The 139,105-nt window shown below is 51.4% G+C and overlaps 6 protein-coding genes across 7 annotated transcripts; 5 read left to right on the top strand and 1 right to left on the bottom strand.

The window, feature by feature from the left end:
• The first annotated feature begins 6,096 nt into the window (after positions 1–6,096).
• On the top strand, positions 6,097–8,433 carry TIMM10 (translocase of inner mitochondrial membrane 10). 2 transcript variants are annotated; one of them, XM_060104843.1, is made up of 3 exons: positions 6,097–6,178; positions 6,665–6,780; positions 8,002–8,433. In XM_060104843.1, the coding sequence occupies exons 2-3, from the start codon at positions 6,710–6,712 to the stop codon at positions 8,201–8,203; spliced, it is 273 nt and encodes a 90-aa protein (XP_059960826.1). In that variant the 5' UTR covers positions 6,097–6,178; positions 6,665–6,709; the 3' UTR covers positions 8,204–8,433. The 2 variants fall into 2 exon arrangements, with proteins under 2 accessions (XP_059960826.1, XP_059960825.1); XM_060104842.1 differs by lacking the exon at positions 6,097–6,178 and adding an exon at positions 6,205–6,243.
• A 12,301-nt stretch (positions 8,434–20,734) lies between these two features.
• SLC43A1 (solute carrier family 43 member 1) lies at positions 20,735–44,976 on the top strand. Its single transcript, XM_060104186.1, has 14 exons — positions 20,735–20,906; positions 30,240–30,417; positions 30,542–30,597; positions 30,727–30,803; positions 32,775–32,867; positions 34,472–34,605; positions 35,751–35,929; positions 37,444–37,590; positions 37,685–37,720; positions 37,958–38,075; positions 40,564–40,705; positions 40,964–41,037; positions 43,070–43,193; positions 44,276–44,976. The coding sequence occupies exons 1-14, from the start codon at positions 20,753–20,755 to the stop codon at positions 44,420–44,422; spliced, it is 1,659 nt and encodes a 552-aa protein (XP_059960169.1). The 5' UTR covers positions 20,735–20,752; the 3' UTR covers positions 44,423–44,976.
• A 7,193-nt stretch (positions 44,977–52,169) lies between these two features.
• Positions 52,170–66,344, bottom strand: RTN4RL2 (reticulon 4 receptor like 2). Its single transcript, XM_060105188.1, has 3 exons — positions 66,314–66,344; positions 60,020–60,501; positions 52,170–52,919 (listed from the first exon to the last, which is right to left on the bottom strand). Exons 1-3 carry the CDS (start codon positions 66,342–66,344, stop codon positions 52,170–52,172), a joined length of 1,263 nt encoding a protein of 420 aa, XP_059961171.1.
• A 21,511-nt stretch (positions 66,345–87,855) lies between these two features.
• SLC43A3 (solute carrier family 43 member 3) lies at positions 87,856–106,372 on the top strand. The gene is made up of 13 exons (XM_060104812.1): positions 87,856–87,963; positions 88,611–88,977; positions 89,352–89,481; positions 92,286–92,332; positions 94,732–94,808; positions 95,034–95,126; positions 95,956–96,095; positions 97,215–97,309; positions 98,585–98,758; positions 98,984–99,103; positions 102,903–103,089; positions 103,729–103,852; positions 104,466–106,372. Exons 2-13 carry the CDS (start codon positions 88,794–88,796, stop codon positions 104,565–104,567), a joined length of 1,473 nt encoding a protein of 490 aa, XP_059960795.1. The 5' UTR covers positions 87,856–87,963; positions 88,611–88,793; the 3' UTR covers positions 104,568–106,372.
• An 18,690-nt stretch (positions 106,373–125,062) lies between these two features.
• LOC132494117 (bone marrow proteoglycan-like) lies at positions 125,063–127,409 on the top strand. Its single transcript, XM_060105153.1, has 6 exons — positions 125,063–125,124; positions 125,639–125,682; positions 125,743–126,026; positions 126,376–126,507; positions 127,035–127,146; positions 127,351–127,409. Exons 1-6 carry the CDS (start codon positions 125,063–125,065, stop codon positions 127,407–127,409), a joined length of 693 nt encoding a protein of 230 aa, XP_059961136.1.
• A 6,058-nt stretch (positions 127,410–133,467) lies between these two features.
• Positions 133,468–136,913, top strand: PRG3 (proteoglycan 3, pro eosinophil major basic protein 2). The gene is made up of 5 exons (XM_060104750.1): positions 133,468–133,528; positions 133,977–134,290; positions 134,979–135,110; positions 135,936–136,047; positions 136,855–136,913. The coding sequence occupies exons 1-5, from the start codon at positions 133,468–133,470 to the stop codon at positions 136,911–136,913; spliced, it is 678 nt and encodes a 225-aa protein (XP_059960733.1).
• Positions 136,914–139,105: the final 2,192 nt, after the last annotated feature.

Consider the following 139,105-nt stretch of genomic DNA (forward strand, 5'->3'; position numbering starts at 1 on the left):
ACCTTATTAAGGGCTGCGGTGGCGGGGGAGGTGTTCTTTGGCTAAGGTTGTTCCAGAAACAGCCTACCCTTGACCCTTTTAGAGTCTTACAACTTCATTAGCACTTAAATAGATTCCAGATACCCCATGGTAAAGGAACCTTAATTTTGCTTAGCTCTATTTAACTTGCTTTTCTCCAAACCTATGTGGCCATGGATTTTTTTTTTTCTTGCTTCGTTTTCTTTTTGCTTTATTTTCCCTGAGGTGCGTCTATTGCCCTCTTGAACGATGCCACCTTTAGCAGAAGAAACTATGTCAAGTGCCGGTCTAAATGATCCACACAACACATCCCTGCCTTGCACTCTTGTTCGGAAGGTGGTACGGAGGAGTGAAAATAATTGATTCTGGAGCTTTCTATGATGGGATCCCAGCTCCTACTGCTTCTCCCACTGTAACCTTGAGCAAGCTACTTACCCTCCCTGTATTTTGATTTCTGGAGATAAAAATAGGTCTCACCTCATAGGGACAGTGGAGGGTTAAGGAAGCCAATGCATAGAAAGTATTTTGGGGTGTGCCTGGCATGGAAGGAGCACTCAGTACACATCAGCTTATATGGTGTAGGCTGGCCTCTGCCCAGCCCTGTGCCAGATTAAGGTCCTGACTCAGCCATGAGGGCATTTAGTTGGTAAAAGACAAGGCAAAAAGAACTGAACACCAACGAGATGATAAGCCCTTTTTATTTATTTATTTAAAAAAAAATTTTGGCTGCACCGTGCAGCACATGGGATCTTAATTCCCCGACCTGGGATCGAACCCGTGCCCCCTGCATTGGGAGTGCAGAGTCTTAACCACTGGACCGCCAGGGAAGTTCCGATAAGCCGTTTTTGTACCTCAAATGTGGGAGTAATTGGCTAAGACATAGCTGAGTGCTGCAGCCATCTTACCCTTCATCTACATGCTACACACTTAGCATGGTGGAGGGGAAGGGCAGGTGTACACACACACACACACACACACACACACACACACCCCTCAGCCATCCTGTGCGCTCATCACCTCAGCTTTCCACCCTCCAGCCTTGTCATAAATAGCCAAGGAGTGAAGAAACTCAGAATACTGAGACACCCGGATAACACCACCCACCCCCAGCATTAATTCCATAGCAGTTTACAGCTTGCGCTGCGGTGTCCTGCTTTACCTCCCTACTTCCTGACTCTAACCCTTCTGAATAAGTGTTCCTGGCCCCATTTTACAGAGTAGGAATTTGAGGCTTGGGGAGTTGAAGTCCCTTGATAAAGTCATAGGACAGTTAAATGGCCCAACTGTACCTAGAACCCAGGTTTCCTGACAACCAGTCCAGAGCATGTGCCAGAGACACTGCCCCTGCCAGCTCCTCAGCCAGTGTCGCTTCAAAGGCTCCAGCCCAGGATGAGGGGCGCCCCACTGGTGGGGAGGGCAGTCCGATATGGCTGGAGAGGTCAGCTCTCTCTTCCAAGTGCACGGCAGACCTTCCTCTCCACTTTCCTCCCTCGTTCCTTCCCCAGGAAGGAGGAAGGAAAGATTCATTCCACCCCTGTTTTTTGTCCACTGCAGACAGCTCCCCTCTCTCTCTTCCTGTTTTTCTCAGCAGACTGGAAGGAAAAGTACCCAGGAGCCCGAGTTCCAAGCCCCACATGGTACAGACAACGTTTGATGGCTCAGCTAACACCTCCACGATCCACTGCCCCCCAGTCTGTCTTCCAGTGGCCCTAAAGCTTTCACCATCCCTCACCTCAGCAGGGACATCCCTTGGAGATGTCACTGTCAACTGCTTAGAGACTCTGCCTCCCACCCCAACTGAACTGGTAAGTCTCCCAAGGCCCTCTCTGCCCGTCAGGTCCACATGGATGGCCACCTGCAGGCTGCTCGGTGGGTGACCTCAAGTTGCCCAGCACCGCAGGGCTGAGTCCCCAAACTCTGGCATTGAAAAAGAGTGGACATAGTGATGGAGAGACTTAGGAAGGAGCCTGGATTTCTCCAACTGTGGGGCCCTGCTTGGAGGCTCCTCGGGCCCTTGGAAGATGGGAGAGGAGTTGGCAGATGGAGGGGGTGCCTAGAAAGGGGCCCAGGGCTTCTCCTACCTGTAGGGCCTCTCCCTGGGGGCTTGGAGCTGTCTCCTTCCTCCAGCTGAGCGGCTGCACTCCCGGGCTGTCTTTAAGCCCCTGCGGCTTCTAGCCCCCAGCTCTTCAGTCCCCGCTCCCCCCCCCCCGCCCCCGCAAGATCCTGGGGCTGCAGACGAGCATTGTTTACTGTCCTGTTGGTACAACACTCTCCCCTGGACTGGGAGGCTCGGATTTCCCATGGAGTTCTGACAGGTGGCACCTTTCAATCACAGCCAGTGCCTCCCGCCTGACACCGGGCAGCATCCGTCCTGCGATCATCTCCCTTCCCGATGTACTCGCCTGGCCCTGGCAACTCCCCAGACCATCTGCAGGCCCATTTGGAGCATGGTCACCAGCTGTCTGGCCTCCCCTGCCAATCCAGAGCGTAGGCTAGGCCTCCTCTGCACCCCCTCCCCCACCACGTTCCTTTAAATAGTCCCTTGTACCCTTCCTCAGACTAAAGCAGCTGCAGAAGGGTGGGCTAAGAAGGGGTGAAGGGGCCAGCTGCGGAGGGGGCGATGTCTCTCAGGGCTCCCACTGGGCGGGGAGCGGCTGGGGAGAGAGAGAAGAGTGATGGCCCAAGCTGATGGGCCGCTGCGCTGAGAGTCAAGTAAATACAAAGACGAGTTCTATTTGGAGCCGGGGTGACGGGTACACAGGAGGCTCTGAACAGATTTTTGTGCTGAATCGAGATTTTGCTCAGAAAGACAAAACACCTTTACCTCCTGTAGGTGTCCTGTGATCTAAGAAACATACTACTTTTGGAGAATGTGTTAAGGGCTTGTGACTCCCCTCCCCCTCCCCCTCCCCCTCCCCACTGCTTCAGCAACACTGGCCTCCTTCGTATCCCTCCGATGAGTCGATTCCTTTCCATACTCAGGACTGTAAACCGTTCTGCTTCTGCTCTTTGCAAGGCTGGTTCTTTCTCATTCTCCTTCTCTCAGCTCAAATTTCCTTTCCACAGAGAGGTCTCCCATGACCTTGAGATCCTCTCCATCGCTTCTGCATATTTTATTTTCTTATGGAATATGGATTGGAATCCAAAGTTATCTTATTCATTTCCTTGTTACCTGACTTTCTCTCTAGACTCTAAGCTCCATGAGGGCAGGGACTTTGTCATGTTCATGGCTGTATGCCCAGGGCCCAGCAAATTGCCTGGGTCATATGAAGTGCTCAATAAATGGATAGCGAATAAATACATAATTTAATTAGTTAGTAGAAATATGGAACCAGAATTTGGGAGCCTGTTCCTGGGATGATCTGAAAGCCAGGTTTGTGTACCAATGGTTGAACAGTGCAATATTGTTGATTGCCAGCTGCATTTAGTGATAAGATGTCTGTAATTTTAAGGGCATGAAAAGGGCATTGTGGGGGGCTTCCCTGGTGGCACAGTGGTTGAGAATCCGCCTGCCAATGCAGGGGACACAGGTTCTGGGAGGATCCCACATGCCGCGGAGCAACTAAGCCCGTGCACCACGACTACTGAGCCCGTGTGCTGCAGCTACTGAAGCCTGTGCTCCTAGAGCCCCTGCTCCACAACGAGAGAAGCCACCACAATGAGAAACCGGCGCACTGCAACGAAGAGTAGCCCCCACTCACCACAACTAGAGGAAGCCTGCGCGCAGCAAGGACCCAACGCAGCAAAAAAAAAAAAAAAAAAAAGAAAGAAAGAAAAACAAAGAAAAAAAATGTCATTGTGGAAAAAAGACTTCATCTGTTAGAGATACAGTTAGATGAAGAAAATACGGCTAAATGTTGACAACTGTCAAATCTTGGTGATGGGTCATTAATATGTGGAAGTTCAATATATTGTGCTCTCCACTTTTCTGTACTTTAAAAATTATCCCTAATAAATAAAAATCTAAAACAAAAAGATTCATTTTTATTGAGCATCTGTCATGGACTAGGTGCTTTAAATACATTATCCTTTTTTATCTTTTTGTTTGTTCGTTTGCTTTGTAATGATTTTTAAAACTTTATTTTGAAATAATTATAGGTTTATAGGAAGTTGCATAAATAGTACAGAGAGGGTACAGAAGGTTAAATTTTACTTATGATTTATCCACTGAAGCCTAAATCTTACATAACTATATGCAATATCAAAGCCAGGAAATTGGCATTGGTACAATGGCATGTATACTTCTATGACAGCTTAGATTTGAATAAACACTTTCTCCCACAATCAGGGCACAGAACCAATTTCATCAACACAAAGATCTCCCTTGTGCTATCCCCTTAGGCACACCTCCTTCCCTCCCCCCACCAACTCTAACCCTAGGCAACCATTAATCTCTTCTCCCATCTCTATAATATTGTCATGTTGAGAATGTGATTTAAATGGAATCATACAGTATGTAAACTTTCATAAAACCTAACAAAAACCACATCTAGTAAGCAGATTCCTCTCTTAAGAACCCATCTCCTTTTTCCATGCAATTTCTTAATACTCCATAATATGTTGACTATATTCTCAAAAGTAAACACCAGGATAACACATATACAATAATATACGTGGCAGCATTATCATAACAGCCCCAAACTGGAAACAACCCAAAAGTCCATCAGTAGGAGAATAGATAAATGAACTGTGGCTTATTTATACAATCAAACACTAGACAGCCATAAAAAAGAATGACTAAGAGATACACATGACAATATGGATGAAATCTTACGGTTGCTACATTGAGCTAAAGAAGTGAGGCACAAAACAGAAAATAATGTATAATTTCATTTACATGAAGTTCAAGAGTAGGCAGAACTAACTGATGGTGATAGAAGTCAGAATAGTGGTTCACTGCAGAAGGGGGAGTATTGACTGGGAAGGAACATGAGATAACTTTTTAAGGTGCTGGAAATATTTTGTATCTTGATCTGGGTGATAGTTATAAAAATGAATATATATTTAAAAATTAAGCTTGTGTATTTTACTACTTTACTATCTGAATGCTATACCTAAATTTTAAAGTATCAAGGCACAGGGTTTGACAAAGAAGTTTGAGTCCTTAGAGCAGTAATGAGGCCAATATTTAAAATTGGGACTTCCTTAGGGAAGCATATGGTGACCAGCCATATCAAGTGTCCAGCCCACCTTCTCCTATGGGCAGTGTACCACTGCATTATAAATTTGCACCTTCTAAATTTTGTTTACTGGGAAATTCCTTGAAAAATCCAGGGATTGAGGTGGGTTTTTCTTGGGGGGGGGGATTGAGCGAGGGGGGCGTGCAGACCAAGGAATACATTGTCTTGAAAGATGAAGAGTTCACAAGTACCCTCTGTCTTCCTCACCCAAACACACTAGGTCAGTTCTGGTGGCAGCCACAATGGTCCTATTCATCTCTTTAGGGCCCAGGGCGTCTAACAGAAGCTGACTAAAACATACTGTATACTTGACTCATCTTTCTGCAAGCAGGAACCGTGTCTCACTTGGCTCTGCAACCCCAGAGAAAGCTTACTGACCTACACACAGCTGTATTCACACAAAGGGCCTCTGAGCATTGGTCCTCAAACTTGGCTGCACATGGGAATCACCTGGGAAGTTTTAAAATGTACTGATGCCTGGGTCCTACTCCCAGGGATTCTGATTTAATTGGTACGAAGTGAGCTCTGGGCTTCGGGATTATTTTAAGCGTCCCAGGTGACCTTAAGTACATCACAAACTGAGAGCTCCTGTTTGGCTGCATTCTTCCAACTCGGCGCCTGATTTGCGCTCTGGCCTCAGCTCTCCGGAGGTGAGGGCGAAGTTCACTGAGTTCTGTGGTCCTGCCCCTCTTACAGAACCAATAAACTCAAATCTCTCCGTGACACCCCTAAAGACAAGAATTCTAACCAGTCTGTAGGCGCTCTGCGCCCCGCTCAAGCCTCTATGGTATTTTGGAGTCCTCTCTAGCATTTGGGAGACGCCTTAGTCAGGGCCAGCAGCTCCCTCTCTATGGTAGTGGATTTTCCAGCGCCGCCTCGTTGGTACTTCATTCCGGAAGCGCGTACGGCTCAGAGAAGAGGCGGGACTTCCCTCCCGGAAATGACGCAGGTGCTTCCGCCTTATCCTACCTGAGCGCCCGGTGAGTTTCTAGTATTTACCCGAAGTTGGGGACATAGGGGGCGTTGTGGCAGGCTCCAGGCCGTGGTGAGTGACGTCTGACCTCAAGGTGATCCTGATGATGGCGCCGCCATTTCAGAGGTGTAGACCCTGGGCTGGGGCCCGGGCGCCTTGGTCCCGCGTATGATCGAATTCTTAGGGCCCCGCAGGTTCATGCTCCATTCCGGTCTCCCCTTCTTCTCCTGGTTAGAGGTGACCTAGAGGGATTGGGAGTCAGGGCTCCGGGGCTCGATTTCCAGCCCCGCCATTGACATGTTCTGTGACCTTGGGCTAGGCAGTGTTCCCCTTCGGGGCCTCAGTTCCCACATCTGTGAAATGGGACGTTTGAATTCACTGAGGTCAGTGGCCCCTGCTGGTCTGATGCCCTCTGATTCCTCCACATCCTCCAGCCCCTGCGATGGGAAGGTGAATGGGAGGGGTGGGTGCTGACCATGATGTCTGCCCCCAGGATTAGGAGGCCAGAGGGAGATCTCTTCCACGGTGCAGGGCTGAAATGGACCCGCTTAGGGCCCAGCAGCTGGCGGCAGAGCTGGAGGTTGAGATGATGGCTGATATGTACAACAGGTAAGGGCTGATTCTAAGCTGCCTTGTCTTAGAGAATGATCCCAGGTCACTCTTGCCAAGGCAGAGGTGGATAACTTATGAAGATTATTTTCCTCATTTTGGGGAAACCTGAGGCCCGGGCTTACCCTCCCGGCGCCCCCAACTCCCGCCCCATGCTTAGGGCTAATGCAGACGCAGTGTGGGGTCACTAGAAGGAATTGGGCATTTAGGTTGGGATGGAATTGGCGATGTAGGAGCTGAGCAGGAAGAGAAGGTCCCGTCCAGGCTCTGGTTGTGTTCCAGGAAGAGTAGAGCATTTGCCTTTTGACAAATAGCACATAGCCCACTTAGTAGTCAACATTTCTTAAACTCTTAATCCATCTCAGACACATGCTGAGCATTTTATATGCATTATCTTTTTTTAAAGGTGAGAACATTGAGGTTTCTAGAGGTTAAATAACTCTCTCAGGGTCCACAGCTGGTCAGTAGCAAAGTCAGAACCAGTAACTCAGTCTGACTCCTAACTAGTGCCCATAACCATCTGGCAAATTTGGGAACAAATCGTAGCTGCACCAACCACCACTACTATGGCCTTGGGCAAGTTACGTGGACTGTTAGACCAGTGGTTTCCCCATCTGTAAAGTGGAGTTAATAGTAGTACCTTACTCACAGAGACATTATCAATATTAAATGTAAAAGTATATGACAAGCTCTTAGCATTAAGCCCAACACAAGTCAAGTAAGCAGTCAACAAATATTTGCTATTTTTATTGGCTTAAGCTCTCTGGTATCCTTCCTAGATTAGTTGTTTTATCTTGGAGGCTCTTTATCAGAATAATTTTTAAATGTAGGCTGCAAAGTCAGGCTACCAGGGATCATAGCCCAGCTTTATGTGATCCTGAGGCTCTCTGTGCCTTCATTTCCTTATCTGTAAAAAGGGGGATAATGATTGTGCCTACCTCTTAGGGTTATCATGAGAACTGCATGACAGAATCCATGTCAAGCACTTAGCATGATGTCTGGAACATAGCTGGTACTCAGCTAATGGTTCCTGTTTGATTAATCATAAACATGGCTAATGGTTCCTGCTCTCAAGGATCTTCCAAGATAGTTGAGCTTCAAACTGAGAATTTACACTGCCTTCTCGGGAGGTGAAATCAGTGTAGCAGGGCAGGAATGGCTGAGGGTTCCTGGTATGCCACAGGTTGCTGCTGGCTTGACCTTGCTCCTCCTTCTTTCTAGAATGACCAGTGCCTGCCACCGGAAGTGCGTGCCTCCCCACTACAAGGAAGCAGAACTGTCCAAGGGCGAGTCTGTGTGCCTGGACCGGTGTGTCTCCAAGTACCTGGACATCCATGAGCGGATGGGCAAAAAGTTGACAGAATTGTCTATGCAGGATGAAGAGCTGATGAAGAGGGTGCAGCAGAGTTCTGGGCCTGCATGAGGGCCCAGGCGGTACACCTTAAGGCGCACCGTGTCCTTTCCCACCTGTCTAATAAAAGTGCCCCCATTGGGTGTCATCTGTGAAGACTGCCAGGCCTAGGCTCTTTCTGGAAAGTCTCCAGGAGCCCAGGGTATGATGGAGCTCTTTCCCGGTCGGAGAAGGGGTATTTGTCACACTGGCATCTGACTGTGTGTTTATATATATTATATATTAAAACAAGTTTGTTGACACCTACAGTGTGCAAAGCGGTGTGCCTGGCACTTGGGAGTAAAGGCAGCAGACACAGCCTCTCCCAGCAGAGGGAGTCTAACGTAGTGTTTAAAAGCATAGACTGGTACCATGGCTTAAGTTTACATTCCACGTCAGCCACTTGCTGTGTGACCCTGAACGTGTCATTTCACTGTGCTTAGCTTCCTCATCTGTAAAGTGGGGAGAATCAGGGCTGTTGTGAAGATTGAATGAGTTAATATGAATAAACTATTTAGAATAATGACTGGGCCATAGAAAGTGCCCGGTATATATTATTTCTGTCTAACAACTTAAAATCAAGTGCAGGCAGGCATTTTCCTCAATGATATAAAGGAATGATTTACAGGAGAGAGTGGAAAGTAGGTGGAACCTAAGCCTGAAGTAGCCACAACCTCTTGGTTCTCAACAGCAATATCAAAACATGTGAAGGGACCCAGCTTCATGTGTGATGTGTGTGATCCAGGGAGGGACCAAGTGATAACCGCTGCCATTCAGAGTTCACCTGAACCTGAGTCAGGGACTGCGCTCCTGAGACTGGGTATCCAGTCTCATCCACTCAGCAGGCTAAAGGCCCTGTTAGGAAATGGGGGCTCAGAGAGGTGGTAGTTTGCTGGAGGTCACAGGAGAGGAGCAGTAACGGAGGTCAGGGTTGACCGCTCGTGGAGGAGAGGCCGCATCTACTTCCTGTCCTGAGGGTGCCCTTGGAGAACTGTGCAGTTCTCAAAATGTAGGGTTCCCTGCAGAAGGAATTTTGGTGGACACCAGTGCCACTGATAGCAGTGCCTTCACGGCGGAGGGAGGTATCTGGGATGTAACCTCACCAGGTCATTGGGCTCACAGGAAAGGAGACGGTAGAGGCAGTGAGTTTCAGGCTTAAAAGTACAGGTTCAGGGAATTCCCTGGCGGTCCAGTGGTTGGGACTTTGCGCTTTCACTGCCGAGGGCCTGGGTTCATTTCCTGGTCAGGAGCTAGGATCCTACAAGCTGCGCAGTGTGGCCAAAAAAAAAAAAAAAAAAAAAAATCCAGGTTCAAGTCAGACCACCTGGGATGAAATTTTCTGGCTGTGTGATCATGGGTGAGGCATTTAACTACTCTGTGCCTCAGTTACCCTATCTATAAAGCAATAAAAGTACCTACTTCATTGAGTGGTTGTGAAGATTAAAGGTGTTAATAATAACTAAAGCACTTAGGAAAGTGCCTAATTCTCCCACGTTAAAGACTCAATAATGTTAGCTCTTTTTTTTCTTTTTTTTTAAATTGCTAACTTTGATGTAAGGAGTCTCGGGATAGACCCCCTGAAAACTTCAAAACTATTGTCCATCTACCTTAAGGGTGGGCAGAGAGCTAAGGCTCCTTTCTAGGTACTGAAGTGCCAACTTGGGTCAACAGGTGGCGCTGTCTGCTCACGGGAATCAGCACTGCTGTGGCCAGTTCTACAAATGTGTATTATTCGTGTATTCCTTGCGGCCGTTATACTAGGAAGAGCAGAGTGGTGAGGAAAACAGATATTGTACCTGCCCTCAGGTTTAGCAAGGAACGTGAGAAATTTTCAGAGCACATAGCTGGAACATCTAGAACGGGTAGTAGAGAATGGAGAGAAGAGGTTCCAGCTGGACAGAGAGCACTTGCAAAAGCTATGAAGTGTGGCAGAAAGTGTGGAGCAGTCAAGAAACAAAGCTCTGGCCTGCCTGGAGTGCCAAGTGGGAAGGGAGGTAGTGGTGAGAGATGAGACCGGCCCGAGGGCTGGGCAGGCGCAGCTCCACAAAGAGCCTGATGAGCTGAGTTAAAAGAGTTTGGATTTCCTCCGAAGGGCATCGGCAAACTGTTGAAGGATGTAAACCCTGGCAGTGAAAATGACAGGTCTGCATTTTAAAGCTCCCTCTAGCTGTCAGCCAGGTGGGTAGGGGTAGATGATGGCTTAATGGATCCAGGGGAGACATGCCAGGGAGCTGGTGAGGAAACAGGGGGATGATGCCAGTAAGAATAGCTATCGAGTTGCTACAGTGTGCTAATAAGTATATTATTTCAGTTAAAACTCATAACAACTCTGAGGCAGGTACCATTATCCTTATAGGTGAAGAAGTTGAGGCTCTGAAAAGTTAGTAACTTGCTGAAGGTCATACACCAAGCAAGTGCTGGAGCCAGGATTCCAGCTAATTCAGACACGAGCGCCCACTTTTACCTGCCCCTCTAGGACTGGAGTGCGGGTGTGGGTGGGGCACGCTCCATGTCAGCCATGACATATTTTATTCAGCAGTAGTTACTGTTGGCTTGCTGCATGCAGAGAGCCTTAGAAAGTGTGCAAGTGAATGAACTAGGTCCCTGCCTTCAGTGAACAAGTGTGGCGTTTGGGAGGGTGGGCATAGGAGAGATGGAACAAACATATAAAGAGTAGTAGAATAGGTTAGGCCTTTTCTGCCATCGAGAAGAGTCAAAAACTGCTCGCATGTGTGTTTGCTAGATTATCAGTTTCATTTATTTATTTTCATAAATTTATGTATTTATTTTTGGCTGCGTTGGGTCTTTGTTGCTACACGCGGTCTTTCTCTAATTGCAGTGAGCGGGGGCTACTCTTCGTTGTGGTGCACGAGCTTCTCATTGCAGTGGCTTCTCTTGTTGCGGAGCACAGGCTCTAGAGCGCAGGCTCAGTAGTTGTGGCGCACAGGCTTAGTTGCTCCGCGGCGATTATCAGTTTTAAAAACCGGGAAGTGTCTCATAAAAATCAGGACTTTGGCTTCTTTTGAAAAGTTAGAAGATCTGACCAGTCAGCCTACATTCCTGCTTGGCAGTGGTCCGTTGCTGGAGGATGGCTGGAGGCTCAGCTGTCCGCCAAACCTCCCACCTCTCATTTCTTCCCTCGTCACCATCTGCTTGACCTGTAGGCATTTGGCCTGCACCTTCTGCTCTTTGGGTTTTCAGGTGAGCCAGACACTATATGAGAAAACATGTAATGGTCCTGCCGCTGCTGTTCATTCCTATTCATTCCTAGTATGATCTCCTTCCCTTGAACGTGCACTAGACCTAAATAGAGACTTGCTTCTAACAAACAGAACAGAGCAAAGGTGATGAAAGCTGCTTCCAAGGTTAAGACACAAAAGATTGTAACGGCCATCTTGTTATTGTCTCTCTCTCTCTCTTCCTCCCTTTCTCCTCCTCTCCTCTTCCTTGCAAGATCTGTTGAAGCAAGCTTCCATGTTATGAGCTGCCCTATGAAGAGGCTCATGTGGTGGGGAACTCAGGGCAGCCTCCAGCCCACAGCCAGTGAGGAACTGAATCCTGCTGGCAACCACATGAGTGAGCTCAGAAGCAGATCCTTCCCCAGTCAAACTTTCAGATGACTACAGCCCTGGCTGGCACTTTGCAGCCCTGTGAGAGACCCTGAAGCAGAGGACCCAACTAAGCTGCATGCTGACTCCCAGCCTAGAGAAACTGAGGTGATAAATGTTGTTTTAAGCCATTACATTTTGGGGTAATTTGTTATGCAGCAATAGTTAACCACTACACAGACAGTTCTCACAGCTGTTACAGTCGTCAAAGACTATGTTTGGTCATTCTACATCTGCACCTGGAAGGGACCAGGCACCGTTCCAGGCATTCGGGGCACACCAATGAACAAAATAAAGATTGTTGCCCACTTGGAACTTATATTCTAGGGCAATGGTTTTGCATAGAAGTCTGGGTTGGCAGGGCTGTTTTCAAGGAAAGACAGCCCCTTCAGCTCCTGGGAGAAGGTTCTTAACCTTTCACATCTTGGGCCCCTTTGAAACGCCAACAAAAGCCACAGACTGGTTCTTCAGAAAATTGTTCACGCACAGAATTTTGCATGCAATTTTAGGGATTTTCATAAGAATTCTTGTGGGCTGACCTGGGGGGAGTCTTGTGACAAGCATTTTTTTTAATGCTGGGGCAAAGAGAAACAAGACAGAAAATCAAAGGGGGGAGACATATTAAAATCAGTCACTTTTACAGCTGTGATAAGTGCTGTAAGAGATGCCCAGGGAAGTGTGGGGCTATGTAAAGGGATGACCCCCAAGTCTGGGTGCTCAGGGAAGGCTGTCCCCCTGAAAGTGATATAGGTGAGTGAGATTTGAAGGATGGGTAGGAATTTGCCAGGTTGGGGACAGTGGTGGGTGGTGGCTTCTTTGTTAAGTGGTGGGAGGATAGTGGTGGAGAAGGTGGGCTCAGGTCCCTATCCTCTGGCCCATACAGTCTATCAGAGGAAACAGACACGTTGTGATGAGTTTTATAAAAGGGTGACTCGAATGTTGTACGAGTCATATAGCAAAGGGATTTATTGCTGGAGTCAGGCAAGGAGCCTTCCTGTAGGAAGTGCCCGTTAAGTCAAAATCTGAAGGATTAGTTAGATAGGCCAGGGTGGGGGAATGTTCCAGGCCCAGGTGGGAGAACACGGGGTTTTAATGGATGAGAACAGGTCACAACAGTGAAAGCATAGAGAAGAGAGAGGCCAGAAGGGAGGTGGGGGCAGCAGGAGGGCCCGGATGGACGAGGGGGCATCGTTGGGAGTTTGTACCTTTACCCAACAGTCGTGGAAACTTCCAAGGGGAGAGGCCTGGTTGAAGCCAGGATCATTCTGACTGGAAGGTGGACTCACTGGCACGAGTGGAATCGGGAAGGCCAGGCTGAAAGGGTCGCAGGAGTCCAGGCGGGAGTTGATGAGACCTAGGCTTGGGGGCCAGCAGAAGATGGAGAGGAGAAGTCTTTAAAGGCAGGAGCCACAAGCTCGCTGGTAGGCTGGACGTGGAAAGTAAGGCTGGGAGCCAGAGTCTGGATAACTTCGCTTTGAGCTTAAGCAGCTGTGTGCAAGGTGGTGCTTTTACCGACACAGGCAGCAACGGAGGTAGGGCGAGTTAGGGAGGAAGGAGGAGGGTCATTTTCTGTCATCACTGAGCACTTCTTTTTTTTTTTTTAATTTTTAAATTAAAAAAAAAATTTTGGGCTGCGCTGCACGGCATGTGCAATCTTGGTTCCCCAACCAGGGATGGAACCCACACCCCCTGCATTGGAAGTGTGGCGTCTTAACCACTGGACCACCAGGGAAGTCCCACTGAGCACTTCTTTTTTTAAATTTATTTATTTTTAATTTTTTTGGCTGTGTTGGGTCTTCGTTTCTGTGCAAGGGCTTTCTCTAGTTGCGGCGAGCGGGGGCCACTCTTCATCGCCAGGCGCAGGCCTCTCACTGTCACGGCCTCTCTTGTTGCGGAGCACAGGCTCCAGACGTGCAGGCTCAGTAGTTGTGGCTCACGGGCCTAGTTGCTCCACGGCATGTGGGATCTTCCCAGACCAGGGCTCGAACCCGTGTCCCCTGCATTAGCAGGCAGATTCTCAACGATTGCACCACCAGGGAAGCCCTGAGCACTTCTTATTATCTTAGAAGGTCCGGTACAATTGGCCTGTATCTACTTTTCCAGCTGCAGCTTCATGCCACAGCCCGCCTCATTCTATGTGTTCTTCCATTCAGGCCCTCCTTCAGTTCCCTGCATGTCTCAGGCATCCTCCTGTTGTAGGGCCTCTGCGTGCTGTGTCCTCCTCTTGGGGGTTGATAAATTCTACTGATTTAGACACGGGAAGTCTTATATCTTCAGACTGTGGCACAAACAACACCTTTAAGGACTCCTCCCTGCCTTCCAGTCTAGATCAACGCCCCTCCCCAATGACATGTTACTTCTCTTCCATGGCGCTTCCTTTATTTTTAAAAATAAATTTATTTATTTATTTATTTTTGGCTGTGTTGGGTTTGTTGCTGTGCGCGGGCTTTCTCTAGTTGCGGCGAGCGGGGGCTACTCTTCGTCGTGGTGCGTAGGCTTCTCATTGAGGTGGCTTATCTTGTTGCGGAGCACAAGCTCTAGGCGCTTGGGCTTCAGTAGTTGTGGTGTGCAGGCTCTAGAGCACAGGCTCAGTAATTGTGGTGTGCAGGCTCTAGAGCACGGACTCAGTAGTCGTGGCGCACGGGCTTAGTTGCTCCGCGGCATGTGGGATCTTCCTGGATCAGGGCTCGAACCTGTAACCCCTGCATTGGCAGGCAGATTCTTAGCCACTGAATGGCGCTTCCTTTAGATGTAATTACACTTACTATGTGATAATTTGATTCATCGACTCCTCTCCCCCTCTGGACTTTATGTTCTCTGAGGATGGAGTCTGTGTCTTACTCATCCTTCAATCCCTAGTGCCTGATGCCTGTGAAAGCGTTTACAAATTTTTTTTAAACTGATATAATTCACATATCATAAAATTCACCCTTTTAAAGTGTACAATTAAATGGATTTTAGTGCATTCACAGGGTGGTACCGTCATCACCACTATCTACCTGTGCAACACTGTCACCCCCAAGAAGAAGAAACCCCATACTCATTAGCAGTCATTTCCCTTCTCTCCCTCCTCCAGTTTTTGGCAACGACTAATCTCCTGTCTCAGTGTATCTGCCTATTCTGGGCATTTCATATGAGTGCACCCCTACAATATGTGATCTTTTGCATCTGGCTTTCACTTAGCATACTGTTTTTAAGGTTCATCCATGTTGTAGCATGTACCAGTACCTCCTTCCTTTTTTTTTTTTTTCTTTTTTTTTCGGTACGCGGGCCTCTCACTGCCGTGGCCTCTCCTGCCGCGGAGCACAGGCTCCGGACGCTCAGGCTCAGCGGCCATGGCTCAGGGGCCCAGCCGCTCCGCGGCACGTGGGATCCTCCCAGACCGGGGCATGAACCCGTGTCCCATCGGCAGGCGGACTCTCAACCACTGCTCCACCAGGGAAGCCCCCCCTCCTTCCTTTTTATGACCAAATCATAATACATTCATTGTTACTATACACATTTTTTTTTTTTTTTGGTCACACCTGCTTGTGGGATCTTAGTTCCCCAACCAGGGATTGAACCCAGGCCTTCAGCAGGGAAAGCGCAGTGTCCTAACCACTGGACCACCAGGGAATTCCCACTATACACATTTTGTTTATCCATTTGTTAAGAAAATTGGGTTGTTTGCACTTTTTGGCTATTATGAATAACAATGCTATAAACATTTGTGTCCAAGTTTTTTTTTTTTTTTTTTTTTTTTTGCGGTACGCGGGCCTCTCACTGCTGTGGCCTCTCCCGTTGCGGAGCACAGGCTCCGGACGCGCAGGCTCAGCTGCTCCGCGGCATGTGGGATCTTCCCGGACCGGGGCACGAACCCACGTCCCCTGCATCGGCAGGCGGACTCTCAACCACTGTGCCACCAGGGAAGCCCTGTGTCCAAGTTTTCGTGTCCACATATGTTCTCAGTTCTCTTGGGTATATACCTAGGAGAGGAATTGCTGGGTCATAGTGGTCTATGTTTAACTATTTGAGGATCAGCCAAACCGTTTTTCCAAAGTGGCTGCACTATTTTATTTACATTCCTCACGCAAAGGTTTACCATGACTATTTGTTAGGCTGAATAAATAATTTCTTCATTGTGAACTGGATACTATTATTTCCAGCACATAATAGACTAGAAGAGTTAAGGCTCGGGAGTGTGAGTGCCTTGGGCAAAACTGCACAACTAATGAGCTGCAGAGCCAGGATTGGGACCCAGCCTGTGATTCGTGAGCCAGTACTCCTGTTCACTCAGCTGTGAGGCCGACTCTGGCCACCGGCCTGCAGGAGATTCAATGTGATAGCTCTATTCTACTCAAGCTGTGGGAGTGTCAAGGGAACAGAGTCTAGAAAGGGATTACTTTTGGGGACAGGAGGAGGGGTTGGTAAATCTTATTGATTCTGATATGGAAGTGTGTCTTAAGTCTCTTCTCTGGGACTTCCCTGGTGGTCCAGTGGTTAAGACTCTGCCCTTCCAATGCAGGGGGCGCAGGTTCAATCCCTGGTGGGGGAACTAAGATCCCACATGCTATGTGGTGTGGCCAAAAACGAAGTCTCTTCTTTCCTCTATTTTTTTTTGTTTTAATTATCTGAACTATTACAGTGGCCTCTTAACTGCTTTAAAGTCCTCTCCTTTCCACTCATTAAACACACAAACCTGACCATATCTATCTCCTCCCTTAAAAACAAAGTAAACCAAAATAAAACAAGAAAACAAAATCCAGGCGTTCCCATCACCTACCTCACAACATGGGAAATCCTTGGCCTGGCAGAGGTCATTCCAAACTGACCACAGCCTACCTTTCCAGCTCCCTTTCCCACTACCCTCTTCCACTTATTCCATAAATGTTTACCACAAGCTGTTACAGGCCAGGTCCTGGGATAGGCAGCAGGCATACAAATCACCTACAATGTGGTTCCCAAGGTGCCTGCCCTCCAGAGATTTATAGCTCATGGGGAGGGAGCAGGCAACTAAACTGATGATTCTAGATCAGTGTGAGGGCTTCATTTCAGGATAGAATAGCGTTTGGGGGGAGTACATGGGCAGGACCCCTAACTCAGCCTAAGAGATCAGAGCTTCCAGAAAAAGGTGAAATTGAGGTGAGTTGTGAAGGATGAGTGCATTAGAAATGAAGGAGGAGGGACTTCCCTGGTGGCCCAGTGGTTAAGAATCCGTCTGCCAATTCAGGGGACACGGGTTCGAGCCCTGGTCCGGGAAGATTCCCACGTGCTGTGGAGCTTAGAACTAAGCCCATGTGCCACAACTACTGAAGCCCACGTGCCTAGAGCCCATGCTCCGCAACAAGAGAAGCCACCACAATGAGAAACCCGCGCATCGCAATGAAGAGTAGCCCCCACTCACCACAACTAGAGAAAGCCCATGCGCAGCAACGAAGACCCAATGCAGCCATAAATAAATAAATAAATTTGTAGGAGAAAAAAAAAAGAAATGAAGAAGGAACAGCAGGTGAAAGGCCAGGAGGTGTGAAACCAGCTGGCTTCACACTTCATTCCACAGGTATTTACTGAGTTCGTCTTAGGTGTCAGGTGCTGTTTTTTTTTTTTTTTTTTTTTTTTTTTTTTTGCGGTACGCAGGCCTCTCACTGTTGTGGCCTCTCCCGTTGTGGAGCACAGGCTCCGGACGCGCAGGCTCAGCGGCCATGGCTCACGGGCCCAGGCACTCCCCGGCATGTGGGATTTTCCCGGACCGGGGCACGAACCCACGTCCCCTGCATCGGCAGGTGGACTCCCAACCACTGCGCCACCAGGGAAGCCCTCAGGTGCTGTTTTTGGTGCTGGAGATACAGCAGTGACCACAGCAGACCAGACCCTTGCCCCCATGGCGCTGACAGTTCACAAGGGGAAAATATCAACATGTGGGTTGGAGATAAGGAGCGGCAAGCATTACAGCCACGGGGGCCCGTGGACCCCTAGAGTCTGTGGAGGGTCCACAAAACCCTTGGAAATTGAATGTAAATATATGTGTGTGTTCATGTTCACACAGGCATTTTCATAGGGAATGGACTCATAAAATTTTATTGCATTCTCAAAGGGATCCATCCATGACCGCCTTGGGCATGGGGGTCCTTATTCTAGGGCCTCTTGTGCGAAACTAAGGAGTTTGACCTTGAGGTGGAAGTTCTGGGAGCCAGTCATTAATTTTGAGAAGTGAAAGCATCAGAGCCTGACACTGTGCTCCTGCCAGAGAGAACTCCTTGTGCCTTTTCTGCTGCTAAGCCCTTGCTCTTGCTGTCTCTTCCCAAGCTGGAGGAATGGAAAGGGCCACACTTTCAAAGCCAGACAGACCTGACTTTGCATCCTGCTTCTACCCACCATTTTCCAGCTGCCAGCCTCCAGTCTTCTCCCTCTGTGAAAAGCTCTGAGGTTTAGATGAGCCTGTAATGTTTGGAGGATTTAACGATAATTTTTGTTTGGAAAGTGCCCAGCATATAGTAGCCACTCGGCAAATGTAAGTTCCTCTCGTGGCTAGATGGCTCAGCCGTTCAGAGAGCCCCTCCTGTCTGGGGTCTGGAACTTCCTGGGCAGTTGCTCACATGCCCACAGAGCTTTGTGAGTATCATGAATATCACTCTCAACACACTAATAAACTCACATCTGTATTTATTTGCCCTTGACCTCATCCCATTAATCCACACCACAGTTCACCCTCTATTTTACAGATGAGGAAACTGAGGCTCTGGGAGGTTGAGAGATTTACCAGGAATCAGTAAGTGGCTGGAAGCATCCCATCACCATATCTTCTAAAATAATAATAATGACGGTAGTAACAACAGTGAACATTTATTATGCTTACTTTGTGCCCAGCGCTGTGCTGAGCACTTTACCTGCCTCATAACCCTCAATTCCAGACCCCACCTCTCGGCAGTACTATTGTAGGTACTGCTGTAAGGTAGGTACTATTGTTATGAGAACTTATAGGAGGAAACCGAGGCTCAGAGAGGTTAAGCAACTTGCTCAAGATAACCCAGGACAGTTTTCAAGTCCACTCTCAGACCTCGATCTAACTCCACAAAGAAACCCCTGTCATTCTGCCTCTCGGAAAACTCTACTCCCAAGTGCACAGTTCAAAACCCCACCCAAGGCTGCCCTGCATCGCGGTCAGTCCGCTCCAGCCGAGTTGTTCTTTGTTTTGACCAAGGATACAGAGGGCGCTGCCCCGATTCGTCTGGGGGGCCGAGGGGGAGGGCAGGGGGAGGGAGTAAGGGTGGACATTTTAGGTGCAGGGGCGTGTGCCGGGGAGAGTATCTGGGGACCAGAGGACGAGTCACGTGCCCGTGAAACTCGACCTAGGGGGAGGGTTAGGGAAGGGAGCCCCCGCCCCTACCTCGGGGTGCAGCCCCGGCCGGTTTTAAGTACAACTGTTCACTCCGTCGATCCACTTCGTCCTAGCCTCATTTCGCGGATTGGTGGCGCCCGCCGGGTTCCCGTTCCCCGACTTCTTCCGATGGGACCGAGGCGGTGAGGACACCAGGCTGTCCGGCAGAATCTCCGAGGCCGCCCAGACCCGGCGCGCAGAGAAGTCCCGAGCGCCGCTGCGGTTCCGAGCTGGGCCCGCCGGACACCGGACGCCGAAATTGTGCACGCGCCGCTCCGCGACTGGTCGGCGGCTACAGGAGGCGCGTTTGCCCCGGATCAGAGGTGAGCAGCGGGTGCGGCTGGGGTCCGGGTCCCGGGCTGCACGTTCTCTGAGAGTCACCTGGCTGGCTCCCACCGACACTTCCAGGCTCCCCAAGAAAGACCCGTTACCTGAGCCCGTAGGTCCCGCCTCTCCAAAGCGCGTCCCTCCTTCCCCTTTGGTCTGGCCCCTCGGCGCCCTCTCTTGCTGCACTGCGTCCGTTTAGAGAAACACTCTTGGAGTTCGAACGGACCTGAGGGAACTCCTAAATGCAAAGCCCCATTTCACAGATGAGAGTACTGAGGCCCTCCAGCGAAGGCATTCGTGCTTTGCTCCGCTCCCTCGCGCCCTTTCTCTCTTGCCCTTCCTGTCCCTCTCTCCTCTCTGCTTTTCTCGGTCTCACCGGCCGCTCTCCGCCCCCGCGCAGCCCGCGTCCCGTCTCCTCCCGCGGCGGCGGCCGTGGCCTAGGCGGAGGGGGTGGGGGTGGGTGCTCGGGCTCCTTCTCTCTCCGGTAAACCCACCCTCCCGCCAGCCCCTCCGCCGCCACTGCTCTTATAAAGTCAGCGGCCGCCGGACTTCCTGCGGGTGCCCGAGCCCCCTCCCCGGGCGAGAGAGGGCGGGCATGTTCCCCGGCGCGCAGCTGGGTGCCCGTGTGAGTGGGTGGCGCCGGGGGCGCTGGAGGGCCTGCCTGGGTCTCCTTCCACGTGGCAGCTGTCGGCTTGGACCGAGAGACTGTAGGGACTTGGGTCGCCTAGTGCGGAAAGGGGGAGGGCTTGCTGAAGCCCGGCCCCAGAGAAGAGGAGTGGTCTTATAGGGGCAACAGGAAGAGGGGAGGGTGTCCTTGAGCTAACATCAGACTTCCCCTTCCTCCCCCTGCTTGCTTCTGGGGGTCCTTCCTGGAGCGGGAGGCCGGATACTGGCCAGCGGTGGCTTCAGAGCGCGCCCTGCCCCTTGCTGACCTTTGGGGACTTGGGGAAGTGCGGGATTGGTCCCCGGGAGCCGGGCTCTGCGTGCCTTGGCCTGGGTGGAAGAGCCCGGCAGCGCGCCAAGAAGCTGTTGCGCACAGACAGGACCTTCCTTGTCTCTGATAGTGACACGGCGGGAGCCCAGCGCCTCGTGCGCCCCTGGCGCTGCCAGTGCGCCCAGAGCCAGCTCGGCAGCACCCACTGGGAAGCCCAGGGCTCTATGCGGCCTCCATGAAGGCCCCCTTGCGGGCTGGCTCGAGGGGTCTCGGGAGCCACCATGATACAGGATGCTTCTCTGGGTCCTCTGGGCCCTTCGCTCAGTGCTCTGCTCCTGGGCAGGCTCGCGACCAGTATGGCCCCCACGCTGGAGGAGGCGTACCGGAGGCGCTGGTGGATGGCGTGCACGGCCGTGCTGGAGAACCTCTTCTTTTCCGCGGTGCTCCTGGGCTGGAGCTCCCTGCTGATCATGCTCAAGAACGAGGGCTTCTATTCCAGCATGTGCTCAGGTATGCCCGAGAAGGGGCCAGTGGGGCTCGGGAGGGGCAGCAGAGGGGGACGGTGGACGCCGGCAAAGGACAGGTGGCCAAGGAGACAGAAAGCCGGGCTGCTCAAGACAGAGCACGCCGCAGGGGATTGGGCAGCCCCATTTCCTGACCTCTTCAAACTTCCTCTAGAGAATGACCCACTCTACCTCATTCATCGAATCCAGTTTTCACTGAACGCCAGGTGTCCTGCGGGCATCCAGATCCTGGGACTGATCCCTTTGCAGCCTCAGGTCTAGAGCAAGGTGGAGATTCCCAGACGTGCAGCAGCTACTAGCTGGGTGAGGGATTTCTTACTAGGGCTATTGTAAGGCTGAGTGAGGCAAAGGAGAGCCTGCAAGCTGGATTTGATTGTAAAGGGAGGGGGAGGCAGTGTGCTTCTCCTTTTCCAGGCCATTTGAGCCCCCAGGTCTTCAAGGAACCATTTGTACAAAGTTAATAGCCTCATTTCCTCTAGGCCCCAACTTGTGGATGGTCCCTGTTTTCCACTTTGGTCACCTTGGCTTTGAATCAGGGGCCCTGGATGCAGGAGTGAGAATTCTAACAATCCTTGGGAGCAGTAACCACATCCCTGCTGTCTTCAGGTGCCTGGAGGCAAGGAGTCGCCCTTCCTAGTGTCTGGGACTTGAGGCTCTCGTGATCTGATAGGTATCTTTCTTTTCTGGGAAGGAGAGAGCTGTGCGGACAAGCTCAGCCTAAGGAGCTCAAGGCATGTGGAGTTTGCCCCCACCCCCTGCCCCTTATCCTCTTCCTCCAACCTCCTTGCTGTGGAACAGGCTTTGGAAGAAGGCCAGCTTGGGTTAGAATCCCAGCTTCCACCACTTTTAGCAGCTGGGTGACATTGGCGAGTTCCCTAAAATATTGAGCTTCAGTCGCCCGGCCTGCAAAATGGGAAGAAGAGTAAGTATCTATGCTGAGGGTTAACAGCGCTTGATCAATGTTAGGGTCATTCCTGGCTTCTGCTGGCTTCTCCCAGCTTCTCCCCACTCCTCAACCACTCCCTGCAGGCGTCTGCCTTGGCTGTGGGAGAAAACCGTTGCCTTCGGGGGTGGAGCTGGGGTGCTCTTGATCTCTGGGCAGCACCCACTCTGCTCCAACCCTCCGCCAGCCTTATCTGTAAGGAAGCAGCAGGTGGCACCCAGGGTGCGAGGATGCACATGCATCTCCCGGCCCCAATTACAGGGTGCTGGGGGGCCTGAGGAGGTGGAGATTAGAGTTGGCAGCTGGCCAGGGGAGGCAGGTTGGGTCAGGAGGAGCTGGCTTGGGGTGAAATGCTGGGTGCTCCAGGGTGGCTGAGAGAACCAGACAGAGGGGTGCGGGATCCCTTTGCCAATAGAGGCCAGGAGTCCAGGTACCCTCTGAGTTGTTTACCCTGGAGGCTGGAGAGACCTGCCCTTTGCTGCCTACTGGCCTTGATGCCTGCCGCTGCCCATCCGGTGGCTTCTTCCTGCCTTCTCCACCTGTTTTTTTTGTTTTTTGTTTTTTTTGCGGTACACGGGCCTCTCACTGCTGTGGCCTCTCCCACCGCGAAGCACAGGCTCCAGACGCGCAGGCCCAGCGGCCATGGCTCACGGGCCCAGCCGCTCCGCGGCATGGGGGATCCTCCCGGACCTGGGCACAAACCCGTGTCCCCTGCATCGGCTGATGGACTCTCAACCGCTGCGCCACCAGGGAAGCCCCACCTGTTTTTTCAATCAACTTTATTGAAGGTTAATTTACATCACACATTTTGATGAAGTTTGACAAATTTACACACCTCAGGAACCGTCACCACAGTCAATATTTAGAATATTTCCATCATCCCCAAAGCTCCTTCCCTTTGGCTGCCCACCCTTCCACCTTTTTAAAAATATGGATAAGAGCTAGGTTAATATATAAGTCATATACGTTACAATTCACCCATTTAAAGTATACAAGTTAATGGTTCTTAGTTTATTCAGAGCTGTGCCACCATCCCCACAACCAATTTTAGGACATTTTCTCTACCCCAAAAAGTCATCCTGGACCCACTAGCAGTACCTCTTCCCCCACCTGTTCTTTTACCCTCAAGCACTAAGCAACCAATCATCTACTTTCTGTTACAGGTTTGCCTATGACAAAAATAGATTTGCCTATTCTGAACATTTCATATAAATGGCATCTTATAATAGGTGATCTTTTGTAACTGCTTTTTGTCACTTAGCATGATGTTTTCAAGGTTCTTTCATGTTGGCAAATGTATCAAGCCTTGGTTCCTTTCCAAGTCCTTTGCTACCACATTTTATTTATCCACTCAACAGTTGATAGACATGTGGGTTGTTTCCACTTTTTGGCTATTATGAGTAATGCTCGTATGAACACTCATGTTCAAGTTCTGTGTGGACATATGCTTTCCTTCCATATGGAATTGCTGGGCCATAGGGTAAGTCTATGTTTAACATTTTGAAGAACTGCTAGACTGTTTTCCAAAGTGGGTGGGCCATTTTACACTCCCACCAGCAGTGTAGGAGGGTTCCAGTTTCTCCACAGTCTAGACAACACTTGTTATTGTTTATCTTTTTTATTACGGCCCTTCTCGTGGACATAAAGTGTTATATTTTTGTGGCTTTGATTTGCATTTCCCTAGTGGCTAATGATGGTGAGCATCTTTTTCATGTATTTATTGGCCATTGGTATTTCTTCCTTGGAGAAATATCTATTCAGATCCTTTGCCCATTTTTTTTTTGTTTTTTTGTGGTACGCGGGCCTCTCACTGTTGTGGCCTCTCCCGTTGCGGAGCACAGGCTCCGGACGCACAGGCTCAGCGGCCATGGCTCATGGGCCCAGCTGCTCCGCGGCATGTGGGATCTTCCCGGACCGGGGCACGAACCCGTGTCCCCTGCATCGGCAGGGGGACTCTCAACCACTGCGCCACCAGGGAAGCCCCCTTTGCCCTTTTTTTTTTTTTTTTGTGGTACGCAGGCCTCTCACTGCTGTGGCCTCTCCCGTTGCGGAGCACAGGCTCTGGACGCGCAGGCTCAGTGGCCATGGCCCACGGGCCCAGCCGCTCCACGGCATGTGGGATCTTCCCAGACCGGGGCATGAACCTGTGTCCCCTGCATCGGCAGGCGGACTCTCAACCTCTGTGCCACCAGGGAAGCCCTGCCCATTTTTAAATTGGGTTATTTTTATTATTGAGTTGTAAGAGTTCTTTGTATTGTAGATACAAGTCCCTTGTCAGATATAGGATTTGCAAAATTTTTCTCCCACCATGGGTTGTCTTTTCATATTCTTCATGGTGTCCTTTGGAGCACAAAAGTTTCTTTTTTTGGATTATTTTTTAAAAATTGAAGTATAGTTGATTTACAATGTGTTAGTTTCTGGTGTGCAGCAAAGTGATTCATATATGTATATGTATATATATACGTACACACACATATATGTACATATTCTTTTTCATATTCTTTTCCATTATGGTTTATTGCAGGATATTGAATATAGTTCCCTTTGCTATACAGTAGGTCCTTGTTGTTTATCTGTTTTATCTATAGTAGTTTGTATCTGCTAATCTTAAATTCCTAATTTATCCTTCCCCTCCTTTACCCTTTGGTAACCGTAAGTTTGTTTTCTAGGTCTGGAGCATAAAAGTTTTTAATATTGATGAAGTGCAAGCTATCTTTTCTTTTGCCATTTGTGTTTTGGTGTCATGTTTAAGAAACCATTGCCTAATCTAAGGTCACAAAGATTTATGCCTGTGTTTTCTTCTAAGAGTTTTAAGGTTTAAGCTCTTATATTTAAACCTTTGATCCATTTGGAATTATTTTTGTATGACCAGGGATTGAACCTGTGCCCCCTACAATGGAAGCGTGGCATCTTAACCGCTGGACCACCAGGGAAGTCCCAAGTTCATTACTGAGGTGCTCATTAGTGTCGGCTTTGGGGTTCCCTGGCCACACCCTGTCTTCTCAGGTTTCTGCTCTCCCTCTTTTGAGGTACACCCTGGGGTAGATGGTTGACCCACCTGTTGGGGCATTACAGCTAAAGAGGACTCTTACTCAGAAGTAGGCAGGGGCAATTCAGCTTATCACACACAACTGCATATCCAGCATAAGTGCCAAAATAATGAAACAGTAGCTGAAGTTCATCAAGCATTGACTATTTGCTAGTTAGATCTTTAGTCCTCACAACAACTCTTTTTATAGAAAGGAAAGCTGAAGCTCAGAGACGCTAAGTAATTTCCCCAAGGTCACACAGCTAATAAATAAGGAGCAGAGTGAGTATAGTATTCAGCCCCAGAACCTTTCTCCGAGGCCTTAGGATTAAGAGTTCCCCTGGGGGAGCCCCGTCACAGAGAAGACAAGTAGCCAGAGCCCAGTTCTGCGGGTGTTTTGGTGAATGTGGCTGTGTCAGCTGCAGGAAAATGAATGATGGGGCAAGGGTGGGGGGTGGTGAGGAAGGGCTCAGAGACCTGGGATCATTTTGTGAGTACTGTGTGTGTGCAACAGTCCTTAGAGCCCACCTTTTACATGGCTGCAGTCACTATCCCCATTTCACAGATGGGATAGCAGAACCTCTGAGTTTCAGCAGCACGGCTAGTGGAGCCAGAATTTGGACACGAAGAATGCTTAACCATGATCCTCTCTCCCGTGTTTCCTAGGCCTAGTCATTTGCAGTTCACCTTCATGATTTTACCATTTCTGTGTGCCATAGGTACTATTATTTACTTAATACTTCCTTTTAAATCAATCCACTTTTTAAAAAATAAAAAGCCTCATTTTAAAGTGTAATATTCTTGGGACTTCCCTAGCGGCCCAGTGGTTAGGACTCTGTGCTTCCACTGCAGGGGATGAGGGTTCATTCCCTGGTCGGGGAACTAAGATCCTGAAAGCTGTGTGGTGTGGCCAAAAAATAATTAACTAATTAATTAAATTAAATAAAACTAAAGATCCTGTTTAAAAAAAAATGTATAATACTCTTGTAACCTTGAGTTTGATGTTACTCAGACACACATACACACATACATCATACATATATATTTCTAATACATACATATATGTATATGTGTGTTTGATACACATTCAAATAACTAATAACTATGAGACATCAAAAAACATTACCTGTACAGTTGACCCTTGAACACGGGTTTGAACTGCTTAGGATTTTTTCCAGCAGTAAATAGTACAGGATTACACGCTCCATGGCTGGTTGAATCTGCAGCTGCAGAAACGCAGATACGGAGGGACCCCACAAAAGGAGGGCTGACTAAATTACGGGCGGATTTTCCAAAGCACGGGGGAAGGGTTGAGGCCCCTAACCCCCTGAGGTTCAAGGGTCATCTGTACCTCTAAACCCATCTTGAGTGCGCACATGCTGTGCATACCACACTTTGAGAAACACTATTTTCTCTGGCTTCTAAGCCCACCTCTGTCACTAACTTACTGCATATGTTTTCCCTGTTGCACCCCATGCTTCACTTGTCTATAAAGTGGGAGAGGTTAGATGTCAAAGACCGCTCCCAGGGGCCTCCCTGGTGGCGCAGTGGTTGAGAGTCCGCCTGCCGATGCAGGGGATACGGGTTCGTGCCCCGGTCTGGGAGGATCCCATATGCCGCGGAGCGGCTGGGCCCGTGAGCCATGGCCGCTGGGCCTGCGCATCCGGAGCCTACGCATCCGGAGCCTGTGCTCCGCAACGGGAGAGGCCACAACAGTGAGAGGCCCGCATACCACAAAAAAAGAAAAAAAAAAAAAAAAAAAAAGACCGCTCCTGTTGTAATGGACATGGACAGAGGTCTTTGCTTGCTGGCTTGGCTTCCCTCTTGGTTCAGAAGTCTGGCTTAATCTGTAAAAAGGTACAAATGGGGCTTCCCTGGTGGCGCAGTGGTTGAGAGTCCGCCTGCCGATGCAGGGGACGCGGGTTCGTGCCCCAGTCCGGGAAGATCCCACATGCTGTGGAGCGGCTGGGCCCGTGAGCCATGGCCGTTGAGCCTGTGCGTCCGGAGCCTGTGCTCTGCAATGGGAGAGGCCACAGCAGTGAGAGGCCCACATACCGCAAAAAAAAAAAAAGGTACAAATGAACTTATTTACAAAACAGAAATAGAGTCATAGATGTAGAAAACAAACTTATGGTTACCAAGAGGGAAAGGGAGGGGGAGGGATAAATTGGGAAATTTGGATTGACATATACACACTACTATATATAAAATAGATAACGAATAAGGACTAATGTGACACTGTAAATCAACTATACTCCAATAAAAAAATTTTTTTAATGCAAAAAAAAACAAGTAGCAAGAGCTATTGATATTAACTGTTTCTTTCAATTTAGGGGGAGAAAAGGAAATAGACTCTAAAAAATAAACAAGGGAAGAAATATGAAAAAGTAAATAAAATAAAAGTAATTAAAAACAGTTGTAATAATTTTTCATAGCATTTAATCCAACATATCAAAACATTATTATTTCAACATAATATTTAAAACATGATTAATATTAAAAAATAAAATAGGTAACTAATAAGAACCTACTGTATAGCACAGGGAACTCTACTCAGTACTCTGTAATGACCTATGTGGGAAAAGAATCTAAAAAAGAGTGGGTATATGTATATGTATAACTGATTCACTTTGCTGTACAGCAGAAACTAACACAACATTGTAAATCAACTCTACTCCAATAAAAATAAATAAAAAATAAAAATAAAAAGTACATTGCAAAAAAAAAGAAGTCTGGCTTTATCCAACCACTCAGAGTCATCAGGCCTTAGGAACTAGCTCTTATTAGTCAAACTCACAAGAGGCTGATCAATTTAAACCAGAGAAGTGAATGCATTAATTGACCTTGAGTTATTCGCCATACACTAGGCTGGAGTTCTCCACCAACAGAAGAACACATTTCCTCGCCAGCACTAGCGCAGGCTTTGAAAACTTACTAAGCTGCCCTGTTCAGGATAGAGAGGCCCATTGGGGTAACGGGGAAGTGTTGGCTTTGGAAAGGGTCTTGAGTTTGAATCTAGGCCTGCCTATAAGAAGCTGTGTAACTGTGACTTACCTTGCTTCTCGGAGCTTCATCATCTATAAAATGGGGATCATTACACTCACTTCCTAGGGTTGTGAAGATTAAATGATATACGGAAAAGCGTGGCACAAAGTAGGTATTAATTAGTTGAGAGCTAGTGAGGGAAAGTGTCATTTGATTGTGAAAGACTTAGGAGCAAGGACCGTGTCTAATTCAGGGGCTGCAAACGCAGATGCCAACAGGGGCCAGGCAGTTAGTAACACTTGGGTGGTAATGTCAACATGAGGATACAGTCAGTAATAGTACATCTGGTGACAGATGGTAACTAGACTTACTGTCGTGATCATTTTGTAATGTATACAAACATCAAATTACTATGTTGTACACATGAAACTAATATATTGCATGTCAAATATACTTCAATAGAAAACCTAATAATAATTGGGCCAATCAGGGCAGATATAAGATGGCAAATGTCTGAGAGCTCATGAAGAGGTGAGGATGTGGGTGACTTAGAGAGGGCAAGCCCTGGTGAAAAGGAGTGGTCTCTTACTCAGCTACAGCAATGGCCAGGTCTTCTGAGTTACTAAAGAGAAGCCAGACTTCTGGATTTTTAGGTGATAACTCCTGATTTTAAACTGGCACCCAATTAAAATTTGCAAGCCAAGCAAAATATGGGTGGGGTTCATTGCTGGTCACCTGTTTGTAGCCTCTGGTCTAAATTAGCATTGCATTTCTTCCTGCTTTACCCACTGTCCCGACCCAGTGCCTGTCGTACAGTAGATGTCGCTTGAGTGTATGTAGATTGAATGAACAGGTGCAGACAAACCTGGTGGAGAAATGAACAGTGACGATGAAGATCACTAAATTGGGGGGGGGCTAGCCTGAACCCCAGAGGCTGTGTGCTTTAAACCCCTAACCCCTTCTTTCAGGCACCTGAGCACCCCATTGCCTAAGGGGCTTTCTCCTCTGGTTGGCCAGCACTCATGCTTTGAAAAGAATTCATTCTCCTCTTCCTTATGTCAGCCTTCTGCCGCCTGCATGCCCTTTGGATACCTGAAGTCAGGGGTCATTGCCACCACGGAGGGCAGATACTTCCCCTTCCCAGCATTCAGCACTATCACATCTTCCTGTTTTGTTCTCTTCATAGCACCTGTGACTCTTTATATCAGTGTCCATTTGTTTCCTTGTTTATTATCTAATACAAGCCCCATGAGAGCTGAGAGCTTCCTGTCTTACTCACCGTGAGATCCCTGGCACCTAGAGAAGAGGCGCACCACATCGTGGCTCTCCCAGGGGGCCATCGTCTCCCCTTCATCAGCTGTTTCAGGACACCCTCTCTGGGCCAGGACCCTTCTCCAACTGAATCTCCTAAGGAGCCTGGCTTAGGCATTCTCTGCTCCTTTTTACAGGCAAGGGGCCTGAGCCTCAAAGAGAGGAAGTTACTTGTCCAAGGTTGCACAGCTAGTAGGAATGGTGGTGGGAATTCAGACCCTGGTCTGTCCACCTTCCAGGTGCACCCTGACTTTGCCCTTGGCAGTGATGCTTAAGTAACAAGTAGGAGGCAGGGGAGCCGCCACCTCGTGACTCACTGAGCATTGGGTGAAGTGAAACCCGCCTCCTTCCCACGCCACCAGCCTTTTTCATTAACTTGACACAACTCCAAGTTGGCCTTTTACCTGGAGGACGCGTCTTCTCGGAGGTGGACTTGTAGAGGAGCACTGGAGGGCAGTGCCGTGGTCCTAATTCTGCGCCTCAGTTTCATTATCTGGAGAGTGGGGATACTTTATTAGCTGACTCCTGGGGCTGTCGTGAGTTCATACAGTGACCGCTGAGGACATGCCTAGAACACAGTTATATGCTCAACAAATATTAGCTATTATTTTATCAGAATGTCATTTATGGGGAAGCGTCCTCTAAGTTTTAAGGGAATTATTGTTACATCATTTGAGCATCACCCACTGATGTTGTCCCGGATTCGAGGGTGCTTCCTATTGGATCCTATTGGCTGGATCCTATTGGGGATCCTCAACCCCTTAAGCTTGGACACTGAGTGAATATTTCAATTTGGTAAATACTTTGATGTCCGTTATTCCATTTGAGCTAGTTGAGGCCTCAGGTTGGGTATATGACTCTCCCTGGGTCAGATACTGATTGCTGCCGTTTATGGAGCCCCTTCCCCACCAGAGCAGGCATAATTCCCAAGTCACCTGGTTAGCAGCCAAGCAGAGGCATGTGGCTTGAGTGCAGGACCCCTGATCCCAGGCCTCTCTCCTGTGCCCAGCTGCTCCTGCGCTCACGTGCTGCCTTTCCCTCCCCCTCCTCAGCTGTGAACACCACCAACACCAGCCAGGATGGGCAGCCCCAGTGGCTGAGCTGTAGCCAGCAGGAAGAGATGCTCAACCTGGGCTTCACCATCGGCTCCTTCGTGCTCAGCGCCACCACTCTGCCGCTGGGGATCCTCATGGACCGCTTCGGGCCCCGGCCCATGCGGCTGATTGGCAGGTGAGGCGGCTGGGCTGTGGGGAACTGGAAGGGGCTTTGGGGAGCTGCCGGGCAGGACTGGTGCGGCAGGGGGAGGGGAGGCGCAGGGTGTTCAGCCCCTCCCCCTTCCCCTGCATCTCCACAGCGCCTGCTTCGCTGCATCCTGCACCCTCATGGCCCTGGCCTCTTGGGACACCAAAGGTGAGATGTCTGGCCTCTCGTGTCCCCACAGGAAAAGCATGGGTGGGATGAAGGTGGGTGTTACCCCAGCTCCTGCCTTTAGCCGCCCGCAGCTCCCCAGTGCCTCATGCATCCCTCCCCGCTTCCCAGTTCTGTCTCCGTTGATATTCCTGGCGCTGTCCCTGAATGGTTTTGGTGGCATCTGCCTAACGTTCTCTTCACTCACGGTGAGTATGACAGGTTCCGACTCGGCAGTAGGGCACCCAGGAGTGCGGGAGGGTGAGGGTGGGAGAAGGGCCTGTGGACGCAGATCACATGCACGTGTGTGTGTGTGTGTGTGTGTGTCCCAAGCCCATACATCTGTTGAACTCTGTCCTGGGGCCACAGCACAGAAAGAACTGACAACTTCTTCACCTTTCTGGAACTTATATTCAGGAATTGGGGGAACAGACAACCCTCAAAACAAGTAAACTAATAAATGATATCCCTGGTCATAAGTGCTGGAAAGAATAAAGCTGGGTAATGCGAAAGTAAGGCCGGTGGGCAGCTTGAGACAGTGGGCGTGTGTTTGTTTGCCACGTTGTGTATATGTCGTGCTGTCCGTGGGTAGGTAGATGTATTTGTGAGTGTGTTAGATTGAACCATATAGTATTGCCGACACTTGACTGTGCTTGACCTACAGAAAGGGCTTTTTCACTCGGCTTGACCTCTTACATGTGTGTTTGGCGTGTGTTACTCTAAGTGTATATGCGAGTGAGCGTGCAGAAGGGTTAAAGGCTTCAGCGTTTGTGGTGGGAGGGGGGGTTCCTGGCCGGCCCGCCTCGGGCTGTTTATCTCAGAGGAGGGCCGCCTGACCGCCAAACTGGGTGTTTTTTGGCTGAATTTCACCTCGCCCAGCAACCGCCTTTAATTCCAGCCCAGGACATTTCACAACTTTCTAAGGAAGCGGATCCCTTCATCCTCACCTCCCTCCGCAGCCCCTTCTCCACGCTGCGCACCTTGGCTCAAGGCCCTAAAGCCTTTCTCTCCCCTGCCCTCCGGGGCCTAACCTTGCACCCTGCCCTGGGGCGTAGGGGGCTCTCCGCCCGCAGCCCGCCCCCTGCTCCGCCACCGTAATCTCCAACCAATGACAGGACCCGGCTCCGGTCCCGCCCCCCGGCTCCGGTGCCGCCCGCACCAAGGACCCCGCCGCTCCTCCGGCCCTAGCGCTTCTCGGTGGCGTCCTTGCAGCCTTCCTCGCACAGACAGGGTGCCAGGGGGTCAGGGCGGCCCCAGCTGTTTTTCATAGCCGCCTCGAGGTTGATGGGTCAGGTCTCTGTGTTTATTCGCCTTCCTCTCCAGAGCTATTTGAGATCCCCTTCTGGACCCCCGTTCTTCCCTCTGTGGAGAGGGTTTTAGCTTTGTATGGCATCTAAGACGCTTCCAGCTGTGGGATCTGTTGACTGGGGGGAGGAGGGAGAGGTGGGTGCACACGAAGGGCTGTGTGACTTTGCTTTCCCCTCCCCTGAGGGCCCGGCTCAGGCCAGTGAGTAGAACACACGGTCAGTTCTCTACTGGTAGGAATTCTGGGCCTGCCCTGCGGGTCAGAGCCTCCTCTTCTGGACACCTGGCCTGGCCCTGTTTCCCCCCTCCTCCCACCCTCACCTCCCTAGTCGTCCTGTTCCTTGTCCTGGCTCAGTGGAAACCATGGACTGGGGGCCTCTGGGGCCACCGAGAAGGTTACAGAGCCAGCCATGGTCACAGCCTTGGGTTCTGGGATAGAACTCGGATGGCCAGGACAGGGGAGAAAGTCAACGTGCTCTGTGAGCTTGAGTATGTTCGTTTCCCGCTCCAGGCCTCAGTGTTCTCATCTGTCAAAGGGGTTGCTGTAGGTTAGTGTTTCTTAAACACCTAACCCATGGGTTATTAAGAGGCGAGTCATGATTAAGGGGTTCCATAAATAAGTAACTTGGGAAACCATGGGGTTAAACAAAATTTCTCTTTGTGGGCACTTCTTCATGTGGGAGGGGAGTACAGCCTGGTTTCCGACCCTGATTTTGCCTTAGAACTTTTCTGTTGTGACTCTGGGGCTGGTGTTCCTGGAGGTCACGTCGAGGACTACTGGGCTAGAAGCTTCCAAGGTTGCTCGGGCGGAGAAAAGGGAGCCCTGGGCAGGTGTCAGGGCCTCCCTGCTCACTGGCACTTTTCTCCTCTCTCAGCTGCCCAACATGTTTGGGAACCTGCGTTCCACTTTCATGGCCCTCATGATCGGCTCCTATGCCTCTTCTGCCATCACGTACCCGGGAATCAAGGTACGGAGCTGCCTGGGGAGCGGGCAGCTGGTGGTCAGTGAGGTCGCTTGGCCTTCTTTCTGCCTTGACACAAGAACTGGGTGGGGCTGGGTGCATAGTATATCTGGTGACCTACTTCCTGCCAGGCGGAGGTCAAAGCACGGCAGGGCAAAGCACTTCAGCGTCATGGGAAGAGCCCAGGTGCTGCTGTGGACCAGTGGGTCTGACTTCTCTGCTGCTCTGCCCAGGCCTTCATCCTCGCTCCTGGGCCAGTGCTTTCTCAGCTGATCTCCCTGCCTCCGAGCTTTTCCCTCTAAGCTGTCATTCACATGACTTCCAGAATGACCTTAGATGGAGGACTAGCTCGTCCACCCACTCTGCTTCGCCTACAGAATCAGGTCCAACCCCTTCACATGCCTTCAAGGCCCTCGCCTCTTTGGCCTCACCCCACCTTTCAGGCCGCATCTCCTTCCCCAGCCCTGAAGAGGCTGGATGACTTGGGTCCAAGGTCACCAAGCTAGTCCAGGTCTGGCCAGCTCCTAGACAGCTCAGCCTGGTGGACCTAGAGCCGGAAGGCCTGAGTTCTAGCTCTGGGCAAGTTTGGGGCCTCTTTTCTCCCTCTGATATCAAAGTACCCTTCCAGCTGGGCTGCACCATGCCCCTCAGATTCTGCCTTGGGCAGTTAATTTATTGGTTTAGAAGGCACTTGCTCAGCATCCGTGGCCAGAGGAGGTGGAGAGCACACTGAGGGGGGTGACCAACAATTGTTCAGGTAGGAGCAGGCCTGGAGGCTGGGGGTCTCTCTTCCCTTGACTAAGGCAGTGGGATTTGAGGAACCAGATCTTTGCAGGTGTGGCCCTTTGAAGTTGTGTCCTGCTCCCAGGGAAGAAAGAGCCCCAAAGCCTGAGGCCCAGGAGGAGCAGTTTCCCCAGGCAGCACTGGAGCTTGGAGCCTGAGTGGAGGGCAGACAGCAGCCATCCCAGGCAGAGGGTGGCAGGCAGGACATTTCTGCATACCTGGCTTCCTCCCTAGAACAGTTGCTACGTTGGCACAGAATCCCAATCAATACAGAACCTGCTTGTCCTGGGGTTGGGAGGCTGTGGGCAGAGTGCTTGCACACGCCCCTCCCCTTTCAGTTGTCACACCTGTGCAAGGTGAGATAAGGCTTCTCAGACTGGGTTTGTCTTTGCCCCAGGGAGGGTGCCCAGAAGGGGCAGGATAAACACGGTTAGGCGCTTTCATCATCCTCTCTTGTACATAAAATGAAATGACTTTCATGTGAAAACAAACGTGTATGGAGTCAAAGGCAACACTGGTGTGTCTTTTTAAGATAATAATTGAGATTTCAAAGACATTTTGAGCTTGTGGCCAGCCCCTTTGGCACCGTGTGCGAACTATTTCACACCTCTTGAGGGAGGCTGGGGTGAGAAAGGAAGAGGATGGTGGGGCTTCTAGATCCAACTCTTAACTTCTGGTCTTGGTTTCTTCATCTGCAAATTGGGTACAAGGAATGGGGTAGAAAAGACCTTCTCTAAGGCCTCTGGGGCCTGGGTTCTACCTCCAGCTGGAGGACGCAGGCCTGGGGCTGGGCAGCCTCCTCCATGGCCCGCCCCCTCCCCCGACAGCTGATCTATGACGCCGGCGTGTCCTTCATGACCATCATGTACACCTGGTCGAGCCTGGCCTGCCTCATCTTTCTGAACTGTGCCTTCAACTGGCCGAGTGAAGCCTTTCCCTCGCCGGAGGAAGTCAACTACAAGTGAGTGACCGGGCGGTGTGGGGTGGGAGGGTGACTCCCCCGCCGCAGATCTGGAGGCCGGGGTGTGGTGGTGTGATGGACAGAAGCAGCTGTGGACTCAGAGGAGCCAAGATTTGCCGAGCATCTGAGCTTTCCAAGTTCCGCTTTCTCATCTGAACTGTGGGCCTGATCCCACCCACCTGCAGGTGTTCTGAGTAGATCAGGCATAAAGCAGGCAGCCAAAACGTGGGGACTGTCTTCTCCTGTCCAGGATGGGATCAGAGCAGGAGGGACCGTGGCAATAGTGCCATGTGCTACGGGGACCCAGAAAGGGGGGAAACAGAGGAATGAAATCCCACCCTTTGGGGGGCAACCTGAATGCCAACTTTACCTACCCCCCATCAGTTCCCCAGGGGACTGGAGTGATGCTCCACAACCAGGCACCTAGGGTGCCAGTCAAGTAGCTGATACTGATGGAGCATCTCCTGTGTGCCAGGCACTGTGCTCAGCCCTCATTCTCAATCAGCTCTGTGACGTGGGTTCTGTTATTAACTCCATTCATAACAAAGGCACAGGGAACAAAGTGGCTTTCCTAAGGTCATACCACTGAAGGGGGGCGGGGTGAATCTAAGGCTGGAATCAGAACTCCAGAGTTTGAGTTCTTTTTTTTTTTTTTTTAAATTTATTGAAGTATAGTTGATTTATAATGTTGTGTTAGTTTCAGGTGTACAGCAAAGTGATTCATATATATATATATATATATATATATATCTGTATATATATATATATATATATATATATATATATCTGTATATATTTTTCAGATTCTTTTCCCTTATAGGTTATTATAAATATTGAGTAGAGCTCCCCGTATTATACAGTAGGTCCTTGTTGGTTATCTATTTCATATATAGTAGTGTGTATATGTTAATCCCAACCTCCTAATTTATCCCTCCCTCCTTCCCCCCACCCCAGAGTTTGGGTTCCCTGGGCCGGGCTCTGAGACACACAGACACAAGCCCTGCCCTTGGGAGCTTGTCAGTGCGCACGTCAGTGCTGGTTAAAGGGGGGCTTGGCACCCCTGGGACAGCACCCCCTAGAGGCAGGCTGTTGAAGGGGGGCTCTGTGTGGCTGGTTCCCACGTGCTGTGGCCTGGCTACTGGCAGGGAGAAGATCAAGCTCAGAGGGCTGGCCCTGGATCACAAGGTGACAGGTGACCGCTTCTACACCTATGTGACCACCGTGGGCCAGCGGCTGAGCCAGAAGGCCCCCAGCCTGGAGGAGGGAGCAGACATCTTCATCTCGTCCCAGGACGTTCGTGACACCTCAGAAAAGTCTGCTGAGAGTGAGTGTCTGGTCAAGGTGCCAGCTTTGGGGGACGGAGAGGATGGGTCCTCGCGCGTAGTGAGCACGCATGCCCAAGTGCTCATTCTCCCCTCTTCAGTTCTCACAACACCCCCTCATAGAGGTGGGCCTGCTCCCGGTTTCTAGAATGCGGGCAAATCAAAGTCCCAGGGAACTCTGGGAAAGCTCAGATTCAGGGGTACTCTGCGGGATTTCCGGGATGAGGGAGGGGCAGCTTCCAGAATGGGGCAAGGTGTCCGGGCCTGTGGGAGGGCTGGTTTCCTCAGGGCTCCCTGCAACCTCCAAGCCTCTTGCGTCAGCTACTGCAGGTGAGCCAGCCTCCAGTCTGGGTCCTGACACCTGGTTGGTTGGCGCCTCCTGCTGGCTACAGGAGGAGCTGCACCTGCCTTCTGCCTGAGCCACTTTGCAAGGTGACAGCTCTGTGATTAGTGGAAGGACGATGGGCCTGGGCGTCAGGAGATGGGGGTTTGAGTCCTGCTTCCCAATTGCAGACTATGTGACTTGGGTAGATCACTTAACCCTGCTCTCACTTTCCCTGTCTCTCTCTTTTTTTTTTGCGGTACGCGGGCCTCTCACTGTTGTGGCCTCTCCCGTTGCGGGGCACAGGCTCCGGACACGCAGGCTCAGCAGCCATGGCTCATGGGCCCAGCTGCTCCGCGGCATGTGGGATCTTCCCGGACCGGGGCACGAACCCGCATCCCCTGCATCGGCAGGCGGACTCTTAACCACTGCGCCACCAGGGAAGCCCTTCCCTGTCTCTTAAACTAGCACTAAGAACACCCACCTCACAGGGAAGTTAGTTGTGAGGATTGAATGAAGACAGGGACGTGGAAGCTCTTTGCAAACTGAAAATGCTGTGAAGTTATGGGTCCGATCCCCACTGCTGATCCTCCCATGGCAGAGTTGTTACAGGCGTGAGCTGAGTCCATCCCGCCTGCATTGCACCATCCAGCCCCATGAGCTCGGGCAAGTAATTGAGCGTTCTGAGCTTCAGTCTCCCCATCTGTAGAATGTGCTGAAGATAGGGTTGTTGTACAACTTGATTACATGGGATAATACCTATTATAATAATCAAGTGTGCAGCACATAGCAAGTGCTTCATAAATAGTAGCTCGAGTTATTATTACCACGCCAAGCCTACGGTACACACCTGGAGGTCACCTGAAAATGTTCTAGTGAGGGGATTCCCTGGTGGTCCAGTGGTTAGGACTCCACACTTTCACTGTTGAGGGCCCGGATTCGATTCCTGGCTGGGGAACGAAGGTCCCACAAGCCATGCAGCGTGGCCAAAAAATAAAAGAAAATGCTCTAGTGAGATAGTTACAGAGCTGGGCAAGAACTGGGAGGCCAGTAAGGCTGGACCCTCGTTTCTGAAGAAACTGATGCCTCGCCGAAGTCACAGCGTCACAACCTCTGCTAGAACTGCATCAGCTGGGACACCCAGAGGCAAATGGAAGATCTGGGGCTCAGGGGCACCTCCTGCTGTCTCCCCAGAGTCTGTGCCCTTGCGCAAGAGCCTCTGCTCCCCCATTTTCCTGTGGAGCCTCCTCACCATGGGCATGACCCAGCTGCGGATCATCTTCTACATGGCCGCTATGAACAAGATGCTGGAGTACATCGTGACTGGGGGCCAGGAGCATGGTGAGGTGCAGCCGAGCCCCCTGGGGGCTGGAGGTGCAGGGGTCACCCTGGCTGAGCTCCTCTCACCCTGGCTTTCCTCCTCCGCCCCCAACAGAGACAGACGACCTGAAACAAAGGGTGACAGAGACAGGTAGGGGGACAAAAGCTCGGGTCCTTGCCCACACGCACCCCGCCACTGCCTGCTGTGGGGGAAGCCTGGACCCACCCTTGTCGCCCTGGGCGTTTTGGGGATCTAAGAATTTGGGGGTGAAAGGAAGGTGATTTAAACATTTTCTCTCCTCTGCTGGACATGGGTGACAGTGCCCACTAGGCTGCTGGCATCTGTCATGTCAGCTCCTGACCCCACTTCTCTTCCTGCCCTGCCCAGTTGAGTTCTACTCGTCCGTCTTTGGGGCCATGCAGCTGTTGTGCCTTCTCACCTGCCCTCTCATTGGCTACATCATGGACTGGCGGATCAAGGACTGCGTGGACACCCCCACTGCTAGGTGACCTGCCCAGGGGTGGTGACAGCTTTGTGCTTTCACAGCCAGCATCTTATTTCATTCTCCCAAGAGCCCTGGGAGAGAAGGGGTACATCCCCATTTTACAGATGAGGAAACTGACATTGAGAGGGGACTTGGCTGGCTTGATAATAAGTATGGCTGACCTCAAACGCTGACTGTGCACTAGGCACTTGCATTGTCCTGTTTAGTCCTGCACCAGCTCCCTGAGGTAGGTACCTACATTATTATCCTCGTTTCACAGATGAGGAGCTGAGATACAGAGAGGTTAACTAACTTACCCAAGATCACACAGTATTTAGTAGTAGGTTCCAGAACCTTTGTTGTAAAGAGTACACTCTAAAGCCTTCTTACGGTTAGAAAGAGATAGAGTTGGTGTATTAGACATCTATTGCTGTATAACAAATCACCCCCAAACTTGGCATCTTTAAACAACAAACATTTATTATCTCATAGTTTCTGAGAGTCAGGAATCTGGGAATGACTTAGCTGGGTGGTTTTGTCTCAGAGTCTGTCTGAGTCTGTTCAGACTGGTATAACAAAATACCATGGACAGGGTAGCTTATAATCAATGGAAATTTATTTCTCACAATTCTGGAGGCTGGAAGTCTGAGATCGGGGTGCCAGCATGGTCGGGAGAGGGTCCTCTTCTGGGTGGAAGACTTCTCGTTGTGTCTTCACATAGAAGGACCTAGGGAGCTCTGTGGGGCCTCTTTATAAGGGCACAAGTCAAATCCCGGAGCCCCTACCCCTACCTCTATTTTTTGTTGTTGTTGTTGTTTTCTTTTGGCCATGCCACGCAGCTTGTGGGATCTTAGTTCCCTGACCAGGGATCGAACCCGGGCCCCCTGCAGTGGAAGCTTGGAGTCTTTACCACTGGACCGCCAGGGAATTCCTGGCTCTACCTCTTAATACCATCACATGGGCATTAGGATTTCAACGTAAGAATTTGTGGAGGACACAAACCTTCAGACCATAGCAGGGTCTCTCATAAGGTTGTGGTCAAGCTGCTGGCCAGGGCCGCAGTCATCTGAAGTACTGACTGGGGTTGGACAGTCACTCCTAAGCTCACTCATGTGCCCATTGGAGGAGGTTCAGTTCCTCCCCACCTGGGCCTCTCTATAGTCTGCTCGTGACACAGAAGCTGGCTGGCCCCAGAGCAAGACAGCTAAGGGAGGGACACCAGGACAGAAGCTACAAGGTCTTTCATGACGTCATCTCAGAAGTGACATACACGAGTGAGGTTGTCTTCTATAGGCACACAGAGTAACTCTGGAACCTTGTAGAAGGGGACTGTACCAGGGTGTGAATGCAGGATGCGAGGATCATCGGGGCCGTCCTGTGGACTGGAGACCGCCAATGGGTCTTTTTCTCCCCACCACATTTAATTTATTTATTTATTTATGGCTGCCTCGGGTCTTCGTTGCTGCACGCGGGCTTTCTCTAGTTGCGGAGAGCGGGGGCTACTCTTGGTCATGGTGCGCGGGCTTCTCATTGCAGTGGCTTCTCTTGTTGCAGAGCACGGGCTCTAGGCGCGCGGGCTTCAGTAGTTGCAGCACGTGGGCTCAATAGTTGTGGCTCGTGGGCTCTAGAGCGCAGGCTCAGTAGTTGTGGCGCACGGGCTTAGTTGCTCCACAGAATGTGGGATCCTCCCGGACCAGGGCTCAAACCCATGTCCCCTGCATTGGCGGGCGGATTTTTAACCACTGCGCCACCAGGGAAGTCCCACACCACTGGGTCTTGCACGAAGGTCTTCTGACCGCTTGTGTTCTTTTTGTGTTGATCCAAACGGTCCTGTTTGTCCTGAGAGGATGGGAGAGGGGGACTAGGAGAGAAGTCATCTAAGGATGCGGCTTCCCTCCCTGGCCCTGGTACCCAGTCTTCCTCCTCTACGCTCTGTTCTGACGGCCATGGTCCATCAGCAGGGCCCTTCTCTCGGACCCGTGGGCGGCCTGTCTTCATCTGTCTCAGCCTGCTGACCTCTCCTTTGGGCCAGCCTCAGAGCCCTTGATTATGCTAGAGGGAGGGGCTTGCTGGGCAGTCAGGGGCCAAGCGGCTGTCCCTAGAGTGTCATCTAGTTTTGTCTAGGCTGGTGGTCAGGGACACTTTTGTGGGGGTTTCTGATGAGAGATGGTGTGAGAGCTCCCCATTCTCCACCTTCCTTCCCATCCTCGATTCTCAGACTTCAGTGTGCTCATGAAATAGGAGATAGTTTTCCAAATGCAGATTCCAGCGCCCACCCCCTGAGATTCTGATGTTTGGGGCAAGACCCTGGCATCTGCATTTTAAAGAAAAGCTCCAGATGATGCTGGGGGAGCCATGCTTTGAGAAACACAGGGCTGGAGGAATGACTTTCTCCCTTTTCTGCTACCCTGAAAGGGGAGGGACCAGGCTGAGAACCCAGGGGGTGGGGAGGGCCGCCAAGGAGGTCGGGGCAGCGGCCGGTGACGGCCTGGTGGCCTGTTCTCCTCAGGGACGGGGTGGCCACCAAGTCCGTCAGACCACGCTATCGCAAGATCCAGAAGCTCAGCAATGCCATCAACGCCTTCACCCTGACCAACCTTCTGCTCGTGGGTTTCGGCATCACCTGCCTCATCAACAACTTACACCTCCAGGTACCGACTTCCATCCTCCCCGCTGTCCCTGCCTTGCAGAGTGCCGCCCCAGGCATGGTTCACCGTGGCAGGTGCCTTCCAGGAAGCAGGGCTCCCGTCCTCTGGGTCTGTTTTCTGGGCTCTCCAGGAAGTGTTTGTAGGAGGTCGGGTTGGCGAGGGGGCAGGCGTGTGCAGGCTCCGCTCCCCTCCTCACCGTCACCGGCCTTCCTCCTGTGTCCGCACTGCTCTCAGCTCTCCCCGCTCTCTTTTTGGTTTCAGTTTTTGACCTTTGTCCTGCACACCATGGTCCGAGGCTTCTACCACTCGGCCTGTGGAGGCCTCTACGCAGCAGTGTGAGTCAGCTGGGCTCCTGGGCTCCCCTGAGCGCACCCTTCCGCAGCCTCCCTGGACTGCTGCTGTGTCAGGGCTGGTGAGGCTGCTCTGGAGGCTGTCTGGCTCGCTGCCCTCCCCCCAGCTCCCAAATGACAGGGAGCTCACTTCCTCAAAGGCAGCCCGCCCCACTGTCCGAAACGTCTTCCCTCAGGGGCAGCTGAGACCCTTGGGTGCATGACACTTGGGTCCTATGTCTGCTCTCGGGAACGGCCCCTGGAGGAGTGGCCTCTCTCCCCGCGCCAGCCCTGTCGAAACTTCCAGACAGCAGTCTCGTTTGCCTCCTGCCTTTCCTGCTTCATGTCGAACAACCCCCTAGCCTGCCCTACCCGCTTGGCCCTGGTCCCTGTTCCCTTTTCCCTTTTCCTTCTGGTTTCCACGGCTGAGGGTCTCTCCAGGGTGTGATGGAGTAAAAGAGCGGTGACAAAGTTGTAACTGTCCTGGCCCGCTTATTACTCCATCGTGGGCGTGGCGTGAGATGCTGACCCCACGCCCTCATTCAGACCTCAGAGGGCAGCCCCAGCCGGACCCTGGAGTCTCCTTGCTTCCACGCCCTCATTCCTCACAGCCCACATCCAGTCCACCAGCGAGCCTGCCCGCTCCGCATTCCACAGACTCCAAACCCAGCCCTTCCGAGCATCTCCAGCGGTGCCACCCCTGGCCTGGATGATTGCCGCCGCCTCCTGACCGTCCCTGCGTCCGCCCTTGCTTTCCCTCCTTATTTTTTTTTTTTTTTGCGGTACGCGGGCCTCTCACTGCTGTGGCCTCTCCCGTTGCAGAGCACAGGCTCCGGACACACAGGCTCCGCGGCCATGGCTCGCGGGCCCAGCCGCTCCGCGGCATGTGGGATCTTCCGGGACCGGGGCACGAACCCGTGTCCCCTGCATCGGCAGGCGGACTCCCAACCACTGCGCCACCAGGGAAGCCCTCCCTCCTTATTTTTAACACAGGAGCTGGAGACACCTGTTAGGACATGAGTCTCTTCACGTCACTCCACGACTGCCCGTCTTATCTCACGTAGAGAAGAAGCCAAAGGCTTCACTGTGGCTTAAAAGGCCCTACAGGGTCCGGCCCCCACCCCAGGGACCTCTTCCTTCGCCTCCCCACCTCGCTCACCCCCTTTTCCCACATGGCTGCCTCATGCCACAGAAGCCCTATGTGTGTTCCCTCCTCAGGGCCCTTGGACTTGCTGTCCCCTCTTCTGGCACGTGCTTCCTCCAGATATCCACAAGGCTCCCAGCCGTCTCACCTTCTCCAGGCCTTTCCCCAGCTGTCCTTGTCTCAGTGGCCTCTGCCAGCCATCCTGTCTACAGTCGCAACCCCCTAGATACCCTCACCCCCCTCTCTCTGCTGAACTTCTCTCCATAGCACTTAACCACTTGCTAACACACTGTGTGTTTTCGGTTTTGTTTTGTTTTGTTTGGCCATGCCCAGCATGCGGGATCTTAGTTCCCAGATCAGGGATCAAACCCGTGCCCCCTGCAGTTGAAGCACAGAGCCCTAACCACTGGACCGCCAGGGAAGTCCCAACGGTGCATTTCTCTTGCTTGTTGTGTGACGACCACCTGCACGCCGCCCCCCAACCCCCCACCCGTCGCCAGAATGCCACTTCCATATCTGTTTGGTTCATTGCTGTATCTCCATCCACCTAGAACAGTACCTGGCACGTCATAGGAGCTCAATAAATGTGTGTTAAAAGAATAAACAAACAGCCCAGCGAGGTTAGTGCTATCCCTGTTTTTCGGGAAGGAAGTGAGGCTCAGAGAGGTTGAGTAACTTGCTGTTATCACACAGACAGTAGGTGTCCGAACCCAGCTCAGTAGCCGTGAAGTCACAGCATACACCCTCGAGGCCAGGGCACTGTGCAGAGAGCCTGAACTCTTAAGCTCTGCCCTGCCTGGCTAACGAAGAGTGATATCTAGAGAGGGACGGGACAAAGGGTGGGGCTGGAGAGGACCACGCCCCTCACGACGCCCTCCCTCCTCTCATTGACAGGTACCCGTCCAACCACTTTGGGACACTGACGGGCCTGCAGTCCCTCATCAGTGCTGTGTTTGCCCTGCTCCAGCAGCCGCTTTTCATGGCCATGGTGGGACCCTTGAAAGGAGAGCCCTTCTGGGTGAGAAGTCGTGGGGGTGGGGTGGCATGGGGGCAACAGGATCCCCTTCTTGCTGCACCCAAGGAGTTGAGGATGGGGGCTCTTGTATGGGATGGGGTCCCTCGCTCTTATCTCAGCCAGGAGGCACCTTGGAGGTCTCTAATCAGGGGGTTCCCAAGCTGGCTGTCCATCAGACCCGCCCACAGATTCCCCAGCCTACTGAATCAGCATCTCTTGGCCTGGGCCCAGGAAGCTCCCAGGTGATTTGTACAGTAGCCCAGTCCTGATCCAGTCCAGTTCCACCCGATGCAGGGGTCTTCTCTCCAGAGCCCCTAGAAAGGGGCTCCTCCAGACCCTCTTAGTCAAACGCCCACAGCGATGGGGTGCCGGTCCTGTACAAGGAGGCAGCTGTTGGTCTTGTTGGAAAGGCTTTTCTTTACATCGAGCTCACCTCACCTCCCTAAAGCTGATATCTGCCTCGAGTGCCCACCCACTCCCCAAGACCATCCTGCCAGAATGATGACGAAACGACAGCTGCCATTTCCCAAGTGCTCACCAGGTGCCAAGCGCACCGTGTGTTTTGTACTGCACGTTGCCCCAATGGCCCAGAGAAGGAGGTGCATCGAATTAGGATGACTTGCCCAGAGCCACACCGTGAGTAACGCAGGGTGGGATGTGCGCTGGGTCTGAGCCCATGGGAGGTGGGCTCGGACCCAGGCCTTCTGTCCCAGGCTGCACCCCAGTGCTATTAACTGCCTGGGAGCACCACTCCCAATGGGATCCCATTGCCAATGCCCTCAAAGGTCGAGGTTCCCAGCCCAGGCTACCCAGACGGCACCAGATCATTTGGGCACCAGCATTAGCTGGGGTTCAAACCAGGCTCTGACACTTTATAAGGCTGCCGGACATTCAGTGAGATGCTGGTGGAGAGTGATTGCACACAGAAAGTACTAGCTCGATCTATCATTCTGGCCCAGGACCTGGACTAAAAATGGCTGCCTTCTCCTCCCTGTGGGAGGCTAAGGAGGATCCCTGAGGGTGATGAGGGTGAACAGGTACCCACCTGACTCTCTTTTCTCTCTCTCTCTCTCTTTGCCCTAAAGGTGAATCTGGGCCTCCTGCTGTTCTCACTGCTGGGATTCCTGCTACCTTGCTACCTCTTCTACTATCGCACCCGGCTCCAGAGGGAGTACATCACCCACTGGGAGGGCCCCCTGAAGGTGCTTGGCAGCCCTGAGGTGACTGCCTAGGCCTCTGAGGGGCCTGGGTGACAGGCAGTAAAGGCCTGAGCAGCCAAAGGGAATGCCTCGTGGCTTTTCTACCTGTAACCTCCGCACAGAGCCAGGCGCCGGGGATCTATAAATACCAAGAGAAGTTCTATTTTTGTAGGGACTTGTTAAAAAGGAAAAAAAAAAAAAAATCCCCAAAGCAGTGCTCCATTGACTGAAGATGTCCCCCGTGCTAGGATCGGACCTTCTTGCTCCTGGGATTGGGGGAGACCAGGGTGCAGCCCTGCCCTTTCTCTGGGCCTAGGGGTCTGCCTTCTGCTGCTTCCTGGGGGCTTGTGGGATCAGTGAACAGGCGACCCCTAAGATCTCAGCTGTGCAGTGTCCAGAGTGTGCAGGCATGTGTGTGTGCATGTGGGTATGAAACTCCCTGCCTCTCAGAGGAAAGGGGGCCTGAGGTGCTGGCTGTGTCCTGAATGCTGCCGCATGGGCGGTAAGCCCCTTCCCGAGGCTGGAGGGTGGGTTCCCTCCCTGATGCTGCTGCTGCTTGCAGATCTTAGAGGAAATAAAAAGGGAAGTGAGAGACTGGCTGGTGTGTACCTGCCTGTGTCTTGGGGGAGGGGGGTGTCTTCCCACACCCCATCCCTCGTCCTCAGCCAGGCTCAGCTGGGCATTAAGTAGGACACCTGAAGTGCCAGCCTGTCCACCTGTGGCTGTCTGGCTCACCTCCCTGTTCTCAACCATGCCCTGCCCTTAGTGTCTGGAGGGAGTCCAGATCCTGCCCTCTGCTCCTGCCCCCCACTTCTCAGGGTTTGGGGTACATCTGGGAGGTTGGCCTTTCTCCCTACAGGGGATAAGGGCAGGATGCTTTGGAGAGAATGCTAAGGAATGCCTCTCAAGCTTTCCTATCCAGGGATCCCTGGAGGGAGGTCTGTTGCAAGTAACATTCTTTATAGTGTTTTATCTTAAAACTTCATGCAAATTTTGAGCTTCATTTTATGCTATATTCATATTTACTTTTAGCAATAAAGTGAGGCTTTAAAATTACCTGCATCGAGGGAAGACACTGTCTTTGAGGACAAGGGACCTTCCAGGAAGCTATACCTTCTTTATCCCACTCCTACATCTCTTTCTGTCCTGGGACATAAACCTTAAAGTCACAGAATGGAGGGATGGGGCAGGGAGGGACCACTAATATTCGTTGAGGATCTGCCTGTCCTAGCTACACAGGTATCTCATTTCATCCTAACTGTAGAAGTCGGTGTCTTCGGGTTGTTTCGTAGATTGAGGAAAGCTCAGACAGATTAAGGCACAAGACCCAAGGGCACACAGCTGGTAGGTGGTGGAGCTGAGCTTGGAACCTGGGCATTCTAACTGCTGAGTCCTAACCACAGGTCTGCCAAGGCAGTCAGCGGCAGAAAGGAGGTCCCAAGATTCTGAGCTCAACTTTCTGCTGCCCTCTCAGGGCTGGGAGTAACCACAAAAGCCTTATCCTCCCCCACCCCCCCACACACACCAAAAAAACCCTTGGAGAATCCCCAGATTTTAGCCCTGGAAGACAGTATTACAGATAAGCCGTCCCTTTGTCTTAAACTGTCTTTAGGAATTGATAAAACAGACTGACCCGCCCATTTTATAGATGCCCAGAGGGGTCTGGAGACTTGACAAAGTCACACAGCAGAGACCAGGCTGCTCTGAGCCCAGACTCCTGGCTTGCAGCACTGTGCCCTTTTCGCAAACTACAAAACCAGAACTGGACAGCACCCACCAACGGGTTGGACGGGTTCCCAGAGGCCTTGCCCTGGTCTCACTACACTCTCCGTCCCGGACCTTGACTTTCCCTACAGTCTGGTGGAAGTTGATCACAAGCGATGAACAGCAGTGGGGCGGGCGGAGGAAGCAAGGCGTGTGCGCCGGGTGCTCGGTGTGCCCAGCAGGCGGCGCTGCGTGGCTGCGGCTGGGACGGGGTGGGAGGGAGGGAGCCGGCGGCGAGCCAGGAAGGGAACCCCGACACCCCTCCACACACACCCCTTACCCACTAGTCTGCCCTTTGCTGGGTCTCGACCTCCAGGCCCCTACCCTGGCTTGCTCTGCCCTCCTTCGCCGAACATCCTTTCAAGCGTTATCCTTGCCCCATTGACCCTCGAGACTGCAGGAGGGGGTCTCGACGCTGCCCCTGCCCAGCTGGGGCGTGGGACCGGGTGGGAGGTGCAGGCAGAGATCTCGGCCTCCTGGGGGAGGGGTGTGTCCTCCCTCCCCATTCCCGGGGTGGAGAGCTTGGGGAGGGGGCTGGGCAGGGGCGGAAGCGAGCTGCAGCCGTGTTTGCCGCGGCGCTGCCGAGTGGAACAGATGGCTGGGGAGGGGAGAGGGTACGTGGCGGGGAGGAGGAGGGGTGCGGGGGCCGCAGGATGAGGAACGAGGAATTTCGACGCCCCGAGTCTCCCAGGAGAAGCCCCCCTCCCCATCTCTTCCCAGAAAGAGGGGCGGGCAAGCGCCTGCCTTTTTCCCGGAGAGCCCCGGCCTCTGGCCTGCGGCCGACCCCGCCGTCCCCCCGGGCCGCGCCCCTCACCCCCTCGACTCCCGGCGCGGGCCAAGCCGGCGGGGTCCAGGCCGCAGGGAGCTGCGCGGGTCGCAAGGATTAATGCGGCCACACTCCGAGGGGCGAGGGGGCGGCGGGAAGCGGGCTCCCGAGCCGGGAGCGAGTTCAGGGATCGTAAATAGCTGAGGGAAAACGTGTTAATTGGAACTTTATGCAGATGAGCTGGGACGGGGGCTGGGGAGGGCCGGTGGAGGGAGAAGAAGGCCTGACGGACGCTGGATCCGAGAGGAAGGCAGGAGGGCTCCGGCCGGGGGAGTGATGGGTAGATGTGTATCCGTTTATCGCTGCGTGGGACCTCCGGGGAGGGCCGCTGGTCTCTGAAGATGAGGGCTCCTCCTTGACCCTACGCCCCAGAAACAGGGGACGCTTCCAGAGGCTCCACATCCCTGGACCAGAAATTCAGGGTCTCAGATCGCCACGAAGGTGGGGGCAACGTGCAAGTGACTGTTTCTGCTTGTGGCTGCTTACATTGGGTGTCACATTCACTGCATCCCCCCTCCCCCATCTGTCTCCATCCTTTTTCGCCATCCCTGGCGTCACCCTCTCCTTGCAAGAGTATTGTCTGTAACTTCCACCAAGTGAGTGGGAGAGGGGAGGGAATCTAACTTTTCTTCCTTTGCTTTCTCCCCTCTGCCCCCCCCAAGGACCACCCCACCTTTGAGGAGGTGTTTCTCAGCCTTTAGAGAGCTTCATAACCCACCCCTACATGTTAAAATGCAGATTCCAGGGCTCCCTTAGAGATCTGGTTCAGGGGCTCAGGGATCTGCATCTTAGCAGTTTCCCACCTAAATCAGATATAAAAGACCTTCATTTTCAGAAACATGGTGCAGGGAATTGGTGGGCTGGAGAGACTGGACAAGTCTTCATCAACAGCCCCCCACCCCTCCTCCATGCTCCTGACCTCACCTCTGCTCTGTATGGCCATCTCTGCTTCCGGTGTGAGAATACCAGGGGATGGAGAAGGTGCCAGAAAGGAGGGAAGGAAGGGAGGAAGGGGGGGGAGAAAGGAGAAAGAAAGAGAAAGAGTGAGTCTCACCTGGCTGTTCTCTCTCTGAGCAGGGTCTTACCCTTCCTCTCGCTGCTGCCTTCTTCCCTCCCGTCTGCCTCAGCTGCTCCGTCCATCTTCCTCTCTCACTTCCCTTCCCCCACCTCATCTGAAGTTTCTAAGAAGGCCAAAGAATCTTGGGGTAGGCGGTTTGGATCTTAGGGAGTAAGGGCAGAGCCAAAGTCCCCACCTCCAAAAGAAAGAGGCAAAGCACCTACCTCTGGGGTAGGAAGAAAACAGGAGGGAGGCAGGGCTTGAGGAAAGATAAGGGTGACAGCAAACATACAGGCCACCTTTCCACGGGCTATTGCACGTACTCCCCACAACAACTCAATTGAGGCAGGCGCTATTGCCCCCAGGTTATACACGCAAAACAAAACAAGGAATGTTCAGAGAGGTTAAGTGACTTGCTCAAGGTCACACAGTAAGTGGGAAAATAGCTATAGGTCCTTCACCCTTCTATTTCCCCCAGATCATTTCTCAAGAGGCTGCTGGGTAGCTGACCCAGGCCTCCCCTCCCTGCCCTACCCCCCGGGGCAGTGGAGGTGGGGAAGGGCATCCTGTACAGAGATGAAAGGAGATGCTCGGGTTTCGGAACATCTGACAAGTCTGGCTGGAAGCATTAAAAATTCATATAGAAACCTGACCCCAGCTGGACCTTGGGTCTGCCACCTGGACTGTCCCTGGCCTGGTGGCCTCTCTGATCCTGGTGGGCAAATTTCCCTTCAGCAGTGTCCTGGGAGCCCCCGAGTCCGTATTTCACAGGAGGGGGGTTCTCTCATGGATTAGGGAGCTAAAGTCAGGAGCCAGCAGCTGAGAAAGCAGAGCTGAGAACCCTCCCCCCACTCTGAGTATAAGAACCTTAGAGGTTTCAGGGCTTATAAACCTTGTCATCTGGCGTCCTATTCCTCTCCCCAGGCAGATACTCTCAGTTTAGGGTAACTCAGCCTGGCTGTGATACCCGAGGTGGCCAGTGGAGGGTAGCTATCTCCTATGAGGGAGCCCTAACCTGAGCCTCTACCGAAGCTTTGAAGGACAGGAAAAGAACCCCATGGATAAGGTCCCGGAGATGCAGTTTTGGCCTTGGGGAAGGGCTCTGGAGTCTGTCATCTGAGGACAGGGGGAGAAGGCTCCTAGTTTGGGGGAGATTGAGGAATTTGGGGGAGGGTTCAAAGTAGGTTTGTGGGTTTCAAGTACATGGTAACTGATGGCCAGCATGATACAATCTTTCTAGCTGGAGTGAAGGTTTGGGAGGAGGCCACGAGAGAGAAAGCTAGAAAGGCAGTTGGGACCAGACTCTAAAGGATCTTTGATGCTTTGCTAAGGTGTTTTATCTTTAACCTGTAGGCAATAGGGAGCCATTGTACGTTCCTGAGTAACAGAATGACATAATGCAAACTTTGGTCACATGAATCTGGCCAACAGGGGCCAGTTGAGTGGGAGGGAGAGAGAGAGTGAATGGAGGAAAACCAGAGAGGAGGTTATTGCTATTTTCTTCTATATTCTAGGCATGAGGTAATGAGATGAAGCAGGGAGGTAGCAGGAGGAATGGAAAGGAAGGGCTGGATGGGGGCTGCGAGGGGGACTGGGTGAGCGAGCAGAGACAGGACATCAAAGAAAGGGAGGAGTTAACTACCACTGGTGTTAGGCAGACAGAGAGAACTCAGCATGTGGGTATACACTCAGGATGCAGGAGGTGAATGAGTTTTGTTCCTTTCAGGGCTGGGAAGTCTTGGACACATCACTTCCCATCTCTGGGCCTCCGTTGCCCCCCTCGGAGCAGTGGTGGGGTTTGGACTGGATGGCCTTGAAAGTCCCTCCTATTTCAGGGTGTGTGGCTCAGGGTTATCAGTCTGGGTTGTTTGGAGAGGCTGGGGTCTGTGTGTGTGACATGTCATGGGCGGGGACCCATGTGAGCAGCTGCACATGCATGTCGGTATTTGGGGGTGCATCCCTCTGTGTGTGGGACCCGTGGGTGTTGGCATGCCTGCACGTGCTCTCTAGCTCCGCTCTGTGTTAGTGTGTGTGAGAGAGCGTGTGTGGGTGTGCACGTGATGGGCATCCGTGGGTCTGTCTGGGCGGGGGTGGGGGAAAGTGGCATTGCTGTAGGCTTCTTCCTGAGGCTCACACACTCCACTTGCTTTCGCTGCTCTGAAATAGCATCTGGACCAAAGGCCCATGAATATTTCACAACGAAAATTCTGTGACCTGGACTGCCTGCTTCTGAGTTCCCAGCATCTTCCCTCCTCCCCCTGCCCAGGCCCCAGCAATCCCTCCTTCAGAGCTCTTGCCTGGCTGGCCCCCTAGCCCCCCTCATTAGTCTCCTCAAAGCCAGCCTGACACAGGCCCCCATGAGACCCCAGACTTGGGGGGCACTATCCCCCGACCCCAACCCCACATCTTGATCCAAAGTCCACCGGCTTCAGGCCTTAGATGTTCACTCTGTCCCGTTTCTGCCTCCTCTCCCCACTATCCTTCTGACTTGTCTGGCCAGGGCCACAGAATCTCAGCATCCTTGAGCCCTGGCACCCAGGTACCCTCTCTTTCCATCCCCCAGATCCCAAGTTAGATTTTTTTAACCCTAAATTTAAACCATCAAATGTCTCCCCAGTTGCTTCTGTTGGATGAGACTCAACCAAGTCCTTCTTAGCCAGGGCTCTTCCCTTTCCCCAGCCTGTCCTCCACACACTGGAAAGATGAAGCTTCTGATCACACCTCAAGCCAGCAAGACACCCCAGCTTGTGATTCTTGTCCCTCTGATCACCCTAGCCCCTTGATTTCTCCTCTAACCTGCTTGGAGAACTGCTTCTCTGACCTGATTCCTCCCTGATGACGTCTACCTCACAGGAGCCAAGGGAAAGAGACCATTTGTCTACAAGGTTGCTGTGTACAGCTGTGCAGGCTGTACACTGCACAAGGGCAATCAGCTGAGGGGGCAAGTGTGAGCTGAAATCCAGCCTTATGCTCTGTTTGCTAGTGTTTGCTGTGATATGGGGCTGGGTTCCCCTGAGGAAGAGGTGCCTTTTTCAGATTTATCCAAAGTCATGTTTGGGCTGGCTGTGACCATGGCTGTGACCATGTTACTCCTCCTTGCAGGGGAAAGAGGGAACTGCTCTCCCTTCCTGAAGGAACAGAGCCTCAGAGAGAACGGTTAGCCAGGCTGGAGGCCTTCCCCAGGCTTAGGTCCTCAGGCATAGACAACTCAGGGTCGTCTGTAGCTGCTTCTCCTGGACAAATGAGGAGGTGAGGTGCCATTAGCACCCAGTCCTGGCTCTCAGATTTCACCTGTCCTGCCTGGGACTCCAGGGTCACAACTCTGTTCCTGAGGCTTCAGCTTCTTGTCATGGGAAAACAGCAAGAAGCACTTTGATAGCATGAAATGGTTCCCCTTTTTCTAACCCTCCTGGCCCTGAAAGCCTGATGGTTCTAAGCCCTCCTCCCACTTTTGAGGACCTGAGCCAACAAATCTTACAGAAGATAAAATAATAGAATTTTTTAATAAATTTTTTTTTTTCCCAAACAACTTCTGTTGATCTTCACCACACAGGGGCCATGGTGGAGAGGAAAGTTCTCTCCAGGCACCCTAAAAAGTGTCCAAGGTAGACATAGGAGAAAAGTATTTCTCCAGTGTCGGGAGGTTGAGGGGTGCTAGGATAAGCAGGGGCCTAGGGTTGGCCTGGCCCCGACTGAAGCATCCCTCCAAAAGGCTCCTGGGCAGGGCTCCCTTCCCAGGAGCTTCCAAAGGCTCTGCTGGTGGAAGATGCTCTGCAGACAAAGCCCCTCCCGAGTCCACTGTGGGCACTGGAAGAAGGGGTCAGCGGCTGCCTGGGGTGCCCACCCCAGCCTTTGGATGGGAACGGGTTAACGGCCAGAGTTGGGGAGAACAGGGCTGAGCCACCAGATGTGTCCTCCTGGGGCTGCCATAAGCCAGCAGCCTGAGAGGCAGGGAGAGGTGGCCTGGTCCCAGGGGAAGAGAGGAGCTGGGAGGGGAAAGAAGGCAGCGAGGCCGCAAGGCCTCAAGGCCAGAGGGCGGGGCCTGGGCCGGAGCCGCAGCTGGGGATGGGGGATGGGGGATGAGGGATGAGGGGGAGCAAGACACACCGGCCTCTTCAGTCTCAGCACCGCAGTCAGAGGTGGTGGGGGACCAGGAGCAAGACGCAAAGCAGAGGGGTGGGGAGCCCGGCCGAGAGCGCGGGGCCGCGGGAGTCCGGGGCCGCCTGGCAGGCAGCGCCGGGGCACGTCTGCTCGCCCCGCTGGTCCTCGTCCCCGTAGCTCCCCCAGTAGTCGTCCTCGGTGGGTGCGTCCCCGCCCTGGCGCCCCCGCGGGTCTTCGGCTGGCAGGTCTCGGTAGAGGGTGGAGGGGTCGGCGGGGGGCGCCCCGGCCTCGGCCACCCCGTACAGGTGGTTGGACGAGCTGTTGCCGCGGGCGCGGCTGCCGGGCCGCGTGGGCACGGCGGGCGGGCAGGCCTGGAAGTCGGCCTCGCTGAGGGCGCGCAGGTCGCGGCCCTGGCGCTCCGGGGGCGTGGCGCACGTCACGTCGGAGCTGGACACGCGCGCGCGCTGGAACCAGGCCCAGAGTGGCCGCGCGCGGCAGTCGCACGCCCAGGGGTTGGCGTTGAGCCGCAGGAACTCCAGCGCCGGCAGGTCGGCGAGCGCCTCGCCCGGCAGCGAGGCCAGGCTGTTGTTGAACAGGTAGAGGATGGTGAGGCGGCTGAGGCCGCGGAAGGCCGCGCGGTGCACGCCCTGCAGCCGGTTCCCGTGCAGCAGCAGCCGGTCCAGACTGCCCAGGCCGCGGAACACGTGCTCCGTTAGCAGCCGCAGGCGGTTCCCATGGAGGAAGAGGTGGCTCAGGTTGGCCAGGTCCGCGAACAGATCATCCTGGCGGGGCGGGGGGGCAGGCGGGGGGGGTCGGAGGGGAGAGAATAAGAGTGGTGAGTGGTTCTGAGACAGGCACCGAAGAAATCTGGGAAAGAAGGGGAGCACTGTGGTAGAACAGAAGGGGTTTGACCTTCTGATTCATAGAGTCCTGGGTTCTAATCCTGCCTCCTCTAACCTATTTAGAGGTTAATGTGAGAAACGCAATATAGTTCTTAAAACTTTGGGGGTGCATCAGAATCCCCTGCAGATCCCTGAGCCCTGCCCGCAGGGTTTCTGATTCAGCAGGTCTTGGAGCGGGGGGGGGGGGGCGGGGGGGTGAGATTCTGCACATCTTTACAAGTTCCCAGGTGGTACTGATGCTGCTGGTGGGAGGACCACGCTTGGAGAATGAGAACCTCTGATTTGGCTAAGTATGCAGACTTTCAGACTCCCTGACTTTCAAATCCTGGCCTTATTAACTGACACTTGAGCAAGTCACTCAGTATCCTTATAACTCAGTTTCTTCATCTGTAACATGTGGAGATTAAATGAAACATGTATTAATACATGTGGTGGGCATTCTGTGAGTTAGCCATTATTGTGAACTTGGCCAAGCCAGCAATCTGGCCAAGCCAGTCTTAAAAATGGAGGTGAATGTACCTCCCCCTGGGTTTGTTTTGAGGATTAAAGAAGACAATCCCCATACATATCAGATGGGTGAAGTGTCGGGCACAGGGCCTGGCACATTGGGATTCGGTCCAGTGATGAAGCCCACAGGCTCAGGTGTCAGCAGAACCCCGGCTCAAATCCAGCTTGCCCTCTTCCCAGCTGCGTTACTTTGGGCAAGTTATTTAGCCTCATTGAGCCTGTTTCCTCAGTGTGTGTAACTCAGAGAACAACTCTTTCAGCAGGCTGAGGGAGGGTTAGATGAGATCCTGTAAGGATGCCGTACCCGGTGGGCACACAGACCACCATCAATAAATGGTGGTTATTATGACAATAGTGTCTTAGTTAGAATTAGGTCCCATCCATTTTCCTCTAATAGAGGAGCTTCCTGGGACCCCAAAGTTCTGCTACTGGGCTGGGACATTAAGGGGACTGTATCAGCTCCACCCCACAGAGGCAGGAGGGGAGGGGAAGGAAGCCTGCTGCCCCATGCCCTGCATCACTGTCCCCTTAGAGGGGCTGTCCCACCTGCCCAAGGCTGGGGAGTCTCTGAATCAGACCATATTAGTGCTGGAAGGACCTTGAACTGTGGTTCAGGGGAGTGGAGGAGCGGGTATGCTCCATGGAGGGGAGAGAGCAGGGGGCTGGCCCTTCATTTTAACCAGTTCACCAAGGTATTGGTCATGGTCAACCAGATTTGGGAATTAGTGCTTCTGGGTGCACCAGCCTAGCCTGCGTTTCTGCAGAGGAGAGCACTGAGACCCAGAGAGATGAAGGGCTTGCCAGAGAGGGGACCAGAGCCCCAGTACTGAGGTCCTCCCCTCTTGTGGAGGACATCACTGTGGTCAGCAGACCCAGGGGGGTCTGGTTCTGGGGGACAGGGGCATCCTCTGTGCTCAAGCCAGCTCACCCTGGATTCCCGTTTCCTGGCGGTGCCTCTCCCACCCTTCCCTGCCTGGGGAGATGATCCCCCCACCTCACCCAGGAGCCTGGTCTCAGGCTCTCAGGTGGGGGGAGGGCGTTGACTCCCAGCCCACACTCACAGCCTCCGCCTTCCTGTGCTCCTGCATTTTCTCGCCCCCTCCCATCTGGCTTCCGCCCTCTCTGCTACAGGAACTGAGCCTGCCAAGAACCCTCCTCTTGGCCACATTGAGATCCGTCCCCCTCAACCTTCTCGGCTGCCTGTGACACCAGCTTTCTCCACCTCCTGCTGCCACGGCCCCACGACCAGCTCAGGTCTCCAGCGGAGGGCTCCCTGCACGTCCGTGGCCTCAGCCTGGCCCAGCGTGGCCTGGTGTCCTTGTCCTTTTCTTCTTGGCCCCCCCAGGGAGTGGGTTGAATCCCTTCCACTCAAACACCTAATTAGGGTTTCTCTTTTTAATGGAGTGTTAGCAAGAGTAGGACACGCCCAGAGATACCTGGTCAAAGGATAATTATGGGCTGGGGTGGGGTATAGAGAGAGCAGAGGTGATTGGCCCTCTGGGACTTCCGGAAGTCAGGAAGGGAAGACCAGAAGTTCAGGGATGCTAGGGAATTCAGGCACCTCTGACCTACAGCCCCAGTTTTTGGGCTACAGGATTCCTTGATTCCAATCTCCTTCTCCTTCCCCTGGCAAAAGTCCTGCCCCTCCTGCTCTGAGCCTCAGCCTGGGGGTCCATTCCCCCAACCCCCATCCACAGCTGTTGCCAAATCCTGTTGTCACTTCCTAGGCTGCAGCTCTCAGATCCGGTCCTTCCTCTAAAATGGTTCTCTGTGCATTAAGAAGCTCTTGACCTTCACAGCCCTCCCCCTCGCCCACCACACTCCCTATCGAGCCCTCCCTCTGGGCAGAGAGTGTCTGTTAAAGTCATCCTCGTCCATTTTGAAAACCACATTTCCCTCACCTCCCCCTGGCCAGTTCACAGCTCTCTGAAACCATTTGGAACCTCAACGCAGCATCCCTGCCCCCTTCCCTGGACAGCATCCTGTTCTTAACCTTGCCTCCCTCCAGCCTCCCAGCTCCAGTCTCTGGCACTGGTCAAATCAGCTGCTGCGCTGTGTGACCTTGGGCAGCTCCGGGCACCTCTCTGAGCGTCACTTTTTTTTCATCTGTGAAACAAGGGACTTGAGATCGTTGATCATTAAGATCCATCCTCATCTGATATTAATGAGCGAGTGAGTCCTGGAATGTACGTCATTCATTCAAGAAAGCTGTACTGAGTGTCTGCTCCGCGCCAGGCACCCCACTCACAATGCTCACTGATCTAGGCTGGGTATCATTGCCATCGTTTGCGTCAGCAGCTGACTAACAGAGCGCTTACCGTGTGCCAGGCTCTGTGCTACACAGATCCCATGTAGTAACCGAATCATCACAGCCCCATGAAGCAGATAATTTTTTTTTTTTGGCTGCGCCATGTGGCATGTGGGATCTTAGTCCCTGACCAGGGATCGAACCCATGCCCCCTGCATTGGGAGCACGGAGTCTTAACCACTGGACCGCCAGGGAAGTCCCGTGAAGCAGATAGTATTATTCTCCCCCTTTCAGAGGTTAGGAGAGGGAGGCTCGGAGAAGGCAAGTGACTGGCCTAGAGTTCAAGAGCCGATATGTAGTGGAAGGCAGACGTGAACTCTGGACACAGAGCTCTGAACAGTTGCACTTTGGAGTCAGACAGACCTGGGCTCATTCTAGGCTGTGCCCTTTACGAGTTGGGTGACCTTGGATGGGTGCCTTAACTTCTCTGAGCCTCAGTGTCCTCAGCCATTGAATGGGGGAAATGATGCTTACTCTGGACTGGTCACACTAAACTCCTTTCAAGTAGCATCTCCTTTAATCCTCACAACGAACCCCTGAGTTACAGGTCATTTTTTCCATTTCACAGATGGGTCTACTGAGGCTTAGAGTAGTTAAGTAACTTGCTCAAAGCCACAGAGCAAATCAGATCTGCCTGAATGTAAAGACTGCTCTTTTATGCCATGCAGGCTGCTCTCACAATTAGAAGAGAGACAGGTGCCTCTATCATCTGGTTCCACTCCAGTAGGAAATACACTCCAGGAGAGCAGGGACACAGTTTTTGTTCACTTCTGAATCCCTGGCACCCAGAACACTGCCTGGCATATAGTAGTTGCTCAGTAAGAATCTGTGATGAACGCACCTGGCACAGTGCCTGGCCTACAGCAGACAGTCTGTGAGAACCTCCACTCTACCCCATTCCCACTTCTACCTTCCTGATCCTGAAAAGCTGTGGTCCTCTTGCCTCCTCCAGATCTCCCCTCTCGGGGCAGGCCCGGTGGCGTCTTGGGTCACACCTGCACTCTGCGGATCTCAGCCCAGCCCGCATGCTTCCGCACCTGCCTGTGGCATCTCCCAGCCTAGTTTCTCCAGGCAGTTCACAGGCAGAGGCTGTCTCTTTCTTTCTCTTCTATATAGGGCCAGGTGTGAAGATGTTTCCTTCCCATGATGCCCCCTACCATTCATGCCAGGGGTGTGCAGAACCAACACTTCCCATTTCAGAAGACCCCAGTGTCCACTCAAGGTGAGTGTCCACTGACCTTGCCCAGGTCTTTCCTGACCCCAGGCCCTGGCTGCCATTTGTGATGGAGGATCAGGTCATGACGACAAAATTTATTCAGCACTTAACTATGTGATTTATATATACGAACTCATTTACTCTTTACAGCCATTCTTTATAGAAGGTATTATTTTTATTATTCCCATCTTAAAGATAAGAAAACTGAGGTTCAGAGGGGGCAGCAACTTGTCTAAAGTTAAATAAGTCAGAATATAGCAGAGCAGGGATTCAAACTCAGGCCTGCTGACCCCAGATTCCTAATCTGAACAACTAATATATGTTGATAAGGAGGTCAGGATCTCAGTAGTAGTGGTTGTTGCACTACTAGTAATAATTAACAATAATAATGACAGCGCCTATATATTGATGTGGCCCTGTGCTATATTTTTTTCTTTTTCTTTTTTTTTTTTTTTGCGGTACCCGGGCCTCTCACTGTTGTGGCCTCTCCCGTTGCGGAGCACAGGCTCCGGACGCGCAGGCTCAGCGGCCATGGCTCACGGGCCCAGCCGCTCCGCGGCATGTGGGATCTTCCTGGACCGGGGCACAAACCCATGTCCCCTGCATCGGCAGGCGGACTCTCCTGTGCTAAATTTTAATCCTTCCAAAACGTCTTAGGTAAGTATTATTGTTAATTACTATCATGATTGCCATTTTACAGATGAGGAAATGGCAATGGAGAGAGTGATTTGTCCAAAGTCGTATAGGAGCCAGGATTTGAACTTAGGTCTGGCAGACTCCAAAGCATGTGCTTTCACGGACTTCCCTGGTGGTGTAGAGGTTAAGACTCCGCGCTCCATTGCAGGGGGCATGGGTTTGATTCCTGGTCAGGGAACTAAGATCCCACATGCTGCGCAGTGCAGCCAAAACCAAAACAAAACAAAGCATGTGCTTTCAACAATGAGCCTGCTCTGCTGTCCTTCTGAGTACCATTCCCCCTGCACCTGGTCGGCTCCCAGTGGAGAGTTCTGAAGGACAAAAATGGCCTGAAGTGTCATCAGACTACGAAGCCTGAAGTGCCACCAGCTCTTCCTGGTTGTGTGGCCTCAGAAACTTCATTTTTTGTCCCTACTGCCCCTAACCATCCCTACTGCCAGCCTGTTGTGAGGTTTGACGTGATACTGAGAACACGTTAAGCCCCCAGGCACGTGGACAATGATTTGAGAGACTTTGGGACCCTTGGTCTCAGCTTCCTCATCTGTAAGGGAATATAAACAATCTCCCGACAGGGCTGTAGAAATGAGATGAGGTGACTGAGCACACTTTGGAAACCAGGAAGTGCAAAGTCAGGAAGAAGAAAAAGGAGGGAGTGTTCTGGGACCCACCCATGGTCTCAGTATAATCCTTGAAGTTGACCCATATCTTCAGGATAGGGTCCAAGATGGGCCATTTCACTGAGACCAGTGTTAAATGAGGCTTGTTTCTCTTTTTAAAATAGTATCTTAACAAGCATTTATAGCGTGCCCACCGTATGCCAAGTGCTGTTCCAAGTGCTTTACAAATTATTCATGCACTTAACACTTATAAAATCCCTAGAAGATGGGTGCTATGGCTACCCCCATTTTACAGATGGAAAAACTGAGGCTCAGGGAGGTTAAAAAATGCCACACACTTGTAAATGGCAGAGTTGATACCCGTAAAGTCCTTAGCACAGCGCCTGATGCATAGTGTGCCTGCTAAGTGCTAGTGGGCTATTATTATCATTACTTATGCAATAATAATAACACACAACATATTTTCCCAACATACTGTACATTTTACTTCTTGTCTCTCCCTGCCACTAGAATGCTCTCTGCGAAGGCAGGAGTTTCGTCTGTTTTGTTCGCTGCCCTTTTCTCAGCACCAAGCACATTCTGAGTGCTCAATAAACGTTAAATTATTATTGCTATTGTTGTTGTTATAATTATCAGCATCAAATCCACCAGTTAGGCCTCAACCTGGGATGGGGAGGAGGAAGTGCCTTCCAGGTTGGTGTGGGGAGAGGGGAGAGTTTGGATATCCAGAGGTTGTGTAGCCGAGGGAGAATTTTCTCCCAGAGTGGCTTGGAGGGTGTGTTATTGCTTCCTGGGGAAATAGAATGGGAGGATTTGACTGTCACAAACAGTCAGCATAACGACAATAATAAACAATATTTAGATCGATAATAATAACAATAAATAGCAATGACTGTTATTCCTTCCGTTTTCAGAGCATCCATTTTCCAGCTGCTTAACAGCTCTTTACCCTTTTTTTCCTTCACCCGTTGCACTGAGACAACAGATTTGGGGGATAGGCTTGGGGGACGGAATCTAGAAAGAGTAGGGTTTCCCCTTGTCCCATGACCCAGTGAGGTGGAACCTCCTATGGGATACCAGTTGCAGTGGCTCTGCCCTCTTGCCCACCTCCCCGTGTTGCGGGAGGGCATGGGGGTGGGTGAGAAAAGCCGCCACGAAGCCCTTTGGGCTGGGGTGCCTGGGGAAAGGCAGAGTCCCCTAAAGGCAAACCAGGGGGAAAGGAGAGATCACAGAAAGACACACACACCCAGACAGACATGGGGGTGTGTGTGTGGAGTGGGCGTGTGAAGGGAGACAGACAGAAGAGGCAGAGGGAGACAGATGGGGGAGGTAAGTTAGTGAGCGAGACAGACAGGGACAGAAAAGGAGAGACGGACAGACAGGCAGAGGCAGTCAGAGTGGGGGTGGGGTGTTAGTGACAGAGAAAGATAGAGGAGACAAAATAAAGAAAAGCCCCTGGAGAAAGTGGGAGGGACAGAAACCTAGGAAAGGGACAGAGAAATAGAGGTGCTGAGACAGAGGCGGGAAGGGTGAGCAGCGACAGAGGGGCCGAGAGGCCCCAGGGAGAGAGGGAAGCAGAAGAGGGCTGTGTGTGCGCGCGTGCGCGTGCGCGCGCGCCGGGCTAGGGCCGGCTCACCTGTAGGTGGAGCAGGCTGTTTTCCTGGAGGTAGAGGTACTGCAGGCTGACCAGGCCGCGGAAGATGTTGCCCGGCAGGCTGCTGAGCTGACAGCGGTACAGATGCAGCGACTGCAGCCGCTCCAGGCCCTGGAAGGTGTCGGGCTCCAGAGAGCGCAGGTGCCGGTTGTCGCCGAGGTCCAGCTCCTCGAGCGCCTGCAGGTGGCGGAAGGTGCCCGGATAGATGGCGGAGAGGTTGTTGGAGAAGAGCCACAGAGTGAGCAGGTTAGGCCCGAAGGTGCCGGGCCGCAGCGTGCGGATGAGGTTGTTCTGCAGGAACAGGCGCTGCGTGCTGGGCGGCAGGGACAGCGGCACCGACGAGAAGTTGTTGGCCTGGCAGCTCACGGTGGGCGGGGACGAGTAGCAGGTACAGAGCATGGGGCAGCTGGGGGCAGCTGGGGGCAGGGCCAGGAGCATCAGCAGGAGGCAGGCCGGGGCGGGACCTGCGGGGAGGGCGCGGAGGAGATCTCTCTGGGCGGGCTGCGAGCGTGGGAGTGCCAGCCAGGGGCCCCGCCCACCCACCCCTAAGGCGACCCTTGCTGAGAGCCTTGCGTTTCTAGCTTGGGTGGGGGGTTCTGGGTGCAACCTCAGAGTCGCGAGAGGCCCTGGCCACTTCCGCTTTTGGAGGCTCCTGGTATATTAAAGAATAAAGAAATGCCAAGAGGACATTGTAGGAAGCACTGTGATAGGTTGAAAGTTGTTTGATGAGTGATTGTCTACTTTCATTCCTGTTTTCACTATGGTAGGTTTGACCATGACTTTGGTCTTGAGACTTGGGATGGACAGTGCTTTGCTGGAGGCAGTCCTATACAACGATGTCCTATATAGGGTGTTTAGCAGCATCCCTGTCCTCTACCCATTAGAGGTGTAACACCCCTCCCCCTGCCGTTATGATAACCTATGATAACCGAAATGTCTCCAGACGTCGCCAGGTATCACCTGGGGAGCAAAATTGACTCCATTTGAGAACAGGTGGTATTAAATTGAGACCCTCTGTGAACCTAAGGCCCATGGAAAATGGCCCTCCGGCTGCCTCTGGGGTCTGGTCTTGCTGGCCCACTGGTGACCACAGCCCTCCTCCCTCATCTCTCCACACTGGAAGGGGTCTTAGGAACCAAGGGACAGGGGGTCTCCAGCCACCTGCAGCAGAATCATCAGAGGGTCCTGGAAAGAATGCTGCTTCCTGGGCCCTGCCTGTGCAGAATCAGCATCCCTGGGGGAATAGCTCAGGAATCTGCATTTTACACCCCAGGCTTTTCTCATTCAAAGTCACTTAAAAATTCTTTTTCAGGACTTCCTTGGCGGTCCAGTGGTTAAGACTCTGCGCTTCCGCTGCATGGGGGCACTGGTTTGATCCCTGGGGAACTATGATCCTACTTGGTGCGGCCAAAAAATAATTATAATTTTTTTTCAAAGTAACTTTTGAAGGTTGGCTATGATCCAGCCTTCTTATGATATAGATGGAGAGGCAGGCTCAGGGAGGCCCAAGGGCCTGGGGGCTAAAGAGTCGTGTCTAGGCCTCCGTATCCCTGAGCTATATAGCAGGGGCTCTGGGGCCCCTCATCCATCCCTGTCCCCTGGCCTTCTGACCCTCACGGCAGCTGATGCAAGTTCTGGGCTGGAACTAGCTTGACCTCTACCCTTTATCATGACTTCCGGATGAGTCTCGGGATTTTCATCTGGCAGGTTTTGCACTCCAGAAGCCAGGCAGTCATTCTCTGGGCACACATGGAATGAGCACCTTCTGCTCCAAACAGTGTGCTACCGCCTGTGAAGGCAGAGGAAGACCTTTGCCCTTGGACCCAAGGACCTGAGATCCTGGGTCCTCAGGGTGGAGCCTGAGGGGTCCGTGACTTTCACTGACGCCTGGTGTCAGAGGTTGCTGTGTGTGAATGCGCGTGGGAGCCGGGTGCCCTCTACACGAAGTGCTGCTGAGCCCGGGGTGGGCACATGGCACCGACAGGCCCCGCGTGTGGCGCGGACATCACGGAAGCTGGGCTGTGCCTCCTCCCGCGGAGGAGCGCAAAGGCGCAGGGTGGGGACCCCGGCGCCACGCCACCCGGCCCACGGCGAGCGTCCCGGCTCCTCCCCGCGCCGCTGCGCGCAAGCGTGTGCCGGTGGTCCTCCGCGTGTGTGTGAGTGCCGGGCCCCGTGCGTGTGTAGGCTGGGTGTGATGTAATACTCGGTGACACAGCGGCTGCTGTTCCCTTCGTTCACACCACCTCCGCGTTTCTCGGCCCTTCTCACCCCTCCCCCGTGCGACGTTTCACGATTACTTTCTCCTCCCGAGTTTTTCCACATTGGGTGGAAGAGCATGTCTCTCACCCCTCAACCCAACCAGGCAGGGGCGGGGTGCGGGAGCCCGGTAGGGAGCCCGGGGTGGGTTTCAGGAGGGCTGAGGTTTGAGGCTTAGAACAGGAGATCTTGGAGGTGGAAAATCCTCCACGTTCACCTGGTTCAAGCTCTGGTTCTACTGAAGTGATGGCTGGGGCTCAGAGAGGGAAAGTGACTTGCCCAAGGTCACACAGCAACGTGATTGGCAGGGCAAGGACTAGAAAGGAGTCTCCTGATGACCGGCCAGAGCACTTCCCTTCCTGGTGGAGTCACCCTCTGAGCTCGCTTCCCCAAGGACTTGACACCAGAGAAAGCCAAATCCCTCTCTGATCCCTTAATCCCACCCCTTATCCACAGGCTCACAGGGTGTTCATTCAGAAGGCCGCCAGCCCTCCAAGGATTATGGAGCTCTTTCCTCCGCCTCTAGGGCCAACTGTTAACCCAGGAGAGACAGAGGGAAGGACACGTGATCCCAGAGTGCTCCAGAGTCAGGAACCAGTCCCCTGGCACCAGGGTCTCTTCCAGCCTGGAGGCCGAGCTCAGCAGGGGCTGGCAGGGGCCCCACTCATTCCTCTAGCCCACAATTCTCTGGCCCCCCGCTTGCCCTCATTCGAGGGCTTCTCTCTCACTTCCCCACATCCCCTCCCTCTTGCCCCCATGTCTCCCCCCATCATGGCCCACCTCCCCAAGGCCAAGATGGTGCTCCCTGCGGGCTCTTTGAGGGGGGGCCCTGAGCAGGGGGCCCCTCCGTGACAGCTGTGGCGTAACAGGGACTCTGTTGCCATTTCTGGTCCTCGCTGCTGCCGTGCAAAGCAGCTGTAACCCAAGGAGCCTCATCCATAATTCAGGCTGCGGCTCTCACTGGAAGCAAGCGAGGAGGAGGGGCGGGTGGGGCTCTAGAGTGCTCTGCCCCCAGGCCTGGCTGGAGTGCTCCTGGGCAGAGGCAGCGGGCCCGGTGAGCCGAGCCGTGCCTTTCTCTCCCGCCTCCGCCCAGCGTGTGCCCTTTCCCTTCCCAGCACCATCGCCTCCCCACCCCCTGCTTCTCCCGGCTCTTCACCATCACTCCTTCCCTCCAGGCCCGGGGCTTCCCTCTCTCCCCGAGGACCACAGTTCCACTCCCGGCCCCCATTTTGTGAATCCCTGGCAAAGACGGGGGCAAGAGGCACACAGAGTGTCAGAGCAGGAAGGTGGGGGACACCTCATCGGCCATCGAGTGCAAACCCCTTATTTCACAGGCCACACCGCTGAGGACTGGAGAGTGGGAGAGTTCATTTCTGAGGGAACAGCCCCAGGCCCTGACCGAATCTCTGTCAATGAATCTCTGTCAATCCACCTTCGGTTATCTTTCTCGAAGGCTTCATTTTATGCCCCTACTACTATCTGGGCCTATTCTAACAGCCTCCCCACCCTCTCTGCTCAGTCCATCCATCCTCTTTTTTTTTTTTTTTTTTCCTCAAGTCAGCAGGTGATGGCTAGAGTTGCAGGGGAGCACAGAGCAAGGATGGGCAGAAACCATCTGTTATTAAACACCTACTGTGTGCCAGCCTCTGTATTTGTACATGTCTTTATGCATAGAACACAACATAACATAGCCCCGGTGAGATCAATCTTATGGCTCCCAATTTGCAGATGAGGGGAGGGAGGCTCACAAACATGAAATGAGTTGCCTCAGGTCATGCAGCTAGTACAGGTGGAACCCAGATTGGACAAGTCCATGTCAAAAGGGACTCTCTGACCTTTCTTTGGGAGACCCCACATCATCCACAGACACGACCCCTGAGTGTGAGCATTACGGCACTCAGGGTGGGGTAAAGGGAGCACAGAAATTGCACCCAGGTGCACAGGGCTGGGCCAGCAATGACACCGGCTCTGTGTGGCTATTCAGGGTCAAGGCAAAGGTAAAGGACCTGGGTTCTCTCCAACTTTCCCCTCCTGGGCTCCAGGCTGTGGTTGTTCTAGGGGACAGCCCACCTGGGAGTCAGGAAGAGATGAGCAGTGTCCAGAAGATGTGGCCAGAACTGACCAGGGGAGGGAATGGAGAGAGGCCAGAACATGGTATTGATCCCAGAAGACTGAGGTGCCCAGAGCCAAAAAGTATCCACTCACTGAGGGCCCACTGTCAAGGACTCTGGGCTATCATCCTGGAGCACCAAGGCTCACAAACAGAGTTCTCAGCCCAGGAGCCACCATTAAGTCCAGAGATCCCTGTGAAAGAAGAAACTTGAGAAGGAAGCAGATGGACCCAGTGTAGAGGCAGGAAACAGGGTGCCAACCCTCAGGGCAGAGTGGCCCCAGGAAAAGTACTCCCTGGAAAGGGAGTCAAGGCCTCTGGTTTTGAAGGAGGGGCACAGGGTCCCAGACAAGAAGCAACAGCTCCACACCCAAAAGGGCTGGGCCTGCCGGGCAGATGCTGAGGTGGCAGGGGCTTGAGGAGGTGGGAGCCGGGGAACAGAACGGAGGTGGTGATGATGCCAGTGACGCAGGGGCCTGGGGAGGCACTGACGCGGGTGATGGAGGTTTAGAGCTGCTGCAACCAGCTTCTCACTCTGCCAGAATGTAACACCCCAAAATAAGCAGCCACCGTGGCGGCGGCGGCAGGATCCCACGACAGGGCCCAGAGATATAAATGGCAGCACGGAGCCAGCCAGGGTGCCCACCCTCGGAGGCTGCCACCCCACTTGAATGTCTTCCCCCTCTCCCCCTCACAGCCACCCCCAAGGCCCTGAGCTCAGAGCCCAGGGTCTGGCCCACTGGCCACTCCCTGAGAGAAGAGAAGTGACAGGCAGGCGCTTTGGAAATGGAGGGCTTCCCACGTGGAAGTGGTTACCAGAAGTCCCTTTGTCTCATCCTTAGGCCGCCCCCCTGGTCTCTCTCTCTCTCCCTCTCCCCTTTCTCTCCCTTCCTCCTTTCCTCCCTTTCCAGCCCCCATCCCCATCCTGATCACCCCCAGCCCCTCTCCTATCTCTGGTTTCCCATCCCCAACCCTACAGCTCATCCCAATTGTCTTCCCCTGTTCCTGACACCCCATCTCTGTCCACCATCCCCATCCTCCTCTGGTTTCTGGCTTTCTGATCTTCTCACTCCCCGTTCCTTCCCCATCCCTAGGGTCCCAGCCCTCATTCTCTTTCCTATTTCTCCCACCGCCAGGTTCTGGGTCCCTGGCCCTGGTCTTCTCCCCACCCCTCCCCTAATCTGGTCTCCTCTCTCTTTCCCTCTTCCTCTGTCCTCACCAGGGTCTCACTTCCCTCCAAGCTTTTCCCGTCTAACCTTTATTCCTCCTCCTACCCGCCCCCCTTCCTATCGCCCTCCCCTGACCGCTCTCTCCATCTTTGGCCCCTTCCTATCCCCTTCCTTCTTACCCCTTCCCCACCCCACCCCCAGTCTCTGGCACACCCTTGTCTGTCCGTCACTCAGTTCGGGGAACTATCCCTTTTCTAGCGCCCTCCATCTGTTCTACCGCGGAGGGCCATTTGGATGTCCCTCCGCTCCCCGATCCTCCCGGACAGCCCCCTACCCTCATCACTCGTCCTCCCCGGTGACTGGAAAGTGCTGAGGCACGGGGCACGAGAAGTTGCTGAGTCGGCGCTTCCCCAGCCGGCCGGAGTCCTCAGCGTCCCCCAGAGCAGGTGGAGCCCGGACAGCAGAACCTGAGCCTCCCTCCCCACCCCCCGGGGCCGGTCCGCCTGCCCCCTGCGTCCCCCCTCGGTCACGGGTTCCCCGCACAGCCCAGCAGGCTCCGAGTCGGGTGCGCGGCTCCTGCCGGCAGCTCTGGGGGCGGGGGCGGGGCCCGGGGCTCAGCATTTTTCCTCCCAGGCTACCCCCACCCCCACCACTGCCCCACCCTCGCGCTCTGGCGGAGGGGGCGCCCCGCTTGCCTCGGTAGGATGCTCTCTGCCCTCCCGCAGGCTGGGGTCTCCCTACCTTGCAGCAGGCTCCTGAGCCCGGGCAGCATCTTGTCTCGACGCTCGGGGGAGGGGGCGGCGGGGGGGAGGGCGCTCCAGCTCGCTCCCTGAGCCGGCCAGACGGACGGCGGGGACTCCGCGGGGCTCCGGGAGGGCCCGGGAGTCCCCGGGCTGTGTGGCCGGGCCGCGGCGCTCTACCCTGCGCCCCCTGGGCTGCGAAACTCGGGAGGAGCCATCGGCCCCGACGGGACGGGGCTCGAGCTGGCCGTCGATGCCCGGTGCCCGCGCCCCCCAGCAGCGCAGGCAGCGCGCGGTGTCCGTCAGTCCGTCGGTCCGTGCGCGCCGGCTGCTCGCCGAGGGAGAGTGGGGACAGCGAGGATGCTCTTCCTAACCACCCCCCTCCTTCACGCACTCGCTGGCTCCTCCCTCGCTTCCTAGCTTGCCGACTTAACCCTTTCCTGGCCACTAGGAGGCGGGAGCGGCTTTCTAGCCCCCTCCATCCAGGCCCCCTCTCTTTCTTGGGGGATCCGGAGGACTGTGTTCGATCGCCTTCGCGGCGCCACGCTTCTAGAGAAATCCCTTCCTGGGGGGGGGGTGCGGTAGTGTAAGGGAACCCCGTGGACTTGCCCAGTTCCCCCCTCCCAACTTTCTGGGAGGAGCCGGGCTGTTGGGTCACCTCCTCCTCCTTGCCGGGCCCCAGGCACCTTTGCCCACGCCTCCAATGTTCCTCTCCTCTGGAAGAGCTCCAAGATCCCACTTTCCCTTTCGTTCCCAGACCCCAATCCCTGAGTGTGTGCGACTATAAGAATAGTATATGCAAGAGTTTGTGGGTGCGAGATCGAGTGCATATGAGCGTGCACGCGCGCGCAAGGACGCTTGTGCAGGTGTGACTGAGTGCTTGCACGTTATCTTTTACACGGGCCGGGGGAAGCAGGGGCTCGTGAGTGTGCGAATGGGTGAGCCGCTGTCAGCCAGCGCGCGTGTCTGCGCGGATGGGAAACGTGTGAGAGTTTGGCGCAAACAAACTCGGGGATGGGTGGCCAGGGTATGTGTACCGTGCTGTGTGTATGCCCCTTAACGCATCTGCAAGCGGGTGCAAGTTTGGGTGCGCGTGTGTCTCATCGCCCGTGAGGGGGATAGAAGACTCAAAGGTGGGAGGAGAGCGTTGGCTTCACGGGAGCTTCTTCTGCTTCCTTTTAAAGAGGGGGGCATTCTGATCTCTTCCGGACCCCTTGCGCCCCTCGTGGCCTCGTTCAGGGCGATACCTGCAGGCCCGCGACGCAACCGTCTCCTTATAAAGGGGGCGATGCGGATCACCCTGGCCTTGACCTGGTCCAGGGCGTCGGGCATCCGGACCTTGGGAGCCGCCCCGGCGCGGGACAGTCGCGGGGCCCTCGGGGTAGCCGCTTTGGGGACAGTGGCCAAGCGGCGCAGGCCGGGTTGGGGCTGCTGGAGCGGCGCCGACGGCCAGAGCCAGGGAAATCTGCGCGAAGCCGGCCCGAGGAAGCGCGGGAGTCCCGGGCGGCCGCTCCCGCGAGCAAAGGAAAAGAGCCCCCTCGCTCCTCCACCTGGCTCTCTGGCTCCTCCTCTCCCGTCTGTGCCAGAGCCCAACGCAGCGCCTGGCGTACAGTCGGCGCTTTATAAATGCTGATCTCATTTTCCCATTCATTTTCTGTTCCATCCATAATCTCATTCTTCCCTCGTTCTCGTTCGATTTCTCTCATTTTCTCCTCCCGCCCTTATTCATATTTTATGGTCTCCGTCTCTCTGTTCCCTCCCTCCCTTCCTCCCCTCTTTACTCTCTCCCTGCCATTTCCTTCCTTTATGATTTGTCTCTTTGTGTCACTGTCTTCTCTGTCTCTCTCACTTTCTGTCTGTGTCTCTGTCGCTTCCCTTCTGCCCTTGTGCCTCCTTCCCTCCCTGTCTCTCCATCTCTGGGTCGGATGTCTGTCTCTTGTCTCCCTTTCCACCGGCTTTCAGTAGCGGGCTCCCAGCCCTCTTGCACCTCGACTCTCGGGCGCCCCCTGCTGGTTACATCCTCTGCCCTTCCCGGGCTCCCAGGCCCTCCCAGCAGCTAAATTTCCTTTTCCGGCCCGTCTTATGTTCGGGTGAGGTGGGAGTAAAAAGGGGCGTCTCTGGGGCTCCTGTCCCTCTCCCATCTCTAGAAAGCAGGGGGCCCTGCGTTTCCCGGGACCCACCCTGCCGAGGGCCCGCGCCTGGGAGGAAGGCCTGGAGGGGGCGGCGGGGAGGGAGTGTTGGGGGTAGTAGGGTGGGATTTGGCGTCCTTCCCCGGCATGAGCCGCGGCACAATCTGTCGCTGGGTTTGTTTGCCGAGCTGCCTCCGGAGCGCAGTGGGGCTGGCTCCCGGGGAGCGAAATATCACAAGATGTGGAGACAGACGCTGAGGGGCGGGTGGGCGGCGGGCTGACTCAGGTGTGTGCTGTCATCCGTTCCCTGGGCTGGCGCTCTTCTGGGTGGGGGGACTGGGACCCCAGGCCCCCAACCCAGGCGGGGACCCGAAGCTGGGAGGGGAGCCCCCATCCCGGGGTGAGCTGCAGGAAAGGGGGCGTCCCCGCCAACGATCCTTGGCTCCAGTCCTGTCCTTCAGCCCTGGGAGCCCCAAGAGACACCCCGAACTTGGGTGTGCTCCAGACGGTCAAAAATTCCTCTGCTTGTACCCCACTGTACAGGCGTCGGTTTCCTATAGTCATCTGCTGACTCACTACTTTCCGCTACTAGACTGACAGCTTTTTGAGGGCAGGAAATTCCTCTCATCCATCTTTGTGTCCCCAGCATGTGCTCAATGAACACTGTTGGATGGATGAATGGCGCATGGGTGGATGGCCCAGGGTCTCAGTTTACAGGAAATGTACCACAATGCATTTGATATTCCCAGTAGAGCATTCTGACCCCTTGTTCCTCCTCTCCCTATCCACATTTGCAGTCCCCCCAACCCCCATCCCCTCCTTCAGACAGGCAGAGAATTGGAAACAGCTCTCCCCGAAGACCAGAGTCCTCTAGGTGACCCGAAGGGAGTTACCTCCTTTCCTGTTTGCCTCAAGTTTCCTCCTCTGTACAATGGAATATACCACTGACGCATAAACTTCAGCTTACCCAGTAAATCTCCAGCCAGTCAAGGTATGAGAAAGTGCTTCATAAAATGAGGTTCTAACCAGTGTCTGTAGTGGTAGCTGTTGTCATTACTCTTTTGCTGGTGATTCTTAAGATCTTTATCTCAGTAGAATCAGACACCATGTCTGATCGAACTGAACTTCTGCAGTTAGACTTTTTGAGATCTAAGGGAGTAAACTGATATACCCGAGGCAAAGTGTAACCGAGGGCTGTGCCATAGGGCATCTAGGTCCATTCCTGGCTGGACACTTGTGGGAGGGGGCTGGTGGGCAGCTTACTGTGTCCTCAGGACTTGCCGCAGAGCTGGCCCACCCTCTGGTGGCTGTAGGTGGACCTGCAGTCCCAAGGGAAGCCAAGGAGTGCAGGGAAATGGGCTGATGGATGGATTTTCCCTGAGAAGGAGGATTCACTGTGTGGAGAACTGTGAGCTTTGGAAAGGAGGTCATGTAGAAGAAGCAGGACATTGACACAAACTAGATGAGTCTTGACTTCATCTACCAGTTCCCGCTTATTAACGGCACCCCTACTCTCAGTGTGACACCTGGGGCCCCTCTTCCTTCTTGGGGGCCGCTTTAGTGAGTCCACAGAACTTCCCTGGTTCTTTTCTTCACCTATTTGGCAACTTCACCGCAGGACACTTGGCAGTTGGCATACAAGATGGGGTGGCTCAATGGGCAAGAGCAGAGGCTTTGCTGGGTTCATGCCTTGCCTCTGCTGCTCTCATAGCTAGATGACCTTGGGCAGGGTGTTGAAGTTTTCTAAGCTTCAGTTTTCTCATCCAGAAAATGAGGTGGGCGGGGGGGTAATAGTAGCTCCAAGCTCATCAGGTTGTTTAAGGATGAAATGAGATAAAGCGTGAAAGAACCTGACAGAGAGCCTGACCCTGTGCTCAGTAAACGCTAATAATATTCATATTAATTTTCTTGTTCAGCCTAACAGCAACCTGCAGAAATAGATGTTGCAGTTTAGGGGCAGAAAGTAAAGTTATGACCTGAGGTCTCCGAAGTCCTAAGTGGCAGAGCTGGGTCCGGGAGTCAGTTCTTAGTTAGAACTTCCCTTGTGGGCACGGGTTGCCCAGCGTGGACTGGTGGGGTGAGGAGGAACCTCTCAGCCTAGGGTCCCAGAGCCTCTGTTTGCATCCCACCCTGGCCCTGCAAATATTAAGGGCAGCTGGACCGAGAAGTCACATGGCTTCATCAAAGGGGATAGGGCAAGGAAGCTGTGGGGCCAGGTTCTGAATCCAGGTCTGCGTGACCCTCTCCTTTCATGAAGCTCCATGCCAGTCTTGACCGTAAGTCAGAGTTTTGGCGCCCTGGAGGCCTCTTGGTTAGAAAGTTAGGTCCCGTTGTGTCTGCTGGAGTGCCCTTCCCGGTGCAGAGAGCCTCCCTTTCTCACAAGACCATGAATTCACTGAGTGCAGGGTCCATATCTTTTTTGACTTTGCTTTATTTCGTGTACCTGGTACAGCCCGGTCCAGAGTAGGCACTCAGCACAAGTGTGGCTGACCTGTAGGACCCACCGACTAGTGGGAAGATGCTAATCAAACAACCTGGGTGCAACGTGCTGTTGGTCATGCTGGTATCCAGCAGTGTGTGAAAAGTCTGGGGTCGGGGGTGGGATGGATTGGGAGACTGGGATTGACATATATACACTACTATGTATAAAATAGATAACTAATGAGAACAGACTATATAACACAGAGAACTCTATCAATGCTCTGTGGTAACCTAAATGGGAAGGAAATCCAAGGAAGAGGGGATATATGTATACATGTGGCTGATTCACTTTGCTGTACAGCAGAAACTAATACAACATTGTAAAGCAACTATACTCCAAAAAACAAACAAAAAAACACCCCACCTCAATAGCACATTTTAATAACACCAGACTTTGAATCTTGTGATACCATGGTGAACTCACAGAGATAAACTAGTTGTGAAATGTAATAAAATAATCAAATGGAAAAAAAAAAAAAAAAGCCTGGGGTGGAGGTGGGTATGGGGAAGTATTGGGAAGCCCTGCCTGGGGGTGGCTATGGGATGAGTTGCCTTAGACTCCATTAGTCTGGGAACCCAAATAACAGGGCAAAAGACTCTGGTGGTTCCCCCTTCCCAGTTGCACTAATGCTCCACCCCCTCCCCCACCCCCCTTGGAGACACCAGATGAGGAAGGTGCTTGCAGCATCCCCTCGCTGTGTGGTCCTCCACACAGAGCACTTCTTATCTGCAGAGTGAAAGAACAGGACACAGCAATCCCTTTCCCCTCCAATTCTGTGGGCTGAAGCCTCTGAACTTGCAAGGGAGCATGAGGGGGCATTGCTGGAGGCAATGAAGAGAACCACAAGCTCCAGTGTGGGGGCCACGGACCCTCCTGCCCATTTCCACTCCTACTGTGCTGTTCAGGTCCCCGCTGTGGGATCGAGCCTGGCAGCCTACCGACAGATTTCTCTGTCTCTCAGCCCACTTTCCTCAATCAACCTAAATATTAATCTTCCCAAGCTGTAGTTTGATGATGCACTCATCTGCTCAGAAGCCTCCAGTGGCCAAATCTGGCTGGCAAATGATTAATATTTATCGACTCTAAAATGCTCATTCAAATTGATAAGAAAGGCCTCAAGACTCCAACAGATAAACAGGTGAAGAATGTGGACCACTACTTCACCCAAGAGGATAAGCAGAGAGTAAACAAATGCTTGGAAAATAGTTCAACTGGTTAGTGCTCAAAGAGATGCAAATGAGAGCAGTATGGAGATAGCATTTCATACTTATTAAATTAGCAGAATTTACAAACACCATTACCCTGTGCCAGCCAGATTGGATGAAGTCTGTGCTCCTCCGTCTCTGGAAGCAGTGTGCAAAACTCTGGAAAACAATCTAGTACGATGTAACAAGAGCCTTGAAAATATTATTACCTTTTGACTCATTAATCTCACTCCTGGGAATTGATCTTAAGACCATAATTCAATAGAAGAAAAAAGCTCCAGGCATGTCATTGGCATTATTCTCCTGTATTTCTGCAGGCAGTGAGATGGTTAAGAAAACCATACCTAATCTAGTCAATACAATATTATGCTGCCCCCAAAATGATAATTATAAAGAATATGCAGAAGCATGGAAACTGTTTATAACATCATGTTTGTTGAGAAAAAGCAGGATACACAATTTGCATGAACACTGTGATTGCAACCACAAATAGTAAGTATTCATGTTGACAAAGTCTGGAGGAGAATATGCAAAAATGAAAATTATTTAAGGTTGGGGAATTGATGAGTGGTTTTCCTTTTTGTTTAAGAATCTTCTTTTTGGGGACTTCCCTGGTGGCGCAGTGGTTAAGAATCCACCTGCCAGTGCAGGGGATACGGGTTTGAGCCCTGATCCAGGAAGATCCCACATGCTGCAGAGCAACTAAGCCTGTGAGCCACAACTACTGAGCCCACGCGCCGCAACTACTGAAGCCCATGAGCCTAGAGCCCGTGCTCCACAACAAAGGCAAGCCACCACAATGAAAAGCCCGCACACCACAACGAAAAGTATCCTCCACTCACTGCAACTAGAGAAAGCCCATGCGCAGCAACAAAGACCCAACACAGCCAAAAAAAACAAACAAGCAAACAAACAAACAAAAACACTTAGAAAAATGCACATGCTCATGGATCTCAAAATTCACTGTTTAGGAAATTATCCTGCAGTTATTCTTTTTTTTTTTCCTCCAAAGAGTGCATTTATTTATTTATTAAAGTTAATTTTCCTCCTCAAATTTATTTTATTTTTTATAAATTTATTTATTATTTATTATTTTTGGCTGCATTGGGTCTTTGTTGCTGCGCTTGGGCTTTCTCTAGTTGTGGTGAGCAGGAGCTACTCTTCATTGCAGTGCATGGGCTTCTCATTGCAGTGGCTTCTCTTGTTGTGGAGCACGGCCTCTAGGTGCACGGGCTTCAGTAGTTGTGGCTCACGGGTTCTAGAGCGCAGGGTCAGTAGTTGTGGCTCACTGGCTTAGTTGCTCCGCGGCATGTGGGATCTTCCCGGACCAGGGCTTGAACCCGTGTCCCCTGTATTGGCAGGCGGATTCTTAACCACTGTGCCACCAGGGAAGCCCTCCTCTACTTATTTATTTATTTATGTATTTAGCAGCACTGCACAGCATGTGGGATCTTAGTTCCCCAGCCAGGGATGGAACCTGTGCCCCCTGCATTGGGATCACAGAGTCTTAACCACTGGACCACCAGGGAAGTCCCTCCTGCAGTTACTCTTGAAATGTGCACGAAGATATGTGTAGCTCAATAGCCATTGTAGCCTTGTTTGTGGTAGCATATGATGTAGGAAACACCCTAAATATCATCAATAGGGGTTGGTTACATAAATTTTAGTACGTCCATATACAGCCATCAAAAAGAATGAACGAGGTCTATGTGTTTTTATATGGAACAATATCAAAGATACTAAGTTAACAAAGCAAAGTGCAGAAGAGTGTAATAATATTTATCGTTTGTATCAAAACCCTGTGGGATGAAATATATATATATATATATATATATATATATATATATATATATATATATATATATATAATTATACACACATATACTGATAGACAATCTCTGGAAGAGCATAAATAAAATAGGTAAGAGTAGCTGCCCAGAATTTTGTATTGGAAAGACTCTGGTTGAGAGAGAGGGAAGGGCAATGTTTGTCTAGCCAGCAGACTATATTGAGTCTCAGGGTAGTTTGAGGGGCTTGTGGATTCAAGTAATAGAGATCTCCCCACCTCCATGCCCACCACAGCCGCCCCTAGGCACTGCCCAGATCTTGGGAGACTTAGGTTTTACTATGTAATCTTTTGTGCTGTTTGTGTTTTAAAACCCCGTGCCTCTGCTGGTGGGAATGTGAATTGGTACAGCCACTATGGAGAACAGTATGGAGGTTCCTTAAAAAACTAAAAATAGAACTACCATATGACCCAGCAATCCCACTACTAGGCATATACCCTGAGAAAACCATAATTCAAAAAGAGACATGTGCCAAAATGTTCATTGCAGCTCTATTCACAATAGCCCGGAGCTGGAAACAACCTAAGTGTCCATCATCGGATGAATGGATAAAGAAGATGTGGCACATATATACAATGGAATATTACTCAGCCATAAAAAGAGACGAAACTGAGCTATTTGTAATGAGGTGGATAGACCTAGAGTCTGTCATACAGAGTGAAGTAAGTCAGAAAGAGAAAGACAAATACCGTATGCTAACACATATATACGGAATTAAAAAAAAATGTCATGAAGAACCTAGGGGTAAAACGGGAATAAAGACACAGACCTACTTGAGAATGGACTTGAGGATATGGGGAGGGGGAAGGGTAAGCTGTGACAAAGCGAAAGAGAGGCATGGACATATATACACTACCAAACGTAAGGTAGATAGATAGTGGGAAGCAGCCGCATAGCACAGGGAGATCAGCTCGGTGCTTTGTGACCGCCTGGAGGGGTGGGATGGGGAGGGTGGGAGGGAGGGAGATGCATGAGGGAAGGGATGTGGGAACAGATGTATATGTATGACTGATTCACTTTTTTATAAAGCAGAAACTAATAAAAAATAAATAAATAAAATAAATAAATAAATAAATAAAAACACAAAAATAAATAAATAAATAAAACCCTGTGCCTGTATTACCTCTTTAATAACTTAAAATTTAAAAAAAGAGGAATTTCCTGCCTGAGGCAAAACCCACCTAAGAAATGGGGGCTCTCCAGGCTGCAGCTGGAGCCTCTCCACAGCACATGCAGGACCCAGGCACCCTCTCTTTTTTCAGCTGAAGATTTTCTCCTCTCCCTTCTCTGACCAGCAGCTGGATGGCTTCAGAGATGGGTTTTTGGTCAAGACATATTTCAGTAGCTTCTCTGAGTCCAGGGGCTTTATTCTAAGATGGGGATGATATAAAAAACTAAAATAAAAACATATAGGTGAGAATAATGTATACTTCACAGGGTGGTTTGAGAGGACAGGAGCTGGTACTGGGTGGCACCCAGAGATGGGACAGACCGCTTTATCTATGACCTTGGCAAAAAGGGTAATGTTGACCCACGAGGGGGTCAAACCAGCACACAGTGGGAGTGGAAGGGATGCCCCTCATCAGCCAGAGTACTTTGGGGGTGCAAGTTATAGAAAACCCAACCCAAACTGGCTTAATCTGGCCTCCTTGTCCTTCTTTGGGAGGAGAAATCAGGCCTTCCCCCATCACGGGACAAAAATCTTTCCCTTCTCTGTGGGATATCTTAGGTCAAAACTCACTTGAGGGCTTCCCTGGTGGCTCAGTGGTTGAGAGTCCACCTGCCAATGCAGGGGACACGGGTTCGTGCCCCGGTCCAGGAAGATCCCACATGCCGCAGAGCGGCTGAGCCCGTGAGCCATGGCCACTGAGCCTGCGCGTCCGGAGGCTGTGCTCTGCAACGGGAGAGGCCACAACAGTGAGAGGCCCGTGTACCACAAAAAAAAAAAACAAAAAACAAAAAAACTCACTTGAATGATTATCTTGGATGCATCAGGGCAGTCTTGCAGACTAGATCAAACCCAGAGCCACATTATTGGTGAACAGCGGAGAGGGGGGAAGAGATACTCAAAAGGGGGTCAACTACAAGGACCACCACAACCCCCCAGATCCAGGTGACAGTGTCTTGGCTGGACATGGAGCTAAATAAAGACAATCCATCCATTCACCCACTCATTCATCTGTTTAATCATTTATTGCATGACTACTGGGGGCCAACCATGGGACCAGGGGCTGGAAATTTAGCAGTGAACAGCCACCGTCTGCCAAGTCCTTGCTTTCTTCAAGGCTTTGCCCCTGCTTCCCCTTCTCAGTGAGGCCTCCCTGATCTCCCTGCTTAATCCTGCACCTCTGGCTCTCACCTGGCACACAGGTCTTCGCATACCCTGCTCTACTTTTTCTTTTTTTTTCCATAACCTTCCAATAGAATGTAAGTTAGTTACTTACTGGGTTTATTGTTTATTGTCTGTCTCTTCCTACTAGAATGTAAGCTCCGGGAGTTCCCTGGCGGTCCAGTGGTTAGGACTCCACGCTTTCACTGCCAGGAGTTCAATCCCTAGTTGGGGAACTAAGATCCCACAAGCCACACAGCACAGCCAAAAATAAAAAAGTAAGCTCCATGAGAGCACGGGTTTTTGTCTTTTTATCCAACTGATGTAATGGCAGCCCTTGGAGCTATCCTGGCATCAGGAGTCACTTAATAAATGCTCGTTGAATAAGTGACTAAAGGTCCTTGCCCCCACTGTGTACCCATGAGTGTTTACCTGTGCCTGTGATGAGGGAGAACTCAGAAATCAAATAATCCCGAACACAAATATGTAATTATAAGCGGGGATAAAGTCTATGATGAGAGAATATGGGCCACAGTGAGAGCACTTGTGCTAGTGAGAGCACTGGTGCTGGGGGACAGTGTCCTTCAGGAAGTCATATTCGAGCTGGGCTCTGGAGGATGAGTAGGAGTTGGCTGGGGGGTGAGGAGCAGAGTAGGAGGCCTTCTGCAGGAGCTGGGCTGGGCCTGGTGGATTCTGCCACAGAGCCACGAGGAGAAGTGAGGCCCAGGAGGACTGCAGCTTGTCCCAGGTTTCAGATCACTTTAATAGAGGGAGAGCAGCAGCTCTTCCCAGGGCCATGGGAGCTCCATACTGATGCACAGGGGCCATGAGGTGCTGGGCCCAGGTAGCCTGCCTCAGGGGTGACAAATGCCTCTTACCCCTGCCTTGGCTACTTCCTGGCCCTCTGTGTGCCACAGGGTCTCAGCACCCAAGCTGCTCCCAGCCAGAGGCCCTCACTCAGCACCAGAGTTCTTTCTGTGGCCTGCATTCTACAGTGCTGATGATGGAGAGGACACGGAGGACAGCATGCATGGGTTCAGAGCAAGGGTGTCCAAATCTCACGCGATGCTCATGGAGTTCCTGGAGGGAGCCCAGTGCAATTGCATCCCTCTTTTCAGGCCCAAGAAGTGGCTCAGAGGAGAAGGGACTTATTCAAGGACACCCAGGCAGAGTGTTTCAGAGCTGGAGGGAGGCTGTGGACGGACCAGGGGTGGCCATCCCAGGCTTGGACAAGGATCCTAATGACCTTTGACTCCTAATCGTCAATTCTGTAGACTTGGGGGCGGGGCGGTGAAGCCCTCCCAAACACACCCCTGCTGGAGCGTCCCATGCATCTTGCAGCCGTGCTTCCTCCTCTCCTGCTGCCGCTTACTGCCCCTTCCCTCCAGGGTGGGTCCTGCAGCCCCTCTCTCCCGTCCTGGCTGAGAGAGGGAGAGTTCCTTTCTTTTTTCTTTTTTTTGCGGTACGCGGGCCTCTCACTGTTGTGGCCTCTCCCGTTGCAGAGCACAGGCTCCGGACGCGCAGGCTCAGCGGCCATGGCTCAAGGGCCCAGCCACTCCGCGGCATGTGGGATCTTCTCGGACCAGGGCACGAACCCGTGTCCCCTGCATCAGCAGGCGGACTCCCAACAACTGCGCCACCAGGGAAGCCCGAGGGTTCCTTTCTTACTGATGCTGAAGCTATTTATTTATTTATTATTTTTGGAAGGTTTTTAATTTTTAAAAATTATTTATTTATTTATTTGGTTGCACCAGGTCTTAGTTGCAGCAGGCGGGCTCCTTAGTTGCGGCATGTGAACTCTTAGTAGCAGCATGCATGTGGGTTCTAGTTCCCCGACCGGGATCAAACCTGGACCCCCTGCACTGGGAGTGTGGAGTCTTATCCACTGCGCCACCAGGGAAGTCCCAATGCTGAAGCTATTTAGTGAAAGTCCCAAGGCAGTTTGGTTCCTTCTGTTTCCTGGGGGTCTCCTGTTTTGAGGAATCTGGACAAGTGACTTGGGGCCAAGTCAAAAACCAGCCCAGGCTGCATCTTTCTCAAGCGCGTTTGTCAAGCCAGAGCTCCCAGGAGTGGCCCCAAGCCCTCCTAGTCGTGCCTCAGGGTCAGATTCCAGCCTCCCTGGGCACTCCCCTCAGGTGTGAGCAGCCTTAGTCCTGCCTCCTTTTCTTTTTTTCTTTTTTCTTTTTTTTTTTTAACCATGCTGCGCTGCTTGCAGGATCTTAGTTCCCCTGACTAGGGATCGAACCCAGACCCCCAGCAGTGGAAGTGCAGAGTCCTAACCATTGGACCACCAGGGAATTCCCCCCTGACCCTCCCCCCAACCTGCCTCCTTTTAGGTTGTCTTAACTCCTGAGTCCTACAGCCTGACCTGGATCCTTCACAGCTCTGGGCCCTCCCGGTCCCCAATCCCAGGGAACTGTAGACATCCAGGATCCTCCTTGGACCCAATCCATCAGCACCACCATGTATAGACCAAACCCTGCACAGAGCTCAGTGGGGATCAGTTCACTCCCGTTGCCCTTTCTGGATCAATCTGCCCGGAGCCCTGTGTCAGCGTCCCTCCAATCCCATCACTTGCTTTGGACCTCTTTGCTTCCAGGTTTGACTTCAGGTCTCTCCTTTGCACCTTAATATGGTTTAAAGGCTGACCGTATGTGCGGGTGTGGGCTGGGTAGAAACTCTGATGAGCCCCAACGTTGAGTGCACAAGTTGTAGGATGAGGCAGGTGGGCTACAACCTGCCCAAACTTCAAGGTACAGAGGGCAGCGTGAGTTTGGTGATTGAGGTGGAGAGGGCAGGAAGGCATCCTTCCTCCCTCAGTCCAGGCTCTCTGGCTGCCCTGACTGCCTGGCTTTGATAGATGGAAGAGGGGTTCTGTGGCTGACTCATCACCTGGTGGCAGGGTAAGATTGCACAGGAAGTACACTTAACCACGTCAGTTCTTCCAGAAGCCTCAGGCTTCCGGTTGCAAAATGGAATCTAGGTATCACCACTCTTCCCCTCTCACCTTACTCAGGTGCTGGGTCAGAGCCTAATCACTTAATTTGTCAGTGGCACCTCTTGGTGTCACTTCCCCTGAGCCCAGATACCTATTAGGTGTGGGCTAATGAACAGCTGATAACATCTCTGCGTTACCTCTGGGAGGTATCTGCTTCTCACTGGGGACTCTGAAACCAAACCTGTCCGCAAACACTCTGCTGCATCCCTTCTGACTGGTGGGATGGTTGCTCAGGGGGAGCCTGGGGAAGTGCTCTGTTTGACAAGGTGTAGAGAGCTGTTTAAATCCAAGTGGTTATCCTGTCTCTTCCCTGTTCTCCAGCGGGAAGCAGCATCCCATGTTCAGCTCTGAAGAATGGAAACCCAGGCTTGAGGAGGGGATACGGGGAGGACTGGACAGGAACATCAGTGCATATTGGTGCATCTCCTCCACAGGCAGATATGTGCTCTAAGTGGGGGGAAAGAGGATTGTGTTCATTGTATTATTATTTTTTGGCCTCACCACACAGCATGCAGGATTTTAGTTCCCCAACCGGGGATCAAACCCGCGCCCCCTGCAGTAGAAGCACGGAGTCTTAACCGCTGGACCACCAGGGAAGTCCCGGATTATGCTCATTTTGAACTGTGCGGAAACTTGGGCCACTTGCATCCAGGACTCTGAGGACTTTCTAGAGCTTTCCCCAGGGAGGATGCCGCTCCCCTCAGGGAGTGAGACCTTCCGGTCTCTGAAAAACTCAGCCTCCGAAGATGGAGGCAGCTGTACTGGGTCTGTTCACACCAGGAGAGGGTGGCTGAGTTTGGGATGTGGGGAATTGTTATGAAAACAGAGAAGCTCTGTGAGCTTCTCCACCACTTACTGGCTTTATGATATTAGTGACTTTTTATCTCTCTGGGCTTCAGTTTTTTCATCTATAAAATGAATAATTAATCATTGCTAACAAGTATTGAGTGCTTACCAGATGCCATACACTGTTCAAAGCACTTTATGTGTATTAACTCATTGAATTCTCTCAATTCAATTATTATTATTTCCAACTTAGAGATGGGGAAACACTTTACCAGGATTCAAACCCAGGCAATCTGGCTTCAGATTTTGTACCATTTGCCATCCCTCCATGGCAAGGCAGTGTGGAGATGAAATGATAACATGGATGTGAAAGTTTTTCGAAGGGCAGAACGGCTGGTACGTATTGCTAATTCTTCAGTGGGTCTCAATGGGAAATTGCCTTTCAGTTCTATCAAATATGCAGAATTTAATCTAAGCAAACAAGTGAACAAAAAAGCCAGCCACGATGATGGTAAATGCAGCCGGAAAGGTAGGATCTTCACAGAAGCCAGAAAAATCCAGCACTGTCCAGAGAAAAGGACACCCATATGGCTCCCTGCCTTGGATATTCTGGTGCCTTGGCAGGTAGGAGGCTTTAGAGGAGTACGTCAGCCTTCACCTAAGTGTCAATCCATCAATCCCCTTCACTCTGATTTGGTACTGAACAGAGAACCTTCTGGTATCGATTTCCTTTCCCAAAAGTCTGTCCTTCCTGAAAGAGATTGTGCTGACCAATCAACCTCAGGATTCCTGTCTCCTAGGTGGTTTCATTTCTCAGTGTAAATTAATAAATTGCACTTCAGGTTTAACATTCAGTCTCTTGTGAGTTTGTTTAGTGTAGGTCATCCTGCCCCACTGCAACACCCCACCACCCCCCTCCCACCTAATCACAGCAGTTAAGTTCCCAGGGAGAGGCTGGAGGGGAAACACCATCAGGGTAGTATAAGAAAGATGTCCAAAGAATGGTATGAAAATGTACCCTGTGAGAATGTAGAGGACAGACAGAGGGCTTCTCTGTGGGGGAAAGGAGCATCAAGGAAGCCTTCCTGGAGAAGGATGACGTTGGTACAGGAAGAGGGATGTTATGCATAGAGGTCGAAACGCAGGCTCTGGAGTCTGCCTACCAGGGTTGGAAATCTACCTCTATCCCCTTATTGGCTATGTGACTTAGCCAAGTTACTCTATCTCTCTAGGCCTCAGGTTCTTCATCTCTAAAGTGGGCATAAAAATAGTAGCCACATTATGGGGTGGCTGTAAGGATGAAATGATTATATATAATATATATAGCTCTTAGCACAGTGCTGGGCCCACAAGCAACACTCAGAATGGCTGTCATTACTGTTGCCATTGTTAATATCCAAAATGATATTTTCATTGAGGAGAATTCTAGGAGAAGGAGACACATTGAGGCTTGCTGTATCCCCAGAGGCAATTTTGTCTCAAAAGGAGGGAGAGTTGAGTCTCAGTTTGCTTTAAGACCCAGAGGGCAGAAAGCTCTTTGCAGTATACGACTCTTTCCTTAAGAGTGGTCACAGCCTGTCCTGTGGTTTTGCAGCCCCCAGGAGAGCTGCCTGTACAATCTATAAGAACCCATCAGCCTCGAGAACTTCCGTGGTTTCTGAGTCACTGTCAGGCCATTTCAGCTTCCAAGCAGAAACTCCCAGGGCAGACTTACCATCTAGGTGTTTTTCTGGCCTCCTCTGTGTAGGGAAGGGGAGGGCTGCATCTGGGGTTGCCTGCTGCCCCCAACTGATCCCTGTTTACGTTCAGCCTCTGCACAGAGTCCCAGCATCACAGAGAGTCAGGGCTGAGCGATTCAGCCCTGACTTCACAGCTTTCCCAAAGGAAAAGATGCTCCAGATCACCTAGCTAGGGTTCTCCAGGGCTGGGCCCGGACCCCAGGCCTCCTGCTTCTTTATCCAGTGTTTTGTCTACAGATCCTGGTGGGGCCTTCCCTACTTTTACCACAAACTTGATTCTGGTTGATTCAGGGAAGAAAGGTAGAGAAGGACAGGTCAGTATGTTAGGGGAGCGCCAGGGTTTCCATCATATACGTGCTCTCCTTCCGGGCAAGTGGAGATCCCCCCTCCTCCCGGTTAATTCCTGATACCCCTACCCCCATCCCTCCGGCACCATGGAAACTGTTCTAGTTTCTTCCTGCTTCCCTTTGCCTTTTCACAAAACAAAAGTGTTTCGTTGGCCCTAGCTCTTTCCTGTTCTTTTTATCCTGGGGGAGCTGGGCATCTGAAAAATCCTGTTATTGTCACTCAGGAATCCTGTCTTCTCCCCCGGGGCCCATTTCCTCTTTTTGTGAGAGTGCACGGGGGTGGGGGTGTATGGGTGGCTGGGTAAGTAGGGCTGGGAGACACAGATCCGTGGTTGAATGGAGAGGCAACGCTTCTCTCTCTTTTTAATCCATGATGCCTTCTGAAAGGGGTACACACCCCCATTCCTATTACTAATAATTGATACCTATCAACCTAATTCCAGCTCTTGTTCTCTCTAGCACTTGTGGGAGCCCCCTCACAAGGGATGGGTGGGGTACAGGTTAAGAACGTCTGCCGTAGTTAGCGCATCAGGGTGTACAGCCAAGCCCTGCCATGTACTGTGTGATCTTGGGGGAGTTGCTTAATCCCTCTGGGCCTCAGTTGGCCCAGAGAATGGATGCTAATAATGACACCTATCCCCACAGGATTGTCGTGAGATTCAGAGAGAGAATAAACTCAAAGCACTTAGAAGAATGCCTGACAGGTGGTCAGTGCCCAGTGGAGACTAGGTACTATTGATAGTTGCTGTTCTTTTTCTCAGGGGCGGGGATGTCTCAGTGTTGGCAGCGTCCCCCAGCCTGGTCCTTAGCTTTGGAGATTCAGAAATCAACAGTGCACCCAGGGCACTCTGTTCTAGCAGAGTCTACACGGGAGGTCAAGTTACCAATAAGCAGTTGCTTGATGAGCACTGAATTAGAGCTGGGTGGAGGGAGGTGGGCGGCAGGAGGCTCACAAGGCTAGTGTGGTGGGGTCTGTGACTCCCATTTCTATCACGGACACTGGTCCCAAAGCTCCCTGTGGCTGGTAAGGGGCCCTGTTCTCTGCACCGCAGAAGGGAGGCTGATCTGTTTGCAACATCTGCTGACTCCAGCATCCACCAGGGCTGACCTGATTAGCCGGAGCAGCCCCCTCTCCTCAATGCCTCTTTGGGGGTCCTTCTAGATTCACTCTAGGTTGAAAAGAAAGGTTTTCCCAGGGCAGGGGGCCTCATCTTCATTCAGGGCTCTGTAGCGGCGCCCCACCCTGTCAGACCGCTTTGAACACAGCAGGAGACACGCTGAAGGGTCCGGCTCTAAGACTCTGTGCCCTTTCCTATCCATTCCGGTTCCTGAACAGACTTCCTTCCCCAGCTCACAGTACAATCAAACTGCACCCCTGCTTTGGACAAGTCCAGTCAATGATGTAATCCAGTCACCCTGGGTTACACAGATGTGCATTTGGGAGCAACTAGAGATCATTTCTCGGGGGTGGAGTTTTTGGAACAGATGACAGAGCTCACCCATTATACAGTGATTATTTTCTCATTTCTTTTTTAGGTCAAGAGCACTTTCCCATCCTCCTCAAATATGATTCCATATTTCCTCTCTGTTTTTCAGTAATTAATTTTTCTTAGCAACAATAGCTGTTATTTATTAATTAGCTAGTGTGCTAATTTTCTTACATCTTTAATCCATACAGCAACCTGATTCCAGTTTTATAGATGAGGACACTGAAGCCCAGAGGGATCAGTAAGATCAGTAATTGGCCCAATAAGTCTTTTTTTTTTTGGCATTGCCTCAAGATGATTAGTATTTTTCTCCCCAGTTGAAATGAAACAGAAAATATGTGCATTTACATTTTGTCTTCCAAAACAGGGTCCTGAAACCTCATTCAAGACCATAGCTGGAAAAACCCAAACAGTTTGATTTGCAGCGAGCCCAGATCTTGAAGGAACTAAAAGTTTCTGTCTTGTTTTGTTTGTTTGCTTGGCATGTCAGTAATCAAAGCCCTTTATAGGAATGGTTCACAATGTATCCACGTATAAAAATTTGGAAGGGGATAAGGGGCAGGAGAGAGTATGTGGATCTTGCCCCGAGAGTGGCCCTTGGGGGGGCAGTTGGTCTTGCCTGAGGTTATTTGGAGGAGGCTTGAGGAGAGAGGTCAGTGCAGAGGCAGGGGCGGCATTGGAAGGTGGCCCTGCTGAGGACCAGCCACGGCTTGTGCCGGGGTTGGGGGTGGTGGTGACTTAGTGCAGCTCATTCCTATTGCCCAGTTTGGCAAACCATTCTTCCCTGATCTAAATAAATAAACCCACCTCCCCACCCCCTTGTCATAGGGTGGAGCCTGGGCATCCAGACATGCTCATAATGGGAAGGAAAATCCCCCCCAGCACGAGTACTTGGGTGGGAAGCAAGATACCCAGTGCTAAGTTCCCTCTTTTCCCCAGTGCAATAATGTCCCATGGCTGGTATCCCCAGAGCCTGGACTGGCCTTCACTGGCTGGTTGACTGGCTCTCTGGCCTGGGAGGGGTTTTGAGCAGGTAAGTAGTGTCATCAAATGGGAACAATGGACGTCAACTCTTGCAGCGTTTTGGAAGCAGGTAATGTCCAGGTGAGAGATGATGAGTGTCTGAATAGGGCAGTGGCCAAGGATGGAGAGGAGAGATATTAAGGGGTAGAATCCATAGGACCTGATTGATTGATACGGGCTGACATCCAAAGACCTTCACTTAGGCGGCCACTCCAGCCTCCAGGGTTGCCACTGCTTCCTGAATGTTCTTGCTCTGCTTAGGCTCCATGCCTCTGAACGGAGTGTGCCGGCTTCTGCCTGGAAGACCATCCCCTCCCTCCAGAAATCTTGGACTCCTTTGTCTGTTTCCCCCACTAGAGAATGAGCTCCTTGAGGGAAGGGGCTGAATCTCTTAGCTCTGAATCCCAGCACCTGGCACAAAGCCTAGAGCGCCACGTCTATTTGTTGAGCAAATCAATCACTTACAATAGATGCAGGGTGGAGCGGAAAGAAGGAAGTGAAGAGGGAAGGAATGAAGACATCCCCAGGCGCACGGTCAGATCTTATTATAATCACTCCTCTCTCTGATGTTACACACTAATCCTCATCGGAGTGAGGCCTGAGAGTGATCTAAATAGCATCTGCCTCTGCTAGATGCTGGAACTCGAACCAAATAAAACGGGAATGGTTCAAAGAATATTCTATTATTCCATCCCGACGGTTTCAGGAAGACGGTCACATTACCAGAGGGAGCGCCTTCTGCAGACTTAGATGCGGGTGGCAGGTGGGGGCCACTGAGAGCCAGAGAGAGATAACAGGATAAGGTGGACAGAGCCCGGACAACCCGTCCGGCCCCGAGCTCCAGTCCTGGATGCACAGATAGCCCGGGAGCTGGGCCTTTCTGACGGTTCCTGCAGATTGACATTCTAAAATCTCTGTCTCTTTGCTTTGACTTTTTGTGTTCCTCCCTTGCTGCTTCTACACTCACTGATCCCCCAGGTCCTCAGGAGATCAAAATGTAAGCCGGAGCAAGAGATAGGCCTTGAATTAATTTCAGTGTCTTTGTATCTCACAGTAAAATAGAAAATCTTGCATTTTAAGTCCTATTTGTCCAGGGCTGCTATATTTTCTTTTTGTTTCCCCCACCAATTAATTTTTTTTAAGAAAAGACTTATTTTCTCTAATGTCCCATTAGCCGATGTGAAGTCTGGTAGTGTTAAAGCACTCACAGAGTGACTTTGGGCAAGTTCCTCTGAAGACCCCTCCCAAGGCTGCTTCTCTGGCTCTGTTTGCATACCTGGACCCCGGAGAACCCAGTACTATCCGTAGGCAGTCTGGCTACTGACTACCATAGCTTCATCAACCCATCTCCTACTTCTTTTGTGACAATTCATGTAATTAATCAGCCTCATCTTACAGGTGGGGCTTCCAAAGGGCTGGCTTGGGGTTATATAACTCGTGAGTACCAGGGTATAGGATCAGAGCCACCCCTATCCTATGCAGCCCGTGCTTGGGTGGTTACACTTTATCCTTTGTGTTTTGGTAGCAATCTGGAAAATACTCCCTGGTTCTGGTTTTCCACTGTCCTAATCTCTTAATTCTTCTGCATTAAAAAAGACAGGTGGGCTTGGAATAGCTTGAGTCCCTGGGCCCCAGGGGGAATCCAGGAGGCTGGGCTTGGGGGGCTGTAGACTGCATTGAATATACAAGCAGCTCTCCCCCAGATTCAGCTTTCTATATGGGGAAATGGCCACGGAAGCCAGTAGTTCACTCGCTCTGGGCCAGAATGAGAGCAGCGCCGCTGGTTCAGCTGGCTAGCTCATGCTGATCACGAGCTCCGATGGGCAATTATATATGTCTTTGATTAATAAAAAATGGAGCAATGAATGAATATTTAATCAACAAAGTCTGGCAGGTTGACTTTTTCAGAACCTGGGCTGGGGGTGAGGCAGGGAGTAATCAAAGGGGTCCTTGGTGGTGAAAAGGCAGAGCAGCACTCCAGGGGGTGGTTTCTGGAAAGCTGCTGGGGACTGGAAAAAAAAAAAAGCACAACCTAAAAGTTGTGAGCTATGTTTTATTCGGGGACCTTACTGAGGACTATAGCCTGGGAGGCAGCCTCTCGGCTCTGAGAAACTGTTCCAAAGAGGTCAGGGAGGAGTCAGATATCTAAACGTTTTTGCTGGAGAAACAACAACAACAACAACAACAATAACAATAACAGCCCATGTAGTCAGACAGGAAAAGATTACTGCCAATCACAAAAACAGACATCTCAAGTTCATGATTTTAGCGTTTTTCTAAGTATGGGAAGAGGCAAGCATGTTGGCTCATTGAAGTTATTCTTGCATGAGATCTTAACTGGGACTTCCCTGGTGGCACAGTGGTTAAGAGTCCGCCTGCCCATGAAGGGGACAAGGGTTCAAGCCCTGGTCCGAGAAGATCCCACGTGCCGCAGAGCAACTAAGCCCATGCGCCACAACTACTGAGCCCCTGCACCACAACTACTGAAGCCCTCATGACACAACTACTGAAGCCTGTGCGCCTAGAGCCTGTGCTCCACCACAAGAGAAGCCACCGCAATGAGAAGCCCGCGCATCACAACAAAGAGTAGCCCCTGCTCGCTGCAACTAGAGAAAAGCCCCGGCGTAGCAACGAAGACCCAACGCAGCCAAAAATTAAAAAAAAAAGATCTTAACTATCTAGGGCCAGAATCCCGTTTTCTCCATCCTGAATTCCCCTCAGGGTGCACCGTCTGGTCGGCCACAGGTAGTGGAATGGCAGGCAACACAGTCACTGAAAGGCCAGGCACCATTTTTTTTTTTTTCCCTGTCTGCACTGTCTAGTTCCGGCTCTTGGTTCTCTGACTCCGTGTTGGGATTTGCTGGCAGCGCTAGGAGCGTGGTGAGCCGTCTGTGTGTGCTGCGACTGTGTGATCTTTTCCGTGGGGCTGCCTGTCCGTGCGCAACAGAACTAAAACTATCTCGGTCAGGGGAGGGAGGAGGGGCAAAGGAGCTGAGAGGCTGCAAGAGGATCAAGAGAGGGAAACAGATGCTGTGGGGGTTAGAGTGAAAGGAGGGAAGGTCTCAGGGCGTGGTCAAAAAGAGCAAGGGATTGTGAAAGCTAGAGAAGAAGGAAGTGATGGAGAGCGGGTCGCGGTGGACCTCTCTGGCCCCGCCCATCCCGGCCCTTCCGGGATCTCTGGGGGCGTGGAGGAACTGGGAGGGGCGAGTGGAGGCGCGAATCTAAACCTGGCAAGGTGCACCGCGGCGAACGCCGAGAGCTCCGCGCGGAGGCCAGCGGGTAGGACGCGGCTCGGGGCCGGGGCCGGGGCTGGGGGTGCGGGCGGCGGGGCCGCGGGGACGAGGCCAGGGGCTCTGTGGCTGGGCAGACCTCGGGGCACCCCTGCTGGGAGGGCCGCTGACCACGTGCTGGCGGGGGAGCGGGTGGGGGTGGGGAGCGGCTTCTGGGTGCTTTCCTGGCAGATGGTGATGTGAGGAGGGGCGTTGGGAAGGGGGTTATTGGGAGCCCTAGCCGAGGGTCACGGAGGATCGTGTGGAGGTGGGTATGTTTTTGCCCTTAGACTGGCCTGCGACGTGACTAACCAGACCGTGTGACCTTGGGAAGTTGACAAAGTCCTCTGAGCTTTTGTCAGTGAACTGAAGATAAGAAAACACCCACTTTGCCAAGTTATTGTGAGGCTTTGTGAGGACCTGTGTGAAGTCCCTTACCCCCTGTTCCTGGCTTACAATTGCTGCTGTTATTTTAGTGGACCGTCTCCAGAACTGGGGCTCGTTCCAGCTTCCCCACCTGTTGCCAGTTGTGGGATGGAGAGGCATGTGTATCTGTTTCTAACACCTGGCTTCTTTGTCTATCCCACAAAGAACCTTTGTCCACCTCTACCTTTCCCACAGCCCTGTGTACCAAGCAGCCTCTGCCTTATTTTACAGGATCCAGGGAATCGCCCACTGATGGTTTTTAGTCAGGCCTGAAACAGCCAGCACCAGAGAGCCACCTGAACAGAAGCGCCTGCCAAAGGAATTTTCCAAGTGCTCAAAAGCCGGGCTTTGCAGCTCCTGTGGTCAGCCCAGGAGGCCACCAGTGGGATCTGAGGATCAGCTCCACCTCGGACCATGCAGGGCCCGAGCCTGCCTCTTCGTGTAGCCACCCTGCTGACGGGGCTGCTGGAATGCCTCAGCTTTGCGGGCGTCCTCTTCGGCTGGGCATCCCTGGTGTTTGTCTTCAAAACAGAACATTACTTTGAGGAGCTGTGTGAACCGAATGCCAGGCTGATGGGCAATGCCACGGGGCTGGATGGTAAGGGAGGAGGGCTTCTCTAGAAAGCTGAGTCTGGTTCCCAGGTGGTGAGAAGGGGTCGGAAGGACTCCACCCCCTGCCTCCTCTGCCAGCATGTCTCTGGTGAGAGGAAGGGAGTGTCAGCTGCCCCTGCCCTCAACCTTGGTCTCGGAGGTCCCTGGGGAGGGAAGTACCGGCTCCCAAGAGGTAATTAGGGGCAGTCACGTCTCCACTTATCTAAGAGAGAACTTATTCTACCAGGCAAGCTGTCCGAGATGGAAGAGGCTGCCCTGGACGGGAGCCAGGCTGGGTGCCGGCCTGGCAGGAAGGCTGGGATGGATGGGAGGTCGGCCCGTCCACGCTGGGCTCTTGATATCTGCCTTTCTCTCCTCCAGACTGCAAAGCCCAGGACGAGCGCTTCTCACTCATCTTCACCCTGGCATCCTTCATGAATAACTTCATGACGTTCCCCACTGGCTACATCTTTGACCGTTTCAAGACCACCGTGGCCCGCCTCATAGCCATGTAAGTCCCAAGGGGATCTGAACAGGGGTGGGGCAAGAGGAATTCTGGCAGCAGTTTTGTTTGGAGGGAGACCCAGGCCAGGCAACTGCTAGAAACTGCCCAGGGTGTGGACTCTGTCTCGACCTTCCCTATTCCCCACACCCCTGCTTCCCTTTCTTCACCTCCTTCCTCTGTTGCCTGTGAAACTGCTATAGGATGTGCTGAATAGCACAGGATCCCAGGCCTACTTCCTGTGAGGGCCGGCCTGGGGCAGGGTTATGAAATGAGCAAAGCCTAGAACTGTCACTCCGGGTCTTCCCTGGTGGTGGTCCAGCGGTTAAGACTCCACGCTTCCAGTGCAGGGGGCGCCAGTTTGATCCCTGTTGGGGAACTGAGATCCCACATGCCGGGCGGTGTGGCCAATAAAGAAATAAAAATAAAAATAGAATTACTACCCTTGCCTTCATGCCAGGGAACTTTGTCCTCATGATACCCGAGTGACTCATCATCCTCCTCCTCACCACCACCGTCACTCCCCAGAAGCTTAGGTAGTAAGGCGTCCTGAGTGTCTCCGGTGGTGGGATTTCAGTTTCCCTCTGACGGGAGGGGAGGCCGTGGGGGTCCATCCCATGCAGGTGGGATTTCAGTTTCCCTCTGATGGGAGGGGAGGCCGTGGGGGTCCATCCCATGCAGATGAGTCCTGGAGGGTAGGGGACTTGCTGGCTCCACAGGGTTCCACTGCAGCTGGCCAGGTTCGCATAGCAGCGGCCTGCGGGGGGCTGGTGGTGGGGCTGATAGGACCCAGAGCCGGCGCCTCCCGGGAGGCACGTGAGAGGCTAGTTGTCAGAGGGACCGGAGGGTGGCTGGACCAGGAAACAGCCTGGCAGGAAAGCAAGTCCTTGGCTCTCTAAGCCTTTGGGTGCACGATGACTCTGTCAGTCACTCTTGGAACTTGGTCACCTGTCTCCTCCTCGTTCCCGTCCTTCTTTGCCCACTCCCTCTTCTCCAGCCTTTAGTGTGTTAAGAAAAACCCAGGCTTCCCACCTGTGTTTCTCCTTTACTTTTACACAGAACTCTGCACTTCTGGTCACCAAATGTGTGGGAGCCTTTCCCACACCAGGCAATTCTGTGGCACCAGCTGGGTGTCCTATCATTTAACTCAATTCTGACACGGTCTACCTGGAGATATAGCATCAGATCCCACAGGTTAAGGGCTCAGTCCCAGAAGACTGCCCTCCACCTCAGATGCCAACTGCAAGTGGTAGGTCCCCAGTTTACCCACAGCTTCTGTCTGACTTGGCTGCAAACCTGGGATTCCTGTGACCTCCTCCCCCTTGGATTCAGTTATTTGCTAAAGGGCTCACTGAACTCAGGGAAACACATATACTAGTTTATTAAAGGATATGATAAAGGATACAGATGAACAGCCAGATGAAGAGACACATAGGGCGAGGTCAGGGAGGGTCCCGAGCCCAGGATCTCTTCTGTGCCTGTGGAGTTAGGGTGCAGCACCCTCCTGGTCCATGGCTGTGTTCACCAACCTGGGAGCTCCCCAAACTCCATACTCTTAGGATTTTATGGAGGCTTCCTCATGTAGGCATGATGAATTATTAACTCCATTTCCAGCCCCTGTCCCCTCTCTGGAGAAGTTGGGGGCAGGGCTGAAAATTCCAAGCATCTAATTATGGCTAGTCTTTCTGGTGAGCAGCCCCCATCCAGGACCCATCCAGGGTCACCTCATTAGAATAAAAGATGCTCCTAGGGCTTCCCTGGTGGCGCAGTGGTTGAGAGTCCGCCTGCCGATGCAGGGGACACGGGTTCGTGCCCCGGTCCGGGAGGATGCCACATGCCGCAGAGCGGCTGGGCCTGTGAGCCATGGCCACTGAGCCTGCGCATCCGGAGCCTGTGCTCCGCAATGGGAGAGGCCACAACAGTGAGAGGCCCACGTACCGCCAAAAAGAAAAAGATGTTCCTAGGGCTCTTATCATGTAGGAATTTACAAGGGTCTTAGGAGCCCTGTGTCAGGGACTGGGGACCTGGACCACATATGTATTTCTTATTATAAATCAGAATATCACACTTAAGCACTGCTTTTATTACCCCATGCTTCTAAGAGAGTCCCGTAACCTTGGGATCGTGGTCCTTAAACAATAACATCCTAGAACTTTAAGCTTAGGGCCTAGATCAGTCAGTCCAATCATCTCTTTTTCTTTTTTTTAAATGGTTAGATTCTGTTTTTTTTTTTTTTTTTTTTTAATTGGGGTATAGTTGTTTTATAATGTTGTGTTAGTTTCTACTATACAGCGAAGTGGAGTTCCCTGTGCTATACAGTAGGTTCTCATTAGGTATCTGTTTTATACATATTAGTGTATATATGTCAATCCCAATCTCCCAGTTCATCCCACCCCCCATCCCCCGCTTGGTGTCCATACGTTTGTTCTCTACGTCTGTGTCTCTATTTCTGCCTTACAAACAGGTTCATCTGTACCATTTTTCTAGACTCCACATATATGCGTTAATAAGCGATATTTGTTTTTCTCTTTCTGACTTACTTCACTCTGTATGACAGTCTCTAGGTCCATCCACAAACATCTCTTCATAGAAGAGGCTGCTGAGGCCCAGAGAAGGGCAGTGCCTTGCCCAAGGTCACACAGCAAGAGGAATTAGAACTCAAGATTATGATCTGTACACGAGGCACTAACCCCTTTCTTCAAGGGCTTGGCTGGTTGGGACTTCTAGGTGGGAGGGCCTCGGCTCCACGCACCCTTCCCCTCCAGCTTTCTCTCTTGTTGACCACATTCTCCATCTGCCGTTCTGTGTTCCAGATTCCTCTACACCAGCGCCACGCTTACGGTAGCCTTCATCTCTGCAGGTGAGTGCTGTCGGGAGGGACACAGCCTCAGGGGCAGCTGGTGGATGGGCAGGTGCAGAAGGTGATGGGCAGGATGCACTGACCCCCACAGGTATTCAGAGATCCACAGACTTTCAGCTGGAAAGAGTCCTTGAGAGAGTTATTGCTGGTCTATAAAAACAGTTTAGTGAGACATGCAAAAAATAAGGACAGTGGAGGGATTGCTTCAGAGAGAAGAATTTACTCAAAAGATTACATCCTTCCTTTTGTTATGTATTAAATGTCCTCTCTCTCTCTCTTTTATTTTTAATGAAATGATAATATGAATGGCAGTTTTTGAAAATATCCTGACTTAGCCGGGTACAAACTGATAACTCTAGTGTAGTCAGAAGTTTTCTTTTCAGATTTTACTGGTCTATAACTGTATACAATTCCCCAAATCTGGGAATTCCAGTCTGGTGTATTCCCCACTTCCTCCATTATGTAGAGGAGAAAACTGAGGTCAGAGAGAGAGCCTTCGCAAAGACTAGCCAAAGGTCACAGAGCAAGTTAGTGGGAGGGGGTCCTGGGACCCTGGCTGTGCTCTTTGCTAGCATCTCAGTTACAGAGGCCAAGAGAGGCTTTCCAGTATTCCTCCCCAGTGTCAGATTACGTGGCTCAGTTTTGCGGTTAGGAAGTAAAGGTACCTAACTCTCCTGTGTCTAGTACCTGTGCTGAATCTGTTACTTCATTTGCGTTCAGTGAACGCAAGGCTGACTGAGGGTCTCTGTCTGAGCAGATCTCATGAGGTAGCCTGGCACCTCAAGCCAGTTATTTAAAAACCACTGTGCTCATCAAACTGTCTTCTTACCTAAAAGCCTAAACATGATTTTCAAGTGGCTGAACGTGGAGGTGATGGCTGGGTATGTTTGACTCACATTTGTGAATCACTGGAGTCACAATATTCCCTTCCCCCCTAAAATAGGGCTTTTTGGTTTTGGAAAAAGCATGCTATTGTGAAAGGAATCTCAACCAACTTTTAGTGCATTTGAAGACGTACCTTTTATAGAGACAGAAATTGAATGGTAAAGAGTGTGAATGCTCTAAAATGAGCAAGTTTACAGTGCTTCTCAAGGTATGGAACAAAAGTTACTAGGATAATAGTTACTTTGGAGAATATTATTAGGAAGCACGCATGTGCTGCATTAACATTGAATCACCTGGTGGGAGAGTTACTCCCTTTTTATTTCTCATTCAGCCCTCTGATTTCATGCATGGAAGTCTTGGTTTGGGGCTGGGATGATTTTAACACTATGACAAGAGCAGGTATCAGGCTTTGAACATTCTGAAGGCAACTGCGTTCAGTTACAGTTTAATAACAGTGTTTTCACTGTATTTATTTTTACAGTTGCCTCCTACTCACAACAAGCAGCACAAGTTGCTTTTCATTTATACCAGCGATATAAAGTTTTCTCTTTTTTCGGTCGTGCCACAGTGGCTTGTGGGATCTCAGTTCCCCGACCAAGGATTGAACCTGGGCCACGGCAGTGAAAGCCCAGAATCCTAACCACTAGGCCACCAGGGAACTCCCAATATAAAGTTTCCTTTAAAAATAATAGATTTCTTTTGGAGAAAAGTGAGTCAACTTTAAAAAAAAATTCTTTTAGCAAATAAGACAGATGTGGGTTATGGCCCAAATCATGAAGGTGGGCAGAAAGAAGGCTGTGACTTGGGAAAGACTAATTTACGGAGGACTCTCTAGTCCTTGGCACTTTAGTTGTTTTTAGTTCTGCTCTTCTTACCCAACACTTGCCAGACTTATTAGAATGATTTTTTTGCATGTCAGTCTTTCCAAGGGCAAGAAGTATTTATTCATCCTGCATTTCCAGTGCCAAGCACAACGCCTGGCACAAAGGAAATGCTCAAAGCTTAATGAACAAAAGAAAGACACTCAGATCTCACAGCGCCTGGTGAGGTGGGAAGAGCAGGGACTGTTATTCCCATTCATCAGATGAAATGACTGAGTCACAGATTCAGAATCTAGCTCAAAGCAGTGAATTAGAGGCTGGGCTCAGGGACTGAATCCAGACTTCTCTCCCCCACAGTGTCAAGGATGAATAGAAGGGCTGCTTGTGGTTTAGTGAGGGAAGGGGGCGGTGGGTTGAGTCGTGCCTCTCTCTGGAGACATCCACCCTGCCAGAGACCAAGGGTCATCTTTGGTGAGGAAGAGGGTGTCTCAGGAGACCTCTGCAGGGTCCCTCCGCAGGGGCACGTGAAGGAGTCTTGACCAGGACCCTAAGATCCTTGGAGGATGTTGGGAGGCTGCCTAGAATTGGGGCCCTGAGCCCAGGATTGTAGGGAGCAGGTGGGGGCCAGAGTTCGGGGCTGCATGTTTGGGTTGCACTGTGACACCTCCCCATCTCTGTCTTGGATTGTTCCAGACTCAGCTGTGCTGCTCTTCCTGGCCATGCCCATGCTCACCGTGGGAGGAATCCTGTTTCTGATCACCAACCTGCAGGTGTGAGCCTGCCCTAATCACAGGCACCTGGCTGGAGGTTGGGGCGGGTGGAGGGAGGGAGAAGCACTTTGCTACATTGGCTGCCTCTGATGGGGTTGGCCCAAGCCAGGGTGGTAGCTCCTGGGGTGGAGGGTAGGTCTGGGTATGAGGGCCTGACACTTGCCGGGTGCACAGGAAAGATTTCACGGATAAATAAGTGATTCAGGCTGATCGTGTGTTCTCCAGATCGGGAACCTATTTGGCAAACACCGCTCAACCATCATCACCATGTACAATGGAGCATTTGACTCTTCCTCGGCAGTCTTCCTTATCATTAAGGTAAAAGATAGCAGTAGCCCATGTTTATCTCCCCTGCTGCTGGGGAGCACCAGGCATCCATAATCAGCCTCCAGGGTGGAAGGCAAGAGCCTGGGCCAAGACTCATTCTTAGAAACAGGTTTCAGCCCCTAATTCTTACACTGACTTTTTGTATGATGAAATACACCCAGGGACTTCCCTGGTGGTCCAGTGGTTAAGACTGCACACTGCCAAAAAAAAAAAAAAAAAAGACTCTGCACTTCTACTGCAGGGGATGCAGGTTCGATCCCTGGTCAGGGAACTAGGATCCTGCTTGCTGCGCGGCAAAAAAACCCCACCTAACGTAAAGTTTTCCATGTTAACCATTTTTAAGTGTACAGTTCAATGGCATTAAGTTCATTCGTGTTGTTTTACAACCATCACCGCCATCCATCTCTAGAACTCTTCTCCACCCTGTAAAACTGAAACTCTGTGTCCATTAAACAATAATCCCCATTGTGGGTACCCCCCCCATCTCCCCCTTGCCCCTGGCAACCACCGTCTTATTGTCTATTTCTGTAAACTTGACTACTGTAGGTAGTACAGTAGTGGAATCATATAGTATTTGTTCTTCTGTGACTGGGTTATTCCATTTAGCATAATGTCTTCAAGGTTTATCAATGTTGTAGCAGGTGTCAGAATTTCCTTCCTTTTTAAGGCTGAATAATGTTCCATCGTATGTATGTGCCACATTTCCTTTATCCATTCATCCGCGGATGGATACTTGATTTGCTTCCACCTTTTGGATGTTGTGAATAATGTTGCTGTGAACGTGGCTGTTACAGTGACCTTTCCTCTCCTTTTTCTGCAGCTCCTTTATGAACAGGGCATCAGTCTCAGGGCCTCCTTCATCTTCATCTCTGTCTGCAGTGCCTGGCATGTTGGGCGTACTTTCCTTCTGATGCCCCGGGGGCACATCCCCTACCCGGTGCCCCCCAACTACAGCTATGGGTAAGGACTATGAGCTGGTGATGGTGTGCCCAGAGCCCCTCATCTCACCTGGAGTAGGAAGCAGGGATGGGACAGACATGGTAAGGCAGAGGAAACCTGTCCCAGGAGAGGAGGACTAGACCAGGGATGTATTAGTTAGCTACTGCTGCATAACAAACTACCCCAAAACTTAATGGCCTAAGACATTAAGCATTTATTATTTCCACAAGTCTATGGGTAGCTGGCTAGTTCTGCTGATCAGGGAGCTACTTGAATGATCTTGACAAGGCTTCTCATGCCTCTGATCATCTGGTGGGCTAGCTGGGGGCTGGCTGGTCTAGGATGGCCTTACTCACATGGGGTTTGTCTGGCCATATGGAGTGGCAGGGATTTCTGGGTCACATGGCTCTTATCCTCCCGCAGGCTAGCTTGGGCTTCTTCGCATGGTGGTCTCAGCGTTCCAAGATAAATGCCAAAATGCACAAGGTTTTTTCAGTTTTAAGCTTAGAATTGTCACAACATCACTTCTGCTGGGTTGTCTTGGCTGAGCAGCTCACAAGGCCAGCCCAAATGGAGGGGACAGGGAAATAGCCAGAGCTGTATTGCAAAGGGTGGAGAACAGAGGAGGGGAAGAAATGGAACCATTTTTGCCGTCACTCATCAAAGCAGTAGAGAGAGGGCATTTGTTTGCTGTTTGGCAGCCCCATGTGCTCTGATTTCATCTCACAGTAGTCCTGAGATACACATACTTATCTCCATTTTCCAAATGAGAACAAGGAGGCTCACAAGAGTTAGGTCTGAGGCATGTTGCACAGCCTCAGGAAGAGGCAGAGTTGGGGTTTGAACCCAGGCCTGTCCTATTCTTCCTGCACTTCAGTGGTTCCCAAACATTGCTGCATATTAGAATTGCTGGGATTACTTGGAGATCTTTAAAAAATATGGGAGCCTGTCTCCCATGCCCAGACATTCTGATTTCATCAGTCTGGGCCGTGACTTGGGCATTGGGGTTGTGAAAAGGTGATTCCAATGTATAGCGAAATGTACTATTCCCCCCCACCCCCACCCGCCGCCACCCCAGCCTGAGTCTGAGGCTCAGCTCACAATTCTTGGGTCAGGCTGATGGGGCTTCTGTTTCCACAGCCTGTGCTCTGGGGATCGCCCCGGAGAGGAAGATAAGAAAACGGTTGAGTCCCAAAAGCTGGAGCTTTCAAAGGAGTTCATTTCACCAAAGGAAGGTGAGCCCTACTGGTTAACCCATTTCCCCTCCAGAACCTGGCCTTTCCCCACAGCCAACTTGGTTGCTCACCTCCAAAGCTTTCCCAGGGACTCAGAATCAGGAAAGGACAGGTAGGGAAAAGACCTGCAGGATCTTCTCAACCCCCTCAGTTTATAGGCAGTCCAGAGAGGGGCAAAATTTTTGTCTCATCTCTCCTTTTTGTCCCCCTTTTCTTTCTCATCTCATCATACCCCTTCCCCTTGCAGCCAGTCTTCCAACATTTGCCTTCCCTTCCCCCCACTCCTAAGTCTGCCTTATTTGTCCCCATTTCTGCAGGTCCGCTGGGTCTGCCCTCTCTCATTGTCCCATCTCCATCACTGCCTCCTTTCTCTCCTCTGTCTGTTTTGGGTCTTTGGTTATAAACATCACAAACCACTGCTGGTTAAGGTAGAAACGAGAACAGGATTCTGGGAAGTTCACAAAAGCAAGGGCAAAGTGAACTTGCCAGGCTCCATCCAGGAAGAGCAGAACCAGGATGCCTCTGGGGACCCCAGTCTAAAATCACAGCCAGTCTGCCTCTGGAGGAGAATGATCAAATTGGTCAGCCTTGGGTGAGGAATGGAGTGCTTAATTCACAGTCCCATCTGGACCATGAAGACTAGGGCAGGGGGAGATTTCCAGAGGAGACTCAGGATCCTGGTACTGAAAGAAAAGAAGGGGGTATGGATCAGCTGAAATACTAGCTGTCTGCCACGAACCTTCATCTTTTTTTTTTTTTTTTTTGCGGTACGCGGGCCTCTCACTGTTGTGGCCTCTCCCGTTGCGGAGCACAGGCTCCGGACGCGCAGGCTCAGCGGCCATGGCTCACGGTCCTAGCCGCTCCGCAGCATGTGGGATCTTCCCGGACCGGGGCACAAACCCGTGTCCCCTGCATCGGCAGGCAGACTCTCAACCACTGTGCCACCAGGGAAGCCCCGAACCTTCATCTTTAACTTTCTCCTTTTCGTCTTTCTTTTCATCATCCTGGCTGAGAAAGATCAGGAAAGTGTTAGTGCAAGAAGCGTCATTGAGTCCAAGCTGCGATAGATCAGATTTCGGCAGGCAGAGCACGTGGGAGGCTCATTCAAGGTGGTGGGGACAGGATGATGCGTGGAGGTGGCGGTGTGCCCAGGAAGGCCAGAAGAGCGGGTGAGCTCAGACCTCAGGCTGTCCTATCAAGACCCCTACACTATTGCCCATCCCTGCCCTCCAGCTTTAATTGTAACTCTTGCCCATATCTTCCTCTTCCCACCAGAGATCCCAAGACCAGGGCAGCAGCAGGAACCCCGCTCTTTCTGGAGCTACGCTTTCTCTCGGCGCTTTGCCTGGCACCTGGTGTGGCTGTCTGTGATACAGTTGTGGAACTACCTCTTCATCGGCACCCTCAACCCTCTGCTGAGCAACTTGGCCAGTGGGGACAGGGTACTAGGTATGTGACGGGGCTGGGAGGCAGCACATCTGAGCATCACAGCTGGGGACTTGGAACCTCGAGCGGCGGGGTGCTAAGCTCGGCAGGGCTCTGTGCTCCAGATAAAGGTCTGAGCAGGGGTGTGGCGAGGAGGGTCAGGCAGGGCAAGGGCCGGGTGGGAGGGTCCTCTCCTGTAAGTCACTCCTGGAGTGTTCTTACCGCCCAACCCCTCTTTGCCCTCTGCAGTCAGCACCTACACAAATGCCTTTGCCATCACACAGTTCTTTGGAGTGCTGTGTGCCCCCTGGAATGGCCTGCTCATGGATCGGCTTAAATACAAGTACCAGGAGGAAGCAAGAAAGACAGGTGAGACCTGGGTTCCAGAGGATCAGGGAGCCAGGAGGGGAGAGATCTTTATTTTCCTCCACACCCATCTTCTCTTTTCTTCTAAATCCTTTTCTACTTGCATCTGTCCATCCATCCATCCATCCCTCATCCATCCATCCATCCCTCACTCATCCATCCATCCATCCATCCATCCATCCCTCATCCATCCATCCATCCCTCATCCATCCATCCCTCATCCATCCATCCATCCCTCATCTGTCCATTCATCACCCATCCATCCATCATCCAACCACTAGTCACTGAGTGCCAATTATACGCCAATCACAGTTCTAGATTCAGTAACGGACAAGACAGATACGTCCTTGTTCTCAAGAAGCTGTTCTCAGTCTAGAGAGTGGAGAAATGCCAGGAATCAAGCTTTACAGTCCGTGAAATAAACCTGCAGGGAGCTATGAAACAGAAAGAAGGGCACATAACCTGTTCTGGGCGGGGATGGGATGGGTGTCAGGGAAGGAAGTCTTCCTGGAGGAAGTGGCATCTAAGCCAAGACCTAAAGGAAGAATAAAGAAGTGAGAAGATGAAGAGGAGGGCCTTGGGAGAGTGGCCCAGGAGTACAGAGGAGTCAAGGTGGTGAAGGGGAGAGTGAAACATTAAGGAATCTGAGGAATCCCAGAAAGTGATTCGGGCTGGCCAGGGCACAGAGAGGTGGTAGGGAGGGGGCTGGAAAGACGGAGGTAAGAAGGGCTGGCAGTGTTATGCCCAGGAGCTTGGACGTGATCCTTGGACATGAATGGAGGAGCAGCCATGCTGAGGTCTCTCTCTTTTTTTTTTTTTTTTTTTGGCCTTGCGCCTCACGGCTTGCGGGATCTTAGTTCCCTGACCAGGGATTGAACTTGGACGTACGCAGTGAAAGCACAGAATCCTAACCACTGGACCACCAGGGAATTCCCTTTACCCCTATAGTTTCATCTCTCCCACTCCTCACTTCCCTGAGCTGCTTCTCCTACCCCTGCTGGAGTATTTTAAAACAAATCTCAGACATCAGATCATTTCATCTGTAAATACATCAGTTTGTAGCTCCAGCAAATATGACCTCTTTTATTTAAATTAAACATCACCATAATATCATTATCATATGTAAAACAGCCCCTAATCATTTCTTAGTATCATCTAATAATGTCCTGTTCAAATTTCCTTAATGGTCTTAACTATGCCTTTTTATAGTTGGTTTGTTCAGATTCGTATCCATACAGGGGCCACACAGTGTACTGATGTGTCTTTTAGATGTTTTTAAGTCTCTGTGTCCCCCACCCCCTTTTTTCCCTTTGTTGTTCATTTATCGAAGGAACTAGGTTGTTTGTCCTGTCAAATTTCCCACATTTTGGATTTGGCATCCTTTTCATGTCATTTAAAAATGTTTCTTTGATTGGGTCTTTCCTGTAAACAGGCAGATTAATATTTTTATTAATATTAATATTTAATATTTTTTGGCAAGAATAATGCGGAGCTGGAGCCGTGGGCTACCTACAAGCTCTCGTCATCAGGCCCTTGGTACCCGTAGTTTTGTTCTTATGATGTTAAGACTGATCACTGGGTTCAGACATTGTCAGTCTGATCTGCCCATTATAAAAGTTTCCCATCAGCTGCAGGCCTAATGATTTTAACAGCTATTGATGATCAGTGCCCAGACCCATTATTTTATTAGGGTTGCAAAAAGGAGATTTTCTATTTCTATCTTTCCTTCTGCTTTTAATAGCTAGAATTCCTCTAGAAAGAAAAACTTTCCTTTATTAACTATTTCGTTACCCTGAAATAAATGCATGGTTTTTCCTCTATTAACTAGTTTTAGAAAAATGAGTTGGTGCCTTAGAAACTTCCAGGGGTAACCACTCATAGTTTTTCTTTTATTTTTTTCTGCGGTATGCGGGCCTCTCACTGTTGTGGCCTCTCCCGTTGCGGAGCACAGGCTCCGGACGCACGGGCTCAGCGGCCGTGACCCACGGGCCCAGCCACTCTGCGGCACACGGGATCCTCCCGGACCGGGGCACAAACCCGTGTCCCCAGCACTGGCAGGTGGACTCTCAACCACTGCGCCACCAGGGAAGCCCCATAGTTTCTCTTTTAAAATCTCATTTTAAATATATTTGACATGTTTCAATCCATTTCTGTCACAATTCTTCTTGATGCTCAAATTATCTCATCTTTGACTGTTGGCAACTTTACCAATCCAGTATCTGTGTCCTTAACAAAATAGTCCCATTAGTTTTAGAGAGTGTCTTTCCCTTCTGGCACAAGGAGATATTCAGGTGCATTTCATTGGGTATGTTTCCTGGCCCAGACCTGAAACCAGCCATTTCTCCAAATAGCCCTGGGTCCCTTTAAATGAGAAATGGTATTTACAGACTGCAACTTGGATGCTAAGGTTTCTAATTCTCCTGGATTGTCATTGCTTTTAGGCCTCTGAGGTAAGATTTACATAATTTTTTGGATGAAAAAATACATCATGAGTATACAGTACTGATATTTTAATTCAAATTTTACTTCTTTGATTTTTACATTTGTATCTCCTTTTGTCTGAAAATCATGGTTCCTAAAATACTATAATATATACTATATTAATATATATACTGTATATACATACACTATACTATATACACATACTATATATATATATAGTATTTTAAAAATATATTTTATGCATAATTACTGGTTTAGCATCATCAATACTATTACTAATAGTATGATTGCTGCGTGCTGTTTCTCCCGGCCTCCCTCCTTTCTTTCCTTCCTTCCATTCTCATCCTGAGGATACATCCCATAAGAGCTGTCAGTCAAATTACAGTATTTTAAGAGTCACCAACTTGATATAAAGTTATGTTCATTGGTTTCACCTTGTTGGATTTTTTTGGAATTGCTTTGCTTGTTTTCTTCCTATTATTTTATTTTAGATACATTTGCATATCAAACATTGACATTCCTAAGCCAAAACTATGAAACAAGATATAGTCAAAGAAGTTTAGTTTCCTTCTCTGTTCCCTGTCCTCCATTCCTTCCCTCGTTAGGTAATTGTTTTTGCTTTTCCTTAAAGACAGACTCTGTATGTATGTATAGTTTTTCTTTCTTAGATAAAAGGCAGCGAATCGCACACCCTGTCCTACAGCTTTCTTTTCTTTTTTTTTTTTTTTTTTTTTTTTGCGGTACGCCGGCCTCTCACTGTTGTGGCCTCTCCCGTTGCGGAGCACGGGCTCTGGACGTGCAGGCCCAGCGGCCATGGCTCACGGGCCCAGCCGCCCTGCGGCATGTGGGATCTTCTCGGACCGGGGCTTGAACCTGTGTCCCCTGCATCGGCAGGCAGACTCTCAACCACTGCGCCACCAGGGAAGCCCCCTGCAGCTTTCTTTATGTAAATCTCTGTCCTGGGTGTGCCCCACAGCCAGGCTCCCTCCTTCTGCCTTTAACCCCTGCCTAGTTCTGTTATGTGACTGCAGCATAGTTGGCGCTGCATTCCCCTACTGCTGCTGATTTGGTTGGTTTCCAGTCTTTTGCTGTTACCCATGGTGCTACCCAGAGTATCTGACTGTGGGTTGAGGTCCCTCCCTGTCAGGAGGTCATTGTGATAATCTACGAGTTAGTGATGCTGGCCTATAATTAGGATGAGTTGCCAGGGTTGGAAACGAGTGGATACATTTGAATGATATTTAGGAAGTGAATTATCAACATTTGTTGATGGACTGAAGATGGGGCATGTATGGAGAGAGGGTTCAGGATGACCCCCCTGTGGGCATCCACGCAGCCTCTGCTCTTCCCTTTGGCCCAGGTTCCTCGGCCTCGGTGGTGGCCCTGGGCTCAACAGTGCCTTCGCTGGTCCTGACGTCTCTGCTGTGCCTGGGCTTTGCCCTCTGCGCCTCCATCCCTGTCCTCCCCTTGCAGTACGCCACCTTCATCCTGCAAGTGATCAACCGCTCCTTCCTCTATGGGGGCAACGCTGCCTTCCTCACCCTCGCGTAAGTGGGCTTGGTATGTGTCACATGACAGGGGCACCCTTGGGGCAAAGGGAGGTGTGCTGGGGGCAAAGAAATCAGGAGGTGAGGACCAGAGGTGGCCAGAGGAGGCACACAGCATCTGGGAGCAGGTACAGAGGAGGTGGAGGCTGGTGGGAGGGTTAGAGCCTTCATGTACATGAAAGCTCTTCATGTCTGCTCCCCTCTGCCTCGGTTGTCTACCCTGTGAACTCCTATTCACCCTCCAAAGCCCACTTCTGTTCCAGCTCTCCCAGGGAAGAGCAGAAAGAAAGCGTCTTTCTTTCCTTGTGCCTCTCTATTCTTGCTTCCTCTGATAGGGTGTCCATCATCTAGCATAGAGCGGAATTATTCATGTCTCTTTTCCTTGAGACCTCCCGGGGCACAGCCTGTGTCTGGGTCCCTGCTGTTTCCCCAGGATCGAGCATGGCGCCATCTCTTTGCTCTGTCGTTTGAAACCCTAACTAAGCAAAGGTGAAGGAGGGGAGCTGTGTGGGTGTGGGTGGGTGAAAGCAGGCTTAGGCTAGGGGAGCAGGGGCCTGACCAAGGCCCGCCACAGCCAGGCCCCTACATGGAGGGAGGGTCCCCAGAGCTCACTGGAACCTCATTTGTCTCTCTGCCCAGGTTCCCTTCAGAGCACTTTGGGAAGCTTTTTGGGCTAGTGATGGCCTTGTCGGCTGTCGTGTCTCTGCTCCAGTTCCCCATCTTCACCCTCATCAAAGGCCCCCTCCAGAATGACCCGTTCTACGTGAGTACTGTGGCGGGTTGGGGGACCCTGGTCTTAGACCAGCAAGGATGTCCAGATTGGGACAACTGTGCTGGTCTCCAGCAGGGGGCACCCCCAACCTGGCTGGGGTGGCCTGGGTGTGGTCCCTGCAGGAACATTTCTTCACATGGGTACATCTTTGGTCTTGCTTCTCAAACTGGGGTCAGTGGGAGTACCCTGCCTTGTGCTGGGGGTGGGGGTGGGGTCTCTGAAGCCAAAGGGTTAACGTGACACAGCTTCCCAGGTCACTGAATACTCTCTAGGCCTCTGTTTTTTCATCTGTGTAAAGGGCATTAGGACTTCCCTGGCGGTCCAAGAGTTAAGACTCCGTGCTTCCACTGCAGGGGGCGAGGGTTCAATCCCTGGTCAGGGAACTAAGATCCCACATGCCACGGGGTGTGGCCAAAAAAAAAGGCATCATATAATATTCCCCTACCCACCACCCACCCTGCTCCATGGGGCAGAATGGAAAATAACCAAGAGTTCATCCCAGAGGGCACCATGGGGTCTGAGTGGAAGGTAGAGGATAAACCCGGCAGAATTCTGGACCCTCCACTAGTGGTGGACTTTGCCTCACTGCTTCCTCTCCCTCCAGGTGAATGTGACGCTGGTGCTCGTCACTCTTCTGACGTTTGTCCACCCTTTCCTGGTGTACCGGGAGTGCTGGCAGAAAGAAAGCCCCCCTGGGGTCGCCTAGTTCAGAAGCCCTCCCTTTTCAGCCCCGAGGACGTGTCATCTTCCTTCACCTTTGAGCACCCCGTGTCCAGAAAGACTTTGCCCACCCGGGCTACTTGTATTAAGTAGCCATTATTTTTTCTTAAAACAAAAAGACATATTTAACTGTCCACCAAGCCTTCTTATCGGCAAGACAAGAAGCAAAGTCACGTGCAAGTTCTTAGTTTCAGGGTAGGAAGCGCATGGCCCTGGCAGATGCTTGGCCCGAGCTGGGGTGATGTGATGGGAGGGTGTGTCCCCTGCTTCTCCAGGCCTCTTTGTCTCTGAAGCCCATGTGTGCCTGGGCCCTGTGCTGCTGGGTAAGTTTCCAGGTGAAGAGTGAGGTTGTCATGGCTTCATTGCCACCTGGCATTCAGAAGTGGCTCCCGGCTCTCTGTCAGAGCCCCAGCCTTGTTAGGGAACGAGCCTGGGGAGAAAGAGGGGCAGACCGGGTGGGGTGGGGGACCCTGGGCTGAGCCCCAGCTCTGCCGCTGATGCCGAGTGGCCTTGAGCAGACCCTTCTCCACTCTGAGCATCAGTATTCCCACCTATAGAAGGAGAGGGTCTTGGAGTTGGAGGTTCTTTCTGGAATTCACGTTCTAGAAGGTTTTAAGAACAGTGACAAAGAGGCCACCCGAAGGGCCTTGGGAACCAGCTAGCCTGCTTGACCAGAGGATTTCTGATGAAGCCTTTTGGGGATGTTTTCCTCTTCAAGAGGGAGATGATTATTTACTTTGGGTATTATATAAAGACGTCCTCTGGGGAATAGTTTTATAATATATTGAATTATATATTAAATAATTTTATTTAAAAAATAAAGCCTGGGGCTTCCCTGGTGGCGCAGTGGTTAAGAGTCCACCTGCCGATGCAGGGGACACGGGTTCGTGCCCTGGTCCGGGAAGATCCCACATGCCGCGGAGCGGCTGGGCCCGTGAGCCATGGCCGCTGAGCTTGCACGTCCGGAGCCTGTGCTCCGCAACGGGAGAGGCCACAGCAGTGAGAGGACCACGTACCGCAAAATAAATAAATAAATAAATACATAAGTAAGTAAGTAAATAAATAAAATAAAAAATAAAGCCTTGGGAGGAGGGGGGAGGGCTGCCCGAGAAACATCCGTCTGTGGGAACAACATCGGGGAAGGTTTTTATGTGCCTTTTTGTTTTTGTAAAAAGGAAAACTCAGAAAGACTGAAAGAATACATTTTATATCTGGATTTTTACAAATAAAGAGGGCTATTATAATGGAATAAAAAATAAAGCCTTTCTGCCTAAGGCAATAGCTGCTCCACCTCTGCAGTCTTTGGGGCTGTCGTGATGTGCATGCATGCGTGCCTGCGTGTTCCTGTCCCAGCCCCAGCCTTGGGGAGTGGACGCAGGGGTGGAGTGGAGGAATCTTGGTATGGCAGCTGGACCCAGAGGTGGGGCAGGAGCCCTCAGACTGCGATCTGGCCACCTGGTCCTGGGCCCTGGGCTTGAGGACCCCCAGCAGTCCCTTCCCTTGCCTTCTCTTTCTGTCTACCCCACCCCTACCCCTATTGCAACGCTCCCCCCCGACCCCCCCACAAACTAGAAGCACTAGATGGAATCAGAAAGTCTGGTGTGAGTTTCAGTTCTACCTTTCAGCAGCCAGGCAAGTCCCTTAGCCACTCTCAATCACAGCGTCCTCACCTGCATCCCTGAGGGCGATTGTGAGAATTTAAGGTAATTTCTACTGTCTAGCACGCGGTGAGAGCACTTGAGCATTTGTTCCTTTGTTTACTGATGACCGGAGAGGAGGTAGGTAGCAAAGGGGGATAGGTGAGGGACCGGGTGGGCGAGACGGGGAGAATCTGGAACACACCAGGTGTTTTATTTGTTTTATCCCTTTTAGCCAGGAGAGGACTGAGGGGGAGGGGCTGGCAGGCAGATTCATTCATTCATTCAATGTTTATTGAGCTGCTGCATCAGGCATAGGACAAAGCCTAGAGTCCAGGCTGGCAATCCAGGCGGTCAGCAATGTGATACAACCTCTCCCCTGCCCTCTTTACCTCCCACCTCCAGGGACACAGAACTCACCCCTGTGGACCCAGGTTTCTGGTTTAGGATCTGTGAGCACACCAGTTCTTCTACACTGGGGGCTCACCCTGTCTGCCAGGGAAATCTGCCTGGTCCACTGGGGTCCTGCTCAAAATGTCATCTCCTGTAAAAACCTTTCCTTGGGCTCTCTGGCAGCTCTGAGTTCCTAGGCCTTGGTCACACCCCTCCTGGAGACTGGCCCCTGCCATGACCACCTCTCCTCCCTTCAACAGGGAGCTCCAGGAAGCACCATCTGGGTCTCACTAGGCTCAGGGACTAGTGCCTGGTTGCCATGCATGTGGTTCCAGTTAGGACTTGTTGGAAGAATGATCCAACAAGGAATGAGTGGATTCTTTCTTGTTCTGGCTTCAGAACAAGAACTGGAAGGAGAGAACGTAGCACACGGGGTGGGGTGGGGCAGTAAGAATTGGGAGCCAGGCCAACCCTTTTGGCATCCCAGCTCTGTCACTAGTGTGACCTTGGATGGAACACTTCTCCTCTACACCTCAGTTAATTTATCAGTGTGATTGGAGAAATAGACCTGCCTCCCTGGACGAGATTAGAAATTAGGTCAAGTGCCTAGCACATGGTAGGTACTTAACAGATCAAAGCTATCCTTACAGTTAATATATTAAATTCAAAAGGATGCCTAATACCATGGATAAATAAAATGTGGTATGTCCATACAATGGAATATTATTTGGTGATACAAAGGAATGAGGTATTGATACATGCTACCATATGCATGAACCTTGAAAACATTATGCTAAGTGAAAGAAGCCAAGAGAGACAATATAGTATGATTCCATTCAGATAGAAAATAGGCAAATCAAATCTATAGACGCAGAAAGTGGATTAGCTATTGCATAGGGCTGCGGGGAAGATTAGTGACTGCTAACGGTAAGGGGTTTCTTTCTAGGATGATAAAAATCTTCCAAACTTGATAATGGTGATGGTTGTACAACTCTGAATATACTAAAAACCATTGAGTTGTACACTTTAAATGGATGAATTGTGTGGTGTATGGATTATATCTGAACAAAGCTGTTATTTAAAAAAAAAAAGTGCCTGGATTCCTCAGGAAGTGCAGAGAACAGCTGTATCCAGAGAGAGTCAAGGATGATTTCTGGGGAAGATAAGTGCGTGAGAGAAGCAGCCCATGTGTACAGCCTTCGTTTCTGTCCCAAGAGCCTCCCTCCTGTAACCTCTTCCTCAAATGGAATCAACCACTCTTTCAAACAAGGAAGCAAGCAACCCAGGGGTTTCACAACTTTTGATTTCACTCAGCAACAGGCTCCCAGTGCAACCCTTCTCTCTGCTACCAGCCTCAGCAGAGAGGGACTCAGGCAAACCTGCCCCTGCTGCAGGCAGTGCCAGGCGGCGTCTTCCCTGGGGCAGGGGACAGTCCACCAGGAGGAGGAGGGCACCTGCTGTTCAAAGGACAGTGACAGTGTGAATCAGAAACTTTGTGCGAACATCTCCTTTAATCAGCGTCAATTTACAGATGATCAAAGTTAGGCTCTGCGGGACAAGTTACATCCAAGATCATCCAACTATTGCATGGTGGAGCTGGTATTTAAACCCACGTCTGTCTGACTCCTTAAGGTCACCTTCACATTCATTTTAGACATTACCTTTTCCCTTTTGTGTTTTTGGCTGCACCGTGTGGACCCTTGGCAGTGAAAGTCCTAAACACTGGACCGCCACGGAATTCCTGACTTTACCTTTTCTTTACATTCATTCTTATGTAAGGAATAAATAGTTGTAAAGCAGATCAGAAAATAAAGAACTGCGTGAAAAATAAATACCGCTGTTAATTGCAGCGCTCTGAGATACCATCGTGGCTAACAACAGTGGCATGTGTCCTCCCAGTGGTGCAACTGTGTGTGGTGATGGAAACCATCTCCGTAGGCTCTTCTTTACGTCACCAAATAGTTGTCAAAAACGTGACTGTGGGGTTTCCCTGGTGGCACAGTGGTTAAGAACCCGCCTGCCAATGCAGGGGACACGGGTTCGAGCCCTAGTCCGGGAAGATCCCACATGCTGCGGAGCAACAAACCCATGCGCCACAACTACTGAGCCTGTACTCTAGAGCCCGCGAGCCACAACTACTGAGCCTGCATGCCACAGCTACTGAAGCCTGCACGCCTAGAGCCTGTGCTCTGCAAGAAGAGAAGCCACCGCCATAAGAAGCCCACGCACCGCAATGAAGAGTAGCCCCTGCTCGCCGCAACTAGAGAAAGCCTGCGCGCAAGACCCAACACAGCCAAAAATAAATAAATTAATTAATTAAAAAAAAAAGTGACTGTGAACGGCTGCTTACAACCCCATCTTATGGCTGTGTCACAACTTGATCCCCCACTCCATCCTGGGTCTCCCCTCACACACGTCTTGGGAGGTTGTGGTTCCCCCTCCCTTTCTGTCCCCCCTCTGCTGCCTGAGCAGGGGGTCCCAGATGACAGTGAACCGTGAGAGCAGCCTAGGGCAGGTCGAGAGTGTAAATAATAGAGCCAGAAGAGCCACCTTGGGAGTTTTTAGGGAATGACATCACACCCATTAATCTTCCCTTAATCTGGTGCTCACTGTTCTCCAGTCTGAAGGTATTGGCTGCCCGCTTCCCAGGGGCTGTTGATCCTCTTCCCCTAATTCAAAGCTTGGGGTCCTAACAGTTATGTCCCAGAGCGCCTTTCTCTTCCAGCCCCCTGGGGAGTAGATGCTTCCCAAATGCACTGGGCGTGGCTCTGGGGCACAGCAGTGAGTCCGTCCTTTAACGTTCTTTGGGAAGAACACTTGCATCCAGGCTCCAAGGCACAGGCTCTGGTCCAGGCTCCGGTCCTTTGCTGGCGATGAGGAGCTCACAGATGGGCCATGTCTGACCACTCCTGGGTCCACTGCTGCCCACAGTGGGGCTGACTCACTGGCAGGGTGATTAAACCCAGGACGATGCTCAGGTCCCTCCGCATTCCATTTGCTGAGTCCAGTGTTACCTCCCAGGCCTGAGGGTGGACTCAAGCAGTAGATGCATGGGGAAAGGCTCTGGGCTTCACAGACACTTACCAGCTGTGCGACCTCGAAGAATCAGTTTCCTCACCTGTAACAAAGATAATACGTAGTATGGGAGCTAGTTGGGAAGACTACAGAGGACTTTGGGGAATAAAAGGTAGAGGTACCTTGGGCTCGGCAGTTGGACTGTCCAAGACCAACTGCCACCTCTTTACCATGCGAGCTCTGGGACTTGGTTCATGGTGCCTTAGTTTCTTCATCTGTAAAATGGGGATGACAATAGAACTACATCTTGGCGTTGTAAGGATTAAGTGAATTAATGAATTTAAAGCACTTCAAACATGACATCAACCGCCTGGGATGCAGCAGGCCTGCGGTGCGTGCCTGCTGTTATCAGGATCATCCGTGATTCCCTGGGGGACAGGCAGAGTGAGGTGCTCCATACCTGATGGAGCCGGGAACGTCACTACGTTTGTCCAGGGCAGAAACCACCCTGCAAGCATTTGCCCAAACTTTTTTCTGTCTAACAAAGCAGCACAGATTCTCTTGCATTGTTTCGAATGGGAAAACTTCAAGACGAAAAAATGGCTTTCTAATTATCCCGAATCTTAAGCCAAAGTCATTGAAAACTGTCAATCTTCATATTCAAATTTTGCACTTTTTTTTGTTTCTGCAGTAGTCAATGCAGAAAATCTGTGAGCAGAGAACAGTCCATCACCAGGGATAGGGCTGTGTATTCCTTCTGGAGCCAGGGCCCAGAGGTGGCTGGGGCCCAGGGAGGAGCGTAGACAGACAGCCCTGTGTCTCATGTCCTCAGGCTGTGTGTCCTTGAACCGGTAGTAGCCTCTCCTTTCAGGTGAGGATAAATGAGGCTCCACATGAAAAGCGCTTGGCCCTGGCACACAGTAGGTCCTGTAGTAATTTTTATTATATACACAATATCATGTTAAAGGTCAAGTGCACATTTTAAAATGGTTTTATTCTCCTTGCTTGGAATGCGTCCCATCCAACCCATCATTAAATCCTACAGTTGATTCAGCTCTCAGCTCAGATCTCCCTTCTTTCCTTTCCAGCCTGTTACCGAGTACAGATTTTCATTGCACCAGGCACTTCTCTAGCATAGAGCTTGTCACAGTTGCAGTTTAACATACAGATTAAATAATAATAATAATAATAATGATGATGATGCAAGACTTCCATTAGGCTGGGAACTCCATGTGGGCAGTAACTGCATCTTTTATTACCCCCTGTATCCTCAGGGCTTTGCACCCTACCTGGCACAGAATGGAGGTTCAAGAAATACAAGATGTTAGAGAGAGGCAGGGACTTCCCTGGTGGCACAGTGGTTAAAATTCACCTGCCAGTGCAGGGGACACGGATTTGATCCCTGGTCCGGGAAAATCCCACATGCTGTGGAGCAAATAAGCCCGTGCGTCACAACTACTGAGCCCCTGTGCTGAAACTACTGAAGCCCGTGTGCCTAGAGCCCGTGCTCCGCAACAAAGAGTAGCCACCACAATGAGAAGCCCGCGCACCGCAACAAAGAGTAGTCCCTGCTCGCCTCAACTAGAGAAAGCCTGCGCGCAGCAACGAAGACCCAACACAGCCAAAAATTTTTTTAAAAAAAGAAAAGAAAAAAAGAGATAGAGACAAATACAGAGAGAAAGAAGGAAGGAAGGAAAGATGGGAGGGAGGGAGGAAGGGGAAAGGAAAGGGAGAGAAGAGAAGAAGGGAAGGAAAGAGGGAAGGAATGAATGCATGTTTGAAGGAAGGAAGGAGCCTCTTTAACCTTCCACCACCCTGAGATTTCCGTTCCCCACCTGCAGGGATTTGCCTGTGGAAACCTCAGGGTGACTTGAGCCAGGAGGCTTTGGAGAAGTTTGGGGTATTTCTGGGAGTATCATGTTGGGGGAGGTGATGAAATAAAATTTATATTTTATGACAAGAAAGATTTAAACATAAAAATGTTCTCAGCCCATTTGGGCCTCCTCCCTCTCCTAATGAAGATGTGTGTTGTGCATCTGCATTAATCAGACCTCCTTAGGAGATAGATAACCTTCCTTCTTGATCTTGTAAGGGGTCACAATGACCCACGACCCACTACTCACTGTACGTGTAGATCTGGATGGTGTAAACTGTCAATAATACGTCATTTGACATATAACCCTTTGTCTCAAAAACTGATGTCATTGCTTTGATCCCTAACAGGTGGAACAGACCTCAGAACTTTCTGAAAGACTGTCTCCTGGGTTATAACCCTCAGGTTGGCTCGAATAAAATTTTCCATTTCTGGAACCTCCCTGGTGTCCTGGTGGCTAAGACTCCACACTCCCAATGCAGGGGGCCCCGGTTCGATCCCTGGTCAGGGAACTAGATCCCACATGCCACAACTAAGAGTTCGCATGCTGCAACTAAAACAAAGATCCTGCATGCTGCAACTAAAAAGATCCCGCATGCCATAACTAAGACCCAATGCAGTCAAATAAATAAATATTTAAAAATTAAAATTTCCATTTTCTTCTTAGATTGACTATTGATTAATTTCTTTGTCAACAAGGGGATGGAAAGATGCATCCATCCTTAGCATCAGAATGCTGTCCCTCCACAGCCGGTCAAGAGAGAGGAGGTCTATCTGGGGGGAAGACCCTGAGGTACACAAACCCTCTCCTACCGCAGGACCCCTCAGTCATCTCCAGGAGTCTTTCTGGGGCCTGACAGAAGCTGCTTCAGGGTTGGTGTGTGTGTCCAGCCTGGCGCTAGACCAGCAAACGTGAAAGCCCATTACGCCAATCACCATGACCAACTGCCTTTCCCGCTCATTACCAAATCAGCGAGTCAGCTTGTATCCATAGGCCCTCACTGCACAGGCACTAGCTCCCCTGCTGTTTCTGTGAGACCCCAGTTCAGGGCTCTTCCCACCAACTGAACCTCCATCATGTCTCTGAGCTTCCAGCTGGGAGAGCAGAGCTATATCCCCAGGTGCTCAGGACCTGGCTCCTCTTGGTGGTGTCTGTGACTGGTCCCATGCAGTGTTGAGTACGTCGAAGATGCTCAGAAAATATCTGCTCATTAGAATTCTTTTTTTAAAAAATCAATTAATTAATTTATTTATTTTTGGCTGTGTTGGGTCTTCGTTTCTGTGCGAGGGCTTTCTCTAGTTGTGGCGAGTGGGGGCCACTCTTCATCGCGGTGAGCGGGCCTCTCACTGTCGTGGCCTCTCATTGCGGAGCACAGGCTCCAGACGCGCAGGCTCAGTAGTTGTGGCTCACAGGCCCAGTTGCTCCACGGCATGTGGGAACTTCCCAGACCAGGGATCGAACCCGTGTCCCCTGCATTGGCAGGCAGATTCTCAACCACTGCGCCAACAGGGAAGCCCCTAGAATTCTTTTTTTCAAGTTCCGTCGTTTGCCAGTACATGAAATTTGGACCATCACTTAACCTTTCTGAGCCTTGCTTTCTCTATTTCGAAAATGGGGAGAGTATTTAGGATTGTTTGTTCAGGACCTACCATGTGTCAGATTAGATTCTTGTACAACCACCTACTCAGTGAGTCCTCCCCAAACCCTGTGAGGTTCTCATCCTTAACTTGCAGATGGGCAGACAGAGAACGGGAGATGAGGCACCTACCAAGCTCACGTGGTGGGCCAGCTCACGAGTGACAGAGCCAGGAATGGCCCCAGGATCCTTTGAATCCCAAGGAGCACATTCTTCATATTTCCTATATTATCACCTGCCCCACTAACTTACAGGGTGGCTTGAGTGCCACTCACGTTGCTTTGAGCTAATTAGTCACCACTACGGGGAAGTGAGGTGTGGAGGATAAGAGCTCAGGCTCTCCGTTCAAATCCTGGCTTTGATGCTTACCTGGTAGGCAACTTCACCATCCTGAGCCTCAGTCTTTTTGTCTATAATTTACAGATGACAGTGGTACTTGTCTGATACAGTTGTTTAGAAGATTAAATGATATGGACCACTCAAAACACTTAACACATAGAAAGTGCTTCCTGGGACTTCCCTGGCGGTCCAGTGGTTAAGACTGTGCTTCCACTGCAGGGGGGGCAGTTTCCATCCCTTGTCAGGGAACTAAGATCCCATATGCCACGCAGTGTGGCCAAAAATATTTAAAAAAGAAAAGAAAGAAAGTGTTTCTTAAATGTTAAATGCTGCTGCTGTTATTGTTCTTAAAATTCCTGCTTAAGATCTCATTTCAGGGAGCATTTGCTCAACTCATCTTAAACAAAACTTTCTTTTCATCATTCATTCGCTTATTCAGCAAACATGAATTGAGCCTTTGGTATGTTTCCAGGACACTGCAGGTACCAGAGATACACAGGTGAGAAAGGCAACGCTGCCAGTCTTCTGGGGAGACAGCAAGAAGACAGTTGCCATGAGATGGGATGGGGCGGGGCTAGACTTAAACCCCATGAGGTTCCTTTCTACTTCTCTCCGGGAGAATCAGGGCAGGCTTCCTGGAAGGGTTGATCTTTGGCTGAGACTTAGTAGAAGAGGAGGGTTTGCACAGTGGTTAGAGAGGAAAGGGCATTCTGGGCAGATGAAATGGTATCTGAGAGCTCACAGAATATTAGGGAAATAGCAGGGCGTTCAGTATGATTGGAGCAGAGTGGTGTGTGTGTGTGTGTGTGTGTGTGTGTGTTTGGAGAGTTGAGGTTGTAGACCAGTGGCTCTCAACTAGGGGGCAAGTCTGCCCCCAAGGGGACATGTGGCAACATCTGGAGATATTTTTGATCGTCACAACTTGGGGGGAAGGTACTACTGGCATCTAGCGGGTGAGGACATTGTGCTAAACACCCAACACTGCACAGGACATCCCCCTGCAACAAAGAAGTATCCAGTTCCAAATGTCAGTAGTGCTGAAGTTGAGGTAAGGAGGGGCCAGATCAGGAAGAAAGTATTTGCCCAAGAGCAAGAAGAAGTAATTGAAAAGTGTCTGTGTGATGAGCTCCGCGTTTTAGGAGCTCATTTTGGCAGCAGACAGACAATGTATCAGAGACGTGGGGGTGAGGGGTGGACTTCCCTGGTGGTGCAGTGGTTAAGAACCTGCCTGCCAATGCGGGGGACATGGGTTCGAGCCCTGGTCCGGGAAGATCCCTCATGCCGCGGAGCAACTAAGCCCGTGCGCCACAACTACGGAGGCTGTGCTCTAGAGCCCATGTGCCACAAGTACTGAAGCCTGCGTGCCTACAGCCCATGCTCTGCAACAAGAGAAGCCACTGCAATGAGAGCACTACAGTGAAGAGTAGCCCCACCGCTCGCTGCAACTAGAGAAAGCCCGCGCACAGCAACGAAGACCCAATGCAGCCAAAAATTAAAAAAAAAACAAATAAATAAATAGATAAATTAAAAAAAAAGAGATGGGGGAGGTTATGGTAAGAGGAGGAAGGGAAAGTGATTTGAGAGCCACTGAAGTGATCCAGGTGAAAGACAGTCAGCAGTTGGTTAGGAGAGCAGCAGGGGAAGTGGGGTTGGGTGGGTAGACGAGATGCGGAAGGAGGACCACTATGACCGTGAATGTGTGGTGATGAGAAGATTGTGGAAGGTGGCCCCAGAGTCCCGGCTTGGGGGTTTGGGTGCAAGGTGATGATTCCTCCTGAGAAAGGGACCACAAGAAGAGGAGCAGTTTTGTGTAGGGGTGTGTGTGTGTGTGTGTGCACGTGTGTATGTGACGAGTCGGTCTGACATGTTGAATTCATAATGCGCATGGGACATCCAAGTTGGGAGGCTTATTTGGTGGCTGTATATGTGAGTCTTCAGTTGTGGACCAAACCTGGTGAGGAGCAGGTCTGGAGCTGGAGATGAAGGATTGGGAGTGATCTGTATATATTTCATAGCTTGAGACGTGGGGTGGATGAGATAACCCATGGAGCATGTGTAGAGTTAGAAAAAAGGGTACCAAGAAACCAGGTGATGGGGCTTCCCTGGTGGCGCAGTGGTTGAGAGTCCGCCTGCCGATGTAGGGGACACGGGTTCGTGCCCCGGTTCGGGAAGATCCCACATGCTGCGGGGCGGCTAGGCCCGTGAGCCATGGCCGCTGGGCCTGCGCATCCGGAGCCTGTGCTCCACAATGGGAGAGGTCACAACAGCGAGAGGCCTGCGTAGCGCAAAAAAAAAAAAAAGAAACCAGGTGATGGCCAACATTTAAAATTCCAGAAGAGGAAGAGGAGCCCACCAGCAGAAATTGGGAAGGCATGGCTAGAGAAGTTGTTAAGAAAAGAGGCTGTTTTTAAGAAGGAGGAAGTAAAGAGGTATCAGGCACTGCAGAGGTCAAAGAAGACAAGAACTGAAGAATGTCTGTTGGGTTTGGCAATTAGGTGGTCAGTGGGGACCTTGGCAAGAGTAGTTTCCGTGGAGCAATGCGGGGTGGGCAGAAACCAGATTACTATGGTGTAAGGAGTCGAGGGGGTTGACGAACTGGCCAGCAAGTCTACACTGCTCATTGGAGGAGCTTGGCTTTGGTGCCGAGAAACGAACCCACCTCGTTCTTTGACAGCCTCCAGGAAACACCAATCCTCCATATCTTGGCTCAAATTCCATCAGTTCAGGGCCATGGTTTGGCTCCTAGAATGCCTCCTACTTCTCTTCTGCCTCTCCTCTCCTGTCTGTCAATCCTTCAGAGCCCAGGCCAAGGAACACCTTTACAAGGAAGCCCTCTCTGCCTGCCCTTGCCCTTAATGTGACTCTGGTAGCATGGAAAATTGGTATCTTCTAGCAAGTGAAAGTTTTATCCTTCTAAGTGTCCACTCAATACAGTGCCTTGTTTTACTAAGAGGTTCATTTTGTTTGTCTTGCTTTATCAGCTACATGAAGCCTCCCTGAGATTAGAGACCAGCCCTGAGTATTTACTGAATGAATGAATGTATGACCCAGTGCACAGAGCCTGGCCCACGATTGTGTCCATGGCAGGTGGGGCTCAGAAAGACACCTGTAGAATTGAAATGAATGGACTTTGACTTTAACTCAGCTGGACTTTCTCCAGGAAGTAAATTTCAAGTTGATTAATCAACTAATTGAAAAACTCCTTCTATGATCTGGGTAGAGTTCTAGACAGTGAGCAAGAAAGATGAGGTCCCTGTTTTCTTAGAACTTACTTCCTACTGGGAAAGACAGACAGTAAACAAGAAACCAGTGAAAGAGCAAGATTGTATCACTTTGGCAAATATTCTGATGGAAGTAAATGAATGATGTGCACCAGTGTAACGAGATATGCGAATGGGTTGGGTGGGCTTTTTAAAAAAATTTAATTAATTAATTTATTACTTAATTTTACTTTTGGCTGCGTTGGGTCTTCATTGCTGCGCGCGGGCTTTCTCGAGTTGCAGCAAGCAGGGGCTACTCTTCGTTGAGGTGCACGGGCTTCTCATCGTGGTGGCTTCTCTAGTTGTGGAGCACGGGCTCTAGGCGCACGGGCTTCAGTAGTTGTGGCTTGTGGGCTCTAGAGCGCAGGCTCCGTAGTTGCAGCACAGGGGCTTAGTTGCTCTGCGGCACGTAGGCTCTTCCCTGACCAGGGCGCGAACCCGTATCCCCTTCATAGGCAGGTGAATTCTTAACCACTGAGCCCCCAGGGAAGTCCCCAGAGTGGGCTTCTTTAGAAAGAGTCATCAGAGAAGACTTCTCTGAGGAGGCGACCTTGGAGCCGAGACCCGCTAGATGAGAAGGAGCCAGTACCAAACTTTAACTTGGCCAGTGGAGCAGAAACCAGTATGACCAGGGTCACACACACCAGTGAGGTTGGACAAGTAGACAAGAGCCAGACCATGGAGGCCCTTGAAGGCAATGGTAATGAGTTTGGATGAACTGCTAGCGCAGAAGGAAGACACTGAATAGCAAGCATGGGGATGATGGGCTCGGATGTACGTTATCAAAGGTTGGCAGCTTGGGCTAAGGAGGTGGCAGCAGAGATGGAGAGAATTAGATGGTCTGGGGAAGTATTGAAGGTGGAAGGTGGGGTGGGGGATGGGCACTGACTGCAAAGACGAATTCCTTCTAACCTTGCTGTGTGTACACAGTCCCTGGGAGAGGAGATGCCTGGAGGCCAAGGGGGGTTCTCTCACCAAGGGCGAAGGAAAAGCACTGAACTGGGAATCAGGACATCTGAGTCCTCCATATCTTAGGCATGGAGACTGGACTGGGTCAACTCTAAAGGCCCTTCCAGCCCTAGCAGCCCAGGCCTTGGTCTATGTCAATTGTTGGGGCATCTAAAGGGGGAAGTGTCACAGGAGCTGTAAATCAAGGTTGATTTCACAGAGCAAAGGCCCAGGTCTCTGTCTCCTGGGCTGCTTACCCTGGGGTGATGTTAGTCCTTTCACCACCTCTTATCTGCCCCCAGGGAGATGTTGGCTAAGCCCAGGCAGCAGGCAGTTGATCAGCTCTGAAGTTCTGGCTCCTGCAGCTCATTGCTTCTCTGAGGGCAGAACTTGGAGCTAGAAGAGGCTAACCAGCCTCTTATGGTCTGAGGGGAAGGGTGGTGGGACCTCTGGCTGGAATCCAACCTCCCTTTCTCCCTGTCCATATTTCCTGACCTTCTTTCCCTGGGTTCTTTAGAAGGTCCTCCAGTCCATTCCTTTGGGACACTCCCCTGTGCCAATCAATCCCCCACCATCAATTGCACTAACTGTAAGTTTCATCCGGGGAAGGAAATGGGCCTCGAGGGTTGTATGTGTCTTCTACGCCACATAACAAATTGGCACAGATTTAGTGACTTCAAACAGCACACATTTATTAGCTCATAGTTCTGTAGGTCAGAAGTGTGGGCATGGCAAGGCTGGATTTTCTTTTCAGCATCTCTCAAGGCTAAAATCAAGGTGTTGGCTGAGCTGTGTTCTCATCTAGAGTTCAGGGTCCTCTTCCAAGCTCACATGGTTGTGGTAAAATTCTGTTCCTTCTGCTGTTCCTGGCTGGCTGTCACATGGGGGCTGCTCCACATTCCTTGCCCTCCGTCCTCAAAGCCAGCAATGGAGAGCCTCCCTTGGGTTGAATCCTGCTCATGTTTGTAATCTCCGACTTCAGAAAGAGCCCAGTCACTTTAAAGGGCTTGCCTGATTAGATCAGACTCATCCGGGATAGTCTCCCTTTCATAAGGTCAACGGTGCCATATAATATAACACAACCATAGGAGTAAAATCCATCCTCTGTCCCTATGTGCAGTCCCAGGGATTATGCACCATATGTGCACGGGAGTGGGAGAAGGATCTTCAGGGACGTCTTAGAATTCCGCTGATTACGAGAGCCAAGGAGGACGTTTTTGGTGGAGAAGGATGGAGGTCATTCCTGGCAATTTGAGAACAGATCATCCAGTAAAGTGAGAAGTTCCTTTGCCTTTTGGGAGGCCATAGAGCCATCGTATGGATGGTTTGAACACTCACCCTAGAAACATCATACCATATGTTGTCTATGTTTGCAGAGTTCATGGCCCCTTGAATGCATTCATCGTTTCTAGGTTGATAAACCCTGGGGCAGGGTGTGGGGAGGGTGCAAGTGGAGATGAGGGCTGAGTAGTGTGAGTTGGGTATTTGGAGCTGCAGTGCTTTCTACCTTCAAGCTGCTCTGTGTTGGTCATGGGAGGGACATAAACCAGACTTCCTTGGTATTGGCCACCTTCGCCAAGGTGACCTCTGCTCAGCGCCCTGTAGACACGTGTGCACATTTGTGGCAGGGCAGATGCCTCAGTGCCTGGTCTGCCCCTGGACAGGCTGTACCGGGGCTACAGCAAGCTCTCCCATGAGCCTGAAGTTGGGATGAGTCCCTGAGAATGAGATCAGGAAAGATGAAATACAGGGGTTGTCTGCTGGGATCCCCCATGGGAGTGCTGATATGGAAATGGATGACTGAGTCTGTTTAGGGTCATCCAAGCTCTGGAGTAACTTTGGGAGGTAGAAAGGGGGATTCCTAAGACTCAGGATCTTGCAATGTTTGTCCAACACTTCTTGGGGGAAGAAGGCAGGCCTGAGGCTGAAAGGCACTGGGCCCCGAGACCTCCAGCTCTCTGCTTCCATTCAAAATCCAGGTAAACTGAGCACACTGTAGCTTGGGATGCAGGGAGAGAACATGCTGATCAGAGGGCCCTAAGTGGGTCCTTTGCGGATATAGGTCAACCTAAATTATATCATTGGTACCGGATGTAGACATTGGTCTCTTGAGAACTTGATTAATGTGGGTCAGCCCAAAGACCTCAGTCACTTACACAAGTAGCTGTCATTTGTTGAGCAATAACTGAATGCCAGTTTCTGTGCTAAATGCTGTATCTGTTAGGGCTTTCAGTGGCAGGCAAAAGAAACTCTCCCTGGCTGATCTGAGAGAAAAACGAATTTATCAAAAGGAAATGGGGGGCTTCCCTCGTGGCACAGTGGTTAAGAATCTACCTGTCAATGCAGGGGACACGGGTTCGAGCCCTGGTCTGGGAAAATCCCACATGCCGTGGAGCAATTAAGCCCAAGCACCACAACTACTGAGCCTGCGCTCTAGAGCCCGTGCTCCGCAGCAAGAGAAGCCACCGCAATGAGAAGCCCGCGCACCACAACGAAGAGTAGCCCCTGCTCGCTGCAACTAGAGAAAGCCTGCAGGGAGCAACGAAGACCCAACGCAGCCAAATAATAAACATAAAAATAAGGAAATGGGGTTGAGACTTCCCTGGTGGTCCAGTGGTTAAGAATCTGCTTTCTAATGCAGGGGATGTGGGTTTGATACTAAGGTTCCACATGCCCCAGGGCAACTAAGCCTGCGTGCTCTAGAGCCCGCATGCCACAAGTAGAGAGAAGCCCATGTGCCACAACGAAGTGCCCATGCACTGCAATGAAAGATCCCGCATGCCTCAACGAAGATCCTGTGTGCTGCAACTAAGACCTGATGCAGCAAAATAAATAAATAAATATTATTTTAAAAAAAAAGGAAAGTGGGTAGATCATAAGTTTGCAGGAAGGGCTTAGAGGACCAGGTGTGAGGCCAAAACCAGGCCACAGATCAGGTCTGGGGAAGATCCCACTGCTGCTGCTGAGATTCAGACCTTGTGGCTGGCACCCAGGGTGCTGTAAGGCTTGGACCTTGGGTCTATCCTCTAGCCCCATGACCACTGCAGCCCCAGGAGCTCAATCTCTCTTTTTTAAAAAATATTTATTTATTTTTGGCGGCATTGGGTCTTAGTTGCAGCACTTAGGCTCTCTAGTTTTGGCGTGCGGGCTCAGTAGTTGCAGCGCGTGGGCTTAGTTGCCCTGTGGCATGTAGGATCTTAGTTTCTCGACCAGGGATTTAACCCACGTCCCCTACATTGGAAGGTGGATTCTTAACCACCGGGCCACCAGGGAGGTCCCCAGGAACTCAATCTCATCATTACTACCACCAGAGAGAGGTCTTCACGGCCCCCACTTTTTGGTCCCTAGCTCTATTCGAAGTCTTGAATAGATGCTTCTATTTGATGGAGCCTAGTCGTATGCCTTAGCTATGAAGGAAGCTGGGAATCTATCTGTCACATTTGTCTTCAATAATAAGAGGCCTGGCCCCCACCAAGATCCATAGGAAATGGGATCCCAGAAGCCAGAAGGCAAGGAGGAGGCTGTGCAGCTCACGGCGTGTCTGCTGCAAATGTGCTATCTCATTCGTTCCCAGAGAGGCAGATGTTGTTATCCCCACTTTATGAACAATGACAATGAGGTACAGAGAGGTTAAGAAGCTTGTCCAGTGTCACACAGCTACTAAGTGGTAGAGTCTCAATTCAAACTGGGACTGTCTGATTCCAGAACCGACACTCTCAGCCACTGCTCTATACCTCCACTGGATGTCAAGGAAATGGAATTTCTGTGTTCACTTAGCTGTGGATTTCAGCCTGTGGATTGTGTGACCTAAAGGAGAACTTCCCAGGACTTCCCCGGCGGTGCAGTGGTTAAGAATCCGCGCTTCCACTGCGGGGGGCACTGGTTCGACCCCTGGTCGGGGGAACTAAGATCCCGCAAGCCGCATGGTGTGACCAGAAACAAGCCAGTGCCAAGCCACCAACTGGGCTCTAAGAGTCGGCTCCATCCTGTCCTTGTCTGACTGTAATAGCTCTCTCCACACACATGTAAAGTGGCCCTGCCGGGGCGGCCCGGGATGGGAGTGAGCAGAACACAGCTCGGAGCTCCTGTCTTGGCTCTCGTTGAGTCATCCCCTTATTCCTGTGTCTGTCTCATTAAGTCAGTGGATACAGGAGAAGGATATCTCCATCCTTGGCTCAAGATGGGATGTACTGGTTCCCTGTTTTTCCCACCCTCTTCCAAGGTGCATACTATTCTTGACTTTAGTTATGAAAGGACCCTGTCCTGTGCACATGCCAATGTCACACCACTTGCACACCTTGCTCATGCCCTTCTTTCTACCCGGACCACCTGTTTCCTTCCCTTCTATTCACCACAAATCCATCCAGATGAGACTCAGCTCCTTGTTTTCCTAGAGCCTTACCTACACTCTTCCACTCTGGAATTTCTTCTGAATCAGCAGAGAGTGCCTCTTAGCTTGGGTCTTAACCCATCTTCTCTTGTTTTTTCGGGATGTGTCTCCTCTTACCAGTTAGATTGCAAGCAAATTGAGGGCAAGGATTATAATTTACTGTGTTTTGTCTCCACCTAGACAGCCTAGTTTTTGACATACAACAGGCACATGGAAGGGAAGAGAAATTTGGTGCCAGAGAGAACTGGATTTGAATCCCAACTTATTTACCTGAGCAATTTGCTTAACTATTCATTCGTTTATTCATTCAACAATGTTTATTGAGTATTGACCTACTATGTGCAGGCACTACTATGTGTAGGCACCAAGGCTACAAAGGTGAGTAAACGGACATGGTCTCTGCTATCCAGGAACTTGTAGTCTAGGGAGGGAGATAGATGTTGACCCATTGACCAGATAATTTCACAATAAAGAGAGAATGACTAACTCCAGAAAGCACTCTGAAGGACAAACACATGGAGTTTGATCCAATATGGGGAGGGGGTGTGGGGAGTGGGTTAGGAGCCGCATGGAGCCTTGGATTTCTCACCTGAACCACGGAGATATCACCTACCTAGCACACTAGGCTGTTGTAAGTGAGGTAATAGATGCAGTGCACAGAGGTTTAAAATGTGCAGTAAATATTACCATAATCAAGGCTGGTACACTGGCCAACTGAGTGGCTAAGTTTTGAAGGAAAGCGGGGTTAGGCAGATGTGAGCATATCCTGCGCTCAGACATCCCCAGGACAGTGATTCTCAGATACATTTTCCATCAGAATCAGCTGGGAAGCTTTTTAAAAAGGCATACGTCTGCCCTCCACTCTAGATCTACTAGCCAATCAAAATTTCCCAAGGTGGGGTTTGTGTATTTTTAAATTATTTATTTATTTATTTAGTTGCAGCAGGTGGGCTCCTTAGTTGTGGCATGTGGGCTCCTTAGTTGTGGCATGTGAACTCTGAGTTGCAGCATGCATGTTAGATCTAGTTCCCTGACCAGGGATCGAACCTGGGCCCCCTGCATTGGGAGCTCGGAATCTTAACCACTGTGCCACCAGGAAAGTCCCTAGGGGTTTGTGTACTTTTAAACTCTTTAATAAGGTCTCTTGCAAAATTTCAGAGTGAGTACACACACTGTAACCATTGAAACATGCAGAGCTATAAAAAGAAGGAAAACAACAATCTCCCTCCCCTTTCTTCCCTCTGCTCCATCTACTCTTGGAGGCCACCAAAGTAAGCAGGCTGGTGTGAATCCCGTTTAGTACACCAGCTCTACAGTCTGTGGTTATGTAAAGGAAACTCACAGATAGATACTCACATGTGTTTTTTTTCTTTACAAAAGTATTCTCATACTTTTGTAAGTATTTCTCTGTATTTTGCTTTTCTTTTTTCACTTCACAGTACAGCATACACATCTCTTCAGGTTTACAGATATAGGTCCATATCTTCTTTAAAGAGTCACATTATATTCTGGGGAATTCCCTGGAGGTCCAGTGGTTAGGACTCTGCACTTCCACTGCTGAGGCCTGGGTTCGATCCCTGGTCGGGGAACTAAGATCCCGCAAGCTGCGCAGCACGGCCAAAAACCAACCAACCAACCAACCAAACAAACAAGAGTCACATTATATTCTGTAGAATAGATGAGCCACATTTTACTCAATGCTCCACTGATGGATATGGGTTGTTTTGATGTCTGTAAATGGTAAAGCAATACCCAACTTTGTAAAAGTGTTTTTATTTATAGGTACTTTTATTTCCAAAGGATAATGTCCAAAAACTCAAATGGATCAAATGATCTATGCACGTTTTTTTGTTTTGGCTGCCCCTTGCGGCATGTGGGCTCTTAGTTCCCCGACCAGGGATCGAACACCCAACCCCTGCAGTGGAAGCATGGAGTATTAACTACTGGACCGCCAGGGAAGTCCTGATCTGTACACTTTTAATTTTAATAGATATTGACAAGATGTGTTTCCAAAATATCTGTGGCAGTCACATCCCCGTCAGTAAAGCGGGAGAGCTGTGTATTTTGGAAAACTCCCTAGGAGATTCTGAAGTGCAGCCCAGGATAAGAACCACTAGCCCAGAGCAAGCCCAGAATGGCCCCCAGGTTCCTGAAAGGGGTGTCAGGAGAGAATGAATGGGCTCCCCAGAGATGTGAAGAAATGGTTCTTTTCAGCCCTCCCATCTCCCTCAGGCTGTGAGGCAAACCCTCCTGCCTCTGGAGAACTTCCTAAAAAGCTCCTATATAAAGCATCATTGTGGGATGGAGTGAAGGAGGACGGAGTTTGGGGTGCGCCTCGGGACCCAGGAGGAGCTCTGGGCTAGTGCGTGCCTTCCCTGTTGCAGTGGAGCTGGTCCTAAGTAAATGTTCAATCTCCTGGGAGGTGCCTGACTCAGGCTGAGAGGTTCTAGAGGGCTGGCTTGGACTGTGTGTGGCTCTCAGATGTTAGCAGGGTCAGGACTTCTCAGCCTCAGCCTATCACATTTCTTTTGAGCTCTGTGAAAGCTCTCCTTGGCTGGGGAAGGCAGAGCATGGAGGATGCGAGGGTGTGTGTGGCTTTCTGAGCTTTGAAGAGGAGACATGCTTTCCAAGGGCTGCGAGTTCCTAAGAAGGCCAACAATCATGTTGTCTTGATCCTCTCTTTTTTCGTAGACTCTGCGGAGACCATTAAGTACAAACAAAGAAAGGTAATACTCCCTTCTTCCCATCCAAGCCCACAGGAAAGTCAGCCTTGGCTGCCCCTCATGGTCTGCTTCACTCTATTCAGAAAGAGGTCTCAGTGTCCTAGAGCATCAGGGCGTGGGCACAGCAGTAGCTTTTCCATCCCATCTTGACTTTTATTCATGCTTTCTCTTTCTCCACCTCCCTCTCAAGGTCCCCTAATGGTGTGGCTCTTGTGTATGTGTGTGTGTGTGTCCAACTCTGTTCTCCATTGCAGGATAAAGCCAAAATGGAACTCCACCTACTTCTGGCTCTTCTACTTGGGAAAGTTTCAGCTCTTCATCTGAGAAAGTCTCCTTGGCCTTCAGCCTTTCTTTCTCTACTTGACTCCTTTCTATAGTTTATACGGTCAGAGTCACATAGCCACCTTCCTCTCTGGCCATCCCCTATTTCAGGATCTCTGCACAGAAAGGAGCGGGGACTCTAGAGCTGGAGTTGAAGGGATTCCTCAGGGCATCTGCATGTCTGCAGTCTTGGTTCTACTGTGACGTTCTCAATGTTGTCCTTTCTGCAAGATGCAAACGATGATCAAATGATCACTTCTTTTACTTTGAGCTCACCGAGTGTGCTGTGCTAAGCGTTTTCTATGCCTTATCTCCTTTAATCCTCATAGCATCCCCATGAGGTATGTGGTGTGCTATACCCATGTCACAAATGAAGAACTAAAGCTAGTAGAGGATGGAACCAGAACAAAACCCACAACTGCCTGACTCTAAGTTCATGCCCGTCACCACCAGGACCTCATGTGGGAGGTTGGCTTCTCCTGGGGTGGGGTGGGCTCTGTTCCGGGTTCTTCTTCTTCCAGGGCTCAGCTTGCAAATGCCTGGGGCCAGGAGGGAGCTGTCCGTGGTTCTGGGGAGGAAGAGGGGAAGATGTGAAGGAGGGGCACTTGGTCTTTCTTCTTGCCAGGAACCGAAATGGCCAACATTGAGAGCCCCTTGGGAGATGACACCCTGCCTCAGGTTGGGGAGGTGCCAGAAAGTGAGGCAAAGGGGGTCCCTGTGGAGGAGCCGATGCTGCTAGAGGAAGAGGAAGACAGGGGCTCTGGAAGTGAAGATGCCCCCAGGGAAGAGGGGGCTGTTGAGTCCATTGCAGCCTTGGATGAGGTAGACAGGGACCTTCAGTGTCCTAAGGATGAGGACACAGTAAAACTGGAGGGCATCCCTGGATGCAAGACCTGCCGCTTCCTCCTGGTGGGGAGGCCCTGAATTTTATTCATGCTCAGGTGAGTGGCCAGTGGCTGAGAGGCTGAGGCCCAGGGTGGCGATGGGGAGCTGGTGGCTCCAGCCTCTGTGTCGCTGGTCATTTTCCGCACTGAGGACCCTGGGGGTGTTAGCAGAGGCTGAGACCCGCAGAGGTGTTGGGGGTAAGAGGTGAGGGTCATGCGGAAACAGAAGTTTCATCTTAATCTCCAGCCTTCAAATGTCTGTGGGGCTGGTGGGGTGGCGGGTGAGTTTTGGAGACTTAGACACCCAGGACTAAGGTGACGTGAATTCCTGTGGGACAGGCACTCCATTCTTCCTCTTTCATTCTGCCCCGCAGTTGACGTGCCAGGGGTGCTACCGGGGCAGACTCATCTGCATCCACAACTTCAGCCTCAATTACCAGATCCAGTGCTTAGTCAGACAGATCAACCAGGGCCAAGTCTGGATCAGAGGCCAGGTCACCGGCTGGGTAAGAGGGGTCCCAGGTCTCAGTGGGGGGCACCCCCTGACCCCAGCCCATGTTCAACCTGCTGCAGATTTGTCTGTGCTTCTCCTCTACAATCCCCTGAAGAACTGGGGATAGATGGACACCTGGGTGAGACAACAAGGGGGCTGCCTAGGCATCGGGAACAGCCAAGCATTTAGAATCAGGATGTTTAGGTGCGAGTTCTGCTCAGTCTCTGACTGTCTATAGGACCTGGGCAAGACCGTGAGCCTTGTTCCTCGTCTGTAGGGTGGGGTTGGAACTCCTGCCCTACCTCTTGTTAGAGCCAAAAGGATGGGGGTGTCACTGGAATGCATAGAATGTGATGGTGACAAGCATTGTGGATCTACATTTCAGTTGACCAGGACTGTGTCCATTGTGGTCCAGCGGTCCTTTAAGGGCCAATGCGAGGCAGGCAGCGGGAGGGTCAGGCAGGGATAGTCCCAGCTCTGCCTACCTGCTTTCCCTTTGCCCGTGTCCCAGCCCACCTCTTTCCCTCTTGCCTCCCCTAGGGTCGCTGCACACGCTTTTGCTGGCTTGATGGCACTCTCTGGAATTTTGCATACGGGGCTGCTGGCCAGCTCTGGGGCAGTGCTGGTAGATGTGTGATCCTGTGCACCGGAAGTGAGGTGGCGGGAGTGGGGATGAATAATGGCAAGGCCTGGGAGGGAGGAGGCTCCAGGAAGAGCCAGACCCTGCACAGGAGAGGCCTCCTGGCTCTTTAGACTCACCTCCACTGAGGTGTGGGGTAGGGAGAGGGGAAGGCCCTACTGGGGCTGCGTCAGGGAGAACATGAGGCTGAGACTCCTTCCTGTTGCGTCTTCACAGGAGGCCACTGGCGTCGAGCTCCCTGTGGCGTGGCTCTCCCGATCATCTGTTGCTACTGAGCTGGAGCTTTGTGGGCGGCCTCCTCCCATCCCCTCCCCTCCAGCCCCCAGCAATAAAATTGTTTTCCTGAAACTGATTTCTGTTTCTTCCAATCATTGATCTACCCTGCTTAGCCCCACCCACGAGCTTTCTGCCATACAAGGACCCCACCTCCCCAGCCTACTGTCTTTCATGAAAAGGAACAGAAGTTATCACGCATCTCTCTCCAGACTTTCAAGGTGAATTCTCAATGTACTGTATTTGCATCTCCACGTCGGAGGGCCTTTTCTTCCTCTCCCACAACCTGTGATCGCCTTAATGTGCCAGGATATTAACATGTCCCTGGGAACAGCCCACAACTCTCAGGAGTGGGTGTATGAGTACCCCAGTCCTTTGCCCCCTCAAGTGGAATAATTCTGGGGCAAGGATCGGGCACTGCTTCCCAGCGTTTCCCAGTGGGATTAACTTCCAGTTATCCACTGAGGTAGCTGGCTTTATAACACACATTTTATTGGCTGTCTTCTCTTCCCCACATGAACTCTCCTCTTCCCTACGACTGTCCCAGCACCTGCCATATAAACTACTTGCACTCAAATCCTTGCCTCAGGGTCTGTTTCCGGGGAATCTCAACATAAGACAAACTGCTATAGGTCCAACTCTGTGTAAGGTTTGGGAATATGACAAGACACAGCTCCCTGCCATTCGGGAACATACAGATGTTTGTAATACAAGCACAACAGCATCTACTAATTGTTACCTCTTATTGTGCACCCACAAAGTACTCCCTGCTGTGGCAGGCATCTTACAAAGATGACCTTGTTTTTTTTTTTTGTTTTTTTTTTGTTTTTTTTTCCGGTACTTGGGCCTCTCACTGTTGTGGCCTCTCCCGTTGCAGAGCACAGGCTCCGGACGCGCAGGCTCAGCGGCCATGGCTCACGGGCCCAGCCGCTCCACGGCATGTGGGATCTTCCCAGACCAGGGCAGGAACCCGTGTCCCCTGCATCGGCAGGCGGACTCTCAACCACTGTGCCACCAGGGAAGCCCGATGACCTTGTTTGATCAGTAATTATTATCCCATTGTACAGAACCAGGCTCAGAGGAGTTATGACCTGCTTTTTTACCCAAGGCTGAACATCTAAATGTGACCCGTGCTGTGATTCAAGTATCTCCAGAGCGTGTTCTTTCAACCATTAGGATTTCATGTCTGGAAGTGTCGGCTGCTTCCAGGACATGATCATATGGGGACAGAGCACAGAGGGGAGGCACGAGAGACTCATCTACCCTTGGGTTCATCTTGGGGCATCGGACTCCAACCCAGCTGGAGATGAGGGAGTCCCAATCAGAGGTGAGGAAGGAAGGCATTCTGAACCCTCCCTCTAATGGGGAGGTGAGCAGAAAGTAAGGCATCAATGCTCCGAAGCCCATTTCCTCCAGGGCTCCTCAAATTCTTAGAAGTACAGATGGCCCCAGGGATTCCGTTCTATCTGGTGGCCCAGATAGAAGAGGCTACTTACTCAAGGTTGCACAGGATGTTGAAAAAGATAGAAATCACACTGAGGTCCTTTGTAACTGCTGTTCTCTTGGTTTCAGTGACGGTGGAATTCTGACACACTCTTACGAGTTCAGCCCTGTGCTGTGTGCCGTGGAGGATGCACTGCGAGAACGTTCCCTCCTTGCCCTCATGGACTTTGTATTCTGGTGTGGGGAGGCATTGCTTCTCTTTATTCCAGTACTACTAATAAAGAGTAACAAAATCTCTCATTTAATTGTTTATTGATCTTTATTGGAGTATAGCTGCTTTACAACGGTGTGTGAGTTTCTGCTGTACAGTGAAGTGAATCAGCCATACGTATACACACATCCCCTCTTTTTTAAAACCCCTCATGTATTAAGCACTAAATAGGTGCCAGTGTCTGTATCAGGAGACTTTGTGCTCAGGTGAGACCTTGTTTTATTCCTCACAAATCTCTCTTGTTGGCAGTGGTTTGTGACAGAAGCGTGACTTCCAGTCCACAAAGGTCTCCTTTGGGGGATTAATGTCAAGAAGGGGGCATGAAGGAGCATTTGGGCTCCTGGTAACATCCTGTATCTTGACCTGGCCTGGGTTACGTGGGTGCATCCCCTCCGTGACAACGCCTCAAGCAGTGCACGCTACAGTGCACATTACAGGATGCATGTTAAAGATGCATCCTCAAGAAAAGCTTTAGGGCTTCCCTGGTAGCGCAGTGGTTGAGAGTCCGCCTGCCGATGCAGGGGACATGGGTTCGTGCCCCGGTCCGGGAAGATCCCAGATGCCGTGGAGCGACTGGGCCCGTGAGCCATGGCCGCTGAGCCTGCGCGTCCGGAGCCTGTGCTCCGCAATGGGAGAGGCCACAACAGTGAGAGGCCCGTGTACCGCAAAAAAAAAAGCTTTCAATGAAATAAGAGGACTGGCCTTATGTCCCCAAATAAGGGCTTGTGTGGTATTTTTCCTGTCCAAAATGACGCTAACGAAGCTCTGGGAAGCTCAGCTTGTGTCTTTACAATGGTAACCCTAGGGTTCCTTGCATCGTCATGCCGGACACAGAGCGGGAGCTCAAGCAGCTCTCAGCGCTTACTTGCTGATGAGGGTCACAGTTCGGTCTCAGTTTCCTGACAAGGGCTACCCCCAGCTCCACATGCCAGGTGCTGTTCTGAGGGCTTTACTGGAGCTGATCTCATTTGAGGTAGGTCCTGTCCTTAGCCTCAATTTATGGATGGGAAAACTGAGACCCAGAGGGGCTGACCCTGGAATGGTGATTCCATTCTATCAAGACGTCACACTATGCTGCCCTCTGCAGAACGTGGGGCTGGATGGACATTTGAGACGAGAGACAGAGTTTGAAACCCCTGTGAAGATAGATGCAAACAGTAAGCCAGAGAGTTGGCGTTTCATGGATGCTGAAAAGGTGGGCACCATTGGCTAGTCTGGGAGTAACACATTTGGGTGAATCAAAGAAAGCACGGATGTAGGAGTCAAACAGACTAGGGTCAGACATGCCACTTCTAACTAGTTGTGTGAGCTTGGGCAAGTTATTTCACCTCTCTGAGCTTGTGTGGTAGGTCTGCGCGCTGGGATGGCAGTGTCTAATTGGCAGGATGATTGTAAAGATTAAGTAAGTAGGATAATGGATGGGAAAGCCTTAATGAAGCATAGTGTTTGGCATGTGGTAGACCTTCAAAAATGTCATTTCCGGACTTCCCTGGCGGCCCAGTGGTTAAGACTCCGCGCTTCCACTGCGAGGGGCATGGGTTCAATCCCTGATCAGGGAACTAAAATCCTACATGCTGCACGGCGTGGCCAAAAAAAAAAAAAAAAAAAAAAAAAAAGAGTTATTTCCAGTTTTACATCAGACATCACCGTGGTGACTGAGCAGGGCCCTGAAGTCCCTGGGATGTCTTTGCCCAAGGTCAACCCCGGGGAGAGGCAGGCCAGAGAGAGGAAGTAGAGGGAAGGCAGGCGTGGGGGTGACTAGGGAGCCGAAAGGTCTTGGTTTAGGCCGTCTCTGACCTGCTGTGTAATCTTGGGTAACTTATTTAAGTTCTCTGAGATGTCGTTTCCTAATGTGTAATACAGGGACGTTTAAATGACACAACGCTTGTAAAGCTTATCGTGGTGCTGGCTAACGGGAGTAGCCAACCTTATTGCTCATCCCAACCACTGAGTGAAATGAGGCCCCTGGCCTGGGCCCCAGGATTGGGGAGAATAATGGGGAGGGGGGCTAGTTTTCCACCCCTCCCCAGCTAAGGAAGTCTCCTGCTTGAACTCTGGAGACCAGGCTTTTGGGCCCTGGAATTAGACAATCAACCGCCAAGTCAGGTAGATAAGCTGAGGGTTGCGTCCGTTGGGCCAGGGAGATAACAGCCGAGACCGTTACTCTGAATTCAGGCCCAGAAGTGACCACTCAGATACTTCCCCATTTGTAGGTCCCCTGAGAGGGCAGAGGAGTGGAAGGAATCCAGGCCTTTTCACCCTCTGGGTGACCTGTCCCTGATGCCCTGAGCGCTGGAGGGCTGGGCTGGAATCCAAGGAACAAATATGCACTGCCCAGCTAGGATATCACAGAGTGGAGTCACCCACCCTGACAGGGCCACAAGCTCTTGGCAGTGATGTCTGGCAAAATCAAGGCTCAGCACTTGCTGGCCTCTCCTTGGATTGCAGTGAATGTGGCTGGAACTTGGTTGATTAATATTTTGACGTTTTGTTCATCATGGTAGCTTTACATCGATTCTGATTTTTAAGAAAGATGGCATTAAATATTTATTTATCTTGACTACTGAGTTCTTTAGTGTCCCCTTAAATTTTGCACCTGAGGCAAGTGCCTTCCCCTTAGTCTTGACCTTGGTCATGAAAGAGGGCTGGTGGGAGATGGGGAGTCGGGGTGGTGTGGGGAGGCTGGCCCACAGAGCGTCTGAATGACTCTGCAGGAAGGTTGCCATTCCAGCTGCTGCCTCCGCACCACAAAGATATGCCTCAAGGTTGGACCAAATAGCATGTTCTAGATCAGTGATTCTCAACAGGGGTACTTCTTCTTTCCAGAGGACATTTGAAACTGTGTGGAGACATTTCTGAGTGACATGATCTGGGGAGGCACGGTTGACATCTAGTGGGTAGAGACCCAGAGATGCTGCTAAACTTTCTACAAGACACAGGACAGCCCCTCCCCCAACCTTCAACAAAGAATGATTTGACTCCAAATAGTAATAGTGCAAGGGTTGAGAAACTTGATCTAGAGCCACAGCATAAAGGAAGGAGCATAAGTTTTTCACATATTAAAGATAAGAAAGAGATGGAGAGGGAGAAGGAGAGAGAGAGGAAGAGAGTGAAGGAGGGAGGGTGGGAGAGGGAGAAGGAGAGAGAGAGGAAGAGAGTGAAGGAGGGAGGGTGGGAGAGAGAGAGAGAGAGAGAGAGAGAGAGAGAGAGAGAGAGAGAGAGAGAGAGAGAGATGGGGTGGGTAGAGAATGTTGGGAGCCCCAAAGACTTAGAAATCCCAGTTCCCCCACTTCCTGCATAACCTTGGCAAGTCACTTTCCCTCTCTGAATCTCATTTTTCACATCTGTGCAGTAGGGCTAATCATACATTTTCATGGGACTGAGGTTAGGAAGGTGAGCTTTCAAGGATGCAATGCACATAACGTACTTGGTCTAGATAAGAGCTCAGAAGGGCTGAGTCTCCCCTTCATCTCCCACCTCCTCTCCTGTGGTCTCCCTCTCCCTGGGATTCTCCACTTCATTTGCTGGAATATTGACCAGAGGAAGACTGCTCCTGGGGCTAAAGAGTATTGTTCAGACTGGGACCCTTTAGGGGTGCTGATAATCATGCCTGGACAGTAGTCATCTGGGGCTTTCTCGAGCATACAAGGATGTTTGGGCACCTGCATATGGCAGGAGGCAGGTCCCTGATGTCCCAGCAGAGAGCAGGGCCCAAGGGTGGGAGGACAGAGCAAACCTCTTATCAGCTCCACTGTCCCCCCCCCGCCCCCACCAGCCCAAGCCTGGGGCAATCGTCCTGGCTTCTTCCCACTTCCCCGAAAGCCCAGTATAAGGGTTGCCTCTGGCACCCAGGAGCCAGAGGCACTGAGAGTGGAGGCTCCGGACTCTGAGGACGTAAGTGCTCCCTCGGCTGCCCGGGAAGGAGAGGGCCAGGGCTGGGGGAAGCAGGACCCTATATGGCAAACACCCTGGAGGCCTGTCCTTAGGACCATTATGGCCACTATCCTTCCCCTTTCACCCCCAGTGTGAGTGAAATTGGCCCTCAATGTGAGCAGACCTGTTCCCATGGCGGCTAGCATCTGAGCTAAGTGCTGCCCCAGGGAGCAGTGATGGAGCTCTCAGGAAAAAGGGTCTTTTGTACTTGAGCTGACAACCCCCTGTGCTTTTCTTGACTCTCCAGCTCAGGGTCTGTTCACGGGGGGAGAAGGAAGCTCTCTAGTTTGCCCTTTAATCCACCAGTGAAGCAAACACTGCATCTCCACTGTGTGCCAGGGGCCGTGCAGACACGTGAGAAGTCCCCAAGGAGGAAAGGTGAAGCTGTGTCCCTGTCACAAGACTGAGGGGATATGAAATGCCTCCTGCTTCTGCCGCTTGTCCTGCTGGGGACAGTTTCTGCTCTGTATCTGGGTAAGTCCTCCCCTTCCGCCCTCATCCATTTTTCTCTTTTCTCCTCTTTCCTGCATCTGTTTTTGCTCTTGTGAGCCAGGGCCACAGCCTCCCCTCTTCAGTTGACCCAGCCCACCTCTAGTTAGATTTCTCCTGGACTCAGAACTGTGACCTGAACTTTCCGTCAGGGCTCTTTTGCAAGGAAAAACACCCACCTGTGAAGATGAGGGCTTCTCATAGGTGCTGCCTCCCGCTCCCAAAATACCCCACCTGTGGTGTCAGCCAGGTTCTCATGCCTTTGGGTGTGTGATGCAAGAATTCTGGCTTGCCCAACCCCCAAGGGATCCTTCCAGTCTTGGTTCCAGATGGCGTCCCCTGGAAGGCTGAGTGGGGCCATCAGAGCTGTCCGTGGTCCTGGAAGAACAGAGAGCCCGGCCTGAGGGCAGGTTACCTCTTCTCTTCTTTCCAGAGAATGATGCCTCCCATCTGGGCAGCAGAGAGACACAGGCTGACCTGAGCCAGGATCTGGAAGGTTCGGGGGAACAGGAGGGAGAGCTGGCCCTGAATTATGGAGTGCTTGAGTCGGAGGAAGAGGACGCTGTGGCTTCCAGCTATCAAGATGCGTTTGAGGATGAGGGGGCCATGGAGTCAGACCCAGCAGCCCTAGACAAGGATTTGCAGTGCCCTAAGGAAGAGGACACAATTCAGCTTCCAGGCGGTCCTGGGTGCAAGACCTGCCGCCTCCTGTTGGTGCAGACCCCGACGACGTTTTGGGAAGCTCAGGTAAATGGCAGGGAGGTTACTATGGGGGACCAGGTGGAGGAGACAAGAGTGGAGGCAAACTTCTGTCCCCTGTCATTTGGACCAATGGTTCTCCAAGCCGAGTATGCATCAGAGTCTCCTAGAAATCTCATTAAAACACAGATTTCTGGGTCCCATCTCCTCAATTTCTGATTTAGCAAGTCTGGGGCTTAAGAGTTTGCATTTATAACAAATTCACAGGTGGTGATATTTTTGGTCAGGAGACCGCACTTTGAGAACCACTGGCTTAGATAAAAAGCTTTGGTATAAGATATGCCTGTGCTAAATCCTGGCTTTGCTTGTCACCAGCCATTTTATTTGGGCAAGTCAATTCACCTTTCAGGGCTCCTGTATCTTCAATTTGTAAAATGGAGGTGTACCGTACCACCTGTTGGAGTTGTGGAGAGGATTTAAATAATACATGGAAAGTATTTAGAATAGTCCCTGGGTCATTGTAAACTCTCAGTAAATGGTGGCTGTAGTTATTCTGAATATTATTATTCTTTTCTGCAAGAAGTTCCTGACACCAAATAAAGGAACAAGAGACGGGATTCAGGGGGGCGATAGATCCCTGATTTCTGACTTGGAAAGGGATGAGGGAGTCTCTCCTGGAGACTCAGGGACTTGAGAGAAAACAGTGAATTTTCTACCCCACCTCTTCTCTCTGCAGAGTGTATGCAGGAAGTGCTACCGAGGCAACCTCGTCTCCATCCACAACTCCTGTTCCAACTATCGCATCCAGGTCTCGGTCAGTAGGATCAACAAAGCACAGGTCTGGATCGGAGGCTTCCTCAAGGGCCGGGTAAGCGAGGGGCCAACTCCCAGGTACACGAAGGTCTTTCTGATTGCCTCAAGGGACCACCTGCTGGCATAAAGCCTCATCCCAGCAGCTGAAGCTGGCTCATACCGGCTTAGGAGAACTGATGATTGAGTGCTTCTCTTCCTAACTCCATGTTCAGTGGCTTCATGCTTGTAGCTTGAAATCTGCCATGGTGGATGTATTTACACCAAGGAAATTGACAATTATTACAAATCAGGTTTCTTTCTTCCCTCTAGCCTCTCACCTTCCCCCAAAGCTGGTTGTTACACGTTTACCAGCACACTCCCGGCACCAGGAGATAGATTCTATATCTAGTTTGGTCCCTTACTAGCTGAATGACTGCCTCCAAATTTCAGTTTCCTCATCTCTAAAGTAGGGTCCTTCTCTCAGAGTGGCCTTGGGCTTGTGGACAAATAAGTGCCATTATATTTGCTACTCAAGTGTGGTTCACGGACCAGCAGTATCAACATCACCGGGTAGCTCATTAGACATGCACGATCTTGGGCCCCGCCCCAGACCTCCTGAATCAGAATCCGCATTGTTCACTAGATCCCTAGGAGATCTGTGTGCACAGTGAAGTTGGAGAAGCCTACTCTGTGTGATAGCCGGAAGTGATGTTTGCTCTTCCATTGTCATTGCCTGCGAACGCTCAGGGATGGGTCTCAACGGTATCCTAGGCAGGTAGTCAGTGAGAGGAGATTATATATACAGTGTTCAGGAAGGGATACCCAGTGGGCTTTCTGGAGACCCAGAATCTGTCTGTCTCTCTGGACCTCTGCCCTCTGACCCAGCCTCTCTCTTCTCTAGTTCTGTTGGAAGAAATTTCACTGGACTGATGGCAGTGCCTGGAATTTTGTATACTGGGCCTCAGGACAACCTAGGAATGGGTGCGGCCACTGTGTGGCCCTGAACACCAGAGGTGAGGGGGGCCGGGCACCAGGACAAGGGGAAGGGGTGGCAAGGTGGACTCCCACACATGTCCCTTTGAGCTGCCTGAACACACCTCCCCAAACCCACACCCTCCCTCCAACTGGAGAACCAATGTCCCTGTCTGTGAGGAGGGCTGAGATGTAGGGATTCCTTAGAGCAAAACCAGGTGATGAGGCTCCCAGTACAGGGGCTAGATGGGGACTCTCCATCCTCCCAGGCAAAGCTGGGCTCGGGGCCTGGGGGCTCCTTTCCTTCCTCTGATATGATGGCGACAAGGAGTGAATATGGGACAGATGGGAGGAACAGATGTGAATGTAAGGTGTGGATGAGGCATGAGGTGAAGATGCGGGCATTAAGGATGACTGACATAATTTGCCAGCTTTGAACAGCATGGCTGCCAGATGTGAGGGAACTTATTACAATGGCTGGACCATATGGGTTGGAGTAAGATGGCCGAGATTCACATCCCCGCTGTGTCACTTGCCAGCTGAGACACAGGCAAGTTTTCACTCCCACGAAGCCTCAGTTTCCTCATCTGTGAAACGGGAGTGATGACAGCACTGACCTCTTGGAGAGTCATTGTGAGGGTTAAACGATGGTCCATATAAAGCACTTAGCACATTGCCTCTGCAAGGGAAGAGATCAATGGCTAGTCCGGATGTGTGGGAAACCCGTGGCCATCGGATCATGACTACGGCAGGCAAAGATGACACATGAGGTGCCTGAGGAGGGGAGGAGGGAGCACAGGCCACACACGCAGGTGGGCAGCTGACATCACTGTGCTCTCTACCGCTAGGGGGTCGCTGGCGACGAGCTCGATGCAAAACACGTCTGCCCTTCGTCTGCGCCTTCTAAGCCAAGCCAGAGGCACGGAGATCCTCCCTTCACGCCCTCCTGGTGGCCTCTGTCCTACCCTTGCCACTTGTCCTCAGCCTCTCCGGATCATAAAGCCAGACTTCCCACAGCATCTCCTGACTCTTGTTTCTTCATTGAGCACTTTAGAGGAGTTGGACTCTGGGTTGGAAAATCCTGGAAGCATTCACTCCGGTTTCGTGGGGAGTGGGGTGGGACTTTGAGGAAAGGAAAAGATGTTGGAGTAGGGCGCCGGATGGGGGGGGCGGGGGCGGGGGCGGGGGCGGGGGCGGGGGCGGGGCCCCGGGGTGTGTCTGCAGCGCCACCTGGGGGCGGGGGGCGGAGTGCGTACCAGGCGGCGGTCCTTCTCGTTCCGGCTCCGAGGATTCCACACCGCGCGCCCCACCTCCCCCAGGTTCTGGGAGGAAGAACTCCTTTGGTGAGGGGGTGGGGAACTGACCCTGTTGCTCTGTTTGGATTCAGTCAAGTGTGCGGGGCGGGGTGGGAGTGGCGGCTTTCCAAAATGGAGGCTCTGTGGCGGATTCAAGAATTGGATGGACCATTGAGGTGCCACCTGGGCTAACCACGTAGGGGGGAAGAGAAAGTAGTCTGTCGGGGCAGCCGGCTTCTCTAGACCTGTGTCTGTGTCACTTATGATAATGGCCCCTATTTTCCACTCTCCCAGCCACCTGTGTGTGAGTTCAGAGGCCCCAACTTCTTCTGAGATGGTTGTCCACCCCATTCCCAGGAGGGTGGCTGTCCTCCTCACTGCACCCCCGAATCCTTCGTCCCCTCCCCGGTCCCCAGCCTACCTCCCCTCCCTAGAGGGGCCGCATTCTCAGGAAGGAGCTGCCTCTCATCCCAGGGCCCTTTAAAAAATATATTATTATTATTATTATTATTATTATTATTATTATTTTTGGCTGAGTTGGGTCTTCGTTGCTGCGCGAGGCCTTTCTCTGGTTGCAGCGAGCAGGGGCTACTCCTCGTTGCGGTGCGCGGGCTTCTCAGGCTCTAGGCACGTGGGCTTCAGTAGTTGTGGCACACGAGCTCTAGAACGCAGGCTCAGTAGTTGTGGCGCACGGGCTTAGTTGCATCTGCGGCACGTGGGATCTTCCCAGGCCAGGGCTCGAACCCGTGTGCCCTGCATTGGCCGGCGGGTTCTTAACCACTGTGCCACCAGGGAAGCCCCTCATCCCGGGGCCTTGGGCCCAAAGTCAGGGCATCTGTAGCTGTGTGGCTCCAATGCTGGTTCTACAGCCCCAGGTCTCCTCTGCTTCTCCCATTTTCTCACATCCTGGGGACATTGAGAGAGAACACTGTTGCTGCTCTTAACTTTGCTCCAGGCTGGGCTCCAGGAAGGATCTGGGCTTGATGAAGCGAGAAACTCAGACTGGAAACTGGGTATTCAGAGGACAGAGAGCCCCGGGTTGTGAGAGAGAGAGAGGGATAGAAAGAGAGACTTCTTTGGGGGTGTAGTTCTACATGGGGCACAGGGAGAATGTACAAGTATTTCTGGGGGCGCACACATGCACATGTGTATATGTATCTTGGTGTGTACAAGAGTCAGTCTTTGGATACCTGTGTATATGTGAATCTATATTTGTAAATATGCATAAATCTGTGTGTGAGTCAGCATGTATTTATGTGTTGTGCGTACGTTTTATACATCTCTGTTTATGGATATGCCTTTATGTCTGTGTCCATCTTTGAGTGTGTGTATCTGTGTAGCTTTGTACCTTATACTCCTGAATCTGTATATGCATACATATGTGTGTACCGCTGTGTCTTTGGCCAGTATCTTTGGGAGTATGTGTACATGTCAGTGTGTCTGAGCATACCTGTGTACAGGTCTACCTTTGTGCATGTATGTGTGTGTGTATCTGTACAGCTATCTGATGAAATGTGGAGTTGTTTTTTTTTTTAATTGATCTTTATTGGAGTTTAACTGCTTCACAATACTGCGTTAGTTTCTGTTGTACACCAAGGTGAATCAGTCATATGCATACATATGTCCGCATATCCCCTCCCTCTTGAGCCTCCCTCCCACCCTCCCTATCCCACCCCTCTAGGTCATCGTAAAGCACCGAGCTGATCTCCGTGTGCTATGCTGCTGCTTCCCACTAGCTAATTATTTTACATTCGGTAGTGTATGTATGTCGATGCTACTCTCACTTAGCCCCAGCTTCCCCCTC

The sequence above is a fragment of the Mesoplodon densirostris genome, chromosome 7 (assembly GCF_025265405.1).
Source record: "Mesoplodon densirostris isolate mMesDen1 chromosome 7, mMesDen1 primary haplotype, whole genome shotgun sequence".
Taxonomy (NCBI): domain Eukaryota; kingdom Metazoa; phylum Chordata; class Mammalia; order Artiodactyla; family Ziphiidae; genus Mesoplodon; species Mesoplodon densirostris.

Coding starts and splice junctions, on each gene's coding strand:
- PRG3 (XM_060104750.1), top strand. CDS start 133,468: ATGAAATGCCTCCTGCTTCTGCCGCTTGTCCTGCTGGGGACAGTTTCT. Junction 134,291..134,978: donor CGACGTTTTGGGAAGCTCAG/GTAAATGGCAGG, acceptor TTCTCTCTGCAG/AGTGTATGCAGGAAGTGCTA. Junction 136,048..136,854: donor TGTGGCCCTGAACACCAGAG/GTGAGGGGGGCC, acceptor CTCTACCGCTAG/GGGGTCGCTGGCGACGAGCT.
- SLC43A1 (XM_060104186.1), top strand. CDS start 20,753: ATGGCCCCCACGCTGGAGGAGGCGTACCGGAGGCGCTGGTGGATGGCG. Junction 32,868..34,471: donor TCACGTACCCGGGAATCAAG/GTACGGAGCTGC, acceptor CTCCCCCGACAG/CTGATCTATGACGCCGGCGT. Junction 37,721..37,957: donor ACAAAGGGTGACAGAGACAG/GTAGGGGGACAA, acceptor TGCCCTGCCCAG/TTGAGTTCTACTCGTCCGTC.
- RTN4RL2 (XM_060105188.1), bottom strand. CDS start 66,344: ATGCTGCCCGGGCTCAGGAGCCTGCTGCAAG. Junction 60,502..66,313: donor GCTCAGGAGCCTGCTGCAAG/GTAGGGAGACCC, acceptor CCCTCCCCGCAG/GTCCCGCCCCGGCCTGCCTC. Junction 52,920..60,019: donor ACAGCCTGCTCCACCTACAG/GTGAGCCGGCCC, acceptor CCGCCCCGCCAG/GATGATCTGTTCGCGGACCT.
- TIMM10 (XM_060104843.1), top strand. CDS start 6,710: ATGGACCCGCTTAGGGCCCAGCAGCTGGCGGCAGAGCTGGAGGTTGAG. Junction 6,781..8,001: donor ATGGCTGATATGTACAACAG/GTAAGGGCTGAT, acceptor CCTTCTTTCTAG/AATGACCAGTGCCTGCCACC.
- SLC43A3 (XM_060104812.1), top strand. CDS start 88,794: ATGCAGGGCCCGAGCCTGCCTCTTCGTGTAGCCACCCTGCTGACGGGG. Junction 99,104..102,902: donor GGAGGAAGCAAGAAAGACAG/GTGAGACCTGGG, acceptor CCTTTGGCCCAG/GTTCCTCGGCCTCGGTGGTG. Junction 103,090..103,728: donor GCTGCCTTCCTCACCCTCGC/GTAAGTGGGCTT, acceptor CTCTCTGCCCAG/GTTCCCTTCAGAGCACTTTG.
- LOC132494117 (XM_060105153.1), top strand. CDS start 125,063: ATGGAACTCCACCTACTTCTGGCTCTTCTACTTGGGAAAGTTTCAGCT. Junction 125,125..125,638: donor TCAGCTCTTCATCTGAGAAA/GTCTCCTTGGCC, acceptor TTCTTCTTCCAG/GGCTCAGCTTGCAAATGCCT. Junction 126,508..127,034: donor GAGGCCAGGTCACCGGCTGG/GTAAGAGGGGTC, acceptor TGCCTCCCCTAG/GGTCGCTGCACACGCTTTTG.